This window comes from Cervus elaphus, chromosome 10, assembly GCF_910594005.1.
Source record: "Cervus elaphus chromosome 10, mCerEla1.1, whole genome shotgun sequence".
Classification (NCBI taxonomy): Eukaryota; Metazoa; Chordata; class Mammalia; order Artiodactyla; family Cervidae; genus Cervus; species Cervus elaphus.
The window spans coordinates 17,089,824-17,221,198 of record NC_057824.1 but is presented as its reverse complement, the minus strand read 5'-3'; the positions used below and the strand labels follow the sequence as shown (position 1 = coordinate 17,221,198).

Below are 131,375 nucleotides of genomic sequence, written 5' to 3'. Positions count from 1 at the left end.
CCGCAGTCTACATTCCACGTAGGGCTACTGCACAGAGATTTTGTCTGAGCCAGCACCCCACTTTCTATTCCATGCTGTGTGGACTCCAACTCCCGGAACTTGCTCAAACTCATGCCCATCGAGTCGGTAACGCCATCCAACCATCTTATCCTCTGTCATCCGCTTCTCCTGTTGCCTTCAGTCTTTCTTCAGTCTTTTCCAATGAGTCAGTTCTTCACATCAGGTGGCCAAAGTATTGGAGCTTCAGCTTCAGCATCAGTCCTTCCAATGAATATTCAAAACTTATTTCCTTTAGGATGGACTGGTTTGATCTCCTTGCAGTCCAAGGGACTCTCAAGAGTCTTCTTTAATACCACAGTTCAAAAGCATCAATTCTAGCAACCTAGATGCCCATCAGCAGAAGAATGGATAAGGAAGCTGTGGTACATATACACCATGGAACATTACTCAGCCATTAAAAAGAATTCATTTGAATCAGTTCTAATGAGATGGATGAAACTGGAGCCCATTATACAGAGTGAAGTAAACCAGAAAGATAAAGACCATTACAGTATACTAACACATATATATGGAATTTAGAAAGATGGTAATGATAACCCTATATGCAAAACAGAAAAAGAGATACAGATGTACAGAACAGACTTTTGGACTCTGTGGGAGAAGGTGAGGGTGGGATGTTTCGAGAGAACAGCATTGAAACATGTATATTATCTAGGGTGAAACAGATCACCAGCCCAGGTTGGATGCATGAGACAAGTGCTCGGGCCTGGTGCACTGGGAAGACCCAGAGGGATCGGGTAGAGAGGGAGGTGGGAGGGGGGATCGGGATGGGGAATACATGTAAATCCATGGCTGATTCATGTCAATGTATGACAAAAACCACTACAATATTGTAAAGTAATTAGCCTCCAACTAATAAAAATAAATGAAAAAAAAAAAAACATCAATTCTTCGGTGCTCAGCTTTCTTTATAGTCCAACTCTCACATCCATACATGACTACTGGAAAAACCATAGCTCTGACTAGACAGACCTTTGTTGGCAAAGTAGTGTCTCTGCTTTTTAATATGCTGTCTAGGTTGGTCATAGCTTTTCTTCCAAGGAGCAAACATCCTTTAGTTGCATGGAAATTAAAATTTCATTGAAATTTTTAAATTTCAATCCCATAATTGCACTCAGGTAAAAGAGGCATTTCACAGAAAGTCTGATTGAATATTCCAGTTAGCAGAACTTTTATCTTAATTCCATAGACCCTGTATTCATCTATAGGTTTGGAGTTTATGATACCAGGTAGGGGAAATGTACCCAGTAGGACATAATACTCATTCCCATGAAACATTAAGTAAAAGAGACAGAACTGCTTACATAAAGCCTGTTTAAACATCACACCTTCCATAATCTCATGAATTCTTGCCATTCTGTGCTCTGTTCTCTCAATCTAATTGCAGCCAAGTCAGGGCTTCATACACGGGGTTTTGGTACCACAGTGAGTGAGGCTCCTGTGTCCAGGAGTGCTGGGAACTTCCCTTCTTCAATCCCCAACTGTTTCCCACTCTTGTGCAAAAGGCTTTGGATCAGAGAAAATTCTGGAAGATGGTGATGCAGGAAGCACCAGGAATCTGTCTCCCCACCTGGACAGCAACTGCAGGGCAGTCTCTCTGATGGAACTGTTCTGGAACCCTGAAGGCTTCCAACTTCAAGGAGAAGCCTCTGACCTTAAATGGGTATCCCCGTCAGCTCTCAGTCCAGAGGCAGCTGCCCGCCCCCCACCTGGAGGGCTTGCAGAAAGGACCGTGAGCAGAAACAACCCGATGCTCCAGGGATGGGGGATCTGGATTCTGACGGCTTATCACCAAGGTGCAGACAGAGGGGGCGGAAGTCATTCTTGCAGCCCCTGCCCCCTGCTGCAGCCTCTGCCCCCCTCCCAAGTGAAGATTTAAAGGGCCGGACACCTTTTTCACTGCCTTTTTTCGATTTTCCCCTCTGGGGAGTCAGACACTAAAGATGAGGACATTAAAAAATAGAAACCCTACATCTGTGGGAAAAATTAGAAGTGATTGCGTGTGCCCAAGGCTCAGAAAAGACCTAAGAACACACAAAGTTCACACTTCAGAGACCGCCTATAACATTAAAAAAATAATAATAAAAATAAAAAAGCTCCCAAACAACAACAAAAAACACACAACAAACCCTGGGGAAGGGAGAGAATCTGATTTCAGAGTTACCACATTATGAGATTTAAATGTCCGGTGTTCAACAAAAATCACAGGGCAAACAAAGAGACAGGAAATATGGCCAGTTCAAAGGAAAAACATCGACAGAAAACTCGCTGGAAGACGTGTCCGTGCGTGCTAAGTCGCGTCTGACTCTGCAACTCCATAGGCTGTAGCCCACCAGGCTCCTCTGTCCATGGGCTTCTCCAGGCAAGAATACTGGAGTGGGTTGCCATACCCTCCTCCAGGGGATCTTCTGACCCAGGGATCAAAAAGGCATTTCTTTATCTCTTTCATTGGCAGGTGGATTCTTTACCACTAGCGGCACCTAGGAAGCCCTGAGAAAGACTTACTGGCAGGCAAATTCTATACAATTCCACTAATATGTGGTACTTCAGTTCAGTTCAGTTCAGTTCACTCGCTCAGTTGTGTCCGACTCTTTGAGACCCCATGAATCGCAGCACGCCAGGCCTCCCTGTCCGTCACCAACTCCCGGAGTTTACTCAAACTCATGCCCATCGAGTCAGTGATGCCATCCAGCCACCTCATCCTCTGTCATCCCCTTCTCCTCCTGCCCCCAATCCCTCCCAGCATCAGGGTCTTTTCCAATGAGTCAACTCTTCGCATGAGGTGGCCAAAGTATTGGAGTTTCAGCTTCAGCATCAGTCCTTCCAAAGAACACCCAGGACTGATCTCCTTGCAGTCCAAGGGACTCTCAAGAGTCTTCTCCAACACCGTAGTTCAAAAGCATCAATTTTTCGGTGCTCAGCTTTCCTCACAGTTGAACTCTCACATCCAGTGGTCATGTATGGATGTGGTACTTAGAGTTATCAAATTTACAGAGACAGGAAGTACAGTTTTGACTGCCAGTGGCCAAGACGGGGGAGAAGGGGTAGTCTGTGTTTAATGGGGAGAGTTTCAGTTTTATAAGCTGAAAGGAGTTGTGGGAATGAGGGTGCTCATTTCTGCACAGAAATATGACTGTATTTAATACCGCAGACTTCTACACTTAAAAATGGTCAAGATGGTAAATTTTATATACGTGTATTATACCACAATAAGAAAAAAAGGTTAATTTTTGGAAAACTAGATGATTCCTTTTATGTTTAGCAAATGCAAACCAATCTACTGGGATAAAAAGTGGTTGGTTGGTTGGTTGGGGGGAGGCAGAAGGGAGGAGTTGAAACCGAGCAGAACACTGTGGTACCCACCCCCCCCACCCCGCCCCAAGCACAAAGGTCCTTCCATGCCCCCTGCTCTTGTTTATAGAAAAGCTGAAGTTACCCAAGTTTGATCCCTGGTCAGAAAACCAGATCCCACATACTGCAACTAGAAGACCTGGCACAGCCAAAGGAGAAAAGGAAAGCTGAAGCCTCCCGAGCCTCCCTGAGTCACAAAAGAGCAGGCTCAAGCAGTTAATGATCAGGACAATAGAATCACAGAACCTTTCAGTGTTGGATGTACATTCCTGAGTTGTTTTACAGATACTGTAACTGCTCCCAGGGGGAAAAGGCTAACTGAGTGATGACCAGACAGCAGCCATGATATAAGCTGTGCCATCTTGAGCAGTACTGAATTTACGGTTAGCATCATTACAAGAACTGGCCCCAAGAGATTAACGCTATTGCTCATAATAGTCTGTATCTTTGTGGGCATCAAAATAACTGTAGCTTGCTCTGCCCATATGTGTAAGCAGGCAACTAAAATTGTCAGCAGAGATGCTCCAGACCCATGTCGACATATTCCACTCTAAGAATAGACACCCTATGTCAGCAGGAGAAAGTTGTAGGAGACAGACCTTTGCCCATGATGCCCTGGAAATGGAGTGATGTCCAAGAGTGGGGATTTGTAAGCAGCTCTTTGCAGGAAAGAATTTTTTGCAGGAAAAGAGGTTTGTTTTTTTTTTTTTTTGCAGGAAAGAGCTCTCTGCAGGAGGTCCCTTTTGTCTTGTCACTTTAGCAAAGCCTTATTGTAACTAACCTCCGGCCCAAGCCCACTTTTCAAATCTTTTGCTCACACAATACTTTGCCTAACCTGTTTCTTTCCTTAGATCAAAGAAATAGAGATGAAGAAAAAGGAATTAACAGATGGCTAGATCTTTTCCTTAGCTTCCCCTTCAGTAATCTCCCAAAGAAATTGTGTGAACAAAAAAATAAATACATAAAAATAAAAATAAAAAAATAAAAAAGAAATTGTGTGAACAAGATAACATCTAAAGAAAGGTTACAAGGCTGCCAGCAAAGGGAGATGGCGATCAATGATTAGCTGAGATTACTTTCCGTTTTTCTCTTTCGAAACTTTCATGGCCGAGCAGAACTTCAGAGAGCGTTCTGGAACACAAGTCTGCCTTCTCCCCAGGTTGCTAGCTTCCCCAATTTTTTTTTTTTTCTGGCCACATGCAGGGTTCTCAACCAGGGATCAAACCTGTGCCTCCTACACTGGAAGCATGGATCTTAATTACTGGGTCACCAGGGAAGTCCCTCTCTCCGCTTGTTTTCCTCTTTGTTTCATTCTATCGATATTCGCTTTATTCACCTTATTTTTAATAACCCTTTAAAAATTGTTCACCTGCTGAGATCTGTCTCTTGATTTCTCTACTCTGCCTTTCCCCATTTTCTTGTGAATTAGCCTGATGTTTTCTTCTTTAGTAAGACCCAGAAGGGGGAGCTGGGACCACAAATTCATAAGGCTTCCTGAACTGTCCTTTGGTTTTGGCAGCAGTCAGGTTACCTGAGGGACTCACGCAGAAGGGCCACCCCAGCCACAGCATGTCCTGTGACCCCGGTGAGGGGCAGCCTCAGTGGGTGAATGTCGTCACTTTATATTTAATATCTGGGTATTTGGCTGCACCAGTTCTTAGTGGCGGCGTAGGGGATCTTTTAGTTGGAACGTGTGGGATCTAGTTCCCCGACCAGAGATCAAACCTGGGCCCCTGCATTGGGATGTGGAGTCTTAGCCACTAGACCACCAGGGAAGTCCTTCCAGGTCATCCCAAAGTCCTTCCGGGTCATCCAGGTGGCTGGCATATCGCCTTATCAGCCACTTCATCTGGAGCGTTCCTCTTGGTGTTTATGGGGGGAGATGGAGAGTTCTCTTCTCAGGGAAATTAGACCTTATGGGGGCTTTTATCTAGTTTACCAGGCTGGCTGTTCCCTCGGAAATAACTTCCTGAAGGGCTGGATCCCGTAAAACCATCTGTGATTGCTTCATGTTGAGCTGTGTGTCCCGACTCAGATATACCCTCAACACTCTGCAGATTCAGAACCAGGGAATGGCCCCTAAGCTGGTGACTCTCACCATCCATTTCAGTCAAGGGTCTTCAAGAAGGTGAGGATAAGGATACACAAAATGAGAAGCCCCCTCCAGGCTGTCCCCCTGCTTTCAGTAGCTCCTTGGGTTTGCCCCTCCCCGCACCCTGACTCCCTTCCTGGTGACTCGGGGCCTCAGAGGTACTTACCATTGTCCCAGCATGACTCTTCCCTTCGTGGCTGGCGCTAGACTAGTGGTCAAACCTCAGGCTCACCAAAATCTGCCTAGTACAAGGTTCCAGCCAGCACTCCCTTTTACTTTCCTTCTAGCTATTACAGATAACAATAACCGACAGAATATTAATAGTTTGCCTTTTTCTTATTAGTTTTCATTTCCTTCTGCCTCCCTTAAACCAACTCCCTGGGAGTTGGATCCATTCCTCAATCCCGTCGCCAGCTGTTACTTTCAGCACTTGAGTACAGTGGGCTGCCCTGGCGGCTCAGTGGTAGAGAACCCGCCTCCCAGTGCAGGAGACAAGGGTTCCATCGATCCCTGGGTCAGGAAGCTCTCCTGGAGAAGGGCATGGCAACCCAGTCCAGTATTCCTGCCTGGGAAATCCCATGGACAGAGGAGCCTGTCAGCTTCAGTCCATGGGGTCGCAAAGAATCAGACACGACTGAGCAACTAAACAACAAAAACAACAATCTGAGTGCAGCATAGCCGCTTCTCCAGACTGTGGGTGACCACATGGCCACCAGGAACCAGAATCTCTGCACTCCCTGCCCTTTTATCCTTTCTCTTCCCAACCCACCTGTTTCCGTGAGTTCCAGCAAAACCGACTTCACTGACACCAACTTAACAAAAGCCTCATCTCTCCTAGCCTCTTTATTAACAAGGGTTTTAGGAGTTTTGCACCAGAAACTGAGAGCAGAGACTGATAAGTTTTCTATTATTTCATACCATGTCCGTCATCAGACTGGCAAAAATTAAAAAGCCTTGTATTAGCTAGGTTCAGGCTAGATGAAACTCACACTCTGCTTATAGGAGTATGTTTCATGGTTGCTCTGTAATGGGATCAAACCTTCCACACAAAGTTTGGTTCAGGGGGACTTCCGCAGGGGGTTCAGTGGCTAAGATGCCACGCTCCCAATGCAGGGGGCCTGGGTTCAACCCCTGGCCAGGGAACTAGACCCTACATACTGCAACTAAGAGTTCACAGCCGCAACTGAAGATCCTGCGTGCTGCAACTAAGATCCAAATAAATAAGCAAAAATACATTAAAAAAAAATGTGGTTCAGATGTGAAGATTGATGAGGCCACACATAACAAGAGAACAGGATGAGATTGGTGACTCACATAGTGAGGCTTCCTGGGGAGAGCAGGGCAGGTGCTCCAGCAGGTCTGAAATGGCTGGAGAGGGCGAGGAGGGGCCTTTGCTGTGGTCAGGGGGAGAGGCTGGGCTGAGGGCCCCTCCACTCTGGCCAGAGTGCTCCTGGATTAAATTTCTCTCCTGCTCATGGGAGCAGGCATCAGGGCCTTCTTATTAGTTTGTCCAGATGTGGGATAAGAAGGAAGAGGAAGCCTATTTCAGGCCAGCAGCAAACATCAGAAATGGTGTTAGACTGCTGGGCCGTATTTACTAAAGCCGAAGGAGCCTAAAAAATGACCGCACATTCTACTCCCACAGAGAGGCAGACTCTACTCCTTTCCCCTTGAACCTGGGCTGACTCAGTGCCTTGTCTGATCAGAAGTATGCTGTAGAAGTGACGGTTCTGGGAACTCCAGGACTTCCCCGGTGGTCCCGTGGTTAAGAATCCACCTGCCAGTGTAGGAGAGACAGGTTAGATCCCTGGTCCCTGGATCCCTGGATCCCTGGTCCACGTGGAAGACTCCACCTGCCGCAGGGCAACCAAGTCTGTGTGCCACGACTACTGAGCCTGCCCTCTAGAGCTGGAGAGCTGCAACTACTGAAGCCTGTGTCCTGAGGCTGGTGCCCGCAACAGGAGAAGCCCGCACTCCGTAACGAAGAGCAGCTCAGTGCAAAGCAACGAAGATCCAGCGCAGCCAAAAATGAATGAATTAAAAAAAAAAGAAGCCTGGCAGCTTCTGCTCTGGTTTCTTGGAACCTCATTTTGGGGAAGTCAGCTGCCTCCAGTCAAGGATAGCCTCCCTGGGAGGAAATTCAGGCGGCCACATGCAGAGGCTGCATCCAGAAAGAAATGCTGTCTGACCCCAGCTGACCCAGCCCAGGCGCCAGATGTGGGAGCTGAGACACTGTCTGACTCTGGCCCCACCACTGTCTTACCTGTAACCGTATGGGACTCCAGCAGAAGCCAGCCGACCCTCAGAACGGTGAGAGAGAAGACCAAATTGTTGTTCCAAGCCTCGAAATGGTGGGATAGTTACTACCCAGCCAGAGGTCACTAGAACACCTCCCCCAGCTGATTTCAGAAGTAGATGAATGACAGCATAAAATTTCCATCCAAGAGTCCACGGAAATCTGCGTACAACGATGAGGATCTGCATTAAAACACTGTTTATAACTTGGAAAAAGCGCCAGGAGACTTAAGTGCTCATTGATAGGCGAGCGGAGAAATAAACTGGGGCATAAACATTGGATGAAAGACCTTACAGCTGTTAGGTACAAACTAAACCTAAATACATCTTCCTGGGTAAGTCTGAGAACATTCTGGAAAACAGCTGCTCGAATTCTTCCCCACAAAGTCAATGTCCTGAAAGACACATAAGAAGGCAGGGCGAGTGTAGTTGATGAAAGGAGACTAAAGAGAGACGGTCAGATCATGTGATAAAGGTGCATGGTTCCATAGCGGGGTATCTGCGTCCTCAGAGAGGCAAGCTGGAGGAGCTGATGCTGAGCAAAATGTTTGCAAGTGTGTGTCAGGTGAGAGAGAGAGAGAAAGCCAGTGTGACAAAACGGCCACCCCTGGGAGCCAAGTGGAGGGTATTTGTTGTCATTCCTGTAAATTTCCTGTGTGTGTATGTGTGTTAGCTGCTCAATTGTGTCTGACTCTGTGACTCCATGGACTGCAGCCCGCCAGGCTGCTCTGTCCATGGAATTCTCTAAGAAAGAACACTGGAGTGGGTTGCCATTCCCTTCTCCTGGGGATCTTCCAGACCCAGAGATTGAACCCCAGATCTCCCGCATTGCAGGCAGATTCTTTACCATCTGAGCCACCCGGGTCTTTGTTGCCATATGTGGGATCAATGAGCTTCCTGCAGTGTGCCAGCTCTTCGCTGAGACATTCAAGATGTGAACGCTTAGTTTCATCATGCGGGATCTTTAGTTACAGCATGTGGGATTTAGATCTCTGTGCATTGGGAGCTCAGAATCTTCACCCCTGGACCACCAGCTCTATTGATTCCACTGATACGCACAACATGGGTGAATCTCAGCAGCATTATGCTGGGTCAAAACAGCCAGGCACCAAAGACTACACATCGGACTTGATTCTGATGCAGGAGATTTACAACTGGCCTCCTACTGGCATCTCTTGGGGCACCAAGAAGTGGGCTTCAGGCTGGCTACTTACAGCTATTAGCATTTCTTGAGACAAGAGATAGGTGGGCTCCAGCTAAGGCATTTACATTTAGCCTCCTGTTTGCCCTCTGAAATGGAAGTAACAACAGAAACAGGGTAAATAGCCAGTGTTTATCTCTTGTAAACACCTTAAGATAATAGTCATGGCAATAGTCAAGGTGAGGGCAAAGAGGGACAGAAGCCTGTTTGAGTAAAGGATTAAGGTATCTCCGCTTGCCCCTCTTCTGGGGCAAGGGAGACTCTATACGTGTGCAGAAAGACTCCTTGTGGATCAAAAGTCAAGGGATAACGCCAGGCCATAATGAGTCTTGCTTCTCCCAGAAGCCTTCACTTTGAGATTCATCTTGGCTGAGGGGTGTATGACAACCAGGGGAATGTCCCAGGGTAGGTCAGGTGTGGCTAAAAGAACCAGATAATATTGGCCTGAAGGAAGACAAAGACCCGGAAGAACTGTCCTGTATAAACGACTTAACCACCTCTTCTGTGCTCCTTCTCACTAGGGGGGCACTCACACCCTTTCTCTCTGGGTGACCATCCCTGCCTTACTTCTGACTTAACTAAATAAGCCATTTCTCTATGTGCTCTCCTACTTGTGGTTGTGCTGTCTCTAATAATAAACTTTGTACCTGTATTTACAGTTTCTGCCTCTGTGATAAGTGCATTTTTCAATGGGGGCAAAGACACAGGGGAAAAAATAGCTTCTAGCCTCTATCCCTTCCTGGTCCTGTGGCTGGGACTGATGGTTCTCTCTCATCCAGGCTTCTCAGGTTCAACTCCTGGGCAGGGAATTAAGATCTCGTTTCACCCCACTGCTCACTGCTGACTCGCTGTGATCAATTTCATTCAGAGAGTGTTCTGGTGTGAAATGAAATATTTCCTGCAGTACCAGTGGGCAAGAAATGTCCCAGCTATCCACAGTGCCCACCCTCCAAATCTGAATTTCCGAGCCATGCCGAAAGGTGGCGCCACTCCCTACACGTGGAACTTAAGGATGTCACAGGAGTGATTACAGCCCTCCAGTGTGCCCTAAGAGAATTCAAGAAGAGACGGATGCCTCTGTAAAAATGCAGGATGCTGGTCCCAGATAGCTGAGATGCATGTGAAAGGAATGACTTCAATAATCCCAGACACTTGAGGCTCTCCCGGTGGCTCAGACGGTAAATAACTTGTCTGCATTGCAGGAGACTTAGGTTCAATCCCTGGGTCAGGAAGATCCCCTGGATAAAGGAGTGGCAACCCATTCCAGTATTCTTGCCTGGAGAATTCCATGAACAGAGGAGCCTGGCAGGACTGAGCAACTAACACGTTCACTTTCTTTCACTTGCATCTTCCCATATATAGAAGAATGCTAAATTCCTTAACGTGATCTTTGGTTTTCTTTACTTAACAATAATATTTGATGTTCAGACCACCTGCCCCCTGTGTTGCAAGCTTATTTATAGCCTGACTCCCTCCCACCTCCTCAGAGCCATCTCTCCGGGCTACCTGAAGTGCTGTCCCCCCTGGCTCGGAGTCCCTAAGGTTCCCACCAAATCAAATAACTGTCTAAGGTTGTGACTAGTTTTTCAGTTGACTCTGGAAGAGGCAAAGTCAAGCTGATCAGTGGTTGCCAGGGGATAAGCCCTGCGGAAGAAGCCTGGGGAGCTCTGAGTACTGGACCACAGAGTTGGGAGAGATGCCACCGACAGAGGCTCCAGGAGGAGCCAGCCCTGCCCACAACTGGATGTAGGAATTCTGACCCCCAGAACTACGAAACAATTTGTTCCTGTTGTTTGAGCCATCCAGTTTGTGGTCATTTGTTAGAGAAGCCCTAGGAAATGAGCGTGTCTGTGTGCTCAGTCGTGTCCAATTCTTTGCGACCTCGTGGTCTATAGCCCACCAGGCTCCTCTGTCGGTGGAATTTCCCAGGCAAGAATACTGGAGTGGATTGCCATGCCCTCCTCCAGAGGATCTTCCCAACCCAGGGATCGAACCCACATCTCTTGTGTATCCTACACTGGCAGGTGGATTCTTTACCATGGCACCACCTGGGAAGCCCATGGGAAATGAATACCCACCAATAAAAAGTCATTTTTTTTTTAAGTTGAGGAAAACAAAAAAACTTGGAAGTTACAGGCTAAATAAAAAAAGCAAGTTTCAGAACAATGTATTCAGTGTAAAACATTTTATAGGAAGGTTTTTAAAGGCCCCAAACAATACTGCTTATTGTTCATAAGCTTTGCAAATGTCAAAAACACCGGGAGTGGTTGCCTTGATGGAGGGGGTGGAGCATGCTGCTGGCTTCCCCTGCCCAGTGGAGTCCTTGTGAGGCCTGCAGAGGCTTCCCCAAGGAGGAAATGCCAAGATTTGGAACACTAGGTGCCCACCAGGCAGTGGGGAAGGTCGGGGAGAGCATTCAGGGCTAAGCCCAGGCTTGGAGGCTAAAGGAGGCGGGCTTGCTTGAGGGCCGCCTGGAGACCAGAGGACTGGATTATCTTCCCTTCTTTTATCTGAACCTGTCCCAGTATCGCTAGGGCCTCCCTGGGGCCACTCTGTCCCTCTTCTCCATCTTCACCTGGAATCAGCAAGGAGCCTGGAGGCCAGATTCAGCTGCCCCAAGAATGACCTTGGCTGGCAGGCAGGCAAGCTGGGATGAAGCGCTGGTCATGCAGGCACAGACAAATCACTTTGCTTCCCTGAGCTGGTAAACTGTGAATGGTCATGACCTCACAGGGCAGCTGTGAGGACGGAATACACTGTAATGTTAACACATGTGGTGAGTCACTTCTTATGGCCCTGCTGAGCACCAGCATAGCCTAACTGCTCGTACCTTACCTTCACCCTCATTCAATTGTCAGAACTCCATTAGCTGGGGACTGTGATCACCTCCATTCTACAGATGGGGAAACTGAGGGCAGCTGAATGACTCAGACACACACAGCCGATATGTAGCCAGACTGGGATCTAGACTGAAGCCATGCAATGCCAGCACCTGTGAGCTACACTCCGTGGTGTGTTGTTTTATTGGTTCATTTCTGGTTTACATAGGTCTGCACTTCCCCCGACCTCCTGGGGTGGACTGTGAACCTCCTAAGAGTAGGGCCTTCACGACTTCGTCTCCAGGTGAGCCCAGCCCCTGCCCGGTAGGACTGGTATAGGTGGAGCCCTGGGTGATCCTGGCGTTTGGAGGCAGTTGGGCGGCAGCACCGAGGCAAGGCTGGGCTGCCTCCAGCCCTCTGATGTCCACCAGGCTGTCGCCCAGGCGCTGTGGGAGAACGTGGTGACTTTACCAGGCAAGGCAGCCCACAGACCACTTTGTGATGGAATTGGTGGCAGCCCTGCTATATGCTGGCAGGAAACCCTGTCCCAGCCCAGGACGCAGGAGTCCCAGCCTGGAACCAGCCCTCACATCCAATTCCCCATAAGTCAGGAGTCCCAGCTCCCATCTTCCTCCTGTTTTTCTAAGACTCAGCCAGACAGGACCCCAGCTCTCCAAGGCTCAGAAACCCTGACACACCCACAGTCAGAGGGGCAGGGGACCCAGCCAATACTGGCTGGCAAAAGCTGATACGGACGTCTCTGCCCATCTCCACATTCAAAGATGTCATGTCAGTAGCTTGAAATCAGCCTTGGGGCTTTCCCTGGTGGTACACTAGTTGAGAATCGCATTTCTAGGACTTCCCTGGTGGCACACTGGATAAGACTCTGCATGCCAATGCAGGGGACACAGGTTCAATCCCTGGTCTGGGAAGATTCTAACTGCCTTGGAGTAACTAAGCCCATGTGTGACAACTTTTGAGCCTGTGTGCTGCAACTACTGAAGACTGTGTGCCTAGAGACCATGCTCTGCAATAAGAGAAGCCGCCGCAATGAGAAGCCTGTGCACTGCAATGAGGAGTAGCCCTGCTCTTCGCAACTAGAGAAAGTCTGTGCGCAGCAACGAAGACCCAGTGCAACCAAAACAAATACATTTTGAAAGAAAAGAAAAAAGAATCGTGCTTCGACTGCAAGGAGCATGGGTTCGATCCCTGGTTAGGGAAGTAAGATCCACATGCTGCCCAGTGCTGCCAAAGAAAGAAAGAAAGAAAAAAATAATCAGCCTTGGAGGGAGTATTTATAGCACAGAAATTGGCAGAATTAATGAGTCAAGGCTTTCTCTTTCCCCTGAGAGCCTGTTATCAAAGAGTTACCAACTCACCACTGCTCCCAGCCCTCTGTCGGTCCCCACTCACTGGGCCAGGATCCCCTTTCACAGGGACCCAGCAAGCCCTGGAAGTCTGAGGAGACTCTCCAGAAGCCATAAGGCCATGGCCGGGGCATCACCCACAAGCCCCAGGCTGCCCCAGGCTCAACCCTGGAACTCAGCCATGGGTCCTCCCAGTCTCCTCACCCCATCCCCTGCCCCCGACTCTGCAGCCTGGGAGCCGATAGCCTCAGGTTGGGAGGAGCACAGCCTAAGGTGTGGTCATGGGCAAGTCACTTTAGCCGTCCTCACCTGCCACACAGGAATCAGCCTAAGAAGCTGCTCACGTTCAACTCCTGTCCATGTGACCCCAAGCAAGATAGATCCGTGGTGGGCCTCAGTTTCCTCATCTGTAAAACGGGGATAATGGTAGTTCCTGCTTCATGAGGACGTCATGAAAGTAAAGAAGAGCTTTCTTAGCAGAGTGCTTAATATCCGCTAGATTTGTTGCTGTCGTTAATAATGTCCGATCTCACAGGGCAGTTTTGAGGGGAAAGGGAACCGACGTCTGTGTTCAGCGTGGGTTGTGCACACAGCAGGTGCTCAATTAATGGGCCCTGTCGTTTTCGGTGGCAGCAAGATGGGTCAGCAGCTCTGACCTGGGTGGAGTCGCCTTTCTGCAGTCCCCACCTGGTCATTCCGGCCACCAGGGGGCGCATCGTGACCCCGCCCCTCACCTGTGCGGGCGGTGCACCTGGCGCCGCCCCCGGAAGAGGGGATCCGGGGCCGCGGGGACCTCGGAGGCAGCCCGGCGCCGTCGGTGAGAGCCGAGGGGGCGCGAGGACAGGGGCGCTTTCGAGCTTCGGGCGGACCGGGCCGGGCCGAGCGGGCGCGGGCAGAAGGGGCGGGCAGGGGCGGCCGGGCCGGACGCTGGGGGCCGGGAAACCCAGGAGCGGGCAGGAAGGAAGACGGGAAGGCTGTGACTGGGCTTCCGATGCGGAGGTCTGGGGGTCGAGAGGCTGGTGGCCCCGACGCCCGGGTGGAGGTGATAAGAGCTGGTAGCTCAGTGCGGGGAGGGGCGAGGAGGCGGGATGCCCCCGAGTCCCAGAGAGGGCTGGACCCTCAGGGGCCACGTCGGGGAGACCCCCGGTCCGCCCGGGGGCAGTTGAGCTGGGAAGACCGCGGATGCCTGGGTCCTGAGGAGAGGCCTGGGATCTGACACCTGCCAAGAGGAGAAAGGGAAAAGTCAGGTGTTTGTGAGTGCGTGTGTGTACGCGCGCTTGCGCGCGCGCTCACAGTGGATGAGGGAGCCCCAGGCATGCTGGTGGGGGGTAACATGGGGAAAAAGCCAGGGAAGCCCTGGGTCCCCTCCCTTCTGAGCCCCAGAGCCCTTGAACTGAGGCCCCTGGCGGCCCTAGCGGAGCGCCGCCAGGCTCCCATCCCCAGGGCCAGGCGGGAAGTAAACAGAAACTTGGAGTGGCCAGGCGGCAGTGCCCGCACAGGCATAACCTGTTACCTCGCCCTGGGTGGCTGGGAACTGGGGGGCCTGGGCCAGCAGTCCAGAAGAGGTGGGCTGAGGGTCTGGGGACCTGAGTTCCGAGAGGCAGGGACCTGAGAAAATAGGGGTACAAGGGCCAGGGGGCGCTGGGGGCCAGGGAACCTGGGTCTGGGTTTCTAGAAAGGGAGGGGTCTGGACTTTTGCAGGGTAAGGGGTCAGGACACCTACATTTCCAAGGCCCTGAATTCTTGGGAGAAGAGGCTGGATTTATCTCTTTGAGTCCTGAGTCTCAAGAACCCGGGTTCAGGGCAGAGTTTCCCAGCTGGTGAACCAAAACAGCTGGGGCCTGGGGAAGAGGAAGTGGGGGGCTGGTGGCTGGGGTGGGCTGTGGTCCTGGAGTACTGGGACAAGTTCCCGGGGGGCAGAAGCCATCCACCAGAGGCAGGAGCCCGAGCAGCTCTCTTTCTGCTTCTCCCTGCCTCAGTTTACCCTGGGGACATTAACGGAACTCGGCAGACAAGACACAGATCATTAACCCTTCTTGGCCCAGAAGACTCAGAGGGCCAGTGGCAGGTGAAGAATTTCAAGACAGCCGTGTCTTGGCCAGCGGGGGGCGAACCCCTTTGGGTTGCAGAGGAGGAGCCCTGTCACCACCTGTCCTCACAGCCCTACCTGCCCCCACAGACGCTGCCGGCGTCATGAACTCCCCAGAAGGGCCCAGCTTTCCGGCCGGGCTGCTCTCAGGGGGCGCCTCCCCCAGCGGTGACGAGGGCTTCTTCCCCTTCGTGCTGGAGCGGCGGGACTCATTCCTGGGAGGGGGCCCAGGGCCTGAGGAGCCTGAGGACCTGGCCTTGCAGCTGCAGCAGAAGGAGAAAGACCTGCTGTTGGCAGCCGAGCTCGGCAAGATGCTTCTGGAGCGTAATGAGGAGCTGCAGCGGCAGCTGGACACGCTGAACACCCAGCACGCCGAGCGTGAGGAAGTGAGCTGGCGGCAGAGGGCAGGGCTCGGGGGTGGAGGGGCAGGGCCCAGGTGGGGGGCAGAGGGACAAAAGTGGGGTGAGGGGTTGCCTCTGGAACAGCAGTCCGGGGCTGGGACCAGTCTCCCTGGCAGTGTTGCCCAGTGGTTAAGAACATGGGCTCCGGGACAACCCTGGCGGTCCAGCGTTTGGGACTCTGTGTTTCCAATGCAGGGATGCAGGTTCTGTCCCTGATTGGGGAACTAAACGTCCCAGAGGCTGCCCACTGCAGAGAAAAGAACGCGGTCTCTGAAGGCAGGGCAGGACCTGAGTTCAGATCCCTGCCAGGCTGTGTGACCTTGGGCAAGCCGCTGGCCCTCTCTGAACCTGGGTCTGGCTCCTCGGCAGTATTGCACAAACCCCAGCCAACAGATACTGGGCACGCTCTCGCTGTCTGGCTCTGGTCTAAGCGCTTTCCACGCATGATCTTCATCCATTCTCACTCAGTTCTGGGAGATGCACACAGTTCCCTCTGCCCATGCTGTGGTCACCCTCACCCTGGGCGTCACATCTGGCCCCCTACACACCCAGGACACCACTGACTCCTGTATCCATATTGTCGGCCCCACACCCTCTCCACTTGGCCACCTAATGGGCATCTCAACATAAGTGGCACTGGATTCCGTGATCCCATCACCTGCTGTCCTCCCCCAGCTTCCCACCTCAGAGCCCCAGGATGAGCATCTCCGTGACCTCTCTCCTCCCACACTGGCAAGTCCTGTTGATTGTTCTTTAAAACTAGACACTGAGTCTACTCACTTCTCATCTCCCCAAGCTGGCCGCAGGGCCATCATCTCTGCTCCAGACACAGCAGCTGCCTCCTCACTGGTCCCCAGCTTCCACCTTGCCCCTTGAGTTCCTTCTCCACGGGGTAGCCAAACGGATTTTCAAAAATTGCAAATCAGATCATTTCGGCCTTTGCCCAGAATCTTCCAATGGCTCCCCCTCATTTAGAATGAAACCAAAAGTTCTCACCAGAGCCTAAACGTCCTAAGTGACCCCCCTGCCCTCATCTCAGCCACGTGGTCCCTCCTCTGAGGGGGCCTTTTTTCAGTCCCTGAGTAACCCACACTTATTGCCTCAGGGCCTTTGCACCTGCTGCTCCTTGGTGTAGCCCTCTTCCTTCTTGCCCTGCAGGAGTCAATTTAGACACCACTTCCTCCTGAAGGAGCCCCCACCGCACCTCACTCCTCTTCATCACTTCCCAGGGTTTCTTTACAGGCCTAAATGTGCCCCTCTCTGAAACTACCTGGTTCAAATGTGTTCATTTGCCTCTGGACTCGAAGCTGTTTCAGACAGTGAATTTGGTGGTCTCACTTACTGCTGATAGCCAGACCCCAAAATGGGGCAAGCTCAGGAAATACTGGATGGATGAATAGATGGATGGATGGGACTTGGAGGTGTTAGGGAGCTTGCCTGACCACAAAGCAGAAGCAGAGCTGGGCATTGGCCAGAAAAATAGCACAATAGGACCCCAGACTGGTGGGCTTAATCCTCGAGCTGTGTTGTACCCCCCCCCACCCCCCACAGTATTTGATTAAGGATTTGGCTGTCTGGGTTAGAATTCCTGCTCTAGTAACTCACTGTGTGTCTCTGGGCAAGGCACCTCTCTGAGGCCCAGTTTCCTAATCTGTAAAATGAAGATGTTAAGGATTTTAAAGGCTTCCCTGGTGGCTCAGCGGTAAAGAATCCACCTGCCAATGCAGGACATGCGCGTTCAATGCCTGGGTCAGGAAGATCGCCTGGGGAATGAAATAACAACCGCTCCAGTATTCTCGTTTGGGAAATTCCATGGAGAGAGGAGCCTGGCGGGCTACAGTCTATGGGGTTGCAAGGGTCGGACACGACTTGGTGACTAAACAGCAACAAAAGGATTCTAATTCCCATGGACTAAATACAACAATATAGGTGAAGCCCTAGCAGGAGGGCTTGCTAATTATCGTAGCAGCTATGGTTAGCATCACCGTCCTGCATGGAAGTCTACAGAGGGGTGACGGGGCAGATGCTGGCCCCTGACCTGCCAGCCTTCACCAAGCTGGTCCTCTGGGTGTGCCAGGAGCGTCCCCCCGCTGGTTAGACAGGTTCTGGGGGAGGGCGGGCAGAGGCGTGGGGCCGGGGTGCGGCTGCCCAGGGTTAATTAGAGGGAGCTGGCCAGGAGGAGCTGGGGGAGAGGGGTTGAGCAGAGGCGGAATCTCCAGCGCACACGGCTGTGTGAGGCCATGGGCCGGGGCTTCAATTCTGCCAGACTCAGGCGCCAAAAACGGCGCCTGCAACCTCGGGCCCAGAAGCTCCGGCGGCAGCCAGCGGTGAGTGGGCACCGGGGAGCCTCGCCCAGCTCAGGCCCAGGGTCAGCCCCTCCAGAAACCTCTCGACGGCTCCTCTGCCTCCTCTACTGTCCGAGGCTGCGTCTTGCCCCCTCTGCCCGCTCCCCACCCAGCTCTGTCCTCTTTCTGGCTCTCAGGCCTGCCTCAGACCCCCTGGGACCCCGCTCAGGCCTCTGGCTGTCGCTCTGTGTACCCTCCAGTCTCACTGTCCCCTCTGTCCTGGCCCCACAGCAGCTGCAGCAGGAGAACCATGAACTGCGCCGGGGCCTGGCAGCCCGGGGAGCCGAGTGGGAGGCCAGGGCAGTGGAACTGGAGAGGGACGTGGAGGCCCTTAGGGCCCAGCTCGGAGAGCAGCGTTCTGAGCAGCAGGACAGCGGCCGGGAGCGGGCTCGGGCCCTCGGTGAACTCGGCGAACAGAACCTCCGGCTCAGCCAGCAGCTGGCCCAGGTGGGATGACCCTGACCCGGGGCCCTCAACAAGGGGGGGCGGACGCCCGGTCCTGGTGGGGGTGGGCATGCTGGTCCAGGCCGGACAGCCCTGACCCTGGGTCCCCCGGCAAGGAGGGGCAGACGTCTGGGGGTGGGCGTGCTGGGCCTGTTGCAGCATGGGCCAGCCGAGGGCTCTATTGACCCCCAACCCCATCCCCAGGCCTCACAGACTGAGCAGGAGCTTCAGCGGGAACTGGACAGCCTTCAAGGGCAGTGCCAGGCTCAGGCCCTGGCTGCGGCAGAGCTGAGGACACGGCTGGAGAGTCTGCAGGGGGAGGTGAGTGCCGGTTGGGGCCGGGGGTCTGTTGAGCGGGGAAGGCTGGCCTGGGGGCTGTCTGGGCGCAGCCTTGCCCTTCACTCTTAGCTCTGATGGGCTTTTCCCCAGAATCAGATGCTCCAGAGTCGCCGGCAGGACCTGGAGGCCCAGATTCGAGGTTTGCGTGAGGAGCTGGAGAAGGGACGGGGCAGGCTGCAGGCCACCCATGAGGAGCTGCTGCTGCTGAGGCGGGAGAGGCGGGAGCACAGTCTGGAGGTGACTGGCAGGGCTGGGGTGGGTGGGCACGTCAGGCTGGGGGCCTGGGCCACTGCCTCGGGGCCTCCTGGGAGAAGACCCCAGAGCTGGGTCACCGGGAGTCCTAGCAGCCTGGCCAGAAGGGCAAAGGCATTAGCACAAGGGCAAGTGGGAGCCACAGAGAGGCTGAGCGGGGATGGTGGTTCTAGGATGCATCAGAGACCAGCAGCTGGAGGCCAGAGATGGGGCTGAGGCGAGAGCTCACCGGTGGAGGTGATGGGGACCTGGACCAGGTCTGGGTGTGAAAACAGAGGAAAGGAAATGGAAGGAGGCAGTATGCCTTGATGTTTGAGATTGTAGGAGCTTGCACTTGCTTTGGAGTCAGATTACCTGGGTTCTTATCCCAGGGTCCCTTCCTACTATTGTGGGACACCAGCCTCAGTTTCCCCATCTGTGAGATGGGTGGTAATGCTACATGGCTGTGGGAAGGGTGTGAGACGTTCAGCAGGTCCCCTGGCTGAGACGAGATGATCAGTCAGGGCTGGGTGATAGCTTTAGTAAGAAGGTAGGCTGGCCAGGTAAGGGACGGGGCGGGGCTTTTCCAGGTGACCGGATGGGGCAGGACTGGAGGGAGGGTGACGGGAGACTTTGAAGTCTGGGCGCTCATCGGGACCCTGCTCTATAGGTGAGGCAAGTGGCATCTGCCGAGGGGAACTGCGGGTCCCACGGCCGCCCCGCGCTGCGGGAGCGGGAGCCGACCTCGGTGCTGGGCGGGGCGGACGCATGGGGGTGCCTGACTCCCGTGGCGCGCTGGCGCCCCCTGTCGGCTGGCGGCGGGGGCATCTGGCTGACGCTCACGGTTTCGCTCCGCGGCCGCAGGTGGAACGCGCGCGCTCCGAGACTGAGGAGGCGCTGAGCGCGCTGCGGAGGCTGCAGCGGCGCGTCTCGGAGCTGGAGGAGGAGTCGCGCCTCCAGGACGCCGACCTCTCGGGAGCCTCGCTGCAGTTAGAGCTCGCCCACAGCCTAGACAGCGACCAGGACCAAAACCAGAAAGCGGACAGAAGCGGCGATCCTCTGGTGAGCTTTCGGCCCACCAGGCTCCACACTCACTATTCCGGAGGGCTGCAGACTCCGCCCCTCATTTTTTATCCCAAAAGGTTTGACACTGCCCTGATTGATTTCTTTGGTGGACAGACGACTCTATCCCCGGAGACCCAAGAAGCGTCCAGCCAGCAGCGTTCGCCCCAGGAGAGGTTGGAGCCTCCCAGGAAGGGAGCATCCCTGAGCCCAGAGGAGATACTGGGAGAAGAGGAGGAGGAAGTGGTCCGGTTACAGGTTGAGGTGGGGGGAGCATAGTATTGGATGCAAAGCCCCTCTCAATGTCAGTTTCTCTTTCCCATCTACACCTCCAAGCCTTTGCCCACGAATCTCTCTACTTGGATACCCCTTCATCCCAACAAACTTGCCATCAAGTTTCAACAGCCAGTGTGTATGTCACCTCCTCCAGGAAGACTTCCTGAACTACACCCCCCCTTAAGTCCCATCTCCTCCGTGCATCCTTCCTGCAGGCTTAGACCATCCATCTAACCCCGACCCACCCCACCCCACCCCACCAGGCACTCATAAGATTCATCTCCAGCACAGGACCATTAGCTGTCAGGGTTGTTTGTGGAGCAGATGGAGATGGGAGGTGGGAGGTAGGGGAAGGCAGCGAACTAGAGTTTGGACTGCCTGGAAGAGCAAGCGCTGGGACACCCAGGGGCCTAACTGCCTCTCTGGACTTTACCCTGCCCGCAGATGGCGCTGCAGCAGGCAGAGCTACAGTCCCTGCGGGAGGAACTGCAAAGGCAGAAGGAACTGCGGGTGCAGGACCCCGAAGAGGCCTTAAGCAGCGCCCTCTCGGACCGAGACGAGGCCATGAAAAAGTAAGCATCTGCAACCATTCACCACCGCCCGGAGACGGGGGCCGGCTCAGGCACCCAGGACACACTGGCCTTTCTGGGCCTCGGAACCCCACTCTGATCCGGGGGCCCTCTGACTTCCCTGGTTTCGTATTAGTGGTCTCACTCCCGCCTGGGTCCAGGAGCCCCCCACCACCCCTGCATGCTGAAGCCCCGGCGTCCTCGGACCTGCTCTTTGCCCCCTCGTCTGCAGGGTCCTGGAACTGTCCCTGGAGCTCAGCCGCGTTTCTGTGGAGCGGGACTCCCTCTCCCGGGAGCTGCTTCGCACCATCCGCCAGAAGGTGGCGCTGACGCAAGAGCTGGAGGCCTGGCAGGTGAGGGGCGGGGCGCACGGGGCCGACGGGGAGGGGCCGGCGGGGGCGGGGCCGGGCCGGACGCTGACCCGCCCCGCCCGCCCACAGGACGACATGCAGGTGGTCATTGGTCAGCAGCTGCGCTCGCAACGCCAGCAAGAGCTGAGTGCGGCCGCCTCCGCCCCGCGCCCCGCCCCAACGCGCTTCTCCCTGCGCCTGAGCCCCGGGCCGGCCGGCAGCTTCTTCAGCACCCTCTTCCGAAGGACCTGAGCACCGGGAAGAGGCAGGGCTGGCTTTGCCCTCTTGACTCACTTTTCTCTTCTGGCCAATGGAGCCATGGGTCCCGATTGTCTGCCAAAGGCGGCTGGTGCCCTTCCCCTCCCTTGAAGGCTGGGCAAGGGCTCACTGGGAGCAGGGGCCAGCTTTGGGGGCCAGAGACCCCAGATGGGTGGCAGGGGCACGTGTGGCAGAGCTGTTTATCAAATTTATATAAATCTATCTTTTCTAGGCATTAAGCCCCCTGGCCCTCAGCCGCGGGTCGGGGATGGGGATGGGTATTTATGTATCAAGATCAGACAGAGTAATATATAAATCATTACACCGACCTGGCCTCCATTCTTGGGAAGAAAGCACATTCCAAAAAAAAAAAGCCACTAATTTTATTTGTATTAAAAAAAGAAGAAAAAAAAAAAAGAAAACACTGTGAACCCCTGAGATGGAGGTGGAAACACTGTTGGAGGTCAGAAGGATAGAGAGAAAGCTCTGTAGCCCAGATTAGTGAAGACATCCACCCTGCAGCTGTTGCCCGCGGCTGTCAGGACCTAGAAACAACAGGAGAGTGACTGACCTGACCCCACGCCCTGGCCTCCCAGGGTCCCTACCACCCCCGGCCGGACCTACCTTGCACTCAGGGGCTGCTGGTTGCTGGTTGAGGCTGAGGCTTAGCAGTCCTGGGGAGGAGCCAGGCACTTGGGCCTTGAGCTCCCCGCTCAGCTGCCACTGGTTGACACAGCGGCCCTGTCCAGCTGATAGAATCTGTGGAAGACAGGGAGGGGGCTCAGAGTTCAGAGCTGGAGGGAGAGTGGGGCAGGGATGGCAAAAACAAGACAGAGGGCCTCACCAGGTCCTGGTAGAAGGTGACATGCTTCTGTGGCGCCCGCATGGGGAAGACGGTGGTGGGTGTGGAGGATCGGAGGTGCCAGAGAGTGAGTGCTGGGCCTCCTCCGCAGACCTGGGCAGAAAGGTGGGGGTCCCCAGTTACCGTGAGCCACGGGCCCTCAGCCAGACAGGGCCTGAGTTGCCACCCCAGCCTGCCCGCTGCCTGGCTCACCATCCAGTCCGAGTCAGTTGCCAAACATCCGATCCAGCGCCCGTTGTGGGGCCTCGAGCACTCCTGGGAGGGAGGAGCACAGAGCGGGAGGTGAAGACATCGGAGATGCCCAGGAAGGAAGAAGGGAGGACAGAGTGTTGGGTGTGCCCTCACCTCGTGCTTGTAGACCTCAATCGTCTGGACCTCCTTGGCCGTGCGCAGGTCTGCGGAGGAAGAACCGCGAGAGGTACCCTCCTCTTCCCAGCCTCCCTCACTACCAGCCTTCCCTCCAATGCGACATTCCCTTACCCCAAAGCCGCACGGCCCCATCCTCGCCACCCGACAGCACCTCGGGGCTCCGCTCCCGCAGTGCCAAGCAGTGGATGTAGTCCGTGTGGCCCCGGAGGGCCCACTGCAGGGAGAGGGGCAGTGTCAGGACAAGACCCAGGAGGAATGCAGTTGCTCCCGCTCCCCCGGCCCTGCTTTCTCACCATGAAGGTCCCTGTCTCAAGGTCCATTGCATGCAGCTGACAGTCTCCCCCCGCCAGGATGAGCAAATTCTCCTGCAGAGGAAGGCGGGATGGAGTCAGAAGTCAGGGTCAAGTCAGGCCAGGGAGAGGGGAAGGATCAAAATCTGGGCCAAAAACAGGACAGGGAAGAGCCCCAAATTTACGAAGGGCTCGAACCTTGGGCACGAGAAGCAGAGCATTGATCTCAGGTACTTCCAGGCTGGTCCTGGGGGAAGGAAAGCAGAGTCAACTCTGGTGTGGTGACACCTTCAGCCCCAGGTGCCCTCTGCTTACAGGGCCTGGCTCACCTGTATGGGGGCTGACGACGCCACAGCTCCTTACAGCCCTTCGTGGAGAGAAACGCTTGTTGTACAATCGCTGAATCATGTCCGACTCTCTGTGACCCCATGCACTGGGTGACCTCAAAAGCTCTCTCTGAGTCTGGGTACCTCACCCTTCCCCCAGCTTCACACTCACCTTCTTAAGGATCTCTGCCCAAAGCCAGGCCTTCACCTCCCCATCCCCAGCACTCAGCAGATGTCGATCAGTGGAGACCATGCTGTAGACGGGCCCGTCATGGGCTAAATGAAAGCACAGAACCTGAGTGACCTCATCCTTCTTCTGTCATCCACCCTGGGGTCCCCCAAGCCAGACTCAATGCCTGCACCCACCTTGGAAGGTCACCATGGGCTTCTTACTTTCCTCTTTGGCCTCGGAGCTCAAAGCAGCAGACAAGCTGAAGGGCAAGGGGAGAGGGGCCTGAGTGTCAGAAGAAGGGGGCATTAGCCCCCCAGGGAGCCAAGTGCCAGAGCTCATGGACAGTGGGGAGCAGGGGCAAGAGTACCTAAAGATAGCTATCTGTCCATAATTGTTGCCAGCTGCCAGGAACTTCCCACAGGGTGAGACACTCTGGGAGAATATGGTCATGTGCAGCCGCTGCAGGGCCTGAAACACTTCCATCTGTGGAGAGAGGCTGGATGAAGGCAGGCTGGGGCATCAGGGGCCTCTGATACACACACTCCTTCCTACTTCCCCTGCAGCAATCCGGCCTCCCACCACCCAGTTCTCCTTTGAGACAGCCCACCAAGTGGGCCTTGCCCGTATAAGTCCCAGGGGCGGCTCCAGGGAGGTGAGGAAGGGGAGAGTTGAGGCATGATGCCTAGTGGAAATCTGAGCAAAGACTCAGCCTCTCCTCCCGGTTTCCTTAACTGTCAAATGGAGCTCATGGGAGATTTTGTCATGATTGGATGAGCTACTGTACATAGCGTCGCAGTTTCTGTCTTCGCTCAGAAACCGCTTAAAAAACTGCTCTATTACTCCAATACAGAAAAACGTACTGACCCCTGATCCGCATCCTGTGACTTTCACGTTAGGCCCCTGAGGTATTTCTGGATTATCCTCCCTCCCCCGGGTAAGAATCCGAGTCCCACCAACAGCCCACGCAAAATAGGGCTCAGGGCAGGACTCCCTGCCTTGCCCCTTCGGAGCCAGGCGTGGACTACAAATCACAGAAGGCACTGCGCATCGCCCCCCTCACCTGACCCAGAGGCACTGCTTGCTGCGCCGCTCGTTCCATCTCGAAAACTAACAGTCCCAGAGTGCTCCGCGCGCAACGCAGCCTCACGAGTCCGGAAGTGCCAGTGGGCACCTCCCCTTCGCGGTTGCTCACCTCCCGGATACCGCTGGCCGGCCCGGCGTGAAGGCGGCCACCGCGTAACCTGAGTCCCAGGAGCAGAGGTGACCACCGAGAAGACACCCCAACACCAAGTGGCGCCCACCGCGACCCCGCTACGCCGGGTCCCCTCCCCCACCCCGCTGAGCAGACCCGCCTTTTAGCCGCGTGCGATCCGTCTTCCGCGCCTGCGCGGAACCTGGCGGCGCGCGCGCCTAAAGCCACGCCCCACGCGCTGGGTCACGCCCTCAAAGGCTCCGCCCCTGCCGCCCGGATCCCACCCCTCCGTCCGCAGGACCCCGAACCCCAATGATCCTACAGCAACCCCTGGAGCGAGGCCCCCAGGGTCCGGCCCAGCGCGACCCGCGGGCCGCCTCGGGGGCTTCTGGAGGCCTGGACGCGAGGTGTGTGTAGGGGGGCCCTGGGTGGGCCCGGCCCAGGGTCCCAGGAGCTTTGGCTGGGGCCTCAGAGCAGGTCTGCAGGATGACACGCGGTGGGGCTTATCGGCAGGGCTTGGGCATAAGCTGAGACAAGATTGGAGACTGGGGAAGACCTCCGAGGCAGGCTCCTGGATGGTCTGGGAGAGAGGGTGACTTAGACGTCAGCGACAGGCATGGGCCGGGGGGCTGCTGGCTGACGCTGCAGGCTCAGGCGGGCAGATCCTGGGGATGGCGCCAAGAGGGTGGGGTGCTCCTAGCTCTCTTTTCTTCCCAGCTCCCCTCTCCGAGGAGCTGTGCCCATGAGCACCAAGCGGCGCCTGGAGGAGGAGCAGTGAGTTTGGGGGCAGGGAGGGACTCCCACCAAGTCCTCCGTCACCTCAGGTCCCCATCAGGCTACCTCTCCTCTGAATATCCCAGCCTGCCTGCCTCCCCGTCTCTCCCCAGGGAGCCCCTGCGCAAGCAGTTCCTATCCGAGGAGAACATGGCCACCCACTTCTCTCGACTCAGCCTGCACAATGACCACCCTTACTGCAGCCCCCCCAGGGCGTTCCCCCCAGCTCTGCCCCCACTCAGGTAGGCACCATCCACAGTCCACTGGCTGGGCCTTCCAGAGGATCATACCCAGTCCTGGGAGCCCATTTCCAGGCTCTGCCTCACTCTGCTATTTTTAGCTTCTAGCCAACCTCGGTTGTTTCCCTACTTGGCTCCTTGGAAGGTGCCAGCAATCCAGGAGCCCCTGGGGACCTGGACCAGGTGGGGCGTGGCTCTGCCAGGCCAGCCTCTGCCCCTGTGCCGTTATTTCCTCTTCCAGAAGCCCTTGCTCTGAGCTGCTTCTCTGGCGCTACCCTGGGAACCTGATCCCTGAGGCTCTCCGGCTGCTGAGGCTGGGGGACACTCCCACCCCCCACTATCCTGCAACCCCAGCTGGGGACATGATGGAGCTCTGAGATCTGGGGAGCAGTGCCCCTGCCTCCCCCCCACTTCCTTCTTTCCCCTCAACAAGGGAGAGCAGCACTCCCACGAAGGGACCACCTGCCCTGCTTTTCCTCCAGACCAGGCCTCTGGGCACCAGGACCTCCCCTCACACACAGAGCCCTGAGGTGGAAGGGGCAGGGACATGGGAAAGGAGGCCATCCCCTCCCTGCTGAGAACTGAATAAAGACTGCTGAGTGAATGAAAGCTTCAATCTGGAACCCAGGCTCTTTGGGGAAGGGAGGGCAGGGAGGGGTGCTGGATGCCGGATTTCTCCTCAAGCACTTCCCTGGAAAACGGTCTCGGCTGGCCAGGTCCTGGCAGGCTGGGCTCAGGCATTGAGAATGTGTGAGTCAGAGCCTCGCCCCCACCCCCGCGGTGACTCACTCCTCCCCTCCAGCTCTGGGAAGTCAGGCTGGGATCATGCCACTCTCCAAACCATTTAAAGTTAAAGATTCTTTTATTAATAAATTCTCTCCCCCTCCACATTTTCTCCCTAAATAAATATCTCCCCCTGTGTTAGGAGGTCCAAGGGGGCAGTGTCTTAGGGCCAGCCCCATTAGAGGGCCAGCCCTCTAGTGTTAGGAACAGGTCCCTAACCCCTCCAGGCTGAGACCCCAAGTGGTGGAATTTCAGTACATCTGAGTGGGTGGGACCTGGTGTTGTGTCGGTCCTTGAGGTCAGCCTGGCCCCCAGGCCATGGTGTGGGTGGGGGTGGGGACCCTTGTGCAAATGCTGCAGTTCCTTAGCGTCAGCTGTCTGGTGTGAGCCAGCCAGGGTCTCCTTTTCTATTCTGGAGCCAGAGACAGGGCGGTCAGACACCTTGGAAGGCTCTTCGGAAGCTTGGGGCCGGACCTTAGAGAGGTGATTCACTGTCCCCCATCCCTCCACACCCCTGTGGCTGGAGCAGCCTGGCTCTGGCTGTGTCTGGGAGGCTGGGGCTGGCTCCAGAATGAATGAATGAATGATGAGCGGGCACAGCCTCCTGCTGGCAGGGGGCGCGCCCTGTCACTGGATCAGGGCCACGCCAGGACAGCCCTCCCCACCGGTCTCCTCGATGGGGGCTGCAAGATAAGAAGAGGGGTGTCAGGAGTGGGGGAGATGTTGAGGAATGATGGGGGGCCATCGGGTGGGCGGGGACACACTCACTGGTAAACTTCTCTCTCCTGCGGCACCGTCTCCAGACCAGGAAGCCAGAAAGCAGCCCCAGCACGAGGGCCAGCCCCAGGGCGCCCCCCAGGATGGGCCACAGCAGCCTGAAGGGGGCGGGAGGGGCCGCAGCGCCTGGGGGCGGGACTCCAGGTCAGACCACGCCCCTCTCAGGCCAGCCCCGCCCCCTAGATCGGAACCTCCAGGCTTCCCTCCCCCAGGTCCCTACCCTGGTGAGAGCCCCTTCCTCACTCCAGCCTCCACCCCACCCCGATTAATTCCCCAGATCTCAAGTCCCCTGCTCCCCCTTCCACCCCGGAAGCCTCCCCCCTAGCCTGGGGTCCGCTCGCCCCGGCCCCGCCCCCACTCACAGCCCAGGCAGAAGTCGCTGTGCGGTCTCGCCGGGCACGAGGCGCAATCCATGCACTTGTCTAGGTCCGCGCTCCAGGAGCTGCCGCGAGAGCAGGGGGTGGTGCCTGGGGAGGGGGACGCGGGTCAGAGGCTGGGGGCGGGGCGCGGCTATTTTGGGGGCTGAGGTCAGGGTCGGCCCGGCTCGAATAACGTGAGTCACCGGCGCCCTCCGCATTCCTCACAGGTGACCGCACGGCCCGACCGGGACACGGCAGCGCGGGGGAGTGGGGGGCAAAGTGCGGGACGCTCGGGGGGGGGGGGGCGGTCAGTTCCCCATAACCGCCCCCCCCCGCCCCCGCCCCGCGCTGCCGGCGGGTGACTCATTCCCGGGCACTGGGCCCGATCCCGGTCCCTCCCCCCGAATAGCTGGGCACTGAAGTCACCGGATGGAAGGGGGTACCCCACAAGGTATAGGAGGCACAGACCTCCGTGCCCCTCAACAGCCCCCCCACTCTTAGGTCAAGGTGGGGTGGGCAGAACTGGTATTGATCAGGTTGGGAGCGTGCCGCCTTACCAGACGAGACATCCCTCCCTCAAACTTTCTCTCTCCACTTCCGAGTCCAGACTCTCAGGACAGAAACACCCCGCCCCCCACGTCGGACAGGCGGGAAACTGAGGCCCGAACTATGGAAGAATCTGGGAGCGGGATGGGACCTCTCCTGATCTGGGGAGGCCGAGTCTGGGGACTGTCTGACCCCGGATCCCCGTGTCTGCCTGGTCCCCCGGTTCTGCCCCGCCTCCAGGCTCCTGGTGCCGGCTCCCCGATCCCGGCCAGGGGACTCCCCCCGCTCCCACGCCCTCCCGCCCGGCCGGGGACCGGCATACCTGGCACTCGCTCCCCGGCCGCGGCGCGCAGCAGCGCCAGCCCGAGCCCCAGCACGAGGAGCCGCAGCAGCGGGCGTAGCGGGCAGGGAGCCATGGTGCTCGTCTGGCGGCCGCTGCCGTCTGCGCTCGCCACCCGCGGACCCGGGTACAGAGAGGCGGCCCCGCCCCCGCCCCCGCCTTCCGGGGCGGACCCCTGGTCTCGGCCTGCCCCCCACGATCCGCCCCTAGACGCCCCGTCCCGCCCCGCCCCGCCCGCTAAGTTCAGGCATTCGCTCAACAAACGCCTCCTCTGCGCCCGAGCGGCCAGAATGCCAAAGGGAGGCAGATGTGGCCTTGCCTTCTCGGTGGCTGAAGCCCGGGAGGTGTGTGTTGGGCGAGGGGGCTGGTCTGACACGAAATAACCCATCTCAGAGATAACTGCAGCTTTCTTAAGGGCCCCGAGGGTATAATAATATAACAAATGTAATACTACTGTGTCGTTTCATTTCTACCTTAGGACATTTGTTGATGTTCGTTGTTCAGTCTCTCAGTGGTGTCCGACTCTTTGCGACCCCATGGACTGCAGCACGCCAGACCTCCCTGTCCTTCACTATCTCCCCTGAGTTTGCTCAAACTCATGTCCATCGAGTCACTGGTGATGCCATCCAACCATCTCATCCTCTGTCGTCGTCCCCTTCTCCTCCTGCCTTCAATCTTTCCCAGCATCAGGGTCTTTTCCAATAAGTCCTCTCTTCACATCAGGGCTTCCTTGATAGCCCAGTTGGTAAAGAATCCTCCTGCCATGCAGGAGACCCCGGTTCGATTCCTGGGTCGGGAAGGTTCTCTGGAGAAGTGATAGTTACCCACTCCAGAATTCTTGGGCTTCCCCGTGGCTCAGCTGGTAAGGTTGCAATGCGGGAGACCATGGACTGTACAGTCCGTGGACTCGCAAAGAGTCGGCCGCCACTTTCACTTCTTTTCACTTTACTTCACTCTTCGCATCAGGTGGCCAAAGTACTGGAGCTTCAGCATCAGACCTTCCAATGAATATTCAGGATTGGTTTCTTTCAGGATTGACTGGTAAAATGCTGTCTCCCTTTTTCGGAGTGAAACGAGGCTCGGGAAGTTTAGGTGAGTTCCGGAGTCCGGACCCGAGCTCTGTTCGGCTCCACACCGCGCGTCCTCCCAGCGGGCGGAACTGCAGCCAGCTGCTACCAGGCGCCTGGGCCAGAGGTGTGCGAGCGGAGGCTGCTGGCTCGAGCGCCCCTTACTGACCAGGCTGGGATTCGCCGCCAGTCAGACGAGGGTCTCTGCCCCTCCCCAGGGCGGTGGTCCGGTGACGTCACTGCCTCTTTAAAGACCCCCGCCTCCGCGCCCATTTCCACACTCTGCCGGCGGCTCAGAATCTCCGTGTACTCCTTCTCAGGTGAGCCTGGGCAGGTGCGCCTGTCGTGGGGGAAGGGGTAGACACCTGGGATTGCGGGGCGCGTGGGGCGTGGCAGAGTTGGGTTGCGGTGCGTGGGACGAACCTGCGCTGATTTGACCGCGAGCCCCTGGGGGCGGGGGGACGCCTGCACCCGAGCCGGGGCCCTGAAGGGGTCCTTCGACGGAAGGGTTAAGCGCCCCTCCCCCTGCCCGGGACAAAAGCACCGAAACCCGGGAGCCCCTCCCCCACCTGCGCTGCTCTCTAGGGCCGGGCCCTTCTCCCCCTCACCTGTGCGAGCGGACCCCGCGGCGAGCGCCGCCCTTAGGCCACTTCAGGGTGCGCGGCTTCCACGGCGGGGGGCTGAGGACACCCTCCTTCGGGCCACACTCAGGGGAAATAGGGATCGAGAGCGGGAGGGGACGCCCTCGGATGAGCTGAGGCCGTAGCACGTGGAAAGGGAAGGGGCCGAGAGCAGGGGCGCGCTTGTAAGGGGGAGGTGCCGGGTGCCAAGGCTAGCGTGGCCCCCACCCTAACCCGGCCGGAGAGGCCTGGAGGGCTGACCCTGGGCTTGGGATTGGCGCAGTACGGCCCGCCCCGTCCGATCTCCCCTGAGGTCATGAGTTCTCCCGGGTTATGGGCGGGGTGCAAAGAAACGGAGAGTCTGCCCTCTGGCCACCCCCTGGGGCTGGTGCTAAGTTTAGGTCCGAGCTGTGCGCGGGAACTTTGTGCAATGGAGGGTCATGGGGGGCCCTGAACGGAACTGATCGCCCCCCAAACGACGTCCGAGACAATCAGGATGTGAGGGGGCCAGAGCTGCCCCAGAGGAGCTGGTTCACTGGACAGACTCCAAAGGTGGCAGCTTCTTTTAGGGGAAATTGGGCCCTGAGAGGATGGCATTTGGGGCAAGAATACACAAGAAAATGTCACCAACCTTGGGAGTCTGTTCTGTGGGCCCCAGGCAGGGCAGAGGGCAGGACCCCAGGAGGCAGCTGGGGACCTTGGGAAAGGAAGTACTTTGGGTGGGAGAGGCTGGTGTTAATGTTTTGTTGTGTTTCTTCTCCACCTCTCATGCCCCATCCAGGTTTTGAATAGGTGGAGCTGGTTTGAACCAGGCAGTGGTGAGCAAGGCCAGGACTGTCTGGCTACCGTCCACACTATATCTTAAGATCAAACTAGCAACCACCTGTTTTGTGGTATGGATCCAAGTTGGGGTGAAGGGTTTGGACACTTATGTTGGATGCTAAGAGGAAACTTGGGACTGTTCTTGGTATTAAAACTAAGTTTTAAGCCTGGAACTCAGGGCTAGAGCCAACCCACTACCCATTTGCCCTGTGGAAACTACTGAAAAATTGCATTCTGTTGTTTCATCCCTTTTATCCCTTTGTACCCAAAGGGCCATGGGCTAACCTTTGCGTGTCTGTGTGTGTGTGTGTGTGTGTGTGTGTGTGTTAGTAGTTCAGTCATGTCTTTGCGACCCTGTAGACTGTAGCTCACCAGGCTCCTCTGTCCATGGAATTCTCCAGGCAAGAGATCTCCTGCACTGCAGGTGGATTCTTTACTGTTTGAGCCACCGTGGAACGCCAGCATTTGCATAGGTGCTTTATTTCATTTACACTCAAAACAACCAGGACTGGGGTGCTTACTTTTTCACTCTTACACACCAGTGTCTGTCACATAACTGGTGGTTTAGTCACTAAGTCGTGTCTGACTCTTGCGACCCCATGGACTGTAGCCTGTCAGGCTCCTCTGTCCGTGGGATTCTCCAGGCAAGAATACTGGAGTGGGCTGCCATTTCCTAGGGAGAAAAATTAATGCTGAAGCATTAAATGCTCACTTGCCTTTGAGAAAATGAGGCTCGGAGCGTGCCTTGCACATGTACAGGGTTCATACTCTTGGTGTCCTGTGTGGTGGCTATGGCACGTGGCATGGGGCCTAGCGTTCATTGGGAACGAGGGGCCGAGCCAGCTGGTCTTAACCTTACTCTTGTTTTGTCCCCCAGTGCCGTGTCTCAGCCCCAGCCTCGCCATGGCTTCTGCTGGTCTGCAAATCCTGGGGATCGTCCTGACCCTGTTTGGCTGGGTGAATGCCCTGGTGTCCTGCACCCTGCCCCTGTGGAAGGTGACCGCCTTCATCGGCAACAGCATCGTGGTGGCCCAGGTGGTGTGGGAGGGGCTGTGGATGTCCTGCGTGGTGCAGAGCACGGGCCAGATGCAGTGCAAGGTGTACGACTCGCTGCTGGCGCTGCCGCAGGACCTGCAGGCTGCCCGGGCCCTCTGCGTCATCGCTCTCCTCGTGGCCCTGCTCGGCCTGCTGGTCTACCTCGCTGGAGCCAAGTGCACCACCTGCGTGGAGGACAAGGACTCCAAGGCCCGCCTGGTGCTCACCTCCGGGATCATCTTTGTCATCTCGGGCGTCCTGATCCTGATCCCTGTGTGCTGGACCGCCCACACCATCATCCAGGACTTCTACAACCCTCTGGTGGTCGAGGCCCAAAAGCGGGAGCTGGGAGCCTCCCTCTACCTGGGCTGGGCGGCTTCCGGCCTTTTGTTGCTGGGTGGGGGGCTACTGTGCTGCACCTGCCCCTCTGGGGGCTCCCGGGGCTCCAGACATTATATGGCCCGATACTCAGTATCAGCCCCACATACCGCCTCTCGGGGTCCCTCCGAATACCCCACTAAGAATTATGTCTAATTTGGGTAGGGGAGTGGGGGCTCCTTTGATAGTGGAGTCTAACCCACTGCACTGGGGTCATGGAGACGGTGATCCATGACAGCTTTGGGGTTGTTCTGGATTCTTATTGGGGGAGGGGGGCAGTGGTTAATCCGCTTGATAACCTACCTGGGGTCTGCTACTGGTGTTCCTCACTTTGGAAGATGGAGCCAAAAAGGCAATGCTTCAGTTTCTGGATTGTTCTCCACCCTGGACAACCCTATCTTAGAGACCAACCTGGAACTTCCCCATGTGAAGGGTACCATGCCCTCCCCTGCTGGTGCTGGGGGCGGGGCCTCCCTAGGACGAGCCTTTCCTTGCTGGTCAAGCCTCTGGAACCCCCAGGGGCTCTTGAGCCTCCTGTAGCCTCCAGAAGAGCAGGTGATAAGTTACCAAAGACCCGCCAGTCTCCAAGTCTTCTGACCTCTGGCTCCTGCATCCTGAGTCATGTCCCCCTTGTGCTGACCCCTGACCTTCCTATTCCAGCCCTTGGGCACTTGCCATGTCCTGCCCACACTCACCAGGTTTTACTAAATAAAGCATGTTTTGTTTGATTACTTACCTTTGGTGTTGCTGGGGAGGTTGCTGAATGCCAGACTAGCAGGAGGTGGGCATTAGTGGCACACCTGCCTAGTTGTTGTTCCCTTCCCCACCCTGTGACTTGCGTGGCCTGAGTGAGGTCACTGTCTGGGCATGACCTGGAGCAGGCCTTGCCTGACAAACCCACGGGAGGCCATCAGGTCTTCCCAGCTCAACCACAAACACTCTGTTTATTCTGAGTTACCAATATTCTGTTTATTCTCTACTTGAAGGTGGAGTGAGGGGGGAAGGTGATGGGCAGGGTCTCTGGGCCTGGAGGACAGCGGCTGCTCTGGATGCCAGTAGTGGCCAGGCGGAGGGGGCCAACTCCAGGCCAGATGCCTTATAAGGAGCTACTGCTCTTTGGGTGAAGCCCAGGTTCTGGGAGCAAGAGGAGGACCAGCCTGAATCCAGGACAGAAGAAAGAAGCAGGAGCACCTTCAGGGTTGGAGGTGGGTCTAGGCTCACTCGGGCCGGGTGCTGAGACTAGCTCTACAGCCAGGCCTGCTCCTGCCTCTGGAAAGTGGGTTCCACCTGGCAGAGGGGTGAGAGTGGAAGGCAAGTTTGAGAGCAGGGCAGCCAGCACAAAGGTCAAGGTTTCCAGCAGCAGGCTTCCTGGGACATGGGCCTCACACGTAGTCCCTCTTGTCCAGCCCAGATGCCCCCGAGCGGGAGGGGATAGAGTAGCCCAGCCTCGGTCCCCGGGGCCGCTCAATCTGGGGCGGGGGGCATGTGCAACACAACAGCCCCCCGCCCAGCAGAAGCAGGGCGGACGCTGCCCAGCCAAGATAGAGGGAGGCTCCCAGCTCCCGCTTGAGGGCCTCGGCCACCAGGGGATTGTAGAAGTCCTGGATGATGGCGTGGGCCGTCCAGCACACCGGGATGAGCACCAGGATGCCCGCCAGGAGGAGGAGGACTCCCCCGGTGAGCACGATGCGGGCCTTGGCGCCTTCGTCCTCCACGCAGGTGGTGCACTGGGCGCCCGTGATGGCCACCAGCACCCCGAGCAGGGCCAGCAGGAGGGCGATGACGCAGAGGGCCCGGGCAGCCTGCAGGTCCTGCGGCAGCGCCAGCAGCGAGTCGTACACCTTGCACTGCATCTGGCCCGTGCTCTGCACCACACAGGACATCCACAGCCCCTCCCACACCACCTGGGCCACCACGATGCTGTTGCCGATGAAGGCGGTCACCTTCCACAGGGGCAGGGCGCAGGACACCAGGGTCCCCAGCCAGCCCAGCACGGCCAGGGTCATGCCCAGGAGTTCAAGGCCAGTGGAAGCCATCTGTCCCCTCCCTCAGTCGGGTCTTCCCCAGCTCTAAGAGGCCCGGTTGATTGGAGGAGTGGATCCGATGCTCCACGCCTGTGGGAACGCAGGTGGGGGGTCTCCGTGCCCAGCAAGGGCGTGTCAGCGTTCTCTGACCCAGACAGCGCTCACCACATCCGAGAGCCTCTTGTGGGTGCCTCCTTGCTCCGTGTCCTTCACAGATGTGTCTCTGAACCCCCAGCAACAAATCCACCCCAAAGTCTTGCTCAGCTGAGTGGCTGCTGTTGCCGGGCGGGTCCCGTCTCCCCTCAGGTGCCCTGCAGTCAGGTCCCGCCGCCGCCTGTCTGACCAACTTGCTCAGACCCTCCCGATCCACCTGCCGAGAGGAGAGCCAAGCCGGGAGCTGGCGCAGGTTCTGGGGTTGAGCGGCTCACCCGGCGGTACCACCTGGGGACTCCAGGCTGCGGCGGGTTTTTAAGGCCGAGGCCGGGGAGGAGCCGGCGTGATGGGAGGAGGCGGGGCTGAGGATGGGGGGGCTCAGAGTCGCGGGGGGATTGGTGACCAGGAATAAACCAGGGATCAAAGAACCTCCGCGCCTGTGGGGACGCAGTGACAAAGGAATGAGGAGGAGACAGGACTGGCTGGGGAGGCAAAGGCCCTGGCTCAGGCTGAAAGTGGGAGGACACCTTGGGCACCATGCTGAGCCTCCTGAAACCTGGTCCCCCCCTGTCTTTGCTCTCCTGCCCCCGTTTGGTTTCTGTTTCTTGATGCAGACGTGCCAGCTTCCCCAGTACCGCACACCCCTGTCCCCCCAGCCCACCCACCCAGCACTCTCTGGAATCTGATCCACCTCCCATCTCAGCCTACTGGCTCTGGCAGCTCCCGAGGGAGGGGCCCCGCCCACATTGTTCCCCTGGCAACAGGTGCCTGGCGCCCAGCTCAGGTGGCATCACCCAGGCAACGGCCTAGAAAACCAACCCCCCCTTGACTTCAGCTCAGGTGTGCCTTTCCCACCCCTGTTGCTGCCACCGGGGGCTGAGCTGAGTGGGTGAGGGTGTCATGGGGCCGGGGGATAAACAGCCTATTGTGAAGGTGGGGGAAAGGGAGAGTAGCAGGGGGTGAGCCCTAGGTTGGGGTACAGCCCGGCTCTATTTGGGGAGACATCGCAGGGGAGGACGAGGAGAGTGAGGCCCAGGTGACTTAGGAGTTCCTGAGCCCTGCCTCGCAGAACTCAGGACGCACCACCCCTTCCTGAAGACCCCATCAGAGCCCAGGACTCCCCTTGTGGGAACAGCCCAGCCTGGGGGTCACGCAGACCATGGCTCAAGTCCTTCCCGCCCCACCCACCTCCCCGGCCAGGAGCAAATTCATAGAAGGTCAAGCCCCCTTGGGTCAAAGGCCCCTTTGAGAAATCTCACAGGACCCACAAACAGCAGCCCCTCATTTTGGGGGGAGGCATGAGCTCCTTCAAGCCCCTCCATCAGTGCCAAGCACTAAGCTTTATTGTATGGAAAGGGAGTTGGGGGGCTGATGAAAATTCCCATCTCCAGGGTGATGGGGAGGACTCCGGAGGGAGAACCTCTCCCCTCCCCCCACTCCCCCTGAGGAAGCTGGAGCTCATCTGGCCTGTGGGGGCAGGGATGGGAGGGCACCCCCCCCCCCATGCACACCTAGTCGCTGCTCCACTCGGCGACCCTGAGGGAGGGGTCGTCCCCTCTTCGTCCTCCTCTTCCGCCCAGAGGGGCTGCATTTGTAAAGAATTCTAACTTCAAGTGGCTGCAATGCTCTGGGAACAGCTTTTAGCAGTTTTTTGGAAATGAGGTTTATATCTTGATCAGATCTGTAAAGGGATGGGCACTCCCAGAAAAGCAGGAGAACCCCTCTCCCTTAAATGGAGAGACAGTAAGTGAAAATCACTCAGTCCTGTCCAACGCTTTGAGGCCCCATGGACTATACAGTCCATGGAATTCTCCAGGCCAGAATACTGGAGTGGGTAGCCATTCCCTTCTCCAGGGGATCTTCCCAACCCAGGGATCAAACCCAGGCCTCCCGCATTGCAGGTGGAGAGACTGAGGCCAGTGCCAATCAGAGGGTCTGACAGGTGGACTCCAGTGGCCAGGGAGCCTCCCCAGAGAGGGGCAGAGACCCTCCCCAGAGGGGAGCAGAGTATTGGCCTGCCTGGTGGCCCTGGCCTGAGAACGGGGAGGAGGGTGCTGATGCAAAGGCTGGGAAATGACCAGAGCTCCCTGCTGGCTGGGATGAGCAGGGGGAGGCAAGGGTGGGTTGTCCAGCTCGTCCAGGCCCCTGAGGACTCACATTTCATGAGGGAAGGGGGGATGTGGAGAAAGAAGAAGGACAAATAGAGGCAAGCCTTCAGTGGGCTCCCTCCGGGGCTGCCAGGAATCCAGTCACACAGGTTTGGGTAGGTGTCAGGCGGCAGCCTGCCGCCCTGTTCTCAGGAGGGCCCACCGACCCGCGTACAAAAGGCTTCCCACCCTGGGGAGCCGCAGCCTGGGGCTTTTTCTCTCTCCAGGCCTGGAGACAGTCTGCCTCTGGCTTAGGGTATAAGCCACCAGCTCATCTTGATTTGCCTGGTAATTACTAGTTTGAGCAGAGTCCTGCATCAGGGTAGGGGGGACAGGGACAGTGGGTCAGCCTGCAGTCAGGCCTGGCTTTACTGTTTTAGTCGTTCAGTCATGTCCAACTCTGTGCAACCCCGTGGACTGTAGCCCTCCAGGCTCCTCTGTCCATGGGATTCTCCAGGCAAGAATACTGGAGTGGGTTGCCATTTCATCGTCCAGGGGATCTTCCCGACCCAGGGATCGAACCTGGGTCTTCTGCATTGCAGGCAGATTCTTTTCTGTCTAAGTCACCGGGGAACCCCGGGGAAGAAGCACCAGGGAGGCCTTGCTTTCAAGGCCCACCAAGTCTACCGGCGGCTCTACCCTGCCCGCCTGCCCACCCCACCCCCGACATTGTGACGGGGCCTAGTGGGGGCAGTGCACACACCAGGTAAGCTGGTGCCCAGAGATGGCACTAAGCAGCCTCTAGGTTTCCTAGATCCCATCATCTACCTTCTACACTGCCCCTTGCGCAGCCTCGTGGGAGGTGGGCACTCAGGGGATGAAGACACCCCCTCTCACCGTTGCCCCCAGAGACCAATCCCAGCCACACTTCCCACACATCTCCCGCTCCTCTCCCTCCTGATAAGGCACCAACTCCCACAGCTCGGAGGGGGAGTCAACGTGGGGACATTTGTCAGAGAACTAGGAGGAGCCCACGGTCCCCGGGTAGGGGGGAGGAGGAGGACAGAGCCCCAGGGCACCGGGACTGGAATGTGCTGCCCACCCTCAGCCCTCAGCCCTCCTTAGGCTGCAGCTAGGAGGCCCCGGGCCCTCTCTAGGGTTTTCTGGTCAGCCTTGATTCAGAAGGATCTGGGAACTGAAGGGTTAAAAGTTGAGGTCTATGGAGGGGCCGGGACTTGGGTTGGAAGGCCATTGTTAGGGAGAGACCAGCATCCCCACCGTGAAGTTACCAACTCAATGACAATTTACTGAGTCCCCAGCAATCGCCGCCTCCTGGGTGAGAAGTGGGAGGGAAGCCTTCCCGGCTGTACAGGGGGTGGGGGGCGGGGAGGAGAGGGGAGGAAACCGAGGAGTGAAATAACGAAATGGAAGCTTTGTTCTCTCTGGGAGGGCGGAGGGGCGGGAGGCTCAGGTGCGCCCGAGAGACGGGGGCTTAGCTTAGATGGAGGTGAAGGGGGAGGGGTCAGCGCCAACCCTAGAGTCCATCTCGATCCCCTCACAGGGGAACAGGACAAAAGAGGGGGGACTGACCAGAGCCACCAGGGGTCAGGAGGTGGCTATGGGGGCTGCAGAACAACCCCAGAGGCTGCGTCACCCATTTCCTGAGTCCCCGATATACAGGCAGAAAGCCCCCAGCTGCTGAACCAAAAGGAGCAGAGGAAATTGACATCCCGGTAATAATTCTCCTGAGTTCACATCCCCATTTTATAGACAGGGAAGGAAGCTCAGAGAGCAAAGGAACTTGGCCAAGAGAACACATGGGAAACAGGACAAGCCTGGTGCAACCCCAGATGGACGTCAAAGCCACCGGCTCCATGCCCAGCATTGCTGAACTTCCCGGGCGTCCTGGTGCGCCTTTCCCGAAGGCAGTGCCCTCTGTCCACGGCCGGCCGGGTCTCCCTAAAACCATCCCCCTGCATCTGACTATGCGGGAAGCCACCCTCCACCTGGGTTCACTTTCAGTGTCTGTGTTCCTGTAGCAAGGCTTCCCAGGTGACGCCAGTGATAAAGAACCTGCCTGACAATTCAGGAGACATAAAACACTGGGGTTCCATCTCTGGGCTGGGAATATCCCCTGGATGAGGAAATGGTAACCACTCCAGTATTCTTGCCTGGAGAATCTCATGGAGAGAGGAGCCTGGCAGGGCCCAGTTCGTGGGGTCACAAAGAGGTGGACATGACTGAGTGACTTAGCACGTGAGCATGTGTCCCTGTTGCAGAAAGGGCTGTGTTGGCTTGCCACTTACAGATCAGTGGACTCTGGGTTAGATCTAGTGTCAACACCACCCAGGTCTCGCTGGGCAAATTCACAACTGCCTAATCTCGGTGTCACCTGGCTACAAACCAAAGAGAAAAGCCTGCCCTGCTGAACTCCAGGGCCACTGGCCCGGGCCCCATGTGCCCTGCATATCTTAGGATTTATTGGAGGTATTGACTGTGTGTGTGTATGTGTGAGCATAATGACAGTTTCACTTGTAAACCTGTGCCGACTCCATTGACTGGGTAACAATTAACTTTATTATCAGTCATATTTGTCACTTTCCACCAGCAGCAGTTATCCATCTGAAGCTCTGAGAATGTTGTCTTCTTTAGGAGCCCACATTGTCTTGTCCTTGTTCACTGTCTGAGTCTTGGCTCAGAGGGCAGGAGGGCTATAGGACACAAAGTGGGTAGAGGAAGCAGTGAGCTGGCACCCATGGGAACTGGGCCACCATTCAGCACAGGGGAAAGTCAGTCTATTTTTTTCATTCGTCACTGAGGCTTCCCTTGTGGCTCAGCTGGTAAAGAATCTGCCTGCAATGCGGGAGACCTGGGTTGGGAAGATCCCATGGAGAAGGGAAAGGCTACCCACTCCAGTATTCTGGCCTGGAGAATTCCCTCACAAAGAGTTCACAAATTTGACTCGCAAAGAGTCGGACACGACTGAGCAACTTTCACTCACTGAGAGCTTAATCAAGACACTAGGTCCTTTGGGTCCTGCTCAGGGACTCTAAGGGCACCCAAGTCTCAGGTTTAGCAAAGGATAGAGCCTAAAACATGTTTTAGGGGAACTGAAAGACAGCACAGCAGGTGGGTCAGCCCCACAAAGCAAGGACGCTGCCTGTATAGATGAGGGTGGCTCCCAAGCCCTGGGAAAGATTGAAGGCAGGAGAAGGGAATGACAGGATGAGATGGTTGGATGGCGTCACCAACTCAACGGACATGAGTTTGAGCAAAGTCAGGGAGATGATGAAGGACAGGGAAGCCCGGCATGCTGCGGTCCCCAGGGTCCCAAAGAGTCAGACACGACTTATCAACTGAACAACAACCCAAGCTCTGTAATGTCTCAAGATCCTTAATTCCTTAATCCTTGATCATTCTGGACTTAGGGTGGGCCCTATATTCAATGGCAAGTATCATAAGAGAAAAAAGATGGGGGGAGATATGAGATACAGATACAAGGGAGAAGGTCATGTGAAGATGGAGGCAGAGACTGGAGTGATGGAGTCACAAACCAAGCAACACCTGGAACTGCCAGAAACTGAACGTCAAGGAAGAATCCTACCCTAGACCCTTGGGAGGGAGTGTGTCCTGGGGACATCCTGATTTTGGACTTCTGGCTTCCAGAACCAGGAGAGAATAAACTCCTATTTTAAGTCACCCAGTTTGTGGTGGTTTGCTACAGCAGTTTCGGGAAACTCATCCACTTCCTTTCTTGCTCCTGGGTCCCAGGCTCTCAGAGGTCCCCCGAGGTCAAGTTGGCTTCCTGATACCACTCCTGATCTGCTGTAGAAGAGCCCATTGAGATAGGGTGTCTGCCTGGTTACCTGAGCCCAAGCTACCTGAGTAACAAAGGGAACTTTATTCTGTGCTGTACACACTGGGGAGAAGGCGGACGGAAGGGGGTGGTAAAGATGGGGAGAGGACAGGGGCTTCCTCTCATGACTCACCCTGGGAGCTTTCCTATCCTGTGGGTGTGACTTCACAGCCCTTGCATGTGACACTCCTGTTCCAAGGCCCAGTATCGATTGTCCATCAGCACCACTGGTTTCCTGGTGCTCCCAGGCCCAAGGGACCCTAGGATCTATTTCAGCTGAAAGTTTGACTTCTTAAGACTTGGAAGGCATGTCTGAGTTTCCACGAAGCCATACAAACTTGAGCAGATGACTTTAGTGATAGTATTCAAACCTTTTATTATACAAGAGAAAATGAGACATTTTACCTACACTAGTAAAAGTATTTCAAGTTTTTTGTTTTCATTTTCTCCAGCTGTGTGCTGGGGCTCCTCAGCCCCACCCGCCCAGATCACCAGCCAGTTTATCAGTACAGGGAATTAGTTCCATTCTCAAATGACCAGACCAGAGGCTTCCCGTAAGGCAGTAGGAAAAAATGGAAGAAATGGCTCCAATCTTCAAATGAGTTTATTTTCAGGCCTGATCTTTCCTTCTCCAACCTAAGCTGGTCCGGGCACGCCCGCCCTGCTCCACAGGCCGTGCTCCGACCCACGCCTTCTGAACCTGCCCAGGGGAAGGTGGCGAGGGGTACAGTCCCTGGGTCCAGGCAGGGCTGCCTACTCACCCGCCCGCAGTCCCTCCTGGGCGGGAAGGGCCGGGTCTTCAGCAGGGAGGCGACAGGAAGAAGTAGGGCGGCGGGGGCGGCGGCAGCAGCGGCGGGGGGAAGGCGGGCAGTGGCCAGGGGTCTCGAGGCACTGGGGGCGCCAGCAGGTTGAAGGGCGAGGGCCGTGCAGGCAGCGGCGGCAGCGGCTGCGGGGGTGACTCGGCGATGAGGGGCGGGCGGCCGCGCGCGCCCACGGGACCGGGAGTGGCGGCGACCGCGGCCTCTGGCAGCGGCGGCAGTGGCAGGTGCGCGGGCGGCGGCGCGGGCGCGGGGAGCCGCGGCAGGTCCTGCAGGGCGAGCGCGGCGGCGGGTGGCGCGGGCACGCAGGCCTCGGGCGGCAGCTCCGGCAGCGCCACGTGGGCGCCTGGGCCCCAGGGAGCCGGCGGCGCTGGCCGCAGTGGGAGTGCAGGCAGCGGCGGCAGCTCGGCCAGGGCGAGCGCCGAGGGCGGCGGCGGCGGCGCAGGGCTCAGGCCCGGTGGGAGTCCCGGCAAAGGCGGATGCGGCAGGGACGGCGCGGGCGGCGGGGTCAGGGACAGCGACACGCGGGACCGGCCCAGCCGCGAGTGGACGCGGGCGCGGGCCAGCCGCGGATGCGAGCGGGAGCGGGGAAGCTGGGCAGCCAGCTTGGCCACAGCAGCCGCGCCAGGGCCCCTCGCGCGCAGCTCGCGGAAGCCTTGTCCCTCCAGCAGGTGGCCACGCGTCGCTCTGAGAGCCCCAGCCAATCGGAGTCGTGCGCTGCCGCACTCCAGCCAATCAAAGGCCAGTGCGCCGGCGACCTATCCATTTCTCCCGCCGGCTGTCAGGAGCTATCACTGACAGCCAATCAGAGACAGTAGCGCTCGCTGTCAAGTCCTTCTTCCCGCCCCTCCTTCAGCCCCAGCCAATCATAGTGCTCCGAGGTGCCACAGGCTCCATCCCCACTATCCCTGAGAACAGACACTGCATGTTCAGTGGGCGCCCCCAACTGGCCTGAGCGTCCACTTAGCCGCTGCATCTCTCCTGCATCGACGCCCCCACCCCGCCCTCCTTCCCCTGTGACAGCCCTAGAAGAGAGCTTATGGATCGCCTCTTTTGGGGTTTGTCCTTAAGAGATGCTCTTTGTGGGTCAAGATCCATGAAAATTTCCATCCAGTGATCTGTGCATGCACATGTGTGTGCTAGTCATTCAGTCGTGTCCGACTCTTTGCGACCCCATGGATTGTGGCCCCCCAGGTTTCTCTGTCCATGGAATTCTCCAGGAAAGAATACTGGAGTGGGTTCTCATTCTCTTCTCCAGGGGATCTTCCCTTCCCAGGGGTCTAAACCGGGTCTGCTACATTGCGGCAGATTCTTTACCGTTTGAGTCACCAGGGAAGCCCAGAGAAGAGATGAAAAGATACCAACTCAATAGCAAAGCTTGACATGTAGCATTTGCGGTGACGTTAAGAATGGTTATAAAAGACAAATGGGTGACAAAAGGAAAAATGGTCGATCTATTTAAAATCGGAATATGAAGTTCAAGAGGCAGCCAGGAACCAGGTTGGTGCTGGTGCTCAGTCGTGTCTGACTCCTTGAAATCTACAGGGCTGTAGGCCACCAGGCTCCTCTGTCCATGGAATTTTCCAGGCAAGAATACTGGAATGGGCTGCCATTTCCATCTCCGGGTGATCTTCCCGATCGAGGGATCAAACCCACAACTCTTGTAACTCCTGCCTGGCAGGCCGATTCTTTACCACTGCACCACCTGGGGAGCCCGAAGTCAGAATATAGAAATCTTTATTAAAACAATATTTGGGGAAAAAACACACACACACAACAATATTAGGGTCTTCCCTGGTGGTCCAGTGGTTATTTGCCTGTCAATGGAGGGGACTCTGGTTCGCTCCCTCAGGACACAATTACTGAAGCCCACACCCTAGAACCAGGGCTCCACAGTGAGAGAAGCCACCTCAACAAGAAACCACACACCACAACCAGAGAGTAGCTCCTGCTTGCTACAAGTAGAGAAAGCCCATTTGCAACAAAGATGACCCAGCCCAGCCAAAAATAAACAAATAAAACGACAATAAATTATTAGAACATGTCTAGGTTGGTTAGAAAGGATAGCACCCACTGCCCTCTCTGAGACCATGCTGAGTGGCCCCTCTACCCAGATGTTGCTCTTAATCCTGTTCTCTAGTAGAGATGATGTGGTTTGTTCCACATCTCAGGGCAGAGAAACACAAGATGATTTGTTTTTCCCTAATTTCACTTTATTTTTTACACCAGTTCAGACTGTTGCTTGATGTGAGGTGACCCCAAAGTGACTTTTTAAAAATAATTCTATTTATTTTTTGTTTCACTGGGTCTCTGTTGCTGCGTGCAGTCTTTCTCTAATTGCACTAGAGTTGGGCTACTCTTCCTTGCGGTGCACAGGTTTGGAGCAGGCTTCAGTAGTCGTGGCATGTAGGCTTTGTTGCTATACGGCATGTAGAATATTCCTTGGCTAGGGATTGAACCCGCACTCCCTGCACTGGTGGTGGATTCTTACCCACTGTTCTCCTAGGAAAGTCCACGCGATGAGATTTTAAGAACCAATGTGTTCTTAGTCGCTCAGTCACATTCGATTCCTGCGACCCCATAGACTGCAGCCCGTCAGGCTCCTCTGTCCATGGGATTCTCCAGGCAAAAATACTGGAGCGGGTTGCCATTTCCTCCTCCAGGGGCTCTTCCTGATCCAGGGATCAAACCTAGGTCTCCTGCATTGCTCTTTACCGACTGAGCTTCTTTGAGGGAAGCCCAAAGAATCAATATTTCTATGAAAAGCAAAAGCCTATGATGATTCTCAAATAGAGCAAATTAAATGAGGTAGGCTAAGAGATATCAGGCTGGAATTCCAATAATGTTTACACAACCTCCTCAAGCTTGTGCATACTGCAGTCAGGTTTTGGTCTGTATCTGTTATCTTAAATCACTCCATAGAAAAACAATCTGAGTTCCTCCCTGGGTGGCAAATCCCATCAACTCTATTCAACTCAAATTCTTCAGTTAAGGTAAAACTTCACCAGATTGCAAGAGGTATAGACTGGGGGAGGCCTAGCTCAGAACAGAGACTTAAGGATACTGGTTCTGGGACCATCTAAGCCCCAGGTCAAAGTTCAGAAGAGCAGATCAAACCTCAGTTGTGCAACCTCCAGTCTGGACCCAGCCTAGGAGAATAAATTCGCTTCCACATTTCTGGGTGATTAAATTTATAATCATGGGATGAGGACAGGAAGCAATCCAGTAGCACTGATTACTGATACTGGATTAGTAACTAGCTTTTTAAAACGTTTGAAAGTGTTCAGTAATCTGAGATAGTAAACGTCTGACTGATTTCCAAGAACCCCTTAAGTGCTTAGGAAGAAAGTTGCTGGTTGGATTTGTACACACACACACCCCAACCCTGTTAAGAGATCAAGTAGATTATGTGCATAATTATTTGAAGTGTCTAAGGGAATTGAGTATCAGGCTTGTAAGGCATGCTAAATATTTAGGGAGATGCTGATCTGACAAATTTATAATCTAATTGAGTATTAATTTAAGAATGTGAAAGTGAGTTTTACATCCAAATTATAAGATGAATCAATACAATGATATCTGGAAGCAAGTATAAAGGCTTAAGAAAAATGAAATTTTTAGTGGATCATTTTAATAAGTTAATTATCAATTAAAACACAAGTAATGTATAATGTGGGCTTCCCAGGTGGCTCAGTGGGTAAAGAATCCGTCTGCAATGCAGGAGATGCGGGTTTGATCCCTGGGTTGGGAAGATCCCCTGGAGGAGGAAATGGCAACCCACTCCAGTATTCTTGCCTGGAGAATCCCATGGACAAAGGAGCCTGGCTGGTTACAGTCCATGGGGTCACAAAGAGTGGGACAGGACTGACTCAACTGAGCATGCACGCAGTGTGTAGTGCACAAGTCCCCTAACCTGGACAAGGCTCCATCTCTACATTGTGACCACGAGTCGTCCCTGAGAGCAGGCCTGAATTTGTTCTGTGCTCATGCGGCTCCCATCTGGAGCACAGCCCCTGGCACACAGCTGTGTTGATGTTCGTTGAAGGAATGAATAAGGTGCTGGGTGGAGGCTGTAGGCCCAGGCGGTCCCCCAGCCCAGCTGGTGATCCCCCCCACACAGCACACAGAAGCAAACAGGGAAGCACACTGCCTTTATTGAGACTTCCAGCCTGCAGGAGACCCCAGGCCAGAGGCCAAGCCGGAGGGTCTGGCCGGCCTTGCCTGAAGACCAGGCTCGCGTGCAGAGGCGCTCAGGACGGGCAGTGGGAGTGCTCGGGTGCTCAGCATTTCCCAAGCAGTCAGCGGCCTGGGCAGAGGCAGAGCAGGGCCCAGCTGAGTTCTGGCCCCTGTTCACCTCCTGGGGGACATGGGCCCTCTACCTGGGACCAGCCACCCACCAGGCACCCACAGGTGGCCTGAGAGCCACTATCTGTCCCTCCCACGGGTCGGGGTTGCCCCCAGTGCAGCCCGGAGGGGTGACGATGGTGGCATGGGGCGGCTGGGGGCGGGGCACTGAGTTCCCTCTCACCTCCAAAGCCATTTCCCAGCGGGCCATTGCTGCCTCTCTTCACCTCAGGGCCTCCTAAGGCACACAGACAAGCCAGGGCACCCGGGTCAGCAGAGGACTTCGAAGTCCTTCTGCTCACCCCCAGCTTTACCCAAGGCCCTGGGAGACCGCTACTCACCCAAGGGCCCAGGGCCCAGCTCTGGCCTCAGCTGCCCATAGGGCCCTGGGGGAGGGATGGAGGTGAGGATATGGAGTTCCTCCTGCCCACCTCTACGCCTGCTGCCATGAGTGCCCCCCTCCCTCTCTGCAGGGCAGTGAGGTGGGCCCAGAGCCCAGTTCAGACACCCCCCAGCAACACTCTTCCACACACCCCATTACCTGGTTGACTCCCGACCTCTGGGTATGTGCCTCCAGCCCCGTATCTAGGCTTCAAGGCAGCCCCCCAGGGCCCGAGGGAGGGCCAGGGAAAGCCCCTCAGGCCCCCAGCCTGACCTGGAGGAGGAAAGCCAGCTTGGGACCGCTGCCCACTGGAGCTGGGTGTCCAGGATGCGCCGCTTCTCCCCGGTTCTCAAAGCCCCCCGCCTGCCTGGCCTAGTCCCCACCGCCCTTGCTAGGGTCCCCTCTGCCCTCTCAGCGTGTCTTACCATTTCCTCAAGGGCCTGGAGTGGCCACTTTGGGGAGCACGAGGGCGGCCTCCCCATATCATGAGAGAAACAGCCCTTTCCCCGCCCCCTTGCACTCGGTCACCTGGGTCCAACTCACCGTTCAGAAAGCCATCGGCCCCCGGGAACCCTGGAGGACGAAAGACAAGGTCAGAGACACGAGCACCCCCGAGCCTAAAGCCCCCCTCCCCAGCTCCCCCAGGCACCTGGCTGTGGGTGGGCCTCAGGGAAGACCCCAGCTCCCAGACCACCGTTGCTGTTGCCATAGCCCAAGCCTGCAGGAAAGCGGTGGGAGGGGGGCTGGTTGGGGAGGGGCAGGGGGCGGGGGGGTGGGGCAGGGTGAACTGCTCACGGAGAGACGGGGGGCACAGACAGACAGACTGACTCAGAGGCAATCTAGAGAGGGCCTCCCACAATCCTGCCCCTGCAGGCAGCTGAGGGGGACAGGCCAGCTTCAGGAAGCCATGCCTCCCCCAACCCCGGGCACCTCCTCCCCACCTGCTCAGTCCTCACTCTATTCTAACCTGAGACAGGACCCACCGCACAGGCTCGCTGGGTCTGTGTGGCCCAGCGCTTAGTACGCGAGAGCACGGTGAGTACAGACAGAGACAGACACACAGACAGACAAGCCGTGCTCGCCGTGAGGGGGGTGAAACTCATGCCCAACATGGAGGCCCAGGGGGCTCACCGACTTTCTGGGGCCTGAGGCCCCCACCAAAGCCTGGGGGAGAGGAGGCTGGGTCAGAGATAACCTTGGCTTCCCGGGCAGGTGGAGGCAGGGGAGGGGAAAGGGAGGGAGCGAAGGGGAAGCTCGGAAGGGCCTCCTCACCCAGTCCTGCTCCTGGTCCGTAGCCATTTTGAAGCTGGTACCCTGTGAGGGGAATGCAGGTGAGTGGGGAGGACCCCGGCTTGCCCTCACTGCCTGGGGCCCGCATGTGGACCTTGGGGACTCTGAGGCAGAAGGGGCTCTCCTCATCCCCAGGGAAGGGAAATCCGAAGACAAGAAGTAAGAAAGCAGCATGAGAGGCTGAGGGTAGACTCAGGGAGGGACTTCCTGGCCTTAAGGCGCCTGAACACCTGAGACGGGCCAGGGAACAAGGGAGATGGAATGGCATAATCTGACATGGAGAGGGAGCAGACAGACACAAACCTGCTTCCTGAGGTTTCGGTCCCCACTGGAGGGCCGGAGTAGGCACTAGAAGGAAGGCCAGGGGACAGGAGTGAGCCAGTGGCGAGGTGGGTGGGGAAGGCCTCAGGAAGCCACGGGGGAAGGGCTGGGGCCTGGGGGAGCCGTCATGCTGGCAGTCACACGGGGTCTCAGGGCCAGAGCTCAGGCTCTTCTTCACTGACTTCCTGGAGATCGGGCCTGGGGGCTTCTGAGTGGTCCAGCCAACCCCAGCCTCTCCTGGGACTAAGTACCCACCATGGCCGCTCAGGCCCCCTAATCGGCACTGACCTGGGAACTTGCCATCCTGCCCTGGGAGAGGGGGCTGGGATCTCAGGCCCCAGCCACCCCCTTTATCAGAAGGGATCCCTGGAGTGGGAGGCTTGGCAAGAACCCCACCACTGCAGGGACCTAGATGGGGAGGAAGGGAGAGGGCAGTGACCCAGGCCGGCGGCGCCTCCAGGCTGCCCTCCTGGCCTCCGCCTGGTCAAGCCACGGCCTGCGGTGGCTTCTAGGGCAGAAAGGTGCTGCCGGTGGGGACAGTGGCCGTGTCATAAAAAGCCCAGTTCCCATGGGTCAGTCTGCTCTGGGGACAAGGGGACTCAGCCGCCTGCTGTGGTTCCTGTTGTCGCCCACCCCGCCCCATCATCCAGCAATATCCCCCCACTTCCCTCTGTTTCCCCCCTGCCTCACCTGGCTGGGCCCCCAGCCCATTGCCGTTGCCATATCCTGGAGAGAAAAAACGGATGTGAGGGGCATTGGGTGGGGGGGTCTGAAAGGAGAGGCAGGAGGAGGTGCAGGACAGGGAGGAGAGGGCTCACCTGGCTTCTGAGGTTTCAGACCCACTCCGAGACCTGTGGGGGAGACAGAGGGTACCTCAGGCCCAACCAGCCCTCCCTGAGGAAGGAGCGCTCTCCTCGACCCCAGGTCCCCACCAGACTCACCTGGGAGGAGCTGCGGCCCGTTCCCCAGCGGCAAGTATCCTGGGAGGAAGCGGGGGCATGAGGGCAGGGCCCTGGAGACTTCAGAGGGGGCAGAAGAGAGGGGGATGAACTCACCTGGCTTCAGAGGGCTCACGCTCCCTCCCAGGCCTGTAGGGAGACCAGCAGAGGCTGAGTGACGTGGACCCCACTCTACCCCTCCTTTTCCCCAGGACCCAGCTCTTCGCCCACTGGGGTCACCTCCCCACCCCCCAGAACTCCAGGCCTGCCCCTGCCCCGCACCTGGCTGGGCCCCTTGGCCTGGGAAGGCTCCAGCTCCCAGCCCATTCCTGTAAACTGGAGAGACAGAGGCAGGGGTTACAGGAAGAGCAAGGGCAGGAGGAGCCGGTTTCTGGGCATAGAGAGAAGGCGGGGTCCGATCCTGACAGCAAGCCCAGGGCCACCGGGCGGTTCTCAGACTGCACCAGGGGCCCTGCAGTGTGACTCGAGCCTGCCAGGGTCGACCTGGAGATGACAGTCACGGGCTCAGTCCCAGAAGACTGCTCCCCACCCTCCCCCGCCCCACATTTTGGCCACCAGGTTCCCGTCCAAGTTGTCACCTGTGCTTCTGACCAGCTGGCTGAAGATCAGAGATTCCCACAACCCCCTCCTTGGGGAGGGGTTTGATTAATTTGTTAGAGCAGCTCACAGAACTCAGGGAGACATCTTACTTATTAGATAATAGAAAATATTAGATAATAGAAAAGCAGGGACTAGACACAGGCAGGCACTTAACTTCTCCCGTCCCCTGAGCATGCCACTCCCAGCGCCTCCACGGGGTCATCAGCCCAGTGTTGTTATTTGCTCAGTCATAGACAACTCTTTGTGACCCCATGGACTGTAGCCGCCAGGCTCCTCTGTCCAAGGGATTTCCCAGGCAAGAATACCGGAGTGGGATGCCATTTCCTTCTCCAGCAGATCTTCTCTACCCAGGCTCAAACCCATGTCCCCTGCATCTCCTGCATTGGCAGGTGGGTTCTTTACCACTGCACCCCCTGGGGAGCCCTGTTTCCTCTTAGGAATCACATGATCACAGGGCAGGTAAAGAGAAAAGGAGGGTTTACCTGGCTTCTGAGGCTTCATGGCCTCAGCAACTCCTGGAGAAGAAGGAGGTGGGAGCAGGTGAGGGACCATGACCCGCTCTGAGCCTCTATCCCGCCATCTGCCCCCAGCACCCACTCCTGTACCTGGGCCATAGCCGACGGGAGCTGCAGGTCCTGTGAGGACGGGGGGAGAGGCTGAGGGGCACAAGAGGCTGGAAACTGGGTCCCCCTTCCTCCCAGCGTAGGGACCAGAAAACTTGACGCCTGCTCTGCTACAAGGCCACCCTCTCCAAGGAGCCCAGGAGGGGCGCCTCAGAGCAGGGTCTAGGCCCTTGCCCCCTCCTCTCTCCTTTTCGCCCAGCCTCCAGCTTCTCCCAACCCCTCAGTTCTGAGCTGGGGGGCCGGTGGGGACCTCATCACCCATCCCGACCCTCAGAGGCCTGGAGGGAGGCAGGAGAGGATACCCAGGCACAAGACCTCCACCCCAGAGCCCACCAGTCTCACCCGGCTGGACGCCCAGTCCGTTGCCGTTCCCAAATCCTGGGGGGCGGGGGGGGAGATTGAGGTGGGTGTGTGAAAGGAGGCAGGGAAGTTCAGGGTTTGGGGAGACAGGGAGAGGAGGCTAAGGCAGGCTCACCTGGCTTCTGCGGCTTCATGCCGGCCGCCAGGCCTGGTGAGAAACACAGAGTGAGTGCGGGCCCCCGGGCCGCCGCGGCCTCCCTGGGCAGGGCCCCCCTACCTGCTCCATAGCCGTTGTCAGCCGCAGGGCCTGTGCAGAGTCGGGACGGGGCGGGGGGGCGGTGATGAGACTAGTTGTGAGGCTGAGGGGTGAGGCCAGCACGGGAGCCCCTCGGTATTGCCCCCTCCTCTCCCAGGGTCCCTGGTGCCCCCAGGACACCCTCCGCTTGTGAAGCAGGCCGTGGAGTCACGGATCTGAGGGACCCAGGAGGGCCAGAATGTCCTCCTCTCCTCTGATGCCTGGGGTTTCCCACCCCCTCTAGGCCTGGGGAGGCAGGGGGGGCTGACATGGACTCCTCTAGGCCTCGCTGGACCCCCAGGCCCCAACATTCAGTTTCCCTGTGGCCCCCACCTCTCATATCCCTGCTCCCTCCTCACCCCCTGAGGCCCTGGGCCCAGCTGCCCTCACCTGGCCTGGCTCCCAGTCCGTTCCCGTTACCATATCCTGGGGAGGAAAGTGGGGCGGCAGGCAGTGTTTGAAGGTGAACCCCTTCAAAGCAGGAGGGAGACGAGGCAGAAGGTCTCCCCCTCCCCCAGCTTTGGAGGCCAGCCTCGTTTGCCCTCTACCCAGAGCCCAGCCCCTGCCCCCTGGTCCCCTGCCCTGGGGAGGCCCACACCCAGATCCCCAAGCAAGGAGGCAGGGGGTGGGGGTGCTCGGATTCCGGGGGTCCATGGATAGAGACAAGGCCAGGGTAGGACTCCCCTGGCTTCTGGGGTTTCATGCTCCCCACGAAGCCTTAAGACATGGGAGCAGGTGAAGGGCCCAGAGTCCCCATCCCGGGCACCTGAGGGCCGCCTCTGCTCCTACCTGCTCCATATCCCTGCGGTATTGCTGGGCCTGTGGGGAGAGGAAGGCTGAGCTGGGCAGATTTGGGGTCCGGCTGAGGTGGAAGTCAAGCCAGAAGGCTGGAATCCTGGGGGTTTCCTCCCAGCACCCCTCAATCATTCCCCTGCCCTCATGAGACCTGGAAAGGACACCAGCATGTGGAAGCCTCCAGATCCCACCACTCTCACCTGGCTGAGCTCCCAGGCCATTCCCGTTCCCAAATCCTGGGGGAACAGATGGAGGTGGAGGTGAGGGGGCAAGGGGCCTCAAACTCCAGGTCGGGGACAGAGACACAGGCGGGGCTGAGGCTCACCTGGCTTCTGAGTGTTCACACCCCCTCCAAAGCCTAGAGGAAAATGGAGAGCAGGTGAGGGACCACCCCGGAGCTCCAGCACCCCGACACCGGCTTCTCCCAACCCATCAGTACCTGCTCCGTAGCCATTCTGAGCCGGGGGGCCTGTGGGGGAGGAGGGGTGAGAAAGGAGATTGGGGCCCTGGCTAAGGTGGGGGGAAAGTGTTAGTCACTCAGTCACCTTGGACTCTTTAGACCCCATGGACTGTAGCCCACCAGGCTCCTCTGTCCATGGGGTTCTCCAGGCAAGAATACTGGAGTGGGTTGCCATTTTCTCCTCCAGGGGATCTTCCCAACCCAGAGACTGAACACAGATCGCCTGCATTGCAGGCAAATTCTTTATCATCTGAGCCACCAGGCAAGCCCCAGTGGCCCCCTACAGAGCCTGGCCAAAACCAGGGTCTCAGAGGCTCTCTCCGAGCCCCTCTGAATCCCTCATCAATCCTGCCCCTCAAAGGTCTGGGGGGGATGGGAGAGGACCCCCCAGATATGGACCCCCCACCCCACCCCAGCTGGGCAGGTCCTCGTCCTGGTGTCCAGCCTCCCTGTGGAGCCTGAAAGCCATCCCGCCTGCCTGGGGTCCCCCCGACTGGTGTTGCCCCCACCCCCACCAACCAGCAGAAGGGGGACTCCTTGACATCCCCTCACCAGCCACACGCTCTGTTCTCAGCACGGGCTCTTGCCACCATGGCCCGTGGCCACTTCCAGAGCCTGTTCCCTCTCTGGCCCTCTCTCTGGGATGCCCTAGCTCCAGATTTCTCAGTGGGGCACAGTCTGCCTCTGGCCCCTCCTCCCCAGAATGTGCCGCCCCCCAACCTGGCTGCCGAATGAGTATCTGCAATGGAACCCCAGACTGGACGGCGGGTCTCACCTGGCTTCTGAAGTTTCAGCCCTCCTGCTCCAAGGCCTGGGGATGAGGAGACGGTCCAGCGAGTCCACCCGGATCCCGTCTTCCATTCAAGCCAGAGTCAACTCCCTCCCCTTCATCCACCACCCCCTGGGTGAGCCCTGCAGCCCTGGAGCTCTAGGCCTCACCTGGCTGGGTGCCGTCCCTGGTCCCGAATCCTGGGGAGATGGAGCGAGAGGCCTGAGACTGAAGCAGGGCTTGAAAGGAGCACAGATACAGAGAGGATGGACAGACAGACAGACCGACCAAGAGCCGACAAGGCAGAGCAGGACTCACCTGGCTTCTGGGGTTTCCCGCCCCCTCCAAAGCCTGAGGAGAGACCCACGGGTGAGGGACCCTGGGGCGCCCCCTCCGGGCCTCCCCCCTCAACTCCCCCGGCCCCCTCTCTACCTGGTCCAAAGCCATTTGGAGCTGCAAGACCTGTGAGGGGGGACATAGGAAATCCAGACAATGCTGACTTGGGGGTGAGCCCCAGCCTCCCGCCATGGCCTCCCCTAGACCCCTGCCCTCCCCCCCAATTCTTCTATCCAGCCTCGGTAAGTTCACAAGAGAGGTCCCCGTGGGGACCTGTGCCACAAAAAGGGCTGGGGAGACAGCGGCGGCTGAGACAGGAACCCCAGATCCAGCATTCCTCCTTCTGGCCCCGAAGACTCCTGGGGTCTTATCCACACTGATCCCACTCTGACTGCTGCGCCCCCCAACCCCCCTGCAATGCCAGCAGCCTCCTCCCCAAGTTCTGCTCCAGGTAGACCAGCTCTTTCACTCCCAGCTTAAAACCACAGAGGTGAGTCCCCCAGCTAGGTTCACGCCCCGCCTGGCCTCCAGCCCTGGGCTCTGCCCTCTGGCTTTCCGCCCTTGGTGGGTTCTCCGCCAAGTCCTGACCTCAGTGTGCATGGCTTGGGCACTCGGCCCAGCAGGCCTACAGCCCCTAGGCTGACAGGCATGGGGTCTGCAGTGCACAGTCAAGGCCGGGCTCAGGCAGGCACTAGGGAAAGGTGGTGGAAGGACTGAACCCCAAAGAGGCCCCTGTTAGGAGTCCAGAGTGGGGCATGGCGGTGACCCCTCCCTCCCCCAGCAGCCTGGGCCCTAGCCTCCCTCCCTGGCTGGGACCCCAGGCCACGCCAATACGCTCTCTGAGCCATGGATGGGGACACAGGGGAGGACTTGGGGTGGGGACAAGGGCAGGGAGGGGCAGGAGCCAAGTCTCTGTCTCACCTGGTTTCTGAGGTGTCACGCCCCCTCCCAAGCCTCGTACCTGTGGACCCCTCCCAGCCCCTACTCTCCCCCATAAATGAGTTTTCTGCCCTCCCCAGCCCCTCCCCTCCCTCCTCCCCAGCACCCCAGTTTGGCCCTGGCGCCCTCACCTGGCTGGGCTCCAGCTCCGGGGAAGGCCCCAGCCCCCAGCCCATTCCCAGCGATGGGTCCTGGGGAGACGGAGCAGGAGGGAGTAAGGGGGGGGGGAGGGACAACTGGGGGGGGAGGGCAGGGACCTAGGGACAGGGTGGGGCTCACCTGGCTTCTGAGGCTTCACGCCCCCTCCAATTCCTGAGAAAGAGACCCAGATGCGGTGAACCCCGAGCCCAAGCCCACCCACCAGCTCCCCCCAATCTCCATCATCCCCAACCCCATCCCAGACGACTCTGAACCCTGGGGCCTGTGGGGAGAGGGAGGTGGGGTCTGGGCTGCCGGGGGTGGGCCCACATCTCCGGGGGTGTCCTCACCCCATGAGCGGGGCACCCCCAGCACAGTTCTCAGACACTTATTCCCAGAGAGGGGCCGGGGAACCTGGACCTCACCCCAGCCCCGGGGAGAGACAAAGAGGCCGACGCTGACCCAGCCAGCCCCTCCCCTAAGAGCGGGGGCGAGACTCTGGGCCCCCCTGGCCTGCCCCTCCCTGCAACCCTGCCCCCCCCCACCCCCACCCACGCTCACCTGCTCCGGGAAAAGCCCCAACACCGATACCATTTCGACCCCCGAATCCTGCGGACAGGAGGTGAGGCCGTTAGTCATGGCTGGGCAGGTCGGGGCTCACTCCGGGATGTGGGGGGACCGCCGGGACGGGGGCGGGGCTCCCCGGGCCGCGGAGGCTCCACGCCCCCGCCCCCCCAGCTGCGCTCCGTAGCCCCGCACGACACTACTCTCTCCCCGACGGGTTCCCCATTCCAGCTCCGCAGGCTCCCTCCCCCATCCCTGGACCCCAGGGCGGTGCCCCAGGCGCCCTTACCTGGCTGGGCTCCCAGCCCCGGGAAGGCACCAGCTCCCAGCGCATTTCCGTATCCTGGAGACAGAGAGGAAGGGTGGAGGGGATAGGGGCCGGGGCCGGGGCGGGAGGATGGGGAGGCGATCTGAGGGCCATCACACGGTCAGGAAGCGGGGCTCACCTAGCTGCTGGAGTTTCGGCCCCCTTCCAAAGCCTGGGGGGAGGGGCAGTGGTTGAGGGGACCCAGGGACCCAGCCTCTTCCTGGGACTCCATGAGGGAGAGGTAAAGGGGGGCATTTGGGGTCCCAGCTGAAGGGGGGGGCGACTCCATGTTCTCTGTTCCCCAAACTAGACCACAGGATCCTTTATGGACCTTGCCTCTGCCCTGGGGGAGCCGGGGAGAAGCCCCTCCCGAGGGTGACCTGCTGTACCCCTCGCACCCCTCTCTGCTATCCACACCTGTCCTTCCCCCACCTCACCTGGCTGGGCAGCAGCACCCGGGAGGGTCCCGACTCCCAGCCCGTTCCCGTTCCTAAACCCTGGAGAGACACCTGGGGAGACAGGGCCGGGGGATCAGGGAGGAGAGGAGAAACGGGCACAGAGCCGGGAGGGTCAGGTAGGGTGAGGCTCACCCGGCTTCCGGGGCTTCGCGCCCCCTCCAATGCCTGAGAAGGAGACAGGGGTCAAGGGAGGCTCTCGGGACACCCCGTGTCCGGGCTGCCCCGAGAATCCTGGCCCCACCTCTACCTGTTCCGTAGCCATTCTGAGCTGGAGGGCCTGTGGGAGAGTAAACCATGAACCGGGTAGGTTTAGGGTGGGGGTGCAGCACCTTGGACCCCACCAGAAACAGCAAACCTGACAGCTCCCTATCTGGCCCCCACCCCCGGAATCATCCATCCTGCCCTCCCTTCCGAGGCCTGGGAGCCCAGCCCCCCTCCCCACCCTCCACTCACCTGGCTGGGCTCCCAGCCCACGCCCATTCCCGAAACCTGGGGGAAGAGAGCGAGGTGAGGGGTGGGAGAGAAAGACAGGGAGAGGGGGAAGAGCTGGGGCCGGGCCGGGCCCACCTGGCTTCTGCAGTGTAATACCCTTTCAGAAGCCTGGGGGAGACCCGGTGAGAGCCCCTAGACGCCCCCCACCCCTCAGCCGTTCCGAGCCTGATGACTCAGCTCCAGTGTCCCTTCCAAGGAAGGGGGAAGGCGTGGGGGTGCGGGTGGGGGGAGCTCCTGTGAGCCCAGGCCCCTTCCTCCCTTCCTCTGCTCAGAGCCACCCCAGGGGCCTGGGGTGCACGTCCTGGAGCTGGCTTCTGCAGGCAACCAGGGAACAAGCAAGGAAGGAAAGACTTGAACCCTCAGGCGGGTACTGGGTGACCTGACACCAGAATGGCCTTGGTAGACTCCTGATGGACTCCTGGGGGGGTGCGGGAGGTGGTGAGAAGGAGGAAAGGACAAGGAAGACACTGCAGGAAGGGCGGCAGGTGGGTTTCTGGGGGGAGCAGCAGCACGGGGGTCCCCGAGTGTTTCTGAGATGGCTGCCTCCCCCAGACCCAAATCCCATTTCCCATGCCTTACCTGCTCCTAGACCACTGGGGGGGCCGTAGCCTATGGGGGGAAACAGGGAGGTGAGCGGGGGTGGGGCAGGAGGGGCCAGGAGCGAGGGTGCCCATTGCCAGGACACAGAGGGCCCCCCGCCCACCCCCCACCAGCTGTACCTGATCAATAGCCATTGGAGCCTCCTAAGGCTGTGGGGTTGGGAGGAGGGGGCACTTAGGGGGCAGCAAGGAGCTGAGTCTGCATGCTCCCTGCAAAGCAAGAGGGTGCCCCCCCCACCGCCCCGGCCTCAGGCTCCACAGGGGTCACTGCAGGGTGAGCAGACTGGTGGCAGGGAGCGGAAGGGTCCCTGGTGAGGAGGGAGGGCTCTGGGCCACACCACTGGGGGCGGATCCCTGGTATTCTGCACCCCTCACCTCTGTCCTTACTTGAGCACCCCCCTGGAATCCCATTCTCTTTGTCCCCCCTGTCCCCCAGTCTTGCTCTCCTGCAGTTCAGCTGTGTCAGCTCTCAGGAGGGAGCCCCAGGTCCCTGGAGGGACACCCCGCCTAGCTCACCCCCGTTTCCTGCCTCGCCTTCCCACCTCCAGGCCTTTGCCTCACCTCACTGCTGGCGGCAGGTAAGGTCCTTTCCCTTTCCTGTTGCAACCTGCCCCCACCCCCACCCCCTCCAGGCCCTTCCTCCTCTGGCTTCTTTTCCTCACACAAGTTGAGGTTCTGCCCTCTCTTAATTCTCCTCCAAGGGTGCAGGGTGTCTGTGTTTCTCACACTTGATCTGACATGAACAAGGCCACCTGCCTTGTCTTCTCTGGGGCCCCCAGATCTGGATCCCAGAGCAGGGACTTCCCCCAGAGAGCCCCCAGACCCCTGCGAGGGAAAGACCAGACCCTCTTCCTTGAGCCCAGAGCCTGGAGGGTCCACTTACCTTTCCCCAGGCCCAGAGACGATGGAGGGACCCCTAGGGGAGCAAGCCGGGTGCCAACTCAGGGTAGGGACTCCGGGGACAGAGAAGGGGCAGGTCCCAGGTGTCTGTCCCCCAGCCTTCCCAAACCCTGCCCCAGCCCAGACTTCACAGACCCTCCCCTCCCTGTTTCTGGGGCCCAGTGCTCCCCCGACACCCCCAGACCGGCCGGCAGCCCCACCGCCGGTGCTCACCGCCTTGCAGGCTTTCAGAGGTCAGGCCGAGCAGGAGAAGGGCTGCAGGGAAGGCCCAAGCGCTCATGATGCCGGCAGAGTGGGAGGGCACCACCCTGTGGGCCTTTAAACACCCCTGCTGGGTGGGGGCCAGGGGCTCCACAGGGCTGGCAGACCCCAGGGGGCCAACTCAAACCTCCCGCTGGTGCAGGCGATCAGCCCCGGCCTCCTCCCTGCCCCACCCCTCATCCATCACGGGTGCTGACAGCCGGGACAGGCCCCCACCTAGCCCCCTGAGGCTCCTCCACCCCTATCAGGGGCTGGGGCCCTGGCAACAGGCCTGGAGGCTCAGCTGCTCCCCCGCCATTTGGCGAGGGGAAGGTGGGCACCCCAGGCCCAGCCCAAACACAGCTGGGGGTGAGAGGGGAGCCAAGCCCAGAAACGTGGGTGTGGCTGGCAGGGGACCCTCTGAATGAGTTAGTGTGTTACAGCAAAGAGGCAGTGTTACAGGGGCAAGTGGCCCAGGAACAGGGTAGCACATCAGGACCTCATCACTCTCCCACAAGCGGACGTGTGTGTGATGAGTCCACTCCATCTCTTCCTGGAGACACCAGGCAGCGACCACACCAGGAGACGCCGAGTGTCTCTGCCCCCAGCTGAGCCCGGACTGGCAAGCGTGGGCCTGAGCCTCCCTTTCACGAGGGACAGTGACACACGGGGGTGGGTGACATGCACTCAGCCCAATTTAGTTTCTCGAAGGCTCGGCAGGGGCCCATCCGCTGCATGAGCCACCCCCCACCCCGCCCCCAGCTTCACCTCCGTCTCCTGCTCTGCTCCATCGCACTGACTCTGACTTTAGGGAGAGAATCTGGGTTGGGGGAGCTGCTTAAGCTGCAGGGGACACAGAGGTGCAAGAAGGTTGCCTTGCGGTGGATGAGCCTGGAGCTGGGGCCCGGGGAAGGGGTTTGGTGGAGAGCTGAGTCCTGGAGGCCGGGATTGGCAGGCCTGAGACATGCCAGGCATGGGGGGTCTAGACCCCAGTCCCCCCTCCTCCTGTGGGCCCCCACTGGGCTGGAGGGGGACAGCGGTGACTCAGGGTCCCTGGACCTTAGTCCCGAAGGCTCCACTCTCTGTCTGCTGGCCTGCCCCCTGCCCAGCCAGCCCCTCCTGGCATCTCGAGCTGAGGAGTCCAGAGTCCAGCCGGCTACACTAGGCAGCCTGGCAGGGTGGGGAGTGGAGAGGGGCTACAGTGAGGAGTGGGCCAGGTGGAGGGGGTGCTTTTTGGGGTGAGGCCTCTGAGCCCATGACAAGGGGGCCGGGCTCAGCCATAGTGGAGGGTGGGCTTCTCCCAGGTCCTCCTCACTGGTGGTGTTCCCAGCACCCCATCTCTGCCTCCCCCACACACCCTGCACCCTTGCTGCTCACTCTCCCCACACACAAGGGCCGGCACCCCTGGGGCACGCGCACATGAGTGCACACGTGGTGTGACCATGCCCGTGACACCCACCTCCCCCCCACAGACCCCCCTGTGAACACGATCCCCTCAGCCAGGCGCCCCAGCCCAGCACCCCACAGGCCCACCTACTGCCCTGCCAGGGACAGGCGTCTGTGACCTGGAGTCCTGGAGGCTGGGAAGGCTCAGGGCTGGTCCCTGGCCCCAACCACTCCCGAGAGCCCAGGGCAGCTGTGGCAGTCTACTCTCCTGCCAGGCCACCTGCTCGGCCCATGGCAGCAGGCACCGCCTCCCTGGCCCGCTCATGCAGGGTGGCTAAGTGGCCTGTGATCAGCAGCCTGGGTGCTGGGTTCAGATTCAGACCAGGTTCTCATACCAGCTCCTTCTGGCTGGGAAGCTTGAGCAGAAAGCCCACTTCCCTGTGTCTGTTCACTCTCCTCTAAAATGAGGGCGCTACTTCTTATCCCATTTTACAGATGGGGAAACAGAGGCAGAGAGAAAGGACTGGGCCCAGACCGTACAGCCAAGCATGGGGCTGGGGTTTGAAGGCAGGCAGCCCACAGGCCTCCACCGTCTGCTCACCCACACACACCAGGGCAGCAGACCCTCTTACCCCAGTCGTCACATTGCTGTCTGCCCACCTCGTGCCAGTCTGGGCCCAAGGCCTCTGCCTCAGACCCGGGAGAGCTGAGGGCCCCCTGCACAGACCCAGACACAAGGCCCACCCTGCTGGGCGCCAGGGAAGCTTGGCCCAGTAGGAGGCGGGCAGGGAGACCAGGAGGGGCCCCGTAGGGGGTACAGGCCGACTGCCAGCTTGGCCACTGCCAGAGGGAAAGCCGGGGCCTGCCACCACTGCCAGGCTGCCTGGGTGCTGGCATGAGCCTGCGGAAAACGCCAAACAGTCTGGGGCCTGGGGCCAACTGACTCTGCTTGGGACCAGAGCCTGGCCCAGCTTGGAACCCTGGCCCCAGCAATGCCACTACCAGCCCTGCCCCCAGCACAGCTCGGCCAGGCCCCGGAGCTCAGCCCCAGCCCCAGCCTGGCAGGGCAGCCTGAGAGCATGAAAGCCCCTGGCAGAACCAGGGTCTGGGCTCCCCTTTGCTCCCAGAAGTGGGGGACACACACGGCCCAGCCTCTGAATAGAGGTGCAACTTTGAGGGGCCAGAGCTGGGAGCCCAGGGCAGGGTGACAGCTGGGATGTAGGAAGTGTGTCGCCTAAAACGGCACAGTCTGGGTCAAGAGGCTCCCGCCAGCCGCTCGAAGCAGCACCGCTTGCCTGGTGGGAATCTGGGGGAGGCCAGTTGAAGGAGAGGCCCGGCGCCTGCGGGTCAGACATCTTCTGAACACGCAGCTGTGCTAAAGGCCCCTCAGGTCACCCCCTCGGGCCTCTACGTGGCAGCTCTTTAGCCCAGATCCCTGCCTCTGCCTCCTCTGGGACTCCTCTGTCAGCCCCAGACACTTGCACTGTGCAAAGCTGACTTCTATTAACTCCTCCTCACACCTGTTGGATTATTAAAAAACAAACAAAAAAATTTTATGCCGGGATAAGATTCTTATTCCCTGGTGGTCCAGTGGTTAAGTGCTTTCACTGCTTTGGGACCGGGTTCGATCACCGGTCAGGAAACTAAGATCCCACAAGCCGGGCAGCATGGCAGTCCAAAAGACAAACAAACAAGCAAACAAAGCCACAGGCCAGGGTGAAGTATAGCGTATATACAGAAGCGTGCACAAGACAGAAATGAACACTATGACATGGACTTAACCTACAAAGCACCTATGTGGCTGGCGCAGAGGTCAGGAAATAGAACACAGCCCACTCCCCAGAAGTGCTCATCTGTGATCTCCTCTTGCTGTTAAGGTAGCCATGTTTGCACGTGTGGCCATCTTTTCCTTGCGTTTCTAAAGCCACGTGAATCCAATTTTGTGGCCCATTCCAGGGTGAGCGGTGAATGCGGCTTCCGGGAGTCTCAGCGGGTCCGAGGTGCTGTTTCTGAGACAGGTCACAAGGGGGCGCACGGTTCAAGCCGGCTCTTGCCTGGACTTGCCGGGACCCACGTATGGGCGGGGCTTGGGGGGTTTTCTCCGGGACAGAGACCCGGCCAACGGCTTTAGCCTCAAACCTGTGACCCCGCTCAGGTGGGAGCAGAAGTCCTGGGTCCGACTTTCCTCCTGGGTCCTCCTTTTGAGCAGGCAGCTGCTTTGAGAGCTACAAAATACTGTGGTGGCGCTAGTGGTAAAGAACCCCCTGCCAAAAATAAAAGAAAAAGAACCCCCTGCCAACGCAGGAGACATGGGTCAGGGAAGATCCCCTGGAGGAGGGCATGTCAACTCACTCCAGTATTCTTGCCTGGAGAATCCCGTGGACAGAGGAGCCTGGTGGGTTTCAGTCCATAGGATCACAAAGTTGGACACAACTAAAGTGACTTAACACGCAGACACCTGAGGGAGTGTTAACTGTTATCATTAAAGAATGAGTAAGTTCCTACTGTGTGCCTGACTGTCCTTTTCTCACACGCATTTTCTCTTTTAGTGTTCATACACCCCGTGGAAGTAGGAACTATGATTATTTTCCCCTAAAATGGGGAAAATATGGAAATGTGGAAACAGGCCCAGAGACATGAAGCAACTTACCCACAGTTGCACAGCTTCTGTGGGGGGCAGAGCCCTAAATTCCCTGACTCCGTGGCCTGTGCTATCTGTACTTAACCTTATGTTCTAGCCCTTCCACACTTCCACGGAAAGCACGTTTTGAACTTAAAAAATATATATTTTTAAGTCATTGTGAACTAGACTTTTCAGAATGAGGAAAAGCAACTGAGTCCAGGACTCCCAGAGGTGGGGCTGGCAGAGGGGATGGCAGCTGGAGAGGGAGGGGCCTGCCAGTTCCCTGGGTCTCCTGGGGACATGCCTGGGCTCTTGAGCAGAGATTCAGCCTGAGTGACAGGCGCTGTGACTGCCAGATATGCTAACAAAGGAAGGCACAGGGAGAGGAGCTGCAGCTGGCTGAGGCTCTGGGTCTTGGGCCCAACCCAGGATGCCAGGCCTCCAGTCCCAGTCTATGCCTTGGAGAGTGTTCCCTGAACGTGGACACACCACAGCAATCGGGCAGCCCTGCAGTCCATGGCCTTTCAGAGACGTGGGGACTTGATCCACAAATGAACTAAATAAGGTGGGAAATGAGATCTGACTGAAGGAGGAAACAGAGCAGGATTCCATCTTGGGCCAGACTGTGAACTTTGAGCTATATGCCCAGTATCTATGGAAACGACATACCAACTGGAAAACCAGGTGCCTGGAAGGAAGAGCCCCAGGGCTCTCCAGCGCCTAAAAGAATACCCTAATTATCTGTGTAACTGAATAGAACCATACATTCTATTATGCTTATTGGGGTATGACCACGGCGCTATTGATAACTGTCCACTGTTAACTACCTAGGCTTAAGGCATACGGTCACGGGTTAACTTGGATTGTATCTTTCTTTTTCCTTTGTTCAGACTAGTTTCAGGAAACCTTATACACTTAAGAGTATATAAAGTGAAAGTGAAGTTGCTCAGTTGTATAGACTCTTCGCGATCCCATGGACTATAGCCCACCAGGGTTCTCTGTCCCTCGGATTTTCCAGGCAAGAGTACTGGGGTGGGTTTTTATTTCCTTCTCCAGGGGATCTTCCCGACCCAGGGATCGATCCAAGGTCTCCCGCATTGCAGGCAGACGCTTTACCCTCTGAGCCATCAGGGAAGATTTTCACAAAAACTGGTTGGGGTCCTTGGCTAAGAGCAGACTCTGCCTTGGGCCCGCCAGTGTAATAAACCGCACTCCACTATTTGCATTGTCCTTCTGATTGAGTCTGTTTTCCTGAACGCGTGGATACAACATGACCAGATGGGGAGCCTTGTGGCCTGGAAGACTGACTCCCCTGATCCTGTTAAAAGGATGAAAAGGTCCCATCCGGTGAAAGAAGCAACTCCCAGTCACTAGTTAGGAATCAGCGTCTGCTCTGGCAGTCCTGCTGCTAAGAACTTTAAGGGGATCATCCTATTTGAACCCCCAGCTCCCTGAAGGAAGCGTCATCAGCTCCATTTTTACAGGAGACGGGACTTAACTCCAAAGCTCGGAAAGACCCAGTGCCTCCCCAAGGTCATTAGGCCGAGAAGAGGCTGAGGGAGGTTTAAGCTGCGCCTAAGTCTCAAATCCAAAGACTGGGAAGGGCTGCCTCCGAAGCAGCTGAGGCCTGGAGGCAGGGAGGCTTCATGGAAGAGGCAGAATTTCCTGGTTCATTCTTGTTCGGCGGGTGGAGGGTGTGTTTGTGGCGGGGTGGGGGGGGGGGGAATGGGGGGATGGCAGCCCCATCGCCCCACTGCGGTGCACGGCAGGTAGGAGAGTACAGTAAGCCCCAAGGCACTCGACCGCGACAGAACCGCGGAGGCCGCAGAGACTTCCTGTCCAGCCCCCAAGAGACCGCCTCTTGGGGCTATACCTCAGGGGCAAAAAAAGTGACCGTTCTCTTTATAGACGCAAAAACTAAGCCAGCCCTACGAGGGCCGTGGGGGCCGGCACGGAGGTCTGGTGGTCGGTTGGCGACCCGGGAACCAGGCAGGAGGGACCCAACAGCTGCCTCAGACCCCGCGTGGCGCCTCAGCCTCCAAGCCTCACCGCTTAGCCACCCTCCTCCGCCCCGGGTCGGAGCTGAGGAGACTTCGCGCCTGCGCAATGAGAGCGCTGGGCCGGCGGCGCGGCGTCGACGACGCGCACGCAGGGACGTTGGGGCGGAGCCTCAGCAGGTTGGGTGCCTCTGATAGGCCGCACGGGGAGGCGGTGGGGGTAAGAGGCGTTCCTGGGCGGGGCCTCGAGGCCGGTTTGGAATTTTTGGCGCGAGCTGGGTCCGCGCGCGTTCACGGGCCGTTCCCCCTCGAGAGTCCCCCCCACCCGGGTGTGGGGAGCGGTGGGCCGAAGACCCCGGCCCGCCTGACCGCCCCGAGGGCTCCCGCGCCTTCCGCCGACCCGGAATCTGGGACTTTGCTGAGCTGCGCCCCGCCCACCCGCCTCAGGTGAGCCCACGCCCAGCCCTGAAGGGACCGGAAGGGATCGCCCTCTCCTCCCTTCTGCCGCCTCGCGAACAACTCTTAGTCCCCCTGACTGGCCTTCCTTGGATCTGCCTCACCCCCAACCCCTTCCCGCCTCGCTCCTTACCCCTCCGACAGCCCCAGCCCTCCCTGGGCCAACCCTACCCCATTGCTCAGCCCTCCCTGGGCCCCCTCTGCCGCGGGCGGCTCCGCCCACTTCCCCTCTAAAAGCTCCTCCCTCCTTCGCGGGGTCTCCCTATCCCCTTTCTGGGAGCCCCTTACCCCCGGCGACTACTCCTCCATTACTCATCCTCCCCAGGAAAAGCTCCTCCCCCGTGACAGCAGGTCTGCTCCACTCTGTTCGTCAGGGTTTCCCCACGCCCACGGAGGTGAATCAGCTTCGGTCCTGCCCTGGAGAAACTCACAGTCTAGTGCGGTAGACCGTGGTCAGCAGATGGCATTTAACCTAGTGAGAGGGTGAGGCCCCTGAAAGGTCATCCCGGCCTGGCCTCTGCTTGGGGCCGCCCTGGATTCTCCGGGAGCCCCAGCCTCTCCTCCCTCCCCCACCCCACCCCACCCCACCCCACCCCCAAAGCTGTTTGGCCATGCCAGAATGTTTAAGTACTCTGGGATGGTGTGAGAATTGGTTTAGGGCCTGGAGGCTGTACTTTGAACGAGCATACTATGGGGTCCTGACACCCTGGTCCCTCACTTTGAGAAGCTCTGATAGGATTCCTGAGATGGATAGAGGCAGAAGGAGCGTCCCCACAGGCTGCAGGGTGAGTGCTCCATGCAGGCCCTCGCGGGGTCCCTCCCCTCACCCCTCACTTACCCAGGCACTGGAGCACACCCTCAGATGACGGCTCCCTCCAGTTTCAGTTATCGACTCACCCCCCTGTGCTGAGTATGCACACTTTTGATACACTGTGGCTCCTCTCAAGATTAGACTCTTCTTTTTTTTTTTTTCCTTTTTTCTTTCAATTATAACATTATAGCCACACAATAGCCCTTTCTGCTCCAACAGAAAAGTCATTTATACCCATGGGACCACTGTCTTTTGTGTATTCTTTCAGTTACTACCCAGAGCATTATATAACACATACTGAGGGATCTGTGTGCCAGATGCTAGACTAAGCCTTCCATGAAGCCAGCATTACAGGTCCACAAGCCCCTGAGTCCAGGTGTGTTTCCTGGACTAAGTGTCTAAATTCTAAAATGTCTCCAATTTTAGAAAGCTAATAGGGTGCATGTAACATATGTAACGGGCTTCCATCATAGCTCAGTTGGTAAAAAATTTTACCTGCAATGCAGGAGACCCAGGTTCAATCCCAGGGTCGGGAAGATTCCCTGGAGAAGGAAATATCAACCCACTCCAGTATTCTTGCCTGGAGAATTCCATGGCCAGAGGAGCCTGGAGGGCTACAGTCCATGGGGTCGCAAGAGTCGGACACAACTTAGCAACTAAACCAACCAACCAACCAACGTATGTAACACCACCCATTCATTCATCTGGGGCATCATCTCATAATCAAATGCATTAGTATTTCTATACGAATATTTACACTTAGAAGGAAAAATAGGCTGGGTCGGATTTTTCTTCTAAATGAGTATTGCATGTAGACACCCAGTTGTCCCAGCACCATTTATTGAAAAAATTATTTCTTTCCTACTGAATTCTTTTGGCACCCTTGTCAAAATCAATCAACTCTAAGTTTGAGGGTTTATTTCTGAACTCTCAATTCTATTCCACTGATCTTCATGTCCATTCTTACATGAAGGGGGTGGGGCGTTTTCAGTAATGAGTCATTTTCCTCTTGCTACTCCCAAGATTTTCCCCTCATGTTTGGTTTTCAGCACTTTTGATACTGTGTGTGCATATCTGCATTTATCTTACTTGAAGTTCATTGAGCTTCTTGGTTATTATTTTTACAATCACATTTGGGAAGTTTTAATCCATATTTTTCTAGCTCCTTCTCTTCTCTGGTGTACCCATCATGCATATGTTGGTTCACTTTGTTGTTCAGTCACCAAGTTGTGTCTGACTCTTTGAGACCCCATGAACTGCAGCACATCAGGCTTCCCTGTTCTTCACTGTCTTCACATCGAACTGATGTCCATTGAGTTGGTGATGCTATCCAACCATCTCATCCTCTGCCGCCCCCTTCTCCTCCTGCCCTTGATCTTTACCAGCATCAGGGTCTTTTCCAGTAAGTCAGTTCTTCTCATCAGGTGGCCAAAGTATTGGAGCTTCAGCTTCAGCACCAGTCCTTCCAATGAATATTCAGTGTTGATTTCCTTTAGGATTGACTGGTTTGATCTTCTTGTAGTCCACGGGACTCTCGAGAATCTTCTCCAGTACCACAGTTCAAAAGCATCAGTTCTTCAGCACTTAGCCTTCTTTATGGTCTAACTCTCACATCCGAACATGACTACTGGAAAAACCATAGCTTTGACTATATGGACCTTTGTTGACAAAGTGATGTCTCTGCTTTTTAATATGCTGTCTAGGTTTGTCATAGCTTTTCTTCACTTAATGTTATCCTATATTTCTCTGCAGCTTGTTTCCCTTTTCTTCATTTGGTCTTCAGATTGCATAATTTCTATCAATCTTCAAGTTCACTAATTATTTCTTCTGCCAGTTCAAATCTACTTTCAAACCCCTTAGGTGATTTTTTTCATTTCAGTTACATTGTACTTTTCCAATTCTGCATTTGCTTCTTTTATAATTTCTATCTCATTATTGATATTCTCTACTTAGTTGAGATGTCATCGTGTTTACTTCAAGTGTGGCTTCCTTTAGTTCTCTGCACATTATTCATAGTGGCTTGCTTCATTGATTTTTCTAAAGCATGGATAACAACAAACTGGAAAATTCTTAAAGAGATGGAAATACCAGACCACCTCACTGACTTCTGAGGAACCTGTATGGAGGTCAAGAAGCAACAGTTAGAATCCAGCATGGAACAATGGACTAGTTCAAAAGGAAAGAAATACCTTAAGGCTATATATTGTCACCCTGCTTATTTAACTTATATGCAGAGTACATCATGTGAAATGCTGGGCTGGATGAAGCACAAACTGGAATCAAGATTGCTGGGAGAAATATCGATAACCTCAGATATGCAGATGATACCACCCTGATGGCAGAAAGTGAAGAGGAACTAAAGAGCATCTTGATGAGAAAGAGGAGAGTGAAAAAGCTAACTTAAAACTCAACATTCAAAAAACTAAGATGGCATCCAGTCTCATCACTTCATGGCAAATAGATGGGGAAACAATGGAAACAGTGACAGACTTTATTTTCTTGGGCTCCAAAATCACTGCAGATGGTGACTGCAGCCATGAAATTAAAAGACGCTCCTTGGCAGAAAAGCTATGACCAACCTAGACAGCATATTAAAAAGCAGAGACATTACTTTGCCAACAAAGGTCCATATAGTCAAAGTTACGCTTTTTCCAGTAGTCCTGTATGGATGTGAGAGTTGGACCATAAAACTGAGTGCCGAAGAATTGATGCTTATGAACTGTGGTGCTGGAGAAGACTTTTGAGAGTCCCTTGGACTGCAAGGAGATCAAACTAGTCAATCCTAAAGGAAATCAACCCTGAATATTCATGGGAAGGACTGATGCTGAAGCTGAAACTCCAATACTTTGGCCACCTGATGCGAACAGCTGACTCATTAGAGAAGACCCTGATGCTGGGAAAGATTGAGGGCAAGAGGAGAAGGGGATAACAGAGGAAGAGATGGTTGGATGACATCAGTTTGAGCAGGCTCTGGGAGATGGTGAAGGACAGAGACCTGGTGTGCTGCAGTCCAGGGGCTCGCAAAGAGTCAGACACAACTGAACAACTGTGAAGTCTATCTGTTAAAGACATCTGCTGTGTTTTTTTCCTGTGTATGGGTCACACTCTCCTATGTGTTTACATACTTTGTAATTTGTTGTTGAAAACTGGACATTTTAGATTGGTTCCTCACTCTGCACCTGGGGGCTTGGGATTATTTGCTTGTTCGTTTAGTGACCAGTTGGACCACAACAGTGATGTCTCTTTCCTCTGCAATGTGAAGCCTTTGACTTTGCTCCTCGGAGGCCCTGGCCTTGGGTCTGTGCACAGTCGCCCTGGGACACTAGTGGTTTTAGGGGTGCTCTGTTTGTCTCTTCCCTGATCATAGCCAGCTGTCAGGCCCTAGCAGTTGCTGGCTGATTGCTCTATTGTTTTTGACAATGCCCTGGAGCATCAATTGCTCCACAGACTGATCCAATCAAATTTGGACTTTAAAGGGGTATCTTTGGAGTTCCAGACTTAAGGTTTGTTCTGACCCCAGGAAGCCTCATTTTAGCTATGTCTTTCCCCAGTTCTCTCTGGTACACTAGCTGGCCTGTGGTTCAGCCAATAGCAGTAATGGAAGTACCAGCCTCTTGCTAATTGCTTATTGGCAAATCCTCCATTGATTTTGAGAGTACCTTTAGGCTTGAACTTCTCATACTCTGCTACTAGTCAGGTCAGTTTTTTGCAGAGAGCGCTTTGGAGCTCTCTGTTTCCTGACCTGCCTCTCCCCTGGGCAGAATCTCTGAGCTGGGGGCACGGACAGTGCAGCCTGTCTCTGAATATCACTGCTGCCTGAGAGTGGAGGCAGTAGCCCCTGGCCTTCTTGGCTGGCCTTTGCTAGTGTGGCATCTTCTCCTGAGGAATGAGCTGGGACTTGAACTACTGGGCTCCTGTATTGCAGCTTCCTGCAGCTCAGTTAGAGCTTCTGCCCCATGAGTGGCTGGTGAAAGAAGGGAGCCCCAGTTTCTCTGCTACACTCAGTGGAAGCTTAGTCTCTGCCACATGGAGCTGGAAAGAAACCCCACTAACTGAGTTTTAGCAGCTCAACTACAAAAAAGTAAGGAAGAAAGACATTTGGAATTCAGACTTTCTTTTTTCCTTTGGAATCGGAGATAAGGGATAGTGGGCCTGTGTTAATATTTCTAACTTACAGTCTCGGAAGAGATTGGACTTTTTTTTGTAAGTTTTAATTTTTTTTGTTTTTGTTTTTGGCCATGCCGCAGGAGCCTGGCAGGCTACAGTCCATACAATGGCAAGGGGTCGGACACAACTGAGTGACTAAACACAGCACAGTACATGTGGCTTGGGAGATGTTAGTTCCCTGACCAGGGATTGGACCCTGGGCCAGGGCGGTGAAAGTGCCAAGTCCCAACCACAGGACTGCCAGGGAATTCCCAAAGGTTGGATATTTTAAGGCTAAACCAGGCAGGGCTGTGCACACAGGTGGTCTGGCTTCAGAACCTGCCTTGGTTAACCTCTGTCGGACTGTGGGAGCCTCCGGGACAGGACGCTGTGGTTTTCATTTTCAGTTTGTGTTTTTCTACCCTGGGGGATGTGGCAGCGCATTCATTTGTATACCTTTTCCTGCAGGTGCTCAAGGTGCCGCGGCCTCCATGCCTAAAGCGGAGCGTGTGTGTGGTGTCGATGCAGCTGTCTTCTGCAGCCTCTTTGGGGCCACAGGACCAAGCGCCATTTGAGTGACACTCTGTACTCTGCTCCCGGGCTGCCTGTGCTGGACATGCTCATGCCCGCCGAGGGCACCCCGCCACCCCTGGGTGGCACTCCTGTCCCAGTCCCAGCCTACTTCCGCCATGCAGAGCCTGGCTTCTCCCTCAAGAGGCCCAGGGGGCTCAGTCGGAGCCTCCCGCCCCGGCCCCCTGCCAAGGGCAGCATCCCTGTCAGCCGCCTCTTCCCTCCTCGGACCCCAGGCTGGCATCAGCCCCACGCCCGGCGGGTGTCGTTCCGGGACCAGGCCTCCGAGCCCCTGCAGAGCCCCGGGTATGATCCAAGTCGACCGGAGTCGTTCTTCCAGCAGAGTTTCCACAGGCTCGGCCGCCTGGGCCACGGCTCTTATGGGGAGGTCTTCAAGGTGAGTTGGTGACAGCTCTGTAGGTCTGTCTGGGGTCCCTCCCCCCGCATCCAGGGTGGGATGGTATCCAGGGAGCCTGCTCCCCACCTCTCCCCTGACGGCCCCCCTCACAGGCTGGCAGGCTCCCCTCAGTGCTGGACTTGGCTGCTTTCTCATACCCCCCTACACAGGCCCCTCTGAGGCCCCTCAGTACACACTCACCCCTTGTCCAGAGCCTGGCACGCCTTGCAGTGGCTCCCGCCTGCCATCTCCTCCTGCCCGGAGCCTGCCGTCTGGGGGTCTTGGCAGCTCCACCTGGCCCCTGAGCCAGAACCACCGCCACCGCCCCCCGCCCCCCCCGCCATCTCTCTCCAGCCTCAAGCATTCAGGCAACTCCTCCATGCCACCTTTTGTTCCTTAAAATATATTTTCCAATCATGTATATTTCCTTTAAAATGTAGTTTTCCTTACACAAGTACTACACGAAGACAATTTTGTTAAAAAGTACAAACAGAAGCCCCTAGGTCAGCTCTCCGTTCTGAACCGAACCTCGGGCTGGTCCCGGGTGGTTGTTCCCCCTCCCTTCCAGGTGCGCTCCAAGGAGGACGGCCGGCTGTACGCAGTGAAGCGCTCTATGTCGCCGTTCCGAGGCCCCAAGGACCGGACCCGCAAGCTGGCCGAGGTGGGCGGCCACGAGAAGGTGGGGCAGCACCCGCGCTGTGTGCGGTTGGAACAAGCCTGGGAGGAGGGCGGCATCCTATACCTACAGACGGAGCTGTGTGGGCCCAGCCTGCAGCAGCACTGCGAGGCCTGGGGCGCCGGCCTGCCCGAGGCTCAGGTCTGGGGCTATCTGCGGGACACCCTGCTGGCCCTGGCCCACCTGCACGGCCAGGGCCTGGTCCACCTGGATGTCAAGCCTGCCAACATCTTCCTGGGGCCCCGGGGCCGCTGCAAGCTGGGTGACTTCGGGCTGCTGGTCGAGCTGGGCGCGTCAGGAGCTAGCGAGGCCCAGGAGGGAGACCCCCGCTACATGGCCCCCGAGTTGCTCCAGGGCTCTTACGGGACAGCGGCAGACGTGTTCAGGTGAGGGCTGGGGGGAGGGGGGCTTCCTGGTGGGTGGGGCGTGGTCAGCAGAGGGACACCAGCCCAGCCCGGAGTCAGGAAGACTTGGTCTCAGGCCGGAAGACCCTGCCTCAGGGGCAAGAGGGTCTGGAGGGCTAGGCTGTCTAAGCAGAGAAGCTTTCGGAGCCACCTTACGTGATTCACTGGCCTCCTCACCACACCTCCCTGGGAGAAACCGTATTACTCCATTTACAGGGGAACAGACAGCAGATGGAGAGACTTCCCCAAGTCCACAATTAGCAGGCGGTGAAGCTGGGCCTGGACCAAGCGCTGGGTTCCAAGGTCCACGCCAGTCACCCCTGCCCTGCCTCTGACAGTAGCATCTGGTCACATCAACAGGAGGAGGAGAGCCTCACTGTTAAATCACTGTTAGCAACCAGAGTGCCAGTCCCGTGAGGGCGGGGGCTGCTGGAGGGACTCACCACAGTGGTGTGTGGGCCATGCTGGCCCGGGGGTCCACGCTCCACGAAGTGGTTCCCGTCATCAGCCCCTCCTCCCCCAGGGCCCTGGCTCACAGTGGAGGCCAGCAGCCCTCTCCATGGGGTCAGCCCAGGTCGCTGGGTTGTGCGTCTCACAGCCCTCCCCGCCCCCCTTCTGTCCCTGTCCCCCAGCCTGGGCCTCACCATCCTGGAGGTGGCGTGCAACATGGAACTGCCCCGCGGTGGGGAGGGCTGGCAGCGGCTGCGTCAGGGCTACCTGCCCCCTGAGTTCACCGCTGGTGAGTCGGGGGGCAAGGGCTGGGGGGCTGTCTGCCGCTGGGAGGACAGGCTCTGTGGGTCGGGGCGGCTGTGGTGGCAAGGGGCTGGGAGGCGCAAGGCCCCATCCCTGACCTGGCCCTGCCTGGGGACAGGCCTGTCCTCTGAGCTGCGTTCCGTTCTCGTCACGATGCTGGAGCCTGACCCCAACCTGCGGGCCACCGCTGAGGCCCTGCTGGCCCTGCCCGTGCTCAGGCAGCCACGGCCCTGGAGCGTCCTGTGGTTCATGGCCGCCGAGGCCCTCAGTCGAGGCTGGGCCCTGTGGCAGGTAAGCGGGGAGGGTGACAGGCCGCCTGGCTCCGCTCCCCGCCCAGGGCCTGCCCGGCCTCCCCTGAGCCCGTGTCCCTGCAGGCCCTGCTCTCCCTGCTCTGCTGGCTCTGGCACGGGCTGGCTCACCCCGCCAGCTGGCTGCAGCCCCCGGGTCCGCCGGCCACCCCACCCGGGTCGCCGCCCTGCAGCCTTCTCCTGGACCGCAGCCTCTCCAGCACCTGGGGCGACGACAGCATAGGGTGGGTGAGGACTCGGGAAGGGCGGCTGAGGGCAGGGTGGGGGGGACAGCCGTCAGCACGGTGAACGGGGAACGCACCCACAAACCTGGCCCCCTTCAAGCCCAGGGAAGGAAACCAAGGCTGGTGGGGGTGTGGCCTGGCCTAGTTTGAATGCAGTTCTTTCTAAACTCGGTGCGTGGAGCAGGGTCTGTACCGAGCAGAGAACTGGCAGCCTCCCAGCGAGGGTGCTGCCACTCTGAGGGGCTGTGCGGGGCCCACCGCACTGCTGAGAGGCAGGCGGTGCAGCCCCCACCCCCGCAGATGCCACCGGCACCCAAGGACAAGGCGTCGTCTTTCCTCTGGGGCAGAAAACCCGCAGCGCCTGGCGAGCCCCTTCCCTGGGGGGAGGAATTCCTTAGTCCCAGGTGCCTGATGGCCAAGTGACAGGCCGTAATTAAGAAACTACTGCAAAGGAAACCACATGCTCGGGGCAGGCAGTTCTCAGGAGGGTTCACGCCATCACCCATGGGAGCACATTATAGCAGACAGCCTGCCAGATGAGCTTCATTTACCACAAGGTCATTTCAGAGTCAGCTCAGTCAGAGCCTCCGTGCTGTAAGGGACAGAGGTGGCCTTTGTGTGCGGTCAGGTGGACTTTGGAAACTGTCAAAGCGCTTCTTTCAACATCCACCGCACACCCATTGTCTGGCACTGGCCCCCGCCTGCATCAGGCGGATCCCACCAGGGACAGGTGGGCGTTGCTGCCCCGGTGCCCTCCCCCCACAGCCTGCTCGTCTTGACCCCCATGCAGGCCCTCACTGTCTCCAGAGGCCATCCTGGCCAGGGCTGCCGGCAGCACCTCCACCCCCCGCAGTGGCTCCCCTGCCCCCCGGAGCAGGCACCCACCGAGGTGAGCTGGCCCAGGGTCCTGGGGTGGGAGGGGGCGGCTCTTGGTCCTGAGTCATTTCTCTGTTCTTCCTGCCCCCCAGGGATGCTCTGGACCTGAGTGACATTGACTCAGAGCCCCCTCGGGGCACCTTCCCTGCCTTTGAACCTCGGAACCTCCTCAGCCTGTTTGAGGACTCCCTGGGCCCAAGCTAAGCCCACAGGCCCAGGCTCAGCGCTTTTAACCTCTTAGCCCCTCCCTTCCATCCTCCTGGAGGCTGGGGTCCCTGTGTGGACTCCAGTGGTCCCTTCTGCCTGGCTGTGTCTAATAAAAGGTATTTGAATCTTGGGGCGCACCCAAGCTTGCTTGTGTGGCAACACAGTGCTTCCTGCACCCTTTTATTGACGTCGCCTAGGGCCTGAGGCCCCTGGGACAGGCTGAGCTCTGCTGCAAGTCCCCAAGCCCCAGGCCAGCAGATGAACTGGGAGCCACCGACTGTGTGGGGCAGAGTTCCTGAGCAGGTGTGTCGCTGGTGGGCAGGTCAGTTGTCAGAGCACTCACTTAAGGTGGAGGGTGGGCCCTCAGCCCAGAAGGGCAGGGTCCAGGGCCGGCCAGTGCTTTAGGTCTCTCTGCCAGTTGCCTGGAAAAAGCAGCAGCTGACCTCCTGCTCCTAGGTCCAGGGGTGAGTCTAGTCCTGATGCCCAGACCCCTCAATCCACAGTCTCCAGACAGAAGGGAAAACCGGCGGGCGAACGTCGGGCTGCTGGGAGGGCTGGCCTACAGGGCGGATGGACAGAGGCCATGAAGCAAGGGCAGGAGGCTGGGCAGCCGTGAGGAGCCTTAAGTGAGGTTCCGAGGAGGCCCAGGGTGAGCGATGGCTCTGGGCTGGCAGGATCACAGCTATCCCTTTGGCTCAAATCTCAGAAGTCACAGAGGGTAATCGGAGGCCCAGAGAAAGGAAGGTTGCCTTTCAACCTAAGCAGTAAGACTAAGTTCCCTGGAAGAAGGCAGGCAGGGCCACTGGAGCTCCAAGGTGTGAGTAGCAGCAGCTAGTCCACAGGGAAGATGGGATGAACGGACGGAGGCCCCTGCCGGGAAGTCCCGTTTGCGAAGCGTCCAGGGAGCCATCCCCTTGCAGGCCAGCGGAAAGCATGGCGCCGTTGGCCCTAGAAGCCTGGCTCAGTCTGGGAGGCAGGTGTGCCGGGCGGCCCAGAGCAGGTCGGGCACGACGCCAGCGTGCAGCTGGAGGATGGAGCCCACGCTGAGCAGGTGCATGATCTGGTGTGAGTTACCCCAGTAGTCGAAGCGGCCGGGTACCCAGCGCTCCGGCAGGCGGGCCACGTTCACCAGCCCCCCAAGCAGTGCCAGCGCGTCCATGCGCAAGTAGCAGCGCAGGGAGCCTGGAGCCCCGGAGCCCAGCCCTGCTCCCCGGGCCCCGAACACCAGGAGGCGGGCGCCGGCTTGCCAGCCAAAGGCGCGGAGCCGGGCACTGGTGGAGGGGGCGGTGAGGGCCCGCCAGCCAGCCACACCCGACAGCAGGGTGTAGCCCAGCAGGGCAGCGGGGCGCAGCCAGGGCCGGCAGGCCAGGGTGCAGTGGATGATGGGCAGGGCCCCTGCGCAGAGGAGAGAGGCGGGAGAGGGCACGTCAGTCCGTGGGTCCACCTGCCCTCTTGCTTCCAGATTTCCTGACTCCTGCCCTTTCTACCCAGGGCTCACGTGAGTGGACCCGACCCCCAGCTCCCGTCCTTCAAGCCCCCCGCCCCCCACCCCCCGCCCTGCTCACCGAGAGTGTTGATGAGGCAGACCCCACACATATCCAGGGCAAGGAGCCGGGTGTACACAGGGCTGCCCCCTTTGTGGCACATGAAGAGGTGATAGAGCACAGAGCCTGCAGGGGGGGCCAGGCAGGCCACACAGTGTGTGCCCCACAGCCAGCCATCCTCGCCCAGCTGACCCCAGGGCATGGTCATGGGCAGCAGCACCAGGAAGCCCAGCAGGGCCAGTCCTGGGGGAGGGAGACAGTTTTCCATCAGACACCTTCACACTGAGGACAAGGCATGTCCCCAAGGAGGCCCCAGTCCAGAGACAGCACGGCGGGGTGAGCGCAACACAGGTCCAGAGAAGGCTGTGGGCCAGCTGCTGGCCAGCCCTGGGCAGGGGCAGGCCCTGGGCTTCTGATCACTTGATTTAGCAGAGCTCACAGTAGTTCTGGGAAGGACAGGCCTTTATCCACACTGACCAGTGAGGAAACTGAGTCCCCGCCCCAGGTGACCCCAGCAAGGAAGCAAGGGAAGCAGCACAGAGCCCAGGCAGCCCTGACCCCAGAGCTGCGCTCACCCTTGTGGCGGGTTCCCTGGAAAGCAGGGGCCCCCACCCCCAAACCTGACTTCAGCAGGAGTCAGGAGGCATGACCCCAAGCTGAATTCTGAACAGGACATTTTGGCAATGCTAACATGCCAGGGCCGCTCTGCCTGCTCTTCCCAACCCCTGTGCCCTCTCTCCAGAAGTGACCAGACAAATGGAGGGCCTTTCTATCGTCTAGAGGCGAGGCCAGGGAGGAGGCTGAAAGAACCTGCTCTGTCTCCTACCCCAGCACCTTTTTGGGGAGCTCCATGCCTCCCAGCCCAGGCCTTCAGGGCCATTCCTACCACTTCTTGCAGGCACTTTGGCATTGCCTTCACAGGAGTCAAAGTTCAGCGCCCGCGGGCTGGGGCCGCTGACTGCCCACTCTTAGCGGGGCCTGGCCAGGCCACAGTCCCCCCAGGGAGCAGGTAGGAAGGCCAGGCCCAGCGCACTCAGGGCCCCTCTCTCAGCCGCCTGCCTGCCGCCTGCCGGGGCAGGCCAAGGACGGGCAGGCCTGTGTCAGCAACGGACGGTTCGGCGGGGCAGCGGAGGAGGGGCCCCACTCCTGCGAGGGGAGGAAGGAGCCGCCACCAGGCGGAGCCCCGCGGCTGGGCGGCTCGGGCAGGGGCCGCAGGGCCGCCGGGCCTGACTTCCTCTCTTGGGCCCCTCCTCGGCACCCATCTCCGGGATGGGTGCTGGCGGGAGACGGTGCCAGGGCGCAGGGATTACGAAGCGGCCGGACACCAAGCTCCTTCTTCCCAGGGCTCAGAAGGATTAAGCGGACTGGGTCCCCCACTCAGCTTCCCTCGCCTGCCCCTGGGGCCCCGCCGGGGGTGCAGAAGCGGGTAGCGACGTCCGGGACAATGGCAGCTTTGTCACTGGGGCTCCTGGCCGTGCCAGGGCCGGGACAGCCCAGGACCTGGGCTCTGGGGCTCTCCTCGGCCTTTGGGCCGCGGCCCCAGCGCGGACAAGGCTGCCGCGGAATGGGGGTGCGGGGCGCGGCTCACCGTGCGTGTAGATGTTGCCCAGCTCGTTGTGCATGTAGAAGAGGCTACGAAGGCAGCCCGAGCCGCTGCTGGCCGGCCGGTAGCCAGTGAGCACGAACTTGTTAAACTGCAGGTGAGGCGGCGAGCTGGCCCAGTCCAGCAGGCGCGGCCCGGCCAGGAACGCCATGGCCCGGTCCAGCGCGGTCGGTCCGCGTTCCTCTGCCCCCCCCGGTCTCCTCAGTGGGCCCGCCGCACCGGGAGCCTAGTCCCCGCGCCCGCCCACCTCTCAGGGCTCTGTCCGCGCACGCGCTGGCCCGGGGGTCCCGGCCCGCGCCCCTCCCGCGCTGCGCACGCGCGGGCCTGGCGACCCCACGCTGGGGCGGAGGCCGGGGACACGCGGGGCGCCGGAGCGCAGTGCGGCCCGCTCCGCTGGGGCAGGCGCTCTGTAGGGACAGCTTGTGGCGGCGGCGGCGGCGGCCAGTTTTCTCTTGGCTGCCCGGAGGACGGGCGCGGCCGGACACGGGAGGGGACGCCAGGCTCCGCCCCAGCTGCTCGCCCCCGTCATCCCGCCCAGGGTTTCGCGCTCCGGGCTCCTGACGTTGCAGCTGCGAGGGCCAATGGGCGCGGCCGGCGGGGAGGTTCCTCCAGCGGCCGCTCAGGCCTTCACCCTCTTAAGCATAATTTTTTTCGGTCCCAGTCTCACTTGCATGGGGTGCCTGTTGGATTGGGACGCGACGTTCTGAGTCCCGGTGGCTCTGCCAGAGTGAGCCGGGAGCCTCGCGTTCCCTTGCAGTGCGCGCCCGGGCTTTCCGCGCGAGCCCCAGGGTCGACCCACCCTTGGGCATTCACCCTCCGGGATACAGCCCTGCCATCCTGCCCCGTCCCCACAGCCCGGGCTCTGTCCAAGGTGCTGCCGGCCCGGGACTTTCGGACGGGTCAGGTCTAGAGCCTGCGCGCCACAACTCCACGGGTGATCGCTCCACTCGCACGACTTCCCCGGAGTGCAGCAAGGCGCGCCAAGGTGGCTGGGCCTCTAAGGGTGTGCCTGACTTGCCCTGTGCCCTCCAGTGAGGACCTGACCTTGGGCCAGGATTCTCTTAGCGTGTGTGTGTGTGTGTGTGTGTGTGTGCGCGCGCGCGCGCTCAGTCGTGTTTGACTCTTTGCGACCCTTTGGATTGTAACCCGCCAGGCTCCTCTGTCCATGGAATTTTTCAGGCAAGAATACTGGAGTGCGTGGCCATTTCCTCCTCTAGGGCTCTTCCCCACCCAGGGATCAAACCCGCATCTCCTGCGGCTCCTGCATTGCAGGCGGGTTCTTTCCTCGCTGAACCATGAGGGATGGGCGAAACTGTTGAAGCATATTGCACCCCGCTTAGGACCGGCAGGAAACAGTGAAGTAGAGAAAGGAGGAAATAAGGGAAGAAAGTTCAGTATTTCCCCCACCCCTACCCCCGCCCCGCAGGGTTCATTCTAAATCAAATCCACGAAGGTGTTCCTTCTTCCGCCTTCTCCTCCTCCCCTTCTTCAGGATCCCGCCCATTCATCCTTCCGCCTCCTCGGTTTCTCCATCTTCTGCGTCCCAGGCGGTTACAGGAAACTCTTCCCGTGGAACGCCCTTAATTTGCACACAACCAGCCTAGGCACAGTACCTCGTTAACATAGCTCCTCCCGCACATAACAATTTCCGGCGCCCTGTACCAAAACAGATCCTTTATTCAAAGTCTGTGGTTGGTCTTATGACCACTTTTGTTGACCTCTTACATTTCACTTTGATCGGTAGTCCAGAACTACCCCAAGCAGGGCTCAAAGACCCGCGAACTGAGGTCTAAGAGGAAGGGAAGCAGAATTCCTCTTGTCCTTTGGCCTTGACCATCCGGACCCCGAGGGTCAGGTCAAGTTCTCAATAATAGTAACAGATGCTTCCTGTCCAACGTCTGGCCTCCTTGAGATGACTAGAGCTGCCCTCAAAGGAGCAGAAGGCCAATGCAGACAGAGGGTGGCATAGGGTCTGCGGAGTCCATCAAGCCGCAGGAGGATCCAGTGGACCCTAGGGGTCCCCGAGTCAGAGAGCAGAGATGAGTGAACGCAGGGAACTCTGGCTGGAGGCGCTCAAGGGCCGGTAACTCGCGGTTAAACCCTCAACCTGGGGGTCCCCGGGAGGACAGGGCAGGGCCACCCCTCGAGGCCGGCGGTACCAAACGGCCCAGCTTCTTGTGGGGTCCCGGGAAGGCCTCAACGCTGGGGGCCCTTTACTCGGAGCCAGCAGGCAGCCCCTAGAGAGGGAGCAGACGTCAGCCGAACCCTTCAATCAACCTCACCTCCAGCACCTTGCTTCGCCTGTGATCCCACACGGGACTCCCTGTGTGGACCCAAGGCCTCGTCCCTCAAGAACCCAGGAGTTCCGTCCAGCCCCTTTCCCATCGTGTACTCTAGCGTCCCAGAAGGCCCTCCACGCCCCGGGGACACAGGGGCGGGGCGACAGGCTCCCCGCCGGCTCCGCCCTCAGGCCCCGCCCCAGAGCGCGCACCGTCCGCGCAGCAGGCGCAGCAGCGACAGCACCAGCAGGAGCAGCACAGAGACGGCCGTCACCGTCGAGAAGACCTGGGCTGCGAGCACACGAGGGCGGTGAGCACGGGGCTTGGAAGGGCCTGACCCCCACAAACTCGCTCCCGCCTCCCACGCCCGTCTCACCCCCCATCGAGGCCGCTGGAGCGCCAGGCCCTGGGCTGCAGCTCACGTTGGCCCCGTCGAGGGGCGCTGCGGGGGTCTGAGTCGAGCCCTCGAGGGGCGCCAGGTCGGCGTCGGCGTCCTGCAGCCCTGCGGAGACGGGTGTGAGACCGGCCAGCTAAGTGGAGGACCCGAGGCGGGGTGGGGAGTGGCCTCACCGCGGTAGGTGAGCGCGAAGCCCTGAGCGTGGCCTCGCGCGTCGCTGCGGAAGGTGAGCCGCAGCGCGGCGGCGCGCAGGCGCAGAGGACCCGGCGGCGGCGGTCGGGCGCCGTCGAAGGCGCGGAGCAGGCTGCCCGAGGCGGCGTCGCGCAGCTCCAGCCGGTCACGCGGGTCGGCCAGCTCGAAGAGGCGGAAGGCGAGCTCCAGCGCGGCGCCCGGAGGGGCCAGCACCCAGCTACAGTTACGATCCGGCCCGTACTCGTCCGGGAAGTCCGGGGAGTAGATGACACCCTGGGGTGCGGTCCAGTTCCCCTGGCAGGAGCCCACGGACACTGTGGGCGGGGCCGGCGGTCAGAACCCGGAGGCCCGCGGGCTCCTCCTTCACGGGGGCGGGGTTCTATGTAGAAGCCCCGCCCCTTCCCCGCTGAGCCCGGATCACCGGACCTTCTTCCATCCCAAGTTCAGCCCAGTTAGTTCCGTCCTCCAGCCCCATCCAACCCGTTCTAATCAAACCATTAGTCCCCTCCTCTAGTCTTCCCTGGTGGCCCAGATGGTAAAGAATCTGCCTGCAATGCGGGAGACCAGGGTTCGATCCCTAGTTTGGGAAGGTCTGGAGAAGGAAACGGCAATTCACTCCAGTATTCTTGCCTGGAGAATCTCATGGACAGAGGAACCTGGCAGGCCACAGTCTGGGGTCACAAAGAGTCGGACACGACTGAGTGACTAACAACAACAACTAGTCTTGATCTCAAACCAACTTACCAGGCTCCTCTGTCCAAGGGATTTTCCAGGCAAGAGTACTGGAGTGGGTTGCCATTTCCTTCTCCATCCTTCCTCTAGTCCAACCCCTTCTAATCAAGCCATTAGTCCCCTCCTCTAGTCTTGCCCTCAAACAATTCCTTCATCTAGTCCCGCCTGAGCCCCAGACCCCTGACCCTCAGGTTCAACCCAGTCCCCTCTTCGGTCCAGTCCTCAACCTAATCCCTTAATCAGGCCCTGTCCTCAACCCATGCCTTCCCTTCCCAGATACCTCCCCCTGTGACTCTTCCCCTCACCCAGGCCCCTCATCCCTGCCCACTCCTCACCCTCATAGATGCCCAGGCGCCCATCACCGCCACACAGCTGGCCCGGGTGGCCAAAGCAGATCTGGTCACAGTCGGTGGCAGGAGCTGGGCGTCCTCGGGCCAGGTCACTTTCAGAGCCACAGAAACAGGCATAGCCGGCCTCCACGCCCGCCAACTGGGAGCACAGACTGGGTGACCCCCCAGACAGGGGCTGGGGGTGGGGGTGGAGTGGTGGGAGCCAGGGATCGGGGTTGGAAGTGGGAATCAGGGCTGGAGGTTCGGAAATCAGCGTCAAGGTTTGGCCTCAAAGTTGGATGTTAATTTGGGTTCTGAGGTCAAAATCAGGGGTCACTGGTCTGGGCAGGTGGGCAGTACCTGGTAGCCCTTCATGCGGCAGAAGCGAAGGCACACCTGGACTGTGAGCTTTGTTGAGGTGCCGCTGGGCCCGCTGAGGGCTGGAGGTGCCCCAGAGTCCATGAAGCAGCCCAGGTACCCAGGCACTGAGGGGGCAGCAGGGTCAGGCTCAGTGTGGGGCCTGCAAAAGCGAACTCCACCCGGGCAGCCCGGCCGTCCCCATCGTCCAGCCCGGCCCGCTCACTGTGACACGTGGGGATATCGCAGTAGCGCCAGTAAATGCCCTCCTCTGTCTCGGCCACGTAGCACCATGGTTGCACGTCACCGTCTGGGTTACTGCAGGCCCAGGAGAAATGGTTGGGATATTGTCATCCCAAGAACCATGAATTTCAGGCCCTGACCCACGGCTTATTCGCAGAATGGCCACTGTGTGTGTTAGAGTAAATCCTGGTTTGCCCACCAGAATGGATGTCGACTTCCCAGTGCATGGTGGGAAGTCATTAAAGGGGCCCTGGGGGGCTGATTTTAGGTCTTCAGCTGTTGCTCGGACATGACTTCATGTATGAGGACTTCGAGGCCATTTGTGTTCACCCCCACTCAGCCCTGGGCCTCAGCCACTGTCCCTTGTTTTGGAACCCTGCTTTAAAGCAGACATGATGAGCCCTAAGCTTTGTGGTTCAGCAGGGAAGTGCCCTCCCACTTAGCTCAGTCCCGGCCGCTTCAGACCACAGCTATGGCTCTGAACCTCCAATCCCTCGGTCACCGCTAGGAGACGTCTCTCAAAGGAGCTGAACGCTAAGAGCCCGGCCCTCACTCTAGAGCTTGCCCTCTGATTAGGCCCCATCCTCATGGGCGCCTTGGTGCCCAGGTCTGACCTGAGGCTCTGCAAAAAGTTGGACTCCTAAGGCCTGACCCAGGTCAGAAAAGGTTTCCACTCATCGCTTAGGCCCCGCCCTTAGGTTCTTAAGCCGATTCATTGGAAAAGATCTTGATGCTGGGAAAGATTGAGAGCAGAAAGGGGCAACAGAAGATGAGATGGTTGGATGGTATCATCGACTCAGTGGACGTGAGTTTGAGCAAACTCGGAGAGATAGCGAGGGACAGGGAAGCCTGGTGTGCTGCAGCCCTTGGGGTCGCAAAGAGTCAGACATGACAGCGAATGAACAACCAGGCCCTCCGGATGGCTCCTGGGCCCGCCCAGCGGAGACCTCCGCTCCGCCCACGCCGCGGCCCGGCCCCGGGACAACGCCCTCAACCCTGCACCGGCCCCGCCCCGCGCAGGCCCCGCCCTCACCGGCAGAAGTTGTGCGCGCCCAGCCCCCAGCGGCCCTGGGGGTCGCTGGCGCTGCTGTAACTGTGCTGCTGCGTCTGGTCCCAGTAGAGGCACGGGCGGCCGGCCCCGCGCGGGCCGGTTCGGTTCTGGTGGCCGCGGTAGTCGGCGCCGTTCACCTGGAAGCACTCGGACAGGCCTGCGCGCGGACGGCGGGGCCTGAGGCTGACCCTCGCCCAGACCTTCTCCCCACCCTCCGAGGGCTGTTCGACTAACGCCTCCACCTGCTCTGGCCCCTCGTGAGCCGGGCAGCCGGGTTCTAGGCGCGCAGGCCGAGTTGGGAGTGCGGCCCTCGGTCCACTCTCCGCGCCGGGACTCACCTGGGCTCTGCAGGCTCCCCGCCGATGCCCCGCGTGGCGGCAGCAGCCGGAGCAAGAGGAGGAGGAGCAGGGCCTTGGGGGGCCGTGTCCCCATTGCCCCCAACCGAGGAGAGGTCGCTCTGGCCCGCGCAAGGCCCTCGGCGCCCCCCGGGTCGCTCCAGGGTCTCCCAGGCGTCTGCGGAGGGGGGCGTTGTCCTCTGACAGTCCGTACTCGTCCCGCTCTGGGTCTGGGGCGAGACGATGGGAGGGCGGGGGAGTATCGCCCAGGGGTATCTGCCTCCTAAAGTTTCTGGCCTTGAAGGCGTCTCTCTGCCCCGACCCAACTGGGAATTTACCCCGGGGGGGCGATCTCAGGCCAGGGACGTTTCCGGCCTCTGCTTCTCTGGGCTTGGGGTCCTGTTTCGGCTTCCACACCCGTCCCCTCCCGCTGCGCCTAGCTCTCTAAGTCTCCCTCGCCCAGGTCTCTAACGCGCCGGCTCCTGCCCCCCTCGCGTCCCTCCCCCCTGGGTCCCTCCCTCCGCACCCCACCCCCCCGAGGCCGGGAAGCCCCGCCCGAGACTGGAGCCGAGGCAGCAGGTCCAGACGCCTCCCACGCCCGTCCCCCATCTCCGGGACCCTCAGAGGCCCGGCGTGCGCCTCCCCGCCCTTCCCCCTCCCCGGGTCGGTGAAGATTCGGGTGGGAGCGTGTGCAGGAGGACTGGCCGGGCTGGTGGACAGAAGGACCCTAACGGGGGAGATACAGGACCGTCTCCCGAGGCCACATGTCCCGGGACTCGCCAGCGTCCCCCGCTCACAGCCAGCCTTGAATGAAGTGCGCGCGCTCTCCCACTCAGTCACCATTCATGGTGAGACGCTCACACGCGCACCGCCTTTGGATCTTCACGCCTCTCCCTTCCCGGGTCCCGACGCCTCCGGCCTCGGGAAGCGTCACTCCCGGCCCCCTCACCCGCCCGACAGACTGGAAGGGTGGACTCTCAGCCCGGGACAGGCAGGGGCAGCTGGTGTCTGGGGAGGAAGGCAGCTGCGCCCCTGGTCCCAGCCTGTCCCCTCCTCGCCTCCTCCTCCTCTCCCCAGGACCCCCGGCCCGGGCTCGCAGCGCAATGGAATTCCCCCAGCGGTGCCCCCCCACCTGGCGGGGGAGGGGGAGGGGAGCAGGCCCAGGCAGGCGTGGGGGGAAATTCCCCGCCCCCTCCCCCTGGGCCCAACTCCTCCGAGTCCTCTGATCTCCCAGCAGCGCCCGCCGGCTGCCCCCAGGGCTTGGGGGGAGGCCAGCGCAGGTGCGTGGGAGAGCGCGGCGGGGAGGGAGGGGAGGGGGAGGAGATGGGGGGGCCCAGAGCCCCAGTCGCCCAGATGTCTTGCCCCTCAGTCCAGCCTCCCAACCCCTCACCAGACCCCACCTTGCTGCCCAGCTTGGAAGGACCTATCTCCGCGCTGTCAGTATGCACACTCCCCCTGTCTCTCCTGGAAGACTGGGGGCAGCAGAGAAGATTCTAGGAAACCCAGAGTGCTGGTGGTGGTGGGACCCCTGAAGACCTCTGCTTGGAAGTCAGTCCCTCAGGCTGGGGGGCTTCCCAAGTGGTACTAGTGGTAAAGATCCTGCCTGCCAACGCGGGGGACAGAAGAGAGGTGGGTCTGATCGCTGGGTCTGATCCCAGGGTCAGGAAGATCCCCTGGAGGAGGGCAGGGCAACCCACTCCAGTATTCTTGCCTGGAGAATCCCATGGACAGAGGAGCCTGGCGGGCTACAGTTCCCGGGGTCAGAGTCATGACTGAAGCGACTTAAGCACATTCACACACATGCTGGTTGGGGGGGGAGGTGCATGTGTCATGCTGGGGTGGCGAGCATTCTAAGAAGCTGGCTGGCTGAGACTGGAGGCCAGCGCCCTGGTTGCCTCCTGGGGGATCCCTTTCACCTCCCAGTTTCCTGGCCCTGCTGAGCCCTGGACGGGGGTCTCACTGAACAGGTGAACCCAGTTAAGGAGGGAGCAGTAACACCCATCGACCTGGGCCCCCTTCTCTCTTTTGCTTGTGAGCTTGGGGGCCGCCTTGGCTCCGTGGTGTTGTCCTAGGCTCTGGCCTGGGCCATGGCTGGGGCAACAGGGTTGCAGGGAGAGCCTCACTCTCAAGGGTCACATGAGAAGGGCGAGGTGGAGGACAAAAGACCACAGGGACTCCACATGCAGAAAGAGGGTCAGCACTACAGGAATGAGTTCTGGCCATGAGGCATGAGAGGGGGAGTGACGTCTCTTACTCTCAATACTCAAAGTAATAGCCGGGATCAATAGCATTGTTATCACTGGGGAGAAATGCAGAATTCAGAAATGTAGATTCTCATGCTCCACCCCTAATCTCCTTCATCAGAACCTTCATTAAGCTCCCCGGATCTTAAAGTTTGGACTGCACGGATGTAAAGCCCTGCCAGGTCTGGCCTTCAAGCAGCCTCAGTTTCTAACTCCTTCATTCACCAACTGAATGGAGAGGATACTTAGGGCCCAGGGCAGGGGGGATGGAGCTGGATTCCCGAGTGACCTTATACAAGGAGCCTGCCAACCGGAAGTATCAGCATGGGGCTCTGCGTGAGTGAAGACATAAACGTCTATGTATTCAGCCACTGAGATCCGGGCCTTGCTTGTTATAGCAGCTGGCGCAACTTAATATACATCCTCTCACCCTCACCCAGTTCTTGTCTCCAGGGCTGCTTCCTACTGAGAGCAGGCAGGGAGAATGTTCTGTGTTTCTCGTTGAGCTTCTGGTGCCTTGTTGGCTGTCTTGGCATTCCTTGGCTTGTAGAAGCCACCCATCACCCCGATCTCTGCCTTCATCTTCACATGCGTCTCTCTGTGTGAGCACCTGTGTCCAAATTTCCCCTTTTAATAAGGACAGCAGCCATACTGGACTAGGGACCACCCTAGTTTGACCCTGTCTAGACTAATCACATCTGGAGTGATCTATTTCCAAATAAAGTCACATTCTAAGGTTCCATGGCTTCCCTGGTGGCTCAGATGGTAAAGAATCTACATACAATGCAGAAAACCCAGGTTTGATCCCTGGGTTGGGAAGATCCCCTGGAGAAGAGAATGGCTACCCACTCCAGTATTCTTACCTGGAGAGTTCCATGGACAGAGGAGCCTGGCAGGCTACAGTCCATGGGGTCACAAAGAGTTGGACACAACTGTGTGACTAACACTTTCACTCATGGAGGTTCTAGGGCTTAGGATTTCTACATGTGAATTTCGGGAGGACACACGTCAACTCATAACATCTCTTGTCCCTGTCCCTTTGCCATCCTTGCTGCCATCTCCCTCATCTGGGTCACCACCATCTCCTACTTGGACTAATCACTCTCTCAGTTGAGGTCCAGTGTCCCACGGTTTCCAGGAGCAGCCTCTCCAGCAGCCAGAGTCTTTTTTTGTTGGGAGCGGCTGAGGAGCCATTCTCGGGCCTCCAGAGCCCTGAGGGGGCCAGTGGCCGGGCAGTCATGAGAGACTGCCCTCTGCAGAGCTGTGGTGCGGTTGTGGCCTGAGGCTGGCAGCTGTCCCAGCCTTCAGAGACTTCCCTGGGTACCTCTTGCTTCTGGTCCTTGAACCAGGTAGTCATACCTGATATGGACACCCAGGACAGAACACCTGGGACAGGTGTTGTGTGATGGGATTGCAAATCAACCCTGAATATTTCCTGGAAGGACTGATGCTGAAGCTCCATACTTTGGCCACATGATGCGAAGAGCCGACTTGTTGGAAAAGACCCTGATGCTGGGAAAGATTGAGGGCAAGAGAAGAAGGGGGCAACAGAGGATGAGATGGTTGGATGGCATCACTGACTCAATGGACATGAGTTTGAGTCCACTTGTCCACTCTCTGATCTCACATTTTTAGCCTCCAGCACTGTGAGAAATAAATGTCTGGTGTTCAAGATTCTCCCCTCCCAGTCCAGTTTATGGCATAATTACGGCAGCTTGAGCAGACTTAAACACTTGGATTCCCCAAATTCTCCCAGCACCGGAGGAAGGAACCCCATCAACCTGAAGACACAAGGAAACTGGTAGAGACAGTGTTGACTGCTGGATCTGGGGTTTCTTTTTGGAATGATGAAATGTTCTGGAGTTAGAGGTGATGGAGACCCTACCCTGTGAATATACTAATAGCTATTGGACCACACACTTGAGTGGGTGAGCTGGATGTTATGTGGATTATATCTCAATAAGGCTGTTACTGAAAAGAGCCTGACCACTGGCGAAACATGGGGACAAGAGGGACTGTGTCAAGGATGGCCCTGGGTTTCTACTGTGGTGGAGCCATCAGAGGAGTGGAAGACAGTCTCCTTTGCTCCCTGCTCGGCTGGTGACCATGGGAGACCCGGGGCCAAGGTCCTGGAGGCAGCAGGACACACAGGCTTGGTTGCAGAAGGGGGCTGGAGCTGCATGCTGACAAACCGTGAACCCTGAAAGTGGCTGGGCAGAGAGGGCTGAGGTCCAGTCCCCAGAGCCAACCACCTTGCGGATGGGTTGGCCCAGGGCCGAGGGGCCCTTGAAGGAGGTTGGGGGGGGGGGGTGTGGAGAGCCTGGGGGTTGCTTTCAGGTCTGCCAGGATCAAGGAGGGGCAGTCAGTGCAGGAGAGCGAGCTCTGACTGATTTTAGTGAGTCTTGGTGCCACCATGCTGGAGCCATCTCGATGGAGGACATGGGGGCAGGAGGCTGGGCCAGGCTGGTGGGCGGGCTGGGCTGGGAGAAGCGTTTCAGCGATGCTCGCCTCACACCCTCAGGGGCAGGACTCGGGGCGGGAGCCCCTAGAGCCCGCCGCTGCCCCATCTTTAAAATTTGGGTTCCGTGTCGGTAGTTTCCCTTCTCCTTATGAACTTTTACTTAAAATTTCATAATTGAGAGGTTGTTGTGCCATCGTCCAAAGGAACACAGTAATACTCTACCAGCTCCACATGGTGAAGACATACCGAAGCAAGTTTATTGCAGGAAGGAGCAGCCAAGCGGAAACAGGCAAGGAGGGCAGGGCCGCATCCCGCTGCTGCTGTCCGCCAGGGGCCAGCTTCCTGCACGCTTTCCTCTGTGACGGTGCCAGGGCGGGGGATGTCTCTCTGGCTCTAGAACAGGGAAGGAAGTGGCCACATGAAGGGGGCTTGGGGGTGGGTAGCTATGGGGCCACCCCAGGCGGCCGCAGCGTCCAGATTCACGTCCACTGGGGAGTCCTCAGTCTGAGCAACACGGACCAGCCACCTGCCCTTTGAGGTCACAGCAGGTGCAGAGACGGGGGCGCGTGGATGGGCCCCATCAGAGGGCAGGGCAGACACACTGCAGAGGCAGAGGCGGGGGAACCGGTGACCCTGTGGGGCCGGGGTGATGCTGGCTGCTAGGACTCAGTGCTTCTGGCCTGGCACCTCGGGGCTCTGTGAGGCTCCCCTTCGTGAGAGACTGAGCAGAGAGCCAGCTGGTGGTGGCACAGATGTGCCCGTCCACTGAACTTCAGGTGCGGCCGCCTCCCATGAGCGTGCTCATCTGTGGGCCTGGATTGGGGTGTATCTGCTTCCCCCAGGGCTGTGTCTTCGGCCTTGGCCTTGGCCGAGAGCAGTTCACTGTCTCGGGGCAAGAGCGCTGCCCGAAACGTAGCCCCCGTGTCGAGTGTCCACTGCGTGAGGCCAGCAGCACGACGGGCCTCCTGCCTGGGAGCAGGGGTGGGCCGTCCGGTCATGTTGCTGGGCCATCTCCATGGCCGCTGGCCAGGCTGGTGGGCGAGGGCCCCATGGAGCTGGCAGTCCAGTCAAGGAATGGGTCAGTTACCTGCCTGGGAAGGTAGCCAGGGTCTGGGGGGGAGGGGGTCCAGGTGGCCCTAGTTTGGGGAGGCCACTTCCACTTCCAACTTGGCCCAGCTTGTGAAAACAAGTCAGGGAGGACGTGGGATGAGTCAGCAGAGGTCCAAGGCCTTTCTTTCAGCTCCACAAGGGCTGGGGGAACAGCCAGCAGGAGACCCCATCCATGAGCTTTCCGAAGACTCCCACCTGCGCCTGGTCCAGCTGACGCTTGGGCCAGGTGAGCAAACGCTGCCCCAGGTGTGGAGGCCTCCCTCTGCCCAACCAAGATCCATCACTTCCAACCACGAGGCACAAGGACGCGTGGAGTGTGTGGCCTTCTGGTGGCCATCTGCTGCTGCAGCGGGCATGTGGACACACAGCAGCTCTACACGGCGAGGTATAAAATCGGGTTTATTGCGGGAAGGGTGGAGGCAGAGGGACAGCGGGGGGCGTCCGAGCTGTCACTGCCTCGCAGCCAGACGGCAGGCTGCATGGCCAGCTAGGTGGGAGAGGGGGAGCCCCCGGCAATCACAGGGTGGGGGCAAGGAGCCACTGGCGGGGACATGGCCCCCTTAGCAAGCTGCAGCCTTGGGTTGGTGGCGGACATTGGCCTGTTGCTCCCGGCTGTGCCAAAAGACAGGAGAAGGGGATGCCCCCGCCCCCATCATCTGGGTCTGTCTCTCCTCTGGCATCAGGCGAACCTGGGCAACCTGGGGCAGTCTGCCCAGCGCAGGCTCCCACGGTGCAACACCACCTGCCCTGGGCATCGTCGACACTGGGCTTGATTTAAGTTGGAAAAGAGCAAAGGCAACTCCAACAGATGGTGTAAAAGTCCCCTGGTTTCTGCCTGCTCTGCTACAGGACGGCCACACCCTGGCAGGTGCCCAAGGAGTGTGGAGGCCCGCCTGGCACCTGCCTGGCAAACACCACGTGGGGCAGCTCAGCCTGAAGAGGCAGGAACTTCCCCAAACTCGCCCGCCTTCATCTTGACGTGGCCACCACGATGACTTTCCACTTTATGGAGCCCAAGTGGGACCACACCCGACAGGGAAGTCCTTGGCAAAGCTGTGGGCTCTCAGGATGGCTGGGCGTTTGCGGTTCAGCAGGCTACGGTTGGGGGGAGTGTCTTTGTGAATAGTGCTTCCTTTCTCTGAGCTTTTCGAGGCCCTCACGGGGGTTCCCCCACCCGTCACGTCACCCCACATTACGAACTGCTGCAGGCCACCAGCTCCCGGGACTCATCTCTGCCAGCAGGGAGACACCATCAAGCATTCTTCCTGGGAGGCCTCTGGAGGAAATGTGAAGCCCGTGGATGCTTTAGAGAATGCAAGAGAGGCTTTGTCGAGCAAAATCTAACCAGGTGGGAAGTGCCAGGGTCCTGCGAGGACCTGGAGCATCCTTGACACTGGCAACACGTTAGGTTGGGTTGATTTCTCTGCCGTCAGGCCAGAGGCTGGCCTCACTGGGACTCGTTGTTGAGTTGTGTACTTTCCACCTTTCTGAGGACACAGAAACACACATGCGTCATGCAAATCCAAACATGGCGGAAGGAGATAATGAAGAAAGTTAAGGATAATAAAGTAAAAAATGACCTAGCATAAATAAAATGCAAAAAAAAAAAAGGACAGTTAAGGATTCCTATAATCCGTTCCCTCTAGAGATCACCATCGACTAGGTCATTTTTATACACATACATCACATTGGTGCCTTGAAAACATGGAATTGGGAACTCCCCGGTGGTCCAGTGGGTAGGACTTGGTGCTTCCCCTGACATGGCCCAGGGTTCAATCCCTGGTTGAGGAAACTAAGATATCGCTAGCCAAGAGGCGTGGCCAAGAAAACAACAACAAAAGAGAAACCCCATGCCCTTTAACTACACCCCCAACATAACTCACCCTAGGCAAACTTTAATCTACTTTCTATCTCCATAGATTTGCCCATTCTGGACATTTCATAGAAATGGAATCACACGAGGTGTGGTCTTTTGTGTGTCTGGCCTCTTTCACTTCTCATGCTTTTGAAATTCATCTGTGTTGTAGTGTGTGTCAGCAATTCATTCCTTTTTATGGCCAAATAACATTTCATTGTTGGAGAAGGCAATGGCACCCCACTCGGGTACTCTTGCCTGGAAAATCCCATGGACGGAGGAGCCTGGTAGGCTGCAGTCCATGGGGTTGCTAAGAGTCGGACACAACTGAGTGACTTCACTTTCACTTTTCACTTTCATGCACTGGAGAAGAAAATGGCAACCCACTCCAGTGTTCTTGCCTGGAGAATCCCAGGGACAGCGGAGCCTGGTGGGCTGCCGTCTATGGGGTCGCAGAGTCAGACACGACTGAAGTGACTTAGCAGCAACATTTCATTGTATGAATAAATTATATCTTGTTTTAAGCACAGGGTACCTGTAGTCACTGATATTCCAGAATCTTAGGAAAAAAGCAGTGCTTAATTGCTCAGTCGTGTCTGACTCTTTGCAACCCCATGGACAGAGGAGCCTGGTGGGCTACAACAATAGCCTGCCAGGCTCCTCTGTTCATGGGATTCTCCAGGCAAGAATACTGGACGGTTTCCATGCCTTCCTCCAGGGGATCTTCCCAACCCAGGGATTGAACCCAGGTCTCCTGCATTACAGGCGGATTCTTTATTGTCTGAGCCACCAGGGAAGCCCATGAAAAAAAGCAAGTGTTCAGCAAAAATCAAATTCTTTGTACAAACAGGTAAGAGTGAGCAACTGTCGTCATTTAGGGACAGTATCAGTCAAGCCCTGGAAGCATCCTGATCTGGACCCTGGAAGCTCAGGGTTAGCCTTACAAACAGGCTATTTTAAGGACAGGAGTTGCCGGCCTGTTGTGTTAAGTCTCTTCTGTATGATATTGACTTACAAACGGGGAAGCAATTTTGGATTCCTGGCATAATTCCCATTTGGTCATGGTGTAGGATCCTTTTCACGTTGCTGGATTCAGTTTGCGGTATTTTGCTGAGAATTTTTGTATCTGTATTCCTAAGAGATATTGTTCTCTAGTCTTTTCTTGTGATGTCTTTGGTTTTGGTGCCAGGCTACCGCCAGCCTTCCAGGATGAGTTGGGATCTAGTTCCCTGACCAGGGATCAAACCAGGTCCCCTGCATTGGAACATGAAGCCTTCACCACTAAGACCACCAGGGAAGTCTCTCAAAGTATTTTCTAACTTCCCTTGTAATTTTCTTTGAGTCACTGGGTATATTTACAAATATGCTGTTTAACTTTCATGTATTTGTGAGTTTCCCAAATTTTTGTGGTTGACTTCTAATGTCACTCCACTGTGGTCAGACAACATACTCTGTATGATTTCAGTCCTTTTAAATTTGAAGGGTCTTGTCTGATGGCCTACATAGTGGTCCATCCTGGGGAATGTGTGCTTGAGAAGAATGTGAATTCTGCTGTAGGTGGCGGCCTCCTCATTGCTCTGCTCCCTCACTTGTTATTGTTCAGTCGCTCAGTCGTGTGACCCCATGAACTGCAGCACACCAGGCCTCCCTGTCCATCATCAACTCCCGGAGCTTGCTCAAACTCAAGTCCACTGAATCAATGATGTCATCCAACCCTCTCATCCTCTGTCGCCCCCTTCTCCTGCCTTCAGTCTTTCCCAGCATCAGGATCTCTTCCAGTAAGTCAGCTCTTCGCATCAGGCGACCAAAGTATTGGAGTTTCAGCTTCAGCATCAGTCCTTCCAATGAGTACTCAGGGTTGAGTTCCTTTAGGATGGACTGGTTTGATCTCCCTGCTGTCCAAGGGACTCTCAAGAATCTTCTCCAGCACCACAGTTCGAAAGCATCACTTCTTCGGCACTCAGCCTTCTTTATGGTCCAACTCTTACATCCGTACATGACTACTGGAAAAACCATAGCTTTGACTAGATAGACCTTGTCAGCAAAGTGATATCTCGGCTTTTTAATATACTCCCTTCCTCAGATCGCTTATTTTGGGGGAAAATAGCTGTCCTGTTTGAGGATACTAGAGCAGCCCTAAGGAAAGGTCTACATGATATAGGCCTCCAGCCCACAGCCCTGTGATTGAACAGGTCATTTGGAAACACCCACTCCAGCCCCCCTCCTCAAGCTTTCAGATGGCTGAAAGCTTGGAGACCCACATGGACACCTTCCCTTCGATCTCACGAGAGATCCTGAGCCAGAACTATCCCATCTAGCCCCTCCCGAAATCTCAACCCACAGACGCTGTGAAAGGCAGTAAGTATTTGCTGTTCTCAGTCTTGAGGCTTTGAGGTAATTTGTGATGCAGCAATAGATAACCAATATAGTTACCCATAGCTCTGCTGGCATTCAGGAGCACACGTCTCAAAGCACAGTTGAACTTCAGGCAGAAGTTTTACCTTTTCTGAGAGAAAAACATTGAAAACATGGATTACTACACTTCTTCTCTTGTTGAAGTTGCCAGAGGCAAAGGCACACCCCTTGGAACAATGAATGACCTCAAGGCCTCAAGGCAGAAGAAAACCAGGCAGAATGACTGACGGGGGGAGTCATTGGGAATTCTGGTTTTCTGATGCCCCAAACCAACTGCATGCATGTGTGCTAAGTCGCTTCAGTCCTGTCCAACTCTGTGTGACTCCATGGACTGTAGCCCACCAGGCTCCTCTGTCTATGGAATTCTCCAGGCAAGAATACTGGAGTGGGTTGCCATTTTCTTCTCCAGGGGATCTTCCTGACCCAGAGATTGAACCCTTCTGTCTCTTGCGTCTCCTGCACTGGCAGGCAAGTTCTTTTCCAAGTGAGCCACCAAAGAAGCCCCAAACTACCTATGTCAGTAAAATAAGCTATTGGAGATTGCAAGTCAGGCTTCACCTTGTCACCAAAAAGACTGGAAGGCAACTAGATCTCAAAGAGGCCACACCCTTCATCCTGCCAAAGGCGAGTCACAGCGCCTCCTCCTTGGTTAAGTCAAACTGGCTTTCTCATGGAAAAAAAATTCTAAAGCAGAAATCAAGTTTCCTTTGGCTGTTTTATGCAACTTGGATTCATTCCTGTGTAAGATGTGGCCCTTCCTATTTCCATGAATTAATATGAGACACATACCGCTTTCTAAAGACTGGTGTTACAGCCTGTTTATTTGAAGTGAAACCAAGTTCAGTTCGCCATGGTTAATCATTTGCAAAACTACGTGTGTGTGCACATGCTCATGCTGGTGTGTGCATACTCGGTAGTACATTCTTCTAGAGCAGTCTATATTTGTTAAACAGATTTTCAAAAGATACTACCATTCATAAAAAATGAAGACCTCTTAGTGTAAAAGAGAGGAAAGAAAATGCCAGTTAGAATGGGAGTGTTTGCTTGTTTGTTTTGTTTGGCTGCACTTGTGTGACTTGAGGGATCTTAGTTTCCCAACCAGGGATTGAACCCAGGCAGTGAGAACATGGAGTCCTAATGACTGGACTGCCAGGGAATTCCCAGGGAAGTTGTTTTTAATAATGGGACAGATTCAGGGACTTTCTGGGTGGTCCAACCCTGGAAGGACTGATGCTGAACCTGAAGCTCCAATACTTTGGTCACCTGAGGCGAAGAGCTGACTCACTGGAAAGATGGAAGGCAGGAGGAGAAGGGGACGACAGAAGATGAGATGGTTGGATGGCATCACTGACTCGATGGACATGAGTTTGAGTAAACTCTGGGAGTTGGTGAAGGACAGGGAAGCCTAGTGTGCTGCAGTCCATGGGGTCACAAAGAGTCAGACACGACTGAGCGACTCAACAACTGCTGGTCCAGAGGTTAAGACTGTGCTTCCAGTGCAGGGGGTGTGGGTTAGTTCCCTGTTGGGGGAATGAAGATCCCACAGGCCTCACAGCACCCCCCAAAAAAGGATGGGACAGACTTAGGGGCGTCTCTCGATCCAGGAGAAGAAGCCAGTGGGAGGTAGGGTAGGAGACTCTAGAGAGGCAGGAAGCCCAGGGAACAAAGCTCCCCAGACGGTGTCGGCCCCCTGGGGTGTCTGAACCTCAGCCTGGCAGAGAGCCTCGTCCACGGCCCTGTCTGTACCTGGGTCCTCCTGCTGGGCCGGGCTGGGGAGCCGCTCCCGCTGCCGCAGCGCCTCCAGGCCCGCCAGGTCGGGCGGGTGGCAGTGGCTGCGCATGATGGTCACCTGTGGGCCCTGGGTGATGGCGCGGCTGCGGCAGCCCTTACGGGCCTGGTCCCGGCACATCCAGTACACCTTCTCCCCGGCCGCCTTCTCCTTCCTGTAGAGGAAGGACTCGTACACCAGGAACCGGCCTCCGAGGGAAGTCCTCAGGAACTCCAGGGGCTGGGGGGCTTCTGGAAGGAACAGGCCGTGCAAGTGGGGCACCTGGGCGGGGCCCCAGAAGCAGGGCACAGAGCTCCACCCAGAAAAGCGGGGACCCCGCGCCCACCCCAGCTGGCGCCGCAGGGCCCTGGGGACTGAAGCTCAGGCTGCCTCAGCCCTGTCACCTTGGGGTGCGGGCCATCTGTCTGTCTGAGGGCCTTGGGGCTACCGGGGAGGCTGGCCCCTCGGCTGCTCAAACCCTGAGTTTTCCCGCAGGCCCCTGCTGACCCAACTTGACCTCCACACCAGCTGGCAGGCGCTCCAGGCCAGGGGCTGGACTGGAACACTCTGGAAGGCCCGAGGTTGGTCTGGACCGTGCACCGGGGGGCTCCCCGCTCCGGGGCCACCCACCCATTGGCCAGCTGGCGACTAGTCAGATTCTCCTTCAGGAGACATTTTAAGAATCTGAACTGAAAGCTCATGACATGTCGGGGTGGGGGTGGCCGGAAGGTAGGGGTGGCGAGAGAAGGGCAGACAGACTGTCCCCCAGGTCCAGGAGCACTTCCCGCGGCTCCCGGTATCGCCCCTGCCCCGCCGCCTTCTCCAGCCGTCCGAGGGGGTCTCCCCCTAAGACTGCAGCCCCACCAGGACCAGCGCGGGAGTGTGGGGCCCCTTCCCCCGGAAGCTCACCACCCAGGGGGACAGACCCCCCCACCTGAGCCACAGCAAGTGTCCCACCAGGCACCCTGCAGTCCGAGCCCTGGGCTGTCCCCAGGGACTGCTGGGCCCCCAGGGAGACCAGGCCCAGTCCCCGCCCGCCCCCACACCCATCGCCCACACCTGAGCCTTCCCTCTGGGCTGGGCTGGGGAGCTGCTCCCGCTGCCGCAGCGCCTCCAGGCCCCCCAGGTCGGGCGGGTGGCAGTGTCTGCGCATCACCATGACTCTCGGGCCCTGGGTGATGGCGCGGCTGCGGCAGCCCATGCGGGCCTGGTCCCGGCATGTCCAGTACACCTTCTCCCCGGCCGCCTTCTCCCGCCGGTAGAGGAAGGACTCGTACACCAGGAAGCTGCCCCCCAGAGGGGTCCTCAGGAACTCGGGGCCTCCTGGGGAGAGATGGGACAGGGTCAGGGGAGGGAGGCAGGGAGGGTGCGCTGCTGTTCCAAGGTGTTGAGAGGGGGACCCAGGAGGTTCTGATTCGAGAACTCCCTTCCCGCCGTCCAGACACCGGGACCATGCAGGGGAGGGGGGTTGGGGGGTCTGTCAGGAGCCGGGATGGCAGCCGTCGGCGGGGAAGGTGCGTGGCCAGAGGGGAGGTATGGGACGGGGGCATGTTTCTGCTCTCCCTGCACTCGATGAAAACAGAACGAGTGAAAAAGGCACAGGGTACGAACCGGAGATTCAAGGAGGGGAGGGGAGGGCAGAGATGCTAACGCAGGTTAGAGGCTGGGCAGAGGGGGCACCTGGTCACAGAGCTGGCAAAGCAAGGGCTCGCCCAGCCTGCGGGGGACACTGTCAGAACAGGCAGAGTCCAGCAGCTGAGCCCAGGCCAGGCCCCAAACAGCAGACTGGCAAGGGCTGTCTGCCTGAAGGGCAATGAGACAGGTGCCCGTCTGGAGGAAGAGTGTGGGGCATGGGGAGAGGAGGAGGAGGTCTGCAGCCCACCCTGTTTCCCCGCCCGAGTCCCCGGAGCCGGCAGCCAGGCCGGGCACTGAGCTCTGGGGTCTCTCGTGTCACCAGGTTGGCGCCCACATACAGAGCGCGTGGGTCTCACCTTCAACCTGGCGGACAGCCAAGGACCACTGGACACGTGATCAAAGATTCTCACGTCTTCCACAATCGAAAAGTCAAGATTCTTACACCAAGTATCTCATATGAGGCCATGCAAAGCAATTTAAAGTGTATACAACAATCATTCCCAGAAATTCCCTGGAGGTCCAGCACTTAGGACTCCTCACTTTCACTGCTGGGGCAGGGGTTCAATTCCTGGTTGGGGAATTAAGATCCTGTAAGCTGTGTAGCATGCCCCCTCCCCCCCAAAAATCATTCCCCTTCAATTTGTGCTGTTTTATACAACTGTGTGATTGACAGAAAATGGAAGTGAATGGCATGTACCTGCTTGGAAAATTTCACCTGCTGACAAAACAAAAAAGAGAGAGAAAGAGAGACAAGCTTTACCCTAAAAGGCAGGGACCAAAGAAACCCACAGAGAAAAGGCACTTAGAGAAAACAAGGCCGCTGCCAGGGGCTGGGTGGGGGTGGGGTGGGCTTTCTGCTCTGGGATGATGGGTCAAAAAGGAGCTCATATACGAGAGTGAAAGTTAGTAAATTGAAGGACTGGAAAGCAAAATCAAGGAAGCGTGTGAAAAATGGGAACTTGAACGTCATGGAACATGAGGAAATTTCCATGAGTGAAGGACATGAGTTTCTGGCCTGAAAAGGCCCCGAGTGCCCCCCAGCCCAGCAACACACTCCAGGGGTGGAGACACAACCTTACACCTTCAAGCAAAGACCCCTCCACGTGCGTAGGATCAGTCCTGAGCACAAAGACCAGACGGCCACCGAGAAGGAGCCACAAATATCCTGGTCCCACTCGGCCGGGGCGGTTCATAGAAAAAAAGTACAGCAGCTGCGTTGACAGGAAGGGGCAGCACGGGGGGATCTGCTGGGCCCCCCTGTCTCTGGTCGGAGGTCAACAGGCAACGAGGAGATAAAAGACCAGCTGACACAGTGGAAGGAGGCAGGCTTCAGAGAAGAGGGAAAGAACAAAGGAACTGAGCGGTTACTCAGGATGGGAGTTGGGGGTGAGGATGGCAAGGGGTGAGACCATCCCCAGGTACACAGAAGTTACAAGGAAATGGGATAAAAAGAGAGTCGGGAAGAAAAAAGAAGAAATCAGAGGTCTCGAGTTTGAGAGAATTTTAGGGCCAGTCAGGCTCTAAAGGCGATTCAGAAAAGTCTGGGGCTGGGAACTCCGGAGGAGAGGCAGGTGGAGGCATGGACAGACCTGAGCGGAGAGCGCCAGCGAGCAGAGAGGGCCCGGCCAAGGCTGCTCTTGGCGAGACAGGAACACGTGAGTTACTGCGGCCTCATAAGGGTCAGACATAGGCCCTGTGGGGCCGTTAAGGCAGGAGGAGGGCCTGGGACCCTAACTGCCCAGCCCAGAGAGACAATGGCAGGTGCTGGGGGGAGTGAAGCAATCACAGGACCGTGTCACCTTCAGCCCTCAATACTTGTTACTTGGCGCGGTGTCAGCCACCCCCCAACTCTGGAAAAATGAGAAACCACCCTGTACCATCAGCTTCCTCTATAAATCCTATTGCAGTCTTCCCTTGTAGCTCAGCTGGTAAAGAATCTGCCTACAATGCAGGAGACCCAGGTTCGATTCCCGGGTCAGGAAGATCCCCTGGAGAAGGAAATGTCAATCCACTCCAGTATTCTTGTCTGGAGAATCCCACGGACAGAGGAGCCTGGCGGGCTACAGTCCATGGGGTCGCAAGAGTCGGACAAGACTTGGCGACTAAGCCACCACCACCGCCATAAATCCTATACATGCGAAACAAGAAAGGAAAAGAAGAGAAGGAGCAAAGGGAGCCTGGGCTGATCAGGTGTGCAGAGGTTCCGGGCTGGTCTGGGCAGGAGGGAGAGGAAGGCGATGAGGTGAGGTGGGGGTGGCGGGGGGAGGGGAAGACGAGGAGGGGAGGAGCCAGGAGGGAGCTGCAACCTTTCAGAAGTTTCCAGTAAGGACGGGAGGATGCTTGCTGGAGGTCAAGAGGGCACGGCGGGCAGTCTGGGTCTCCTGCCTGTCCACCGAGGCTGCCCCCCCGTCCCCGACCCTGTCCGTCTGACCAACCTGGGCTTCCTCGCTGGGCTGTGCCGGGGCGTTTCTCCCGCTGCCGCAGCGCCTCCAGGCCCCCCAGGTCGGGCGGGTGGCAGTGGCCTCGCATCACTGTCACCTGCCGGCCCTGGGTGATGGCGCGGCTGCGGCAGCCCATGCGGGCCTGGTCCCGGCACGTCCAGTACACCTTCTCCCCGGCCGCCTTCTCCCGCCGGTAGAGGAAGGACTCGTACACCAGGAAGCTGCCCCCCAGAGGGGTCCTCAGGAACTCGGGGCCTCCTGGGAAGAGAAGGGAGCGTGGTGGGACAGGAGCTGGGGGAGGGGGTGCGCCGGGGGCCAGGTCGGGCCTGGTGTCGCCCCCCTCCCGCCTCCTGGGACCTTGGGGAGCAAGACTGGAGGGAGGTCCGACCCAGCGGGTGTGGACTCACCCGGGTCCTCGTCCTTGTCCTCCTCGCCTTGGGGCTCAGCCGGGAGGTCCTCGTCGTTGGCCGTCGGGCGCTTCCTGGGCCGGGGCCTGGTGAGAGTCAGGGGCCCGGGCCCTCTGCGGTAGAGCAGGCTGTCCACGCCTTGGAGCGGCTTGTCCTCTGGGCCCCCAGGGCCGCCCGGCTGGGCCCGCAGCGCCGCCATGGCCCGCTCCTGCTGCCGCCGGGCCTTCAGGCCTTCCACGTCGGGCGCGTGGCAGTGGCCCCGCATGACAGTCACCCGATGGCCCTGGGTGATGGCCCGGCTGCGGCAGCCGTGCTGCGTGTGGTCCCGGCACGTCCAGTACACCTTGTCCCCCACGGCCTTCTCCCGCTTGTACAAGAAGGACTGGTGCACCAGGAAGCTGCCCCCATAGCAGGTCCTCAGGAACTCCAGGGGCGGGGGCCCTCCTGGAGGAGGAAGCGGGGAGGGGGCTGGGTGGGTGCCTGCTTCGGGGGCTCCAGGTGCGTCCCCGGGGACCACCTGCCCAGCGAGCCAGGAGGCCGTGCCCCTCTCCTGGTGGTCAGTGGGGGGTGGTCTCAGGGTGGGGCGGGGAGGGCTGAGCCGGCTCTGACGTGCCATACTTCTGCTTAGGGTTTGTTTGAAAAGTGGATCTAGTTTTTGAATAACTCAGGCATACTCCATAAAATAAAATGGGACCAGAAGACACACCATGGGAGACATACGCCCTGCCCCCAGCCCCTTAAATCCCTGAACTCTTTAATCCTTTCCAGGTTAGGAGGCCCACAGCCTCAGGGACCAAGCCCGCCTCCCAGTGACTGCTAGTAAAACCTCTGCAAAAACAAAATGAAAGTCAACAAACAGACGAAGAATGAAAACCTCTGCAAAGACTCCATCTAGCAGTGACTCAGAGACAACACACGCTGGACTAGGGCTGGCATTTCCCACCCATCAGCGCTCAGTCCCCTTACAGCGAGGCCATCACCTATCTTGTGAACCTGCAGAACTTCATCAAGGCTGCCCAGCCGCGTAAGGTGGGGCCAGTCCTTGAACCTGGGCCATGAAGCTCACGTCTCCCACCAGGCCCACCTCCCCAAACTTCATAGGTTGCCAGCACTCCGTGGGGCCCACAAACCTCAGGTTTGTGCCTCAGGAAGCTCCAGGAGGACCTGGGCCGCCCGGTCCACGAGCACTGCTTCTATTCCCACAGGCTTAATGATTATTGGGATGCCTTTATATTTTTAAAATCATTTTCTGACTTTGAGCGTGTTAAGAAGCCACAGAGGACCCAGCTGTGTCTTTGGGCAGAGGAAAGGGGCGTGGTTCCCGCCTGCTCAAGGGTAAGGCCAGGGTGGGGGGCACTCACTGCTCCCCAGCGTCGAGCGTTTCTTCGGGGGCAATCTCAGCAGCGCCAGGGCTCGGAGCCCCTCGTCCTCCTCGAGGGCCGGGTTGCTGAGCAGCGGGCCTGGGGTCGGCTCTGGCTCCACGGGGCACAGCCACGGGCCTGCCCCCTCTAGGGGCTCCTCCACCCGGCTGCCGGGGCCCTGGGAACCCGCCAAGCCTTCGGGCAGGGCCGGGCCGGGCAGCTTCTGCCTCTGGCGCCGGGCCTCCAGGCCCTCCTCGTCGGGCGGGTGGCAGTGGCCCCGCATGATGGTGGCGCGCGGGCCGCGGGTGATGGCCCGGGCTCGACAGCCCAGCTCACCGCGCTCGCGGCACTTCCAATACACCTTGTCACCCACGGCCTTCTCCTGCTTGTACAGGAAGGACTCCAGCACCAGCAGGCGGCCCCCAAACGGCGTCCTCAGGAACTCCAGGGGCTGGGTAACTGCAGAAGACAAGGTGGGGGGCAGGGCAGCTGACACGGAGCAAAGCTTGTGGCCAGGGGCATGGATGGGAACACAGGGATGGGGGCGCCCAGGGATGCTTTCCTGCCATCGTCACACCAGCCTGGGACAAGGTCAGGGAAGCCCTGCTCAGAGCAGGGAAGGGATGGCCAAGGTCACCCTGCTGGCAAAGCCCAAGTCTGAGCACGCAGGGCCACAAAGGTGGCCAGTTGGGGGCAGCTGGCCTGGAACTCACCAATGTTTGGCTTGCTGGGTTTCAGTGCCTGGGTCTGGGGCCTTGGCTGGACCACCCCATGCTGTTCTTCTACTGGCAGGATCTGGGGAGTCCCAGCCAGGGTGTCAGGGTCAGCCATCTCCAGGGTGAGGACACAGTGCACTTCTTCGGACTGGGGGTCCACGCCATCCCCACTCTCAGTGGAGGCCGCCAGGAGGACCAGTTCAGAGAACTCCATGGGCTTCGTGGGGGCTTCGAGGACGACATCTGTGCCCGGCTCAGGGGGCTCAGGGGAGGGCTCCTGGCCGGCCTTCACACTCTCACCCTCCTGCTCGCTGGGCTCGGGCAGGGGCATTCTGGGACGGGCGGCCGGGCCCCCAGGCCACACTCAGGTCTCAGTAGGATTTGTCCTCCACCTCCCTGCAAGGAACCTGGCAGTCCAGGGACTCTGTCCTAAGGGAGGAGGCAAAATCCCATCAGCGGAGACGTCCCTGGCAGTCCAGTGGATAAGACTCTGCGCTTCTAATGCAGGAGACATAGGTTCGATCCCTGGTTGGCGAACTAAGATCTCACATGGGAAAAAGAAGTCCCATCAGTGGAGGGGCCCTTGGGCCAGGATTCAGGAGGAATCTGGGCTGGAGGTCAGGGCAGGAGGGGCTGCCCTGTGCCCCCCATGCCCGCCCCCACCTTGGGGAAGGACCTGAATGCAGCTGGAGAACCCGGGCCGGCATGTCTGCTGTCTTGGCAGCCTCGGGACCATCACCTCCCCCCGCCAAACGTCACTCCCCATCTGTAAAATGTGCCAGAAACAGGGCTCTCCAGGGACCGCTGGGGTGACCAAGGTGCTGACAGCCATGAGTTACTAGGAGTCCAGGCCCACAGGTGCTGAGCTCGGGGTGGAGTGCTTCCATGGGTTTTTCCCGTTTAACCTTCACCCCACGTTATGGAAGTTGATCATTCCCATCGACCCAGGTTACAGATGAGAACACGGAGCACACAGCCATGCAGCAGAGCGGGGTGTCTGGTCGAGCTGGTCCAGGGCCCGCCCCGCACTGCACCTGGGCGACCTGCGCCAGGATAACAGGAGCCGGTCTTCCTGAGCAACGGGCGTCGGGGAAAAGCACTGGGGGATGTGAGCTCAGGTCACTGACCCTCCCAGAAGGCCTGCTGCCCTTCACCCCGACAGTGTCTGTGTCACCACGAGTGGGGGCTGGGCCCCCAGGGCACTCTGCAGACCCCAGAGGGGAGCCAGGCCCTGGGAGGCTGGACTCTGGGTTCCCAAATAGATCCAGTCCCCTTCCCAGGCCAGAGGCCCGGGCCACCCAAGGCTAGGGGATGCCAGGACCCCAGGAGGGCAGCGACTTCTGTCTGAGCTGGTGCTGGCGCTGCCCCAGCTGAGTGGGACAGGGCTGTGGAGGTGTCCAGAGGAGCCGTGGTCACTGAGGGCTCCCTGGCTGCTGGTCTGGAGAAGCAGAAAGGATGGCTGACAGGGGCCGGGCTGGCCTGGAGACCCGGGCCCTGGGGCATCGGTGGCCGTTTTTTCCTCTTGGGGGACTGGGTGGGAAGCATGTCGGGTCTTCCCCACCTCTCATAACAGCCCAGAATCGGACCTCAGCCTCCGGGTAAGTTTCGGCTTCCCCATCTGTGAGCTGTCAGCCCCATTCTGTGTTCTGCGGTCCCGATACCCGGGTCCCCCATTCCTGCCGCCTGGTGTTTCCTGGTCTGGGGCCCACATGCAGCTCCCCAAGGTCTATCAGACCACGTGCGGCGCTCCTGGGTCCCCGTAGAGGCAGAGTCAAGGCCACCGAGGGCAGCAGCAAAGCCCCGTCCCGATGGGCGGGGATTCAAGGAAACCCAAGGTACAGGTAAGGGGACGCCTGACGGATTCCCCCCGCCAGATCCTTCCTCAAGCGTCATCCTCCAACCCCTGCTGCCCCTGTGCGGCCCTTCCCACCCAGCCCCTCAGGCCGGAGCGGCGGCCCTGGGGACCCGGGGTCACGTGTGATGGCCGAGGCGAGACAACGGCGGCGCCTCGGCGCGCGCGGCCGGTCTGGCGGAAAAGGCCCCCTACGATGAGCCCCGCCCCTGACCGCCCCGCCCCCGCGCGCTGATTGGCCCCGGGGCACGTCCGTCCGCCGGGAGCCCGCCCCCGGGGTGCTCGGGGTTGAGCGGCTCAGGAACGCGGTGTCGACCCCGCGTCCTTCCCAGGACACTGCGAAAAGGCCTCAAGGGAGCCGGCCCTCCCTTCCACAGGCCGTTCAGACAGCTCAGGCCGCCAAAACGTTGCGGCCACTGCCCACCCAGCACGCACATTCCTACGGGACCCTGCGCTCGGTCCACAGTGGAGGCAGCAAGGACCCCGACTTCAGTCTCAGGCGATCAGAGGCCGAAGCCTTCCGATAGAGAGCCCCCACATTCCGGTGGAACTGCACCCAGAGTCATGGGCACCCCGAGTCAGTGTAATTCTCTCAACTGAAGCTTCTGTTTACAAAGCTTAAAATATACCACTCCAGTATTCTTGCCTGGAGAATCCCCACGGACAAAAGGAGCCTGGAGGGCTGCAGGCCATGGGGTCGCAAACAGTGGGACATGAGTGAGCGACTAAGCACTCGCAAAGGATGTACCTCAAAGGATATGGAACAAATTCCAGTGCAACAAAAGACCTCGAACTGTGGCGGACCACAGGCTGTGGAAAGGCTTGGGTCCTTGCAAGGGGCTGCAATTTAGATTTGATAGAGGGTTCCCATTCTCAACCACTGAAGGGCCTTGAAGTGTAGATTGTTTAATGACCGCAAATCCTCCCATAAAGTATGCAGGCCCCTCTGCAATGTGGTCTTGAACCTGGTCTCCAGCCCAGACTGGTCACTTGCTGTAGCCAATACAGCATGGCAGAAGCTTGCTGTGGGGGGTCACCCTCTGAGACAGCCAGGGAAGGAAGCTCTATGAGGGGCCACACGCGCGATGGAGGCATTGCCTGGCCTGGAGGGGGGCCATCTCCACTGTCAAGTTCAGCAGCCCTCCAGCTGTGTGTAACCACAGGAGCCAGGGGAAAGTGGCCCATGCACTCCATGGAATCCTGATCAATAATAGACTACGGTTATTTTAAGCCAGTAAGATCAGGGCTCATTTGTTACGCAGCAATAACTGATATTCTTGGCAAGCAACTGAACATAGTCAGTTTTGACTTTTTGATAGATGGAATAATACTAATGGATGTGGAATATCCAACATCAAAGGGCTTTTGAACTCTTGAATTCTAAGGGTCATCCAACACAAATTTTAAATCCCTCAGATGCTCACATTTGAAAGGCTGGTAACTCAATGAGAGGAACAAAATATTAAGTATAAAGGATATCAAATGAGAATTGTGCATTTTAAGAATCTGTAACATGAAATAAGCCAAACACAAAAGGACAAATGCTCTATGATTCCATACATGATGTAGCTAGAGTAGTCAAATTCATAGAGACAGAAAGTCCAATGGTAGTTGACAGGGGCTGGCAGGGAGGAGGAATGGGGAGTTAGTGTTTAATGGGACCATGGGACCATTTTGGGCATCCCCGATAAAGAACCCACCTGCAGTGCAGGAGACACAGGAGAGGAGATGTGGGTTCAACAACCCACTCCAGCACTGTTGCCTAGAGAATCCCATGGACAGAGGAGCCTGGTGGGCTACGTCACAGTCAGATACGACTGTGCATGCACTCATGGGGACCGTTTCAGTTTGGGAAGATGAAAATTTCTGGAGATGGATGGTGATGATGATTGAACAACAATGTGAATGTACTTAATGCCACTGAACTGTCACTTAAAAGTGGCTAAAGTAGTAAATTTTTGTTATGTTTATTTTACCACACATGCAAATAAAATTATTTTTTTAAAAACCCCACAACTATAGCACACTATACACAGTAATGCTCCATTTATCATACTGATGAATGAGGTTCTCCACACAATGCACATTTCTGATGAAAGTTATTCCTCCATGATTCCGAATTTTACAATTTCTCTTTCACAGTTCATCCATTGAGGATGAATGCTTCTTAAGCTCTAATGACTCATCACTGTCTGGATAAAGAGAGCATACAAATTTTATCCTGATTTGGAGAACGAAGTGTCCAATCCAGTTCCCTTGGTACCCCCACACCGGGGCCCTTTCTCCATCTGAACGATCTGCTTTCCCTGGCCCCCAAACCTCTCTGCCTCCTCTGGGTCTCTGCATTTAGGGTTCTCAGGCCTAAGCTTCTCATTGTTGCTGTTCTGTCGCTCAGTCGTGTCCGACTCTGCGACCCCGTGGACTGCAGCATGCCAGGCTTCTCTGTCCTTCATCATCTCCCGGAGTTTGCTCAAACTCATGTCCTTTGAGTCAAAGATGCCTAAGCTTCTTACATCTCCTAAATCCTAAAACAAAAGCTCACAAAACCCCTCCTTCCCTCAACAGTTAGACTTTTTGGAACAGTCCACACCCCTTCCTTCTCCGCTAGGCCATCTAGCACCTGGCCCCCGACTCTTCAGACCACCATCTTCCTCTTTGGCCTGAGCACAGAATCGGCACTTGCTGGGTTAATCCAAAATCCATGCTTCTCTCCCAAACACCTGGTCTGGCCTGTATGTGGTCTATCCATGCAATGGACTATATTCAGCCTTAAAAATGAATGAGGCCTTCCCTGATGGCTCAGTGGTAAAAAAAAAAAAAATCCACCTGCCAAGCAGGAGACACAGGTTCAATCCCTGGATCAGGAAGATCTCCTGGAGAAGGAAATGGCAACCCACTTTGCCTGGAAAATCCCATGGACAGAGGAGCCTCATGGGCTAGAATCCACGAGGTCTCAGAAGAGTCAGACACGACTGAGCAACTAGACAATAAAACAAAAGGAATGAAATTCTGATACACATTACCATTCGGATGAACCTTGTAGACAGTATGCTAAGCGAAAGATCCGACACTAAAGGCAGCGTGTGGTATGAATCCATTTACGTGAGATGTCCACTAGGTACGGAAATTAGATTTGTGGTTGACGGGGGTTGGACAGGAAGGAGGGGGAGATTCAGGAGTGATGCAAAGGAAAATAGGGTTTCTTCTTGGGGGCATGAAAATGTTATAAAGTTGACTGTGAATACACTAAAAACACTGAATTCTACACTTTAGATGGGGGAATTGTATGCTATGTGAATCACATCTCAATAAAGTTGTTTTAAAAAAATCCTCATAGAGAGTTCCCTGGACTAGGACTCAGTGCTTTCACAGCCGTGGGCCTAGGGTCAGTCCCTGGTGTGGGAACTAACAGTCTAAAGCCAAGCAGTGCAGCCAAAAAAAACAAATCATTGTAGGTATGACTTGAGTCCCCAGGGTCACTTGGATAAAAAACAGTTTTCACCATAAACAGGCTTCTCACTCTTCGGCTTGGTTTCCTCACAAAAGTTGCAGCGGGACAAGGGGGCATGGATTTATAAGTTGTTAATATCATATTGTTGAAAACTTTATTGAAAACACTTTTAAATGTTGAGAATGTAACACTGATAAATTATCCTTGATTCTGTCACTCAAATGCACTTGTTTCAATTCTTGTATTAGTGTCTTTAATATACATTTAACTTTCTGTTGCACATACATGTGTTCAACATGTTTGGTATTTTATTCCTCTTTATAGAGTGGGAGGCCCCCACCTGCAGACCAGATGGATCCCTTGTAAAGGACCAAAATATTATGTTGTGTAACCAGGCCCTGAACATGAACACAAATCTAAGTCCTCAGCACAATACCATAATAAAGCCACAAGAGGGTGATGTTACTCCTTGAAAGTACAGCATCCTTGGTAGAATTAGATGTACTACAGGGGGCGCCAGTGATAAAGAACCCACTTGCCAATGCAGGAGACAGACATTAAGAGATAGGGGTTAAATTCCTGGGTGGGGAAGAACCCCTGGAGAAGGGCATAGCAACCCACTCCAGTATTCTTGCCTGGAGAATCCCATGGACAGAGGAGCCTGGCGTTACATGGACCCTACAGTCCATGGCGTTGAAAAGGGTCAGACATGACTGAAGGGACTTGGCATGCACACAGTGTTTATGGAACTAGAATTTGGGAGTTTTTCCACGTTGGATGAATAATTCAGGAAGACTTCCAAAAAAAAGTTTGTATTTACAAAATATATTAGGCAGAAAGCAAAATCCAATGAGAAATTCAGCAAAGATTACAATTTCTAAGCTGTTTGCTCTTTTTTGAAAAACCAAAATATTCCTTGGACATAACACTGCCTCTAGACCTCAATACACTTCATTTCTTCTGGCTCATCTCAAGTCTTGTCACATTTGTTATTTATTGACTAATTTATGTATTTGTGACTTTAAAAAAAAACCCTTCTATCACTGGGAGGAAATACCTCACAACGTTAAAACTAGTAAGAAAAGCGATTTATTTTTTTCCATTAAATTTCTTCTGTTTTCTCAACATTGTTTACAATGTGCATGAGCTCTTTACCATGGGGAAATATTACACAATTTAAAGATAAGCTGCACCTTCTTGCTTGGTAATTGTTTTCTTTAATTACGTATCTCTCAGGAAAAGCAGGGATTCCATTCCTCTCCAAGATGTGTCATAAAAGAAAATAAAGAGGAATATAGATCATGGGGCAGAGAAACAAGTGAAAATCAAGAATCCTGTGGTCTCCGCTTGTGGGCCTTGCAGAGCCTCAAAGACTTCCCCCAAGACATGTATTAACCACAAAGGGAGAGATAATGACTTGACAGTGGAGAAATCTCACAGACACAGCCTTAAGTGCTCAAGGCCAGCTTCACCAGTAATAAGACATGTCAGCACCATGACCTCCTTGACGAGATGCACCCAGGAGGACACAGCATCATCTCTGGGGATGTTACTGCCCCGAATGAGCGCCCCTAGACAAGTCACTTGGAGGGACATTCTAAACGACCGACCAGGACATGTCACAGTGTCAAGGTCATCACAGAGAAGGAAAGACGGAGGACCTGTCACTGGAGGAGACTAAGGAGACACAAGGACAAGATGCAACATGGGATTCGAGAACAAAGGATGTTAGGGGACAAGCTGGTGAAATGTGCATAAGGTCAATAGTTCAGGTTAATGAAACAGGACCGATTTCCCTGACTTGATCACTGCATGTTTGGTAAGATGTTGACATTCACGGAGACTGGGTGATGAGCACAGGGGAATTCTTTATTTTTTTATTTTGCAACTTTTTTTTAAAGTGTCTAATATTAACTCAAAAGGATTTTGAAAACCCAGGTTTTAGACACAGTGGAAGTTGACAAAGAAAATAAGTGAGCCATAGGCCTTCTGGGTGGAAGCAGGGAGAGTGGGGTGGAGGAGAGGAGGGGACACCAAGGTGATACTCTGACCCAGAGCCATGAGGCTGGTCCTCGAGCTGGGACCTGAGCCAAGAACAAACATCCTATGACGTCACGGGTACCTCAAGTGCAGGGACCCATTGATCTCTCTGCACCATTGCCCCCTCTGCTCCTGGGGAAACTGAGGCTCGGGCCTGACACGAGTGGCCCAGGACCACACAGTAGTGAGAGCCAGGCCTTCAGAGCTGCACTGACTGGCCCTACACACCAGCTATTTTATGGCTTAGTACTGAGGCTTGGAGAAGGGAATGGCAACCCACTCCAGTATTTCTGCCTGGAGAATTCCAAGGACAGAGGAGCTTGGTGGACTACAGTCCATGGGGTCGCAGAGAGTCAGACATGACTGAGCATCTAACACACTGTGGCTTCCAGCTAATCTGGCCACCAGGAGCCACCGTGGGGGACTGGAGGGTGGCGCGGGGAGCAAGGAGGGTGTCCCCGAAGCGACCTGCTTGGCGTGGCTGCCCCAGCGCTGTCTGCTCAGCGCCCCCACCCCCAGCCCCAGCTGCTGCACCGCTGCTAAGCCATTTCCGGTTTAGCTTCTCAGCTTTCACCAGCAGGGAGAGCGAGGCAACTCCCAGTGAAATCTTACAGTACTTTGTTTTCCCAGGTGGGTTCTGACCACACGTGCTTCAGGAATCCAAAGGACTGTGGTTACAATGCCTCATAGTCTCCAAATGCCATTGAGTTACCTGGGGCTAGGCGAGGGCTCTGCATAGGTCATTTCATTTTATCTCCCAAATACCCTCATCCTTTAGGCCTGCTGTTCTTTCATCCACTGGTGGCTCAGACGGTAAAGAATTCGCCTGCAATGTGGGAGATCTGGGTTCAGTCCCTGGGTTGGGAGTGATCCCTGGAGAAGGGAACAGCTACCCACTCCAGGATTCTTGCCTGGAGAATCCCATGTACAGAGGAGCCTGGTGGGCTACAGTCCATGAGGGTCACAAAGAGGCAGACATGACTGAGTGACTTTCACTTTCATTTTCTTTCACTCACAGAGGAGGAAACTAAGGCTCACTATTAGGTTCCTGTGACCGGGGAGCTGGGCCACTAAAGGACAGCCAGCATGCGAACCTCCTGTGTCTGTTTTCAGGGCTTATATTCCTAAAATAAGTTAAAAATGGTTCTTTACAAGTTGAGGATTCTAACCCATAGGTATTGACAGGTATCCACTACGGAGTAGGGTTAAGGCCAGTGGTTCTCAGTCAGGGTGGTCTGCCCCCCAGGTGACACGTGGCAAGGTCAGGAGACACTTCTAGCTGTCACAAGTAGGGTGCAGGACAGGCTCCTGGCCTCCGTGGGTGGGGGCCAAGGATGCGGCTCAGATCTCGGGGAGCCCCCACCATCCCCAGGAGGAAGGATCTGGTCTAAAGCAGCAGCAAAGTCGAGGCTGAGGAATCCTGCTTAAGAGCAGTGTTTAAAAAACAGCACAGAAAAGGTGCACCCATATAACGAGGTTAAGTTCAGTTTTTACGAAGCTTTTATTTCAATTATCTGTGTATGTAATTCTGGTATCTGTAAGAATTACTTGGGTAGTTTGATACTTTTATTTTTAAATTTACTTTTTATCGGAGCACTTGATAAAAATGCAGATACTTGGGGCTGGAGATTCCTGGAGCTCTGCCTGGTTACCTCCCCACCAGCCAATTAGAAGAAAGTCATGCACCCTGCAGCCTCCACCCCCAATTTTGCCTATAGAAGCTTTCCCCTGAAAGTCTTCGAAAGGCTGGGGGCGGTTTCTGACCATGAGCCACCCATTCTCCTTGCTTGGCCCTGCAATAAACCTTTTGCTGCTTAAAAAAAAAAAATTCAGATGCCTATATTTCCCATCCAAAATTGTGAGGATGAGTCTAGAGTCAAATTCAAGAATCTGGATTTTTAACAAGTACCCCTTGAGGCTCTGGTCCTGGTGGATCACGGACTTGGCTTTGAGAAACACTGGACTAGATGCGCTTGAGGTTTGGTGGCCGGAAGATCCGTGGCCACCCAGAGAAGGATTTGACATTCCCTTTGTGCAAGGCATCACATGAAGTGTTTCTCACAGGTTATTTCATCTGTCACAATGTACAGGTTCCTTCATTAGCATGTTAAACAGATGTTAATGTTTGTTTATTTTTACATTGATGGGAGAGTCATGATTGCATCTTGTTAAAATGATCCTTTAATAACAATCTAACAGGTCTCAGACACCTTAAGGTATTTTGGGGACCTCAAGAAGAGTGGAATTTGCCCAAATTTTTAAGTAGTACAGATGAAATCTGGGAGAGAAAGCTTGTTGGGCATGGCTTCAGTGCCTTGTGATAACATATACCAGACTTTTAAAAGTCCAAACTGAGGTTCCTTACAGAAACTTCCAGCAAAGCAAACTCAAGAAGGCCTATGAGGTGAATTAGCAAGTGTGCCACACCTGTGTAAATGATCAGACCTCCCACCCCATCGGACAGGACCACCCTCACTTCATGCAAAAAATACCTTTCATTGAAATTATGAGGCTTTGGGGGAAATTTGTGCATCAGTGGAAAATTGGGTTTGCCTCCATGTACGCATTCATGTCAATACTCCTGACCTACAGTCTTCTAGAATCTTCTTTGGATTCCCTTGCAAACTGGTTATAAGATCTTACTGGTTCCTAGATTAATGGGTTAAGCAAAAGCTTGAACACGTGTTCATTTTATATCTGCATGAAAGAGTTTTATTTCCTCTGTTTTGGTCTTAAGCAAATCTCCCTGGTCATTGGTATTATAATCTGTGGGCTCCAGTCTGCAATTTTATTTACTTGTTATTTTAAATTTATTTTACTATTTTGTTTGGCTGTGCCAGGTTTTAGTTGTGGCACTCGGGATCTTCAATCTTCATTGCGGCATGTAGGACCTTTAGCTGCAGCACGTGGGGTCTAGTTCCCTGACCAGAGATCGAACCTGGGCCCCCTGCACTGGAAGTGAAGATCTTAGCCACTGGACCACCAGAGAAGTCCCCAATCAGAAATTTTAAAAATCACACAGGAAATAACTAACCTGCATTGCATGTAATAAAAGTAAGCATTATTTTATGAAACTTCTATTTGCATTATATTTGTATATTTGTTCTAGGTGGATTTCAATTTTTTTCTTTTTTTTGGATGATCACTGTTTGGAGGTAAATACTTGGGCCTTAATGTGTTTGTTTTATAATATTTTATTTTCACTCAGTAAAGAGTGACTGGAGTATTTTTAAGTCAGGTAGATGTGAATGGAAAGTGCGAGAACCTCACAGTTTACAGTTAATCGCTCTCTGATTCTCTTTTCCTCCCCTCCCAAATCGAGGTACAGAGCAAATCTGAGTGCAATACTCAGCTTGCCTGCTCTGATAAACCCAACACCCAAGAGACACTTAATATTACATGCAAACTGTTTTCAAACACCGGTGGGTCCAAGCCCTAAGATCCCCACTCAGCTGCTGATGGAGGAGCAAGAGAATTACCTTCATAGACAAGTGAGAACCACCTTCACAGTTCACCAACACCCATCATCAGCGCTGGCTTGCTGGGTGGGAGACCAGGGGCAAATCCCATCACTTCTCTGGACTGATTTCACCTGGGAAATAGGGAAAGTGGCAAATGAGATACCGTATGTGAAATTCTTCCATAAACTGTGAGTCATCACATAAGAGAAGAGGGCGACAGAGGATGAGACAGTCGGATGACACCACTGACTCAATGGACATGAATTTAAGCAAACTCAGGGAGATGGTGAAGGACAGGATGCCTGGCATGCTGCACTCTTTGGGGGTCACAAAGAGTCCGACACGACTGAATGAACAACAAACATCACATAAGAACAGGAAGTACATTGTCCAGGCCCAGGAGGGGATCCAAAGGGTAGAAAGGGGAGGTGCAAAGGTCCTGACGTTTGAAAAAGGTCCTGGATGATTCTAAAAGCTGCCCACCCTCCACTAGGATGTGCCCACTGATTGGCTCATGATCTGTATGTAGTCTCCAAGTGTGCACACGGGCATTAGTGCTGGGAGAGGCGAAGGTGGCAGTGATCCCCCCAAAGATTAAGGATTCTGTTCCGAAGCAGGGCTTCTCAACCTCAGCATCGCTGACCTTTTGCACCAGATAATTCTTTGTCGTGGGGGCTGTCCTGTGGAATGAAGGATGTTCAGCAGCATCCCTGGCCTCTGCCTGCAAGATGCCACTGCGTGCTGTCATGCCCGACTTTTTGCGACCCCATGGACTGTAGCCCACCAGGCTCCTCCGTCCATGGAATTTGCAAGCGAGAATACTGGAGCGGTTTGCCATTTCCTCCTCCAGGGGATCTTCCCGACACAGGGATCAAATCCAAATCTCTTGAGTCTCCTGCATTGGTAGGCAGGTTCTTTACCACCAACGCCACCTGGGAGATGCCAGTCGCATCCCTCAAATCCTGACAACCCAAGTTTGCTGAATGTCCCCTGAGGACCACTGCTCCAAAGCAATTTAGAGGCAGAGGGCACAGAAAGGGAGATTCCAGCTAATGGGACACCCAGCCCCAAATCTCTTAACCCCTGTAGATCACAATCATGGCAGTTTTCACGCTTCCTGTATTAAGCCTGACTCGTCCTCACGTCTCTGGACATCGGGTCACACCATCTTCCACACCCTCCCACCCCACATCACCTCGGGGCTTCCTCTCCCACCACCTCCCTTTTTAAAAAAATATTTCTGCGTGTGTCTGGCGGGGCCAGGTCTTGGTCGCAGTGTGCGGGCTCTCTGGTCATCATCCCAGCACTGGTGATCTTCTCCTTGCCGAGTGTGGACTCTCAGTTGAGGTGTGGGGGCTCTAGTTTCGTGGGTATGCATGCTCAGTCATGCGCGACTCTTTCGTGACCCCCACGGACTGCAGCCCACCACGCTCTTCTGCCCATGGGATTTCCCAGGCAAGAATACTGGAGTGGGTTGCCATTTCCTTCTGCACGGGATCATCCTGACCCAGGAATGGAGCCTGAGACTCCTGCATCGGCAGGCAGATTCTTTCACCACCTAGTTCCCTGACCAGGGATCAAACCTGGGCCTCCTGCATTGGAAGCAGAGTCTTAGCCTCTGGATTACCAGGGAAATTCTGTCTCCTTTTTTTTTTTTTTTAATTTGGCTGCAGGGACCTGAGGGACTGGTTCTGGGAACTCAGTTGTGGCCTGCAGGATCTAGTTCCCTGACCAGAGATTGAACCCAGGCCCCCTGCACTGGGAGCAGAGTCTTAGCCATTCGGCCACCAGGGAAGTCCCCCCACCGTCTCCTCAACTGCCTTTCTGCCCAGCATCTGGATTCTCCCTACGAAGTACTGACTTCCTAAAGCTCAGCTCGAATCATTTCCTTCTCCAACGACAGTGGAGTCCATCTCCGTTATAAACACTCCACAATCTAGCCTCCAGCTTCCCCAAGTCCTTCTAGGAGCTTTTGGTAGAGGAACAAGGTAAACTTGCCTGAACTGAACTAAGTCTTAAAAATGGTTTTGGCCTGGAAAAGCATTACAGTCAGAATGATAAAAAAATATACCCTTTCTTTGGAACTGAAGTTTACACGTGATTGATTATCTGTTACTGGAGTTCAGCATCCTCCAAACGCAAGGGGTAATGGAAGCTAAAGTGTGTGTGTGTGTGTGTGTATGTGTGTGTGCGTGTGTGTGCTCAGTCATGTCAGGCTCTTTTGGACCCCTGTGGTGGTTAAAGCAAGGGCTTCAAACTGGTCAAACTCATTAGGTCCTGAAATCAGTTTAATGGGTTAGCAATAGTCTTTTTTTTTTTTAATGGAAAGGAGAATACACTAGAACAAGATAGGATAGAATTTGAACCCAGGTAGAGTAGATCTGGCTGCGTCATGTGAGGTTGAGGTAAGAATCTCCCTTTAAACTTCTCTCTCAGTAATAGGCATCTACAGGCATGTCAGATATATTTCTCACTGTAGGTTGAGTCTAAAAAGTTTGAAAGCACCAACAGGCAATATATATATTCAGCAGTGGAAGCAGGTGTAACAACAGCAAAAAGTGCAAGGTCACTGGACCTCCGGAGCTGCAAAGTCGGGATGGGGCTGGGGTGGATGCCAGGGCGGGGGCAGTGCTGAGTGGGGCGGACACGATCAAGGAAAGGCAAGCCCATGTGGGGCTCCCTGTCTTGGGGTGTCGGGGCTCAGTCCCGGGGGGTCGGGTGGGTTGCGGGGGAGGAGGAGAAAGGAGGATGCGAATCGCAGGTGAAGGACAAGGAGGCGGCCTGATCGAGGGACGTAGAGTTCGAGGACACCCCACTCCCCAGCATCAGCAGCCCTGGGGACCCCCGGGAGAGCTCGGCTTGGGGCGCAACCACGCCGAGGGACCCGAGACCCTCCCCGATCCGCTGGGGCCCGTCCTCACCGGGCACCGGCCGGGCGGCGACAACAGCGGGGCCCTCCCTCTCCGGAGACCGAGCCGCGCGGCGGGTCCTCTGGCCTCGGGCCGTTGCAGCCACAGGCGTCGACCTCGCGGCCCAGGCGCCTCCGGCCACCGCAACCCGGGTGTCCACCCCCGCGCCCCCACCTGCCCTCTCGGGAGCGAGCCCCGTGTCGCGCGCGCCGCCCCGCTGGCCGTAGGGAGCGAGCGCCGCCCCGCCGGTGAGCCAGCCTCTAGTAGCGCACTCGCGGGTTCCTCCCGAGCATGCGCAGCAGGGCCGCAGGGGCTCCATTCTTCGGACAAACTCCGCTTCTCCGGGTCTTCAGTGCGCGGCGGCTGGCGGCCTGGCCAATCGGCGCGGGGAGGCGGGGCCAGGGTTCGCGAAAGAGGCGGGGCAAGCCCAGGATTGGGCGGCGGCGTCCGCTGACCGAGAGTCACTCAGACCTGAGACTTGGACTGGAGGTCCGGTGCGGTGACGCTCAGAGAGAGCTGGGGGGACTTGAGACTTCCGAACCGCCCCAGGATTTGATTCTGCGCTAATTGAGCGGAAGCGATCATTGAAGTGCGTTCTTAGGCCCGTCACTTTCCTTAGGCTGCGGAAGGAGATTTCTTCTGCACGTCACTGAGAGGTAAAATGACCTACCTCAAAGTTGGGCCAATTTGGTTCAAACTAAATGATTATAATAACAGGTTATAACTGAGTAAAACAAGAACCCATGACCGATAGTGATGTAGATAAGTAAACGGAGAGATGAGAAGTCTCTTACAGTAGGATGTCGACTAATAAATGAAGAAGGAATGAAACAGAAAATCACCATTTGGCGACCATCGTTAAGTAATAGGATGGACTTCCCCGGTGGCTCAGACGATAAAGCGTCTGCCTACACTGCGGGAGACCCGGGTTCAATCCCTGGGTTGGGAAGATCTCCTGGATAAGGAAATGGCAACCCACTCCAGTATTCCTGCCTGGAGAATCCCATGGACGGAGGAACCTGGTAGGCTACAGTCCATGGGGTCGCAAAGACGTCGGACACGACTGAGCAACTTCACGACGACGACATTAAGTAATAACTGATTTGGACAAAAATAAATGGCCTCTAAGACCGGAGGGTGAAAGTTTAACAAGGAACTAGTATTTGCATATTCCCAAATTACATATTTCTCCACAAGATACTAATTAATTGCAAGAGGGAAAATATTTATTTTACAGTAGAGAAACGGTCCTCAAAGTCTCTGGGGTTTCTGGAAGTCCTCATGGGATATTCCAAAGGTTATATGCCGTGTAACAGGTTGAATGCTGAAGCACATATGAGATCGTGTAGTGCTCCATTTACCTACATTAAAGAGATTTACGCCCCCTCCCGCAAAAAAGTAAAACGCCATTTTTATAAAATTTGTTTTGGAAAATACAATGATTTTCATAAAAATGTTATGCTAACACATAAAGGTTTTATTGTATCTTTTTTGGTAATAGATTTATTGGATATAATTCACTTAGCATACAATTCACCCAATTAACATGTACAATTGAAACGGTTTTAGTATATTCACAGAGATGCGGATGTTACCACAATCAGTTTTAGAACAATTTCATCACTCCAAAAGAAACACACCTCAGTCCCCCATCCTCCCAACCTAAGCAACTATTAATCTACTTTCTGTCTCTATAGATAGGCATATTCTGGACATTTCACTTAAATGGGATCATACAACCTTTGGTCTTTAGTGTCTGGCTTCTTTCACTTAGCATAGTGTTTTCAAAGTCCATCCATGTGGACTTTGAAGTACATGCCAGCAGTACTTCATTCTTTTTATCATCAAATAATATTGCACTGTATAGACATACCTCAATTTGTTTACCCATTCATCTGTTGAATAACTTTGGGTTGTTTCCACTTTTGGGCTACTATGAATAGTGCTGCTGTGAACATTCATGTGCAAATTTGTGTGGACAGATGTTTTCAATTATTTTTCCACCTAGGAGTAGACTTGCTGGGTCAATGTTTCAGGAATTGAGAAGGAATTGCTAAATTGTTTTAGCATTTCAGGAATTGCTAAATTGTTTTCCCCAGGGTCTGCTCCATTTTACATTCCTACCAGCAATGTGTGAGGATTCCAATTTCTGCACATCCTGGTCAACACGTGTTAATATCTGTCTTTCTGATTAGCATGGCATGTCATTGTGAAGTGAAGTGGCACTTCATTGTGGTTTTGATTTGCATTTCCCTGATGGCTGATGATGTTGATCCTCTTCTCAAGTACTTATTTGTGATTTGCATATTTTCTTTGGAGAATGTCTATTTAGAGCCTTTACCCATTTCAAAGTTGAGTTGTCATTTTATTATTAAGCCCAAAAATTCTTTATATATCCTAGATATATGTCCATTGTCAGAGATATGATTTGCAAAAAGTTTCCCCCATTCTGTGGATTGTCTTTTCATTTTATTGCCCCCAGTTAAAACAGGGTCCTCTGAAGCACAGAAGCTCTTAATTTTGATGATGTCCAGTTTATCTCTCTTTTTTTTTTTTCTTTTCTGATTGTGCTTTTGATGTCAGATCTAAGAAATCATTGCCTAGTCCAAGTTCACAAAGATTTACCCCTACATATTCTAAAAAGTTTGGTAGTTTACTTCTTAACATTTGAGACTTAAACCCATTTTGAGTTATCCTTTGTGTATGGGCAAAGTACGGGGCTTCCTAGGTGGCTCAGTGGTGAAGAATCCGCCTGCCAATGCAGGAGACTCAGGTTCGATGCCGGGGTCGGGAAGATTCCCTGGAGAAGGAAATGGCAACCCACTCCAGTATTCTTGCCTGGAAAATCCCACGGACAGAGGGGCCTGGCAGACTATAGTCCATGGGTTTGCAAAGAGTTGCACATGACTTAATGACTAAGTATGCACAGGCAAAGTAGGGCTGTGATTTCTTTTTTTTTTTTTTTTTTGCATATGAACATCCTAGTTGTTGCATATGAACATCCATTTGTTGAAAAGAGTGTTCTTTTCTCCCTGTAATTCTTTTGACTCCGCTGTTGAAAAACAATTAACTGTAAATATGAGGATTTATTTCTGGACTCTCAATTCTATTCATGGTCTGTGTCTATCTTGTGCCAGCACCACCCTGACACAATTACTGTTGCTTTGTGGTAAATTTTGAAATCAGAGAGTGAATTCTCCAACTTCATTCCTTCTCAGGATGGCTTTTGACCCCTTAAGTTTACAGTTGTCATCTTTCTTGTCAGTCTTTTCGAAAATAGATCTCTATTTTAAACTTTACATCATTGCAAACACACTCCATGGCAATTATTTTCAAGTATTCTTGCTTTTTCCACCTACCTGTATATTATAACGCTCCCCAATATTATAAGCCTATTTACATATGATTGGCTACCTGATTTAGTTATTTTCCTATTGGACACTCATTTCTAAATTTTGCTATTGCTGCTGTGACTGCTTCATTCCTAAGTTTCGGGGTACCTCGGTGAAAAGTATATGGGAATGCTTTGTACACTTCTTGCAATTTTTCTGCATGAAATCATGTCAAAACGTCAAACGAAAAAAAAAATCTAAAAAAAAAAAAAAATAGAAAAGAAAAATCTATCCCTTTGGCATTTAGTGAGAGGAAAGCATCTTTTTCAGAACTGATCCAGCCCCTGCCCAGCTATCCGATGCTCGTCCATGAGTCCGGCCATCGCCCATAGGTCCAGCCCCCACTCACAGCGCACAGTCACTGCCCGCTTATTCTCTGACCGCCCTGTGCAGAGGGGACCGGGATTGCTCTGGTGCGGGGAGCTGTGGGGCCTGGGAATGCTCTCCTGGACACTTTGCGGGTGGCGATCCGAGTGGTCCAGCATCCTAAGAGCCGGCCCAGCCTCTCACCCGCCCCAGGTGCAACGACGCCCCCACTCCCCTCCCGCACCGCGCCTGCGCCCTCTGCCCGCCGCGACACTTCCCAGCCCTCCGCCCGCCCCACCCGGCTCCGCCTTCGTCCGGCCGGAGCCCCCAGACTTCTGGCCGCGCGTCCTCACGTGGACAGAAAGAAGACACTGTTCCTCTAGAAAATGCAGCTCCCCTGACGCCCCTCCCCTCCCCTTCCCTCCGCGCCTCGCCGCGTCCCCGCGCTCCGGGCAGGTGCGGGTCCAGGTCGCGCGGGGCCCGCCTGCTCACATTCTCCGCACCTTTGGTCGAATCCCCTCCTTCCTGTGTACTCCCTCCTACGCCTCCCTTTCGGGCCTAAGGTCCGCCTGACCTCCGGCTCGGCGTTCCAGGTCCCCGCATCTCCGCCCGTTGCCGGGGCTTCGCGTCCCGCACCCCTGCCTGTCCGCCCTGAGCGCCTCCGGGGCGGAAATAAACAAAAACCGCCGCCCCCGCGTACTTGAGCCTAAGTTAAGGAGCAGGAGGGTGGGGGGAGAAGTCATAGATCTTAATAAACAGTGGGTCACGTGGTGTCTTGGAAGCGGTACCTGCTGGGGGAAATCAGACATGGAGGAAGAGGGTCTGCGACTTGGGTCGGAGGGTCTGTTGGAGAAGGACTGGGAGCACGGATCTCGGATAGCGGGCCATCTGCCGGATCGCCACTGAGGAATCCTCCCTGGCCCCAGCAGAAGTCACTTTGGAGCCGATGCCCCGGCCGCAAAGGGCCTGGGTGGGCGTCCCAGGTCCGCTGGACCAGACGGCCTCCGGGCGCGCCGGCTCCCGGCCTCCCGGAGCATCAGACACGCGGGGAAGGGGAAGGGGAGGGGGCATCCCTGGACCGGCCCTTCAGGCTAGCGGTGGTAGCCCCCAGGAGAAAACACGCGGGGGAAGTGCCGGCAGATGAAGCGGGGAGGGGGGCCCGTTGTCAATATTTTATTTTCAATGGTGTTGCGGGTGTTGGCGAGGATGCCTGAGCGACGGGTGGAAATGTTGGGAGCGGTGACCCTCCCTGGAGCCGCTATCTCACCCCAAGACTTTTGAGAGGATCGTTACCGACCTGGACACAACCGGGATACGTCCAGCGGGACTGGCTGGATGAATGATCCCCACCCCTGTGATGGTACGTTGTGGTACGCAGTAAAATGGACGCTGGAAAGACCTTTGTAATATATTAAGAAAAAAATAGGGAATTCCCTGGCTGTCCAGTTGTTGGAATTCGGTGTCACTGCTGCTGCCCAGGTTTGACTCTCCGGAGGAAATTAAGATCCCGCAAGTCAGAGGGAATGTCCAAGAAAATAAAAGAACTGTATAACCCCAATTTTCTGAATATAAAAATACTTACTACAAACCTATCTCTAGGTGATGGAATTATTGGAAATATTGTAATATTTTTTCTTAATATTTTCTTATTTATTTCATGACCATGAATTACATTATTTTTAGCTTGAAAGAAAGACCAATGCAAATTATTTTTAAAAAGAAAGTGTACCGTCATCCTATGTATTTTTTTACATTTTATTGCTTATTTATTTATTTATTTATGGCTGTGCTGGGTCTTTGTGACTGTGAGCGTTTTTTCTCTAATTGCAGCCTACAGGGGCTACTTTTCATTGCTTTGCGGGGGCTTCTCCTTTTGGTGGCCTCTCTTGTTGCCGAGCACCGGCTCTAGGGCCCTCCGCCTTCAGTAACTTCAGATCAATGGGGCAACAGTTGTGGTTCTGCAGTTCTAGAGCACAGGCTCAGTAGTTGTGGCCCACAGGCTTAGTTGCTCTGAGGCATGTGGGATCTTCCTGGATCAGGGATCAAACCTGCATTAGCAGGCAGATTCTTTACCACTGAGCTACCAGCTGGGCAGGCCAGTCCTCTCTCCCTCAAACCCAGTTCCCTGAAAGAGACCACCAGCTCTGAGCCCTTTTCAGCCCCCTCCAGCACCTCCCACCCCGCCTCCCTTTCCTCTACCCTGAGGCAGGGGGAGGGAGTTGTGTGTGGGGTGGCCTCCTGACTGTTCTCTCAGCTCCCATTTTGGACGCCCCCACCTCACCTTGCATCCGTTCTCCTCCGGGTGTCTGGTGAGTTTTGTAAAACCACGCTGACAAAACCCACTGCAATGTTGTGAAGTAATTAGCCTCCAACTAATAAAATTAAAGGAAAAAAAAAAAAAACCACGCTGACTAGGTACCCCCTCTGGGAGAATCCTTCCCCACCTCACTCTATGTTCCATGAACCTGGACCTACCTGTGGCATCTAGGTCCCTGGGCTCTGGGCCACTAGCCTCTGCCCATCCTGCCTGCCTCGTGGCCTTCCTGTCCTTCTCTCTCTGGGCCCAAGTCTCGCCTCTCCCAAGCATGCCGTCCTTACCCTTCAGCTCCCTTCACGGGGCTTCCCCAGGGCCCTGTCATACGCTGAGGAGCTCCCGGCCTTTTCCTCGGCAACCCTTAGCCCCAGTTTTCATAGACTTGTCGCAGGAAGTTCTGTGCTTCCTGTCTAGCTCTGGGAGGCTGGGCTGTGATCTGTTGACCACTGGGTCCTGTGTATCCTGCTCTGTGAAGACATTAAGGTTCTCCAAAGGTGGGACTTCCTGGTGGTCCAGTGGTTAAGACTGCACATCCAATGCAGACGGCCTGGGTTCAGTCCCTGGTCAGGGAACTAGATCCCATGTGCCACAGCTAATGATCCCGCATGGGGCACAGAAGATCCCATGTGCCCCAGCCAAGACCTGCTGCAGCCAAATAAATATACATTAAAATGAATATAAGATGGAAAAAAATATACAATATTGGTCTGGATGTGTTAAAGAAAGAAAGAAGTCAAGGGGGAAGAAAGCAGCAGGAGGGAGAGGTGAATCTAGGTGGTGCTTCCTGCATGCTTGTACAACTTCTATGGGAGTTTGCAATGTTTCAAATTTTAAAAAATAAGAAAACTTCAACACCTCCGGATTCAGCGTGTAGGCTCCCATCCTGCATCGGCAGAGGCTTCCTGCCCCACAGTCCTGACCACTTTTCAGGCAGGGCCACTTGGGCCCCCAGAGGGAGGTACCCTCTTGCTGCTCCTCCACGCAGCCTCCAGGGACCAGTGAGTCAACCAGGCCCCCTCACTGGGGCCCCAAGTGCCACTCCCAGCCTTGCCTGGTAGTTGCAGAAGGGGTCGATGGTGCCACAGCACAGTTCAAGGGAGTGGATGCCCGCTGGGACCCTGTCCAGGCCAGGACTGCCTGGAGACCAGGCTGAGGGGCAGGGGTCAGCTCCTCTCCCCACCGCCTCTTCTCCAGGCCCGCTCCACCATTGAACGGTCCCCCCCAGCCCCCCAGCACCCTCAGAACCAGCCCACCACGGGGATGACTCAGACCTCAGGAAAGGAGAACCGGGTGGGGCATGGGAATCTATTTAAATATAGAATCCAGACAAAAGAACTGTTCAAGTTATGGGTACAGAATGTAAATGTTACAGAGAACCACGCTGTAAAAATAACAGCAGAATGGAGAGTTGGGCAAGGAAGATGCCACTAACTCACTTTTCCCAAGAGGGAGTCAACAGACAACAGATTAAATTTGGAAAATGTTGTTTGAAAACAGAAGTTCTCTAAACTCTGTCTTAAAAAAAAAAATAATCCATTTTGTTTTGCTCAAAGGCAGTTTCCAAATGACGAGGAACACGTGGGCTGAAGTGTCTTGAAGGTGTCAGTCGCTCAGTCGTGACTCTTTGCGACCCCAGGGACTGTCGCCCGCCAGGCTCTGTCCATGGAATTCTCCAGGCAAGAACACTGGAGCGGGTTGCCATTTCCTTCTCCAGGCTGACACCTTTTCTCAGGGAACCCCGACTTCTGGTTGAAGGAGGGCAGCAGCAGGACAGCACCCCAGGGACCTGGAGGTGGGGTGCTCAGGCTCCCAAGAATCGACCTCAGCCCCCACACCACCCAGAGGGAACACAACGGGGCACCGTACACTTCCGTTGGGGTGCCCCCTCAGACTGCAGGCCCACCTCCTCCTCAGCAGAACCTGGGGCTGCCATGAACATTAGGGCCCCTGTGCAGGGGGGCTGTCCTATGCGGCTCCCTGGAGGAGGCGGCCTTTCTGAGGGTCCAGGAGGAAGGAGCAGGCTGAGGCCTCTTGGGGACTGGCTCTGGAGGGAGAGCCAGGGACAGGCAGGATCCGCTTCCCAGGTGTTCTGGGCTGGAGACCAAAGGCGGCAGAAAGAGGAGGCCTCCAAGTCTCCACCTCATCTCTGGGTCAGAGGCTGGTTGTCCAGGCTGAGGAGGCCCAGGGGTGTGAGGTCCTGGGGGACAGAGGCCCCTGCAGAGCCCTCTGGGGTCTGAAAGATGGTCCAGGCCAGGAAGGGCGAGGTAAGTGCTAGAGGGGAGGCCGGGGGTGGGGGGAGAGGAGAAGGGGACGGTGGAGGGAGGGGGGCGGGGTGGTTGGAGCTAGGGTCTCAAAGGATCCAGAATCATGGAATTTTAAAAACCTGTCTACGATGGGACCTAGTGTACAGCTTCTTTTATTCTCCTAAAAAAATTTTTTTTTCTGCTACAAAAGTAAATTATGCTTGATCGGGGCGGTGGGGTGTGGAATTACAGTGCTGAAAGTGAAAACCAGTCAGGGGCTGGGCCCCAGGAGAAGCCCAGTGGAACGTGTAGAAGGCGCAGCCAAGTTCACTGAGCCGGGCAGGACGCACCCTCGGTTGTCAGGGCTACGGGGCCGCCCTGGGCTCGACAGGGCCCGAGGTGGACTCCTCCCCGTCCACTGAGGGGCTGGGGGCAGGAGGCCCTGCCAAGCTTCCGTCTTCTTTTCCATCTGGAAGAGAAGGGGGTGGGTCAGGCTGTTGTCAAAGGAACAGGGGGTGGAGGGGTGGAGGGGCAAACCTGGGGGCCCTGGCTGCCAGGGGAGGGGTGCGGAGCTGTTGGCTGACTTAGAGAAGTAACTGCTGACTCCAGACACGCTTGCAAAAGCCACTGGCCCAGGGACAGAGGTTGTTTCCAGAAAACTTCGGGCCGATTCTGGGCTGAGCGCCAGGAAGCTGCTGCTACCCCTGCTGCCTGGCCAGGGAACGGGGCAGGAGGCGGGAAGTGCTGTGGACAGGTCTGGGGGTAAAGGTGGAGGGGCAGGCCGAGGGGTGCCCATGAGCGCCTGCCCAGGGGTGCCTGGGACCTGCATGTAGCCCCTGTTCCACGCCCCATCTCTGCGTCCAAGGAAGGTGGATTTGTCCTAATTCTCACAAAGGCGCCCTATGGGTTGAGGCCTACGTGGCTCCAGAGCCCAGCCTGATCTGAGAAGTGAGCAGAGGTCTCAGCTGGCGTGGAGGGAGCCCCGGGGATGGCCTGTCCCACCCAGCCCGGCTGGAGAAACGGGCTCTGAGCCAGATGTGCCCCCCTACCCATCCTTTGCAGCAACCGGCTGGTGGCCTCAGGGCAGTGACTTGGCTCCTCTGAGCCCTGCCTCCCCACAGGTGGCCAGGAAGGACCCTCTCCCCCCAGAGATGCAGGTGGACACGAGGAGGCACTTGGAATGGAACAGGCCAGTGGAAGGGCTCAAGGGTGAGCCGGGCCCTCTGCAGAGGGGCTCCGGGCTCTGGGTTCCCTGACTCCCTGAGGATGGCCCTGTCTAGCAGGAGATGGAGCCTGAGGGGTCCCTTAGGTTCCCTGAGAACTCTAGGCTGGTGGCTGGGGATGCCCGCATCTCATGAAAAAGACACATGAATATGTAAATGCCGAAGAGCAGACATGGAGAGAAATAGGCCCAGGAACACAGACACACAAAGACCCATGCAAAGTTACCCTCCTAGGCAAATACACATGTAAAGGGACAGAACCTTAGACACACACATACATGCACGCTGTCATGGAGGCCTACAGACACGCAGAGATTCACACTGAGACGTATTTAGACAGACACACAAATGTCCACGGCACATGCACCCTCCCCAGGCCAGTCAAGCCTGGTGGTCCCCCTGACTTCGGCCCTCAGAAGGCCCTGCTCCTGTCCTGCTTGCTAGGACCAGGCCTCACCTGTGTCTAGCTTGCTGCGTTTCTGCTCAGGCTCCTGGGGGGCAGCCTCGATGGCCCGCTGAGCCTCAGGATGGATCTTCAGGAGGGCTTTGGCAAGGGTGGCAGGGCCAGGCACCCCCAGGGACATGATGCAGTGCACACCTTTGCGCTTGGCCCCTTCAACTTTGGCACTGTCCTTGGATGCCGTCAGCAGGACCAGTTTGGAGAACTTCCTGGGCTTCTTGGGGGCTGCAGGGACGACATCTGTGCCCGGCTCAGGGGGCTCAGGGGAGGGCTCCTGGCCGGCCTTCACACTCTCACCCTCCTGCTCGCTGGGCTCGGGCAGGGGCATTCTGGGACGGGCGGCCGGGCCCCCAGGCCACACTCAGGTCTCAGTAGGATTTGTCCTCCACCTCCCTGCAAGGAACCTGGCAGTCCAGGGGCTCTGTCCTAAGGGAGGAGGCAAAATCCCATCAGCGGAGACGTCCCTGGCAGTCCAGTGGATAAGACTCTGCGCTTCTAATGCAGGAGACATAGGTTCGATCCCTGGTTGGCGAACTAAGATCTCACATGGGAAAAAGAAGTCCCACCAGTGGAGGGGCCCTTGGGCCAGGATTCAGGAGGAATCTGGGCTGGAGGTCAGGGCAGGAGGGGCTGCCCTGTGCCCCCCATGCCCGCCCCCACCTTGGGGAAGGAACTGAATGCAGCTGGAGAACCCGGGCCGGCATGTCTGCTGTCTTGGCAGCCTCGGGACCATCACCTCCCCCCGCCAAACGTCACTCCCCATCTGTAAAATGTGCCAGAAACAGGGCTCTCCAGGGACCGCTGGGGTGACCAAGGTGCTGACAGCCATGAGTTACTAGGAGTCCAGGCCCACAGGTGCTGAGCTCGGGGTGGAGTGCTTCCACGGGTGTTTCCCGTTTAACCTTCACCCCACGTTATGGAAGTTGATCATTCCCATCGACCCAGGTTACAGATGAGAACACGGAGCACACAGCCATGCAGCAGAGCGGGGTGTCTGGTCGAGCTGGTCCAGGGCCCGCCCTGCACTGCACCTGGGCGACCTGCGCCAGGATAACAGGAGCCGGTCTTCCTGAGCAACGGGCGTCGGGGAAAAGCACTGGGGGATGTGAGCTCAGGTCACTGACCCTCCCAGAAGGCCTGCTGCCCTTCACCCCGACAGTGTCTGTGTCACCACGAGTGGGGGCTGGGCCCCCAGGGCACTCTGCAGACCCCAGAGGGGAGCCAGGCCCTGGGAGGCTGGACTCTGGGTTCCCAAATAGATCCAGTCCCCTTCCCAGGCCAGAGGCCCGGGCCACCCAGGACTAAGGGATGCCAGGGCCCCAGGAGGACAGCGACTTCTGTCTGAGCTGGTGCTGGCGCTGCCCCAGCTGAGTGGGGACAGGGCTGTGGAGGTGTCCAGAGGAGCCGTGGTCACTGAGGGCTCCCTGGCTGCTGGTCTGGAGAAGCAGAAAGGATGGCTGACAGGGGCCGGGCTGGCCTGGAGACCCAGGCTCTGGGGCATCAGTGTGGGGGTGTCTGTTGGGGGTGACTGGGTGGTGGGCAGATGGTGGGGGTCTTTCTCCGTTTAGCCCAGAAACAAGGCTGTCGCCTTGGCAGACGTCTCATGTGCTGTGTTCAGGAAACAGGGGGCAGTGAAGCCCATACTCTTACCTGCCCCTCTGGACCTGCTTCTCTGACCTGGCTTTGAACTGTTTCTTTGAGTTTGCAGTCCACGGATTGCAAAGAGTCGGACATGACTGAGCAACTGAACAGCAAACTCACATGGCTTGAAGGGTCCATGCCCCGCACTTCAAAGTCTTCCAATGACAGGAGCCTGAAGTGCAAGATCAATGTGTGGTTGGGGTAACTTGCCCCCCACAAGTTCCCCTGACAATTAGACATGAGAGCAGAGACCTCTCACTGTGACAGGGAGGACACCTCAGGGGGGGTGTCCTCAGGTCTATGCTGCCTGGTAGCAAGTCCCCTGACCACTGGCACCCCTAGGATTGATGTTTCCTTATCTCTCCCGTGTTTGGTCCAGCTTCTGGATGAGCCAACCCCTGCTCCTCCCATGTGGTCCTTCCCAGCTCTGCCCACCCTGCCCCACAAGGTGGACAACATGGTGGTATCGGGGGCCTGGGGGTACACAGGGTCCAGCAGAAAAGATGCTGCCAGTGCCTCCCCTGGCAGAGTCATTCTGGGCAGGAAAGGGTTATGATGGGAAGCCCCGCCCACAGGCCTCTGATTGGCCCTGGGGCACATCCCTGGCCTAGCCCAAACCTTTGTGGTCCAGGGATGAAACTCCAGGTGGTTGGACCCCTTCCTCATACCACATCCAAAAAATTAACTCTCAGTGACCACAGGCTTAAACATGAGAGCTAGTGATAAAACTCTTAAAAAAAGAGTTGGATTAGGCAAAGAACTAAAAGTACAGATAACCAAAGAAGAAACACGTAAATTAGACATCATCAAAATTTAAAACTTTTGTGAGTCAAAGAGACTCACAATCTAGAGAGTTAAAAGGCAACCCATAGGATAGGAGAACATTTTTTGCAGATCATGTATCTGATAAAGGGCTTTCTGGTGGTTCAGTGGTGAGGAACACACCTGCCAATGCAGGAGACCCGGGTTTGATCCCTGGGTCAGGAAGATCCCCTGGAGAAGGAAACAGCAACCCCCTCCAGTATTCTTGCCTGAGATTTCCCGTAGACAGAGGAGTCTGGCATATAGTCCATGGGGCCACAAAAGAGTCAGACACAACTTAGCGACTAAAACAACAACATATATGATAAAGGACCTGCGTCTGGAATTTATAAAGAACTCTTACAACTCAGTAATAAAAAGACAAATAACTCAATTTAAAAATGGGCAAAGAATCTGAAAAGGCCTTTCTCCAAAGAAACTATAGAAGTGGCACATGAGATGTTCAACATCATTAGTCATGAGGGAAACATGGATCATGAGATACTATTTCACACTATTAGGATGGATCTAATAAAACAAAACAAAAAATAGACAATAAAAAGTGATGGTGAGGTTGAGAAGAAAATAGAGCCTTGATATACTGCTGGTAGTGGTGTATACAGGTGCAGCCAGTTTGGAAAACAATCTGGTGATTTCTCAAAAGGTTAAACATAAAGTTACCATATATCCCAGCAATTCCACTCCTAGTTGTTTCTCCAAGAGAAATGGAAACTGATGTCCACATAAAAACTTGTACATAGAATGCTTGCAGCAGCATTATTCACAGACACCAAAAAGTGAAAGAGCCCAAATATCCATCAACAGGTAAATGAATAAACAGAATGTGATGTGTCCACACAATGGAATATTACTTGATAATTTGAAAAATTCATGCCATACACGAATAAGCCTTGGAAAGATTAGCTAAGTGAAAAAAAAAAAAAAGACTGTCATCAAAGATCGCAATTATACATTCCATTTCTATAAAATGACCTGAAGTCTCTAGAAAATTGGTACAGTAGAAAAATCCATAGGGACAGAAGGTAAATTTGTGGTTTTCTAGGGTTAGCAATGGGAGGGATGGGGGCCAGAAGAGTGAATACTAGTATGGGGGTTTCTGGGATTATGAAAATTTTACAAAACTGATGGTGGTGATGGCTGCAGAACTTGGTGAATTTACTAAAAGCCATTGAATTGCACATTGTGAGTGAATTTGCGGTATGTAAACTATCTCAATAAAATTCATATATTAAGAAAAGGGAAATTAAGTCTATGACCAGTGGTTTCCCAACTTAACGATACCTAAGAATCTTCCAGAATTCTTGTTTAAAATGCCCAATCCTGGACTCCTCTAACCCCAGACTTCTTTCTCAGTGCGTCTGGAGAGGGCCCTGAGGATCTACTTTTTTTTTTTTTTTTTAACCAGTACTCTATTTGATTCTGATACTTTGTGAAACATGGCTGATGCCATGGGTCCTCAGCTTAGGAAGTTTCTAATCTCTCCTTCATAGTTGAACTGGTCTTCGGCCACTCCATAATCACTGTCACATGTGCTTCTTGGAGGGCTGTGATGGGGCTGCTGGTGAGGTGATGGGTTCACTTAGGCATCAGGTTCATATCCTCACAGGAAGATTTTCAAAGTAGCAATAAGATCCAAAATGGGTCAAGAATTGCTACTTGATAGTGTTCAGGGAACGATTTCCCCAAAGTGGGGATTTCATGTAATGACATCTCTTTCCCCTGATCACCATGGCTTAGAATCAATCACCAAAGGTAGTCTTAGAGTTAGTTTTACTCCTTCTTACCCGCTGTATTTTGCCCCTAGACCTGTCTATGCTGCGCTCAAATGGCCCCCGCTCCCCACCTCTCCCCTCTCGCGTCAGGATCGCCCCTCCTGACCAAGCCGCCTCAGTGCCTCCCCTGTCCCAACATCTCAGACCACCAACCGCCAGCCCTGTGAGCATCGCTAGAGCCACAAGGATGGGACGGGACCGGGGCTGGGTACAGGGCGGGGGCGTCACTGGGTGGGGCGGACGCGGTCAAGGATAGACAACCCAGAGTGGGGTTCTCTGATTTGGGGTGTGAGGGCTCAATCCTGGGGTCGGGGTGGTTGGGGGCAAGGAGGAACAAGGAGAAAGGAGCTTGAATCGCGGATGAAGGACAAGGAGGTGGCCTGAGCGCCGGGAGGCAGAGGTGGGGAGCACCCCGCCCCCCAGCATCATTAGCCCTTGGGGACCCCCAGGAGAGCCCGGCAGGGACCTGAGACCCTCCCCGATCCGCTGGGGCCCGTCCTCACCGAGCACCGGCCGAGCGGCGACGGCAGAGGGGCCCTCTCTCTCCGGAGGCCGAGCAGCGGCAGGTCCCTCGGCCTCGGTGTCTGGGGGCCCCCGCCTAGGTTCGGGCTGTCACCTCAGGCTGGGGTCAAGGAACGAGCATGCGCAGTAGGGCTTGTGAGGGGCCGGTTCCTTGGGCCAAAGTGGTTTCTCCGGGTCTTCCCTGCGGGGCCGAGCTGGCGGCCTGGCCAATCGGCGCGCGGGGGCGGGGCCATGCGGGTACTGGGCGGGGCTGAGCGTCCTGGGGCCGGCCAGACTACGAACCTTGGGCGGGGCTCTCCCGGGACTGGAGGGTGGGTTTAACTGAGACCATCCGACCTCCCCCAGTGTTTGACTTAGGCTCGAGAAGGAGGAAGCCTGAGCATTTGTTTAAGGGCCTCGATCGTCCTCGTCTTCTGAGCAAACAGAGAGAACTTTCTTTATGCTCATCAAAGCCACTGATTCCTCTCTGCCCCCAGCATCCCTGAGGGCACTGCATATTTGGCATTGATGCTTCTTGGACCCTCGGTCCAACCCTCGGCATTGGTCTCTTCTTCGCTACTGGTACCCCCAAACGCAAACGGGTCCAGTACTCATCTATCGGTCCGTCTATCGCCCATCGGTCCAGGCCCCACTCACAGCGCACAGTCACTGCCCGCTAATTCTCTGACCGCCCTGTGCGGTGGGGACCGGGATTGCTCTGGTGCGGGGAGCTGTGGGGCCTGGGAGTACTCTCCTGGACACTTGGCGGGTGGCGATCCGAGTGGTCCAGCATCCTCCGAGCTGAAGCCGGCCCTGCCTCTCACCCGCCCCAGGTGCAACGACGCCCCTGCTCCCCTCCCGCACCGCGCCTGCGCCCTCCGCTCGCCTCAACCCTTCTCAGTCCTCCACTCCCCGCCCCCACCCCGGCCCTTCGCCCGGCTGGAGCCCCCAGTCTTCTAGCTGCGTGTCCTCACGTGGACAGAATGAAGACACTGTTCCTCTAGAAAATGCCACTCTCCTGACACCCCTCCCCTCCGCCTCCCTCCTCTTGGTCTAAGTCTGCTCCTGGGCTCCCTGGGCAGAGCAGGTCCAGGTCCCTTGGGGCCCGCCTGCCCGGGATGTCAGGCATTTCCCACGTTCTCTGCATCTTCTCCATCCTGTGTCCTTCAGCTCACCCACATTCTCCTGTATCCTCCTCCTCAAGTCCAAACATCAGCAGAACCTGTGTCTGCCTCCCAAAGGCTCTCAGCTCCCTCCTCCCCATCTGCAGACTCCTCATCCCCACCTTCGGTTCAGGTTCAGCAGCCGGACTTCCAACACCCTCCAATCCTTTCTCCAGGGGTCACGTCATTTCCTAGGTATTTTCCAGGTTCATTCAAAGGTCTTAGTAAGTTTCTTTTCCATTATCTATTAATAATCCACTGACTACTGGTTGTTTCTAATTTTATTACGTTATAAATATCTTTGTATCCAAATTTGATTATCTCTGATTACCCCCTTTCATAAAATTTCAAAATGAGTCAAAGAAGGCAAATATCTTTAAGGGCTTTTAGAATCTATTGCCAGATTGTCCCTAAGGAAAGCACAAGCTTGGAGTCAGATGCCTGGATTCAAATCCCAGCTCTGGCGTTAGCTAGCTGTGTAACGAGCAACTGCTTCCCCTGTCTGTGTCTCAGTTTTCTCATCTAGTAAATGGGTATAATAATATCACCCACCTCAGGGAGTCATTGTGAGAATTCAGAGTAACATTCTGTGGGCCTTGGGTTCCAACATTTATATTTCTTAGTCTTGCGGTTCGCAGAAATTTTGGTCTCAGACCTCCTTTATAGAGTGATTACACTCTTTAAATTATTGAGCAGCTCAAAGAGCTTTTGTTTTTATAGGTTTCATCTATTGATATTTCCAATATCAAAGTTAATCTGAAAATATAAAATAGCAATGATAAATTCACTATTTCTTCAAACCAAAAATGAGTGAGAAGAATGGCAATGTGCTACATTAAAAAAAACTGGCAGTCCAGTGGTTAAGACTCAGGACTCCCACTGCAGGGGGCATTGGTTCTACCCTTGGTTGGGGAAATAAGACCCCACATGATTTGTGGCATGGCCCAAAAAATAATCTGTTTCATATC

The 131,375-nt window shown here is 56.5% G+C and overlaps 13 protein-coding genes across 79 annotated transcripts; 4 read left to right on the top strand and 9 right to left on the bottom strand.

Moving 5' to 3' along the window:
- Positions 1-13,932: 13,932 nt before the first annotated feature.
- Positions 13,933-21,877, top strand: BICDL2 (BICD family like cargo adaptor 2). Of its 4 annotated transcripts, XM_043914089.1 has the most exons (11): positions 13,933-14,002; positions 15,165-15,253; positions 15,365-15,660; positions 18,252-18,467; positions 18,669-18,785; positions 18,894-19,040; positions 19,899-20,096; positions 20,214-20,360; positions 20,817-20,944; positions 21,174-21,294; positions 21,382-21,877. In XM_043914089.1, exons 3-11 carry the CDS (start codon positions 15,379-15,381, stop codon positions 21,541-21,543), a joined length of 1,518 nt encoding a protein of 505 aa, XP_043770024.1. In that variant the 5' UTR covers positions 13,933-14,002; positions 15,165-15,253; positions 15,365-15,378; the 3' UTR covers positions 21,544-21,877. The 4 variants fall into 4 exon arrangements, with proteins under 4 accessions (XP_043770024.1, XP_043770026.1, XP_043770023.1 ...); XM_043914091.1 differs by having other exon boundaries at positions 15,165-15,660; positions 20,214-20,354; XM_043914088.1 differs by having other exon boundaries at positions 15,165-15,660.
- A 38-nt stretch (positions 21,878-21,915) lies between these two features.
- Positions 21,916-24,887, bottom strand: THOC6 (THO complex 6). Of its 2 annotated transcripts, none has more exons than XM_043914093.1 (13): positions 24,761-24,887; positions 23,936-24,051; positions 23,763-23,827; positions 23,569-23,672; positions 23,400-23,437; positions 23,269-23,317; positions 23,074-23,145; positions 22,892-22,994; positions 22,757-22,806; positions 22,604-22,666; positions 22,394-22,504; positions 22,174-22,308; positions 21,916-22,094 (listed from the first exon to the last, which is right to left on the bottom strand). In XM_043914093.1, exons 2-13 carry the CDS (start codon positions 24,049-24,051, stop codon positions 22,014-22,016), a joined length of 987 nt encoding a protein of 328 aa, XP_043770028.1. In that variant the 5' UTR covers positions 24,761-24,887; the 3' UTR covers positions 21,916-22,013. The 2 variants fall into 2 exon arrangements, with proteins under 2 accessions (XP_043770028.1, XP_043770027.1); XM_043914092.1 differs by lacking the exon at positions 24,761-24,887 and adding an exon at positions 24,629-24,759.
- Positions 24,888-25,032: 145 nt separating this feature from the next.
- On the top strand, positions 25,033-26,389 carry HCFC1R1 (host cell factor C1 regulator 1). 3 transcript variants are annotated; one of them, XM_043914094.1, is made up of 4 exons: positions 25,033-25,167; positions 25,478-25,534; positions 25,648-25,776; positions 26,015-26,389. In XM_043914094.1, the coding sequence occupies exons 1-4, from the start codon at positions 25,073-25,075 to the stop codon at positions 26,148-26,150; spliced, it is 417 nt and encodes a 138-aa protein (XP_043770029.1). In that variant the 5' UTR covers positions 25,033-25,072; the 3' UTR covers positions 26,151-26,389. The 3 variants fall into 3 exon arrangements, with proteins under 3 accessions (XP_043770029.1, XP_043770031.1, XP_043770032.1); XM_043914097.1 differs by lacking the exon at positions 25,033-25,167 and adding an exon at positions 25,188-25,237; XM_043914096.1 differs by lacking the exon at positions 25,478-25,534 and having other exon boundaries at positions 25,034-25,167.
- A 227-nt stretch (positions 26,390-26,616) lies between these two features.
- TNFRSF12A (TNF receptor superfamily member 12A) lies at positions 26,617-28,717 on the bottom strand. Its single transcript, XM_043914098.1, has 4 exons — positions 28,561-28,717; positions 27,696-27,800; positions 27,325-27,459; positions 26,617-27,239 (listed from the first exon to the last, which is right to left on the bottom strand). Exons 1-4 carry the CDS (start codon positions 28,652-28,654, stop codon positions 27,184-27,186), a joined length of 390 nt encoding a protein of 129 aa, XP_043770033.1. The 5' UTR covers positions 28,655-28,717; the 3' UTR covers positions 26,617-27,183.
- A 934-nt stretch (positions 28,718-29,651) lies between these two features.
- CLDN6 (claudin 6) lies at positions 29,652-33,231 on the top strand. 3 transcript variants are annotated; one of them, XM_043914084.1, is made up of 4 exons: positions 29,652-29,670; positions 29,864-29,965; positions 31,047-31,158; positions 31,965-33,231. In XM_043914084.1, the coding sequence occupies exon 4, from the start codon at positions 31,991-31,993 to the stop codon at positions 32,654-32,656; it is 666 nt and encodes a 221-aa protein (XP_043770019.1). In that variant the 5' UTR covers positions 29,652-29,670; positions 29,864-29,965; positions 31,047-31,158; positions 31,965-31,990; the 3' UTR covers positions 32,657-33,231. The 3 variants fall into 3 exon arrangements, with proteins under 3 accessions (XP_043770019.1, XP_043770022.1, XP_043770020.1); XM_043914085.1 differs by lacking the exons at positions 29,652-29,670; positions 29,864-29,965 and adding an exon at positions 30,785-30,817 and having other exon boundaries at positions 31,965-32,656; XM_043914087.1 differs by lacking the exons at positions 29,652-29,670; positions 31,047-31,158 and having other exon boundaries at positions 29,671-29,965; positions 31,965-32,656.
- Positions 33,232-33,882: 651 nt separating this feature from the next.
- Positions 33,883-34,536, bottom strand: CLDN9 (claudin 9). The gene has a single exon (XM_043915612.1). It carries the CDS (start codon positions 34,534-34,536, stop codon positions 33,883-33,885), a length of 654 nt encoding a protein of 217 aa, XP_043771547.1.
- A 4,817-nt stretch (positions 34,537-39,353) lies between these two features.
- On the bottom strand, positions 39,354-43,530 carry LOC122702137 (vegetative cell wall protein gp1-like). The gene is made up of 4 exons (XM_043915630.1): positions 43,513-43,530; positions 41,382-42,196; positions 40,754-40,991; positions 39,354-39,475 (listed from the first exon to the last, which is right to left on the bottom strand). Exons 1-2 carry the CDS (start codon positions 43,528-43,530, stop codon positions 41,420-41,422), a joined length of 795 nt encoding a protein of 264 aa, XP_043771565.1. The 3' UTR covers positions 39,354-39,475; positions 40,754-40,991; positions 41,382-41,419.
- A 2,040-nt stretch (positions 43,531-45,570) lies between these two features.
- Positions 45,571-57,645, bottom strand: LOC122702331 (glycine-rich cell wall structural protein 1-like). Of its 50 annotated transcripts, XM_043916062.1 has the most exons (40): positions 57,523-57,625; positions 57,293-57,325; positions 56,390-56,419; positions 55,772-55,807; positions 55,566-55,595; positions 55,451-55,483; positions 55,298-55,369; positions 55,000-55,032; positions 54,843-54,896; positions 54,551-54,598; positions 54,131-54,163; positions 53,983-54,042; positions 53,009-53,071; positions 52,895-52,927; positions 52,747-52,776; positions 52,583-52,618; positions 51,787-51,816; positions 51,673-51,705; positions 51,548-51,583; positions 51,342-51,371; positions 50,943-50,978; positions 50,535-50,564; positions 50,433-50,465; positions 50,300-50,335; positions 49,940-49,969; positions 49,817-49,849; positions 48,996-49,049; positions 48,831-48,863; positions 48,717-48,755; positions 48,594-48,626; positions 48,466-48,501; positions 47,758-47,802; positions 47,437-47,478; positions 47,296-47,328; positions 46,814-46,882; positions 46,708-46,737; positions 46,324-46,437; positions 46,124-46,168; positions 45,967-46,020; positions 45,571-45,744 (listed from the first exon to the last, which is right to left on the bottom strand). In XM_043916062.1, exons 1-40 carry the CDS (start codon positions 57,587-57,589, stop codon positions 45,737-45,739), a joined length of 1,653 nt encoding a protein of 550 aa, XP_043771997.1. In that variant the 5' UTR covers positions 57,590-57,625; the 3' UTR covers positions 45,571-45,736. The 50 variants fall into 50 exon arrangements, with proteins under 50 accessions (XP_043771997.1, XP_043772010.1, XP_043771988.1 ...); XM_043916075.1 differs by lacking the exon at positions 51,548-51,583 and having other exon boundaries at positions 57,523-57,635; XM_043916053.1 differs by having other exon boundaries at positions 50,433-50,564; positions 57,523-57,634.
- Positions 57,646-62,016: 4,371 nt separating this feature from the next.
- On the top strand, positions 62,017-73,542 carry PKMYT1 (protein kinase, membrane associated tyrosine/threonine 1). Of its 5 annotated transcripts, none has more exons than XM_043916048.1 (8): positions 62,017-62,123; positions 69,437-69,935; positions 70,504-70,997; positions 71,648-71,754; positions 71,887-72,059; positions 72,143-72,300; positions 73,091-73,189; positions 73,269-73,542. In XM_043916048.1, exons 2-8 carry the CDS (start codon positions 69,585-69,587, stop codon positions 73,378-73,380), a joined length of 1,494 nt encoding a protein of 497 aa, XP_043771983.1. In that variant the 5' UTR covers positions 62,017-62,123; positions 69,437-69,584; the 3' UTR covers positions 73,381-73,542. The 5 variants fall into 5 exon arrangements, with proteins under 5 accessions (XP_043771983.1, XP_043771981.1, XP_043771985.1 ...); XM_043916046.1 differs by lacking the exon at positions 62,017-62,123 and adding an exon at positions 63,787-64,002; XM_043916050.1 differs by lacking the exon at positions 62,017-62,123 and adding an exon at positions 63,787-64,002 and having other exon boundaries at positions 72,143-72,304.
- On the bottom strand, positions 73,532-77,048 carry PAQR4 (progestin and adipoQ receptor family member 4). Its single transcript, XM_043916051.1, has 3 exons — positions 76,516-77,048; positions 74,949-75,170; positions 73,532-74,778 (listed from the first exon to the last, which is right to left on the bottom strand). Exons 1-3 carry the CDS (start codon positions 76,679-76,681, stop codon positions 74,345-74,347), a joined length of 822 nt encoding a protein of 273 aa, XP_043771986.1. The 5' UTR covers positions 76,682-77,048; the 3' UTR covers positions 73,532-74,344.
- Positions 77,049-78,190: 1,142 nt separating this feature from the next.
- Positions 78,191-83,753, bottom strand: KREMEN2 (kringle containing transmembrane protein 2). 3 transcript variants are annotated; one of them, XM_043916044.1, is made up of 9 exons: positions 82,449-83,753; positions 82,093-82,267; positions 81,043-81,134; positions 80,820-80,944; positions 80,466-80,619; positions 79,380-79,712; positions 79,186-79,311; positions 79,022-79,095; positions 78,191-78,767 (listed from the first exon to the last, which is right to left on the bottom strand). In XM_043916044.1, the coding sequence occupies exons 1-9, from the start codon at positions 82,540-82,542 to the stop codon at positions 78,744-78,746; spliced, it is 1,197 nt and encodes a 398-aa protein (XP_043771979.1). In that variant the 5' UTR covers positions 82,543-83,753; the 3' UTR covers positions 78,191-78,743. The 3 variants fall into 3 exon arrangements, with proteins under 3 accessions (XP_043771979.1, XP_043771978.1, XP_043771980.1); XM_043916043.1 differs by having other exon boundaries at positions 79,022-79,100; positions 82,449-83,734; XM_043916045.1 differs by lacking the exon at positions 79,022-79,095 and having other exon boundaries at positions 78,585-78,767; positions 82,449-83,749.
- A 3,624-nt stretch (positions 83,754-87,377) lies between these two features.
- Positions 87,378-129,369, bottom strand: FLYWCH1 (FLYWCH-type zinc finger 1). 4 transcript variants are annotated; one of them, XM_043916038.1, is made up of 11 exons: positions 114,583-114,860; positions 111,680-111,792; positions 108,913-109,026; positions 100,855-101,286; positions 100,142-100,600; positions 98,781-99,224; positions 98,368-98,631; positions 95,357-95,620; positions 94,276-94,548; positions 92,548-92,620; positions 87,378-89,746 (listed from the first exon to the last, which is right to left on the bottom strand). In XM_043916038.1, the coding sequence occupies exons 4-11, from the start codon at positions 101,186-101,188 to the stop codon at positions 89,707-89,709; spliced, it is 2,151 nt and encodes a 716-aa protein (XP_043771973.1). In that variant the 5' UTR covers positions 101,189-101,286; positions 108,913-109,026; positions 111,680-111,792; positions 114,583-114,860; the 3' UTR covers positions 87,378-89,706. The 4 variants fall into 4 exon arrangements, with proteins under 4 accessions (XP_043771973.1, XP_043771976.1, XP_043771972.1 ...); XM_043916041.1 differs by lacking the exon at positions 108,913-109,026 and having other exon boundaries at positions 94,276-94,545; XM_043916037.1 differs by lacking the exon at positions 108,913-109,026 and having other exon boundaries at positions 114,583-114,859.
- Positions 122,981-129,383, bottom strand: FLYWCH2 (FLYWCH family member 2). The gene is made up of 3 exons (XM_043916042.1): positions 129,247-129,383; positions 124,506-124,934; positions 122,981-123,294 (listed from the first exon to the last, which is right to left on the bottom strand). The coding sequence occupies exons 2-3, from the start codon at positions 124,834-124,836 to the stop codon at positions 123,191-123,193; spliced, it is 435 nt and encodes a 144-aa protein (XP_043771977.1). The 5' UTR covers positions 124,837-124,934; positions 129,247-129,383; the 3' UTR covers positions 122,981-123,190.
- Between the last annotated feature and the right edge of the window lie 1,992 nt (positions 129,384-131,375).

Coding starts and splice junctions, on each gene's coding strand:
- BICDL2 (XM_043914089.1), top strand. CDS start 15,379: ATGAACTCCCCAGAAGGGCCCAGCTTTCCGGCCGGGCTGCTCTCAGGG. Junction 19,041..19,898: donor GGCGGGAGCACAGTCTGGAG/GTGACTGGCAGG, acceptor CCGCGGCCGCAG/GTGGAACGCGCGCGCTCCGA. Junction 20,361..20,816: donor TGGTCCGGTTACAGGTTGAG/GTGGGGGGAGCA, acceptor CCCTGCCCGCAG/ATGGCGCTGCAGCAGGCAGA.
- THOC6 (XM_043914092.1), bottom strand. CDS start 24,667: ATGGAACGAGCGGCGCAGCAAGCAGTGCCTCTGGGTCAG. Junction 24,052..24,628: donor AAGCAGTGCCTCTGGGTCAG/GTGAGGGGGGCG, acceptor CTCTCTCCACAG/ATGGAAGTGTTTCAGGCCCT. Junction 23,828..23,935: donor GGACAGATAGCTATCTTTAG/GTACTCTTGCCC, acceptor CTTGCCCTTCAG/CTTGTCTGCTGCTTTGAGCT.
- HCFC1R1 (XM_043914094.1), top strand. CDS start 25,073: ATGATCCTACAGCAACCCCTGGAGCGAGGCCCCCAGGGTCCGGCCCAG. Junction 25,168..25,477: donor TCTGGAGGCCTGGACGCGAG/GTGTGTGTAGGG, acceptor TTTTCTTCCCAG/CTCCCCTCTCCGAGGAGCTG. Junction 25,777..26,014: donor CCAGCTCTGCCCCCACTCAG/GTAGGCACCATC, acceptor TTCCTCTTCCAG/AAGCCCTTGCTCTGAGCTGC.
- TNFRSF12A (XM_043914098.1), bottom strand. CDS start 28,654: ATGGCTCCCTGCCCGCTACGCCCGCTGCTGCGGCTCCTCGTGCTGGGG. Junction 27,801..28,560: donor GGCCGGGGAGCGAGTGCCAG/GTATGCCGGTCC, acceptor CCCCCTCCCCAG/GCACCACCCCCTGCTCTCGC. Junction 27,460..27,695: donor CAGCGACTTCTGCCTGGGCT/GTGAGTGGGGGC, acceptor TCCCGCCCCCAG/GCGCTGCGGCCCCTCCCGCC.
- CLDN6 (XM_043914084.1), top strand. CDS start 31,991: ATGGCTTCTGCTGGTCTGCAAATCCTGGGGATCGTCCTGACCCTGTTT.
- CLDN9 (XM_043915612.1), bottom strand. CDS start 34,536: ATGGCTTCCACTGGCCTTGAACTCCTGGGCATGACCCTGGCCGTGCTG.
- LOC122702331 (XM_043916053.1), bottom strand. CDS start 57,589: ATGAGCGCTTGGGCCTTCCCTGCAGCCCTTCTCCTGCTCGGCCTGACC. Junction 49,850..49,939: donor TCCCGTCGGCTATGGCCCAG/GTACAGGAGTGG, acceptor CTTCTTCTCCAG/GAGTTGCTGAGGCCATGAAG. Junction 48,627..48,716: donor CGGGCCGCAGCTCCTCCCAG/GTGAGTCTGGTG, acceptor TCTCCCCCACAG/GTCTCGGAGTGGGTCTGAAA.
- PKMYT1 (XM_043916048.1), top strand. CDS start 69,585: ATGCTCATGCCCGCCGAGGGCACCCCGCCACCCCTGGGTGGCACTCCT. Junction 72,301..73,090: donor TGGGGCGACGACAGCATAGG/GTGGGTGAGGAC, acceptor ACCCCCATGCAG/GCCCTCACTGTCTCCAGAGG. Junction 73,190..73,268: donor CGGAGCAGGCACCCACCGAG/GTGAGCTGGCCC, acceptor CCTGCCCCCCAG/GGATGCTCTGGACCTGAGTG.
- PAQR4 (XM_043916051.1), bottom strand. CDS start 76,681: ATGGCGTTCCTGGCCGGGCCGCGCCTGCTGGACTGGGCCAGCTCGCCG. Junction 75,171..76,515: donor GGGCAACATCTACACGCACG/GTGAGCCGCGCC, acceptor TCCCTCCCCCAG/GACTGGCCCTGCTGGGCTTC. Junction 74,779..74,948: donor CTGCCTCATCAACACTCTCG/GTGAGCAGGGCG, acceptor TCCTCTGCGCAG/GGGCCCTGCCCATCATCCAC.
- KREMEN2 (XM_043916043.1), bottom strand. CDS start 82,542: ATGGGGACACGGCCCCCCAAGGCCCTGCTCCTCCTCCTCTTGCTCCGG. Junction 80,620..80,819: donor GCCGCATGAAGGGCTACCAG/GTACTGCCCACC, acceptor CTGTGCTCCCAG/TTGGCGGGCGTGGAGGCCGG. Junction 79,101..79,185: donor TCCAGCGGCCTCGATGGGGG/GTGAGACGGGCG, acceptor GTGTGCTCGCAG/CCCAGGTCTTCTCGACGGTG.
- FLYWCH1 (XM_043916039.1), bottom strand. CDS start 101,188: ATGCCCCTGCCCGAGCCCAGCGAGCAGGAGGGTGAGAGTGTGAAGGCC. Junction 100,601..100,854: donor ACCCAGCAAGCCAAACATTG/GTGAGTTCCAGG, acceptor TGTCTTCTGCAG/TTACCCAGCCCCTGGAGTTC. Junction 98,632..98,780: donor GGACAAGGACGAGGACCCGG/GTGAGTCCACAC, acceptor TTCTCTTCCCAG/GAGGCCCCGAGTTCCTGAGG.
- FLYWCH2 (XM_043916042.1), bottom strand. CDS start 124,836: ATGCCCCTGCCCGAGCCCAGCGAGCAGGAGGGTGAGAGTGTGAAGGCC. Junction 123,295..124,505: donor ACGCAGCAAGCTAGACACAG/GTGAGGCCTGGT, acceptor CTTCTCTTCCAG/ATGGAAAAGAAGACGGAAGC.